The 144,179-nt window shown below is 41.5% G+C and overlaps 1 protein-coding gene across 1 annotated transcript; it reads left to right on the top strand.

Annotated features, from left to right (window-relative positions):
• Nucleotides 1-38,265: 38,265 nt before the first annotated feature.
• LOC134850878 (phospholipid-transporting ATPase ABCA1-like) lies at nt 38,266-139,090 on the top strand. The gene is made up of 33 exons (XM_063866638.1): nt 38,266-38,289; nt 90,156-90,331; nt 93,795-94,028; nt 95,301-95,502; nt 98,131-98,270; nt 98,686-99,174; nt 100,019-100,207; nt 100,595-100,824; nt 101,651-101,755; nt 102,667-102,787; nt 103,194-103,355; nt 103,735-103,883; nt 104,201-104,411; nt 108,108-108,266; nt 109,668-109,758; nt 110,083-110,187; nt 113,149-113,321; nt 116,066-116,226; nt 118,061-118,193; nt 118,682-118,795; nt 119,456-119,660; nt 122,194-122,311; nt 127,121-127,259; nt 127,653-127,784; nt 128,112-128,267; nt 130,141-130,292; nt 132,909-133,158; nt 134,088-134,185; nt 135,396-135,583; nt 136,378-136,548; nt 137,121-137,249; nt 137,720-137,859; nt 138,422-139,090. The coding sequence occupies exons 2-33, from the start codon at nt 90,220-90,222 to the stop codon at nt 138,619-138,621; spliced, it is 5,358 nt and encodes a 1,785-aa protein (XP_063722708.1). The 5' UTR covers nt 38,266-38,289; nt 90,156-90,219; the 3' UTR covers nt 138,622-139,090.
• The last annotated feature ends 5,089 nt before the right edge of the window (nt 139,091-144,179 follow it).

The raw sequence follows: 144,179 nt of genomic DNA, 5'->3' as shown, positions 1-144,179 counted from the left end.
TCGAGAGTTGTAAAAAAATTTGCGTCCCTAATTTTGAGAGGCTCTGATCAATCCTAGGTATGGGATAGGCATCTTTCACCGTGACGGAGTTCAGATATCGAAAGTCACAACAAAACCTTAGTTGGTCGCCTTTCTTCTTAGTTATCACTACTCCACACGCACACAGTGATTCGGATGGTTCTATCGTATCATACTCTAGTAGGGTTTCAATTTCTTTTCTAAATGCATCCGACATGTTAGCGGTCATACGCCTCGCCCCCTTCCTGTGTGGTACCGCCGACTCTTCGAGCTCTATTTCGTTTTCCACAAAGTTACAACATCCGATGTCTGCTTTATGTTTCGATAAAACGTCCTCGTTCCAATCTAGTACGTCCTTGATGGCTTCGAGCTGTTCGTCCGTCACCTTGTCCCTCAAGTGCTCTATTTCTAAAACCGGTTTATCTCTTTCCAATTCCTCTAATTTGGGTCTTTCCGGAAACTTCGAACAGCTCGAAAGTCTATCGTCTGTCTCGTACTTAAGCGAATTCACAAGACCTGATGAATATTTTAATTTCTTCAATCTTCTTAAGATACAAATCTTGTCCCAATGACTAGGACAATCAAGAACTTCATTTTCTCTTACATTTTCAGTCATTTTATATCGAGTTTTCACAGGTAGAGCGTATCTCATTTTCCTTCCCCTCTGGATCGTGATAGGTATATCAAGAGTATTCAACAAGACACTGACGCAGAAGCCCCCCTTGGTTATCGAGAAGGATCTTCCTAAAATAGCAACACTTTGACTATTTGGATTTGGGACTATGCATACTTGCTTGTTGTCACTTAGTTCATTATGTTTTTTCGTCCACAAGCTTTTTATTGCCGCTTCTTTCGCTTTCAGCCTTACCCTCCTACTCAAGAATACCGGTGCTTTGTTCTAATTCGCCATTATTAAATTTATCGGTTTAATCACATACTTCCTTTCCGGGTTCCGAATCCTGAACATCGCATTGTTTTGATCAATTGTTACAACGAAATTCCTGATGAAGTCTCTACCTAAAACAAATTGATCAGACTCATCTAGATTCTCCACCACGAGGAAGCTCATCCACAAATTGCGTTCCCCCATGTTTAGGGCTATTATTGGTGTTCTGCCTAGTACCCGCAGCGCCCCTTTGTTTGCTGCTGACAGCCATTTTCTCGAATCTATCAAATCATCTTTGTCGAAGACCATCCTGTTCCATGTTTCGATTGGTATGACGCTCAAGCCTGCCCCTGTGTCCAATGACCCACGCAGTTGAGTCTTCCTTCCACTTATGTCTAGTAAATGTCCAGATACGTCCGCTTCCGTCCCTATATGCATCGCGTCTTCTTCTAACATGGCACAATGTCCAATCGATCTCACTTTTAGTTCTTCTCTACCCACGTAAATTTCTCCGGCTAGGTCTTCATCGCATGTTATCATTGTCTTCCTGTAGATGTTCATTCCATCTATGTTTAGCATCACCTCATGTGGACCATATGCTTCCATGTACCTAATGTCGACGCCAACTGATTTGCTGCTACCCCTCGTGAGTAGTGCCCTCACGGCTCTAGAAGTTGTTTGCGGGCTTACTGTGCTCAAGTAATCTGCGTACACATCCCACGGTAATTACCGACATTATTCTTGCTCCAATTTTCGTTATGGCAAATGGTTTCCCCGTCATCATTTTCAAATTGTTGCAATTACCACCGTTTGTTGTACTCTCTGTTGCCTCCGGCGCTGGGATTGTTCTGCAGAGTGTCTCATTCAGTTTCTGCTTCTCTATCTCCTGCCTCAATCGTTGCTCGATCTCTTTTGTAGCCAAGTCTTGTTTCACTTTGTTGATTGCTTCTGCAGCATCTTTCTCGTAGTTTATCTCCAGTGAATTCCCAACCTCAGCTTCCATTGCACTTCTGACCTACGTTACCGCTTTCACCGCCTCTGTTGGTAATTCCCCACCCGCTGTCTCTGTGTTCTTCAAATCGATTTCGACTTGTCTGTTCCTCGTATTCTGTACCGCAGCCAGCGTTTATTTATGTTCAATATTATTTCGATTCAACATTATTTCGAATATCTTGTCTGCTGTATCCCGTTCCTCTTCCTTCTTTGCCACTACGCTTTTCAACGCTCTGCCCTCTAGATTGCTCAGTATTGCTGTGCAGGCCTGACTTTTGTCATTCAAGTTGTCCTGTTCTAAGTGTAGTCTCATGACTTCCACCCATGTGTCAATGCAGCCATCCGAGTCGTCTTTGAACTTTACTTCGTGACCACCCACGGTAATAACCGACCTTATTCTCGCTCCAATTTTCGTTATGGCAAATGGTTTCCCCGTCATCATCTTCAGAGTGTTGCAACTACCATCGTGTGATGCATTCTCTGTGGCATCCTGCCTTGATATCGTTCTGCAGGTGTCTCATTCAATTTCTGCTTCTCTATCTCCTGTCTCAGTCGTTGCTCGATTTCTTTCGTAGTCAAGTCTTGTTTCACTTTGTTGATTGCATCTGCAGCAGATTTCTCGTAGTTTATCTCCAGTGAATTCCCAACCTCAGCTTCCATTGCACTTCTGACCTACGTTACCGCTTTCACCGCCTCTGTTGGTAATTCCCCACCCGCTGCCTCTGTGTCTTCAAATCGATTTCGACTTGTCTGTTCCTCGTATTCTGTACCGCAGCCAGCGCTTATTTATGTTTAGGATGATTTTGATTCTTCAAAGTCTCTCAAAATAATGGACAGTCCATCCTGAAATGGCTCTTTGGGTTACAGAAGGAGCACCTTGCGCCTATTTTGATGATTAAGCCACTGTAAAACTAGTATTGCTCCGTTGGGCTCATGTCTTCTTCCTCCGGAGCGTATCCCAGACTTTTCATGCCTTGTTTGTATGTCGTACAATCCGCCACGTGATGATCCGCTGACCTGCCATTTGCGCATGACTTAGGTTTATCCCTATCATCTCTCGGCTTGTACCATGACGACCTTTGCTGTTGGCCTCCCCCTTGCATATTTCTGCCCTCTGAGTACGAATACTTCTTTGGTTTCATCAACATGTATTCCCTAGACGTTTGTCTCATCTCCTCCGCGGTTGCTGCATTATCTTTTGAAAGTGTATAATACGTTGCCAACATCGTTCTCAAGTCGTCACTTTTTACCCCGTCGATGAACTTCGAGGCGATGCTGAAACTTCTCCTGTTTCTCAATTCTTCCGGGCCACTCCTTCTTCTCAGTCTCTCAAGATCATCCAGGAACCTATCGAGATTGACTCGTCGTCCCTCTGCCTTCTTTTTTCAAATCTCATCATCGCTCGGTCGCCCTTCATCCCTGATCCGAATCGATTCAACATTATTTCGAATATCTTGTCTGCTGTATCCCGTTCCTCTTCCTTCTTTGCCACTACGCTTTTCAACGCTCTGCCCTCTAGATTGCTCAGTATTGCTGTGCAGGCCTGACTTTTGTCATTCAAGTTGTCCTGTTCTAAGTGTAGTCTCATGACTTCCACCCATGTGTCAATGCAGCCATCCGAGTCGTCTTTGAACTTTACTTCGTGACCACCCACGGTAATAACCGACCTTATTCTCGCTCCAATTTTCGTTATGGCAAATGGTTTCCCCGTCATCATCTTCAGAGTGTTGCAACTACCATCGTGTGATGCATTCTCTGTGGCATCCTGCCTTGATATCGTTCTGCAGGTGTCTCATTCAATTTCTGCTTCTCTATCTCCTGTCTCAGTCGTTGCTCGATTTCTTTCGTAGTCAAGTCTTGTTTCACTTTGTTGATTGCATCTGCAGCAGATTTCTCGTAGTTTATCTCCAGTGAATTCCCAACCTCAGCTTCCATTGCACTTCTGACCTACGTTACCGCTTTCACCGCCTCTGTTGGTAATTCCCCACCCGCTGCCTCTGTGTCTTCAAATCGATTTCGACTTGTCTGTTCCTCGTATTCTGTACCGCAGCCAGCGCTTATTTATGTTTAGGATGATTTTGATTCTTCAAAGTCTCTCAAAATAATGGACAGTCCATCCTGAAATGGCTCTTTGGGTTACAGAAGGAGCACCTTGCGCCTATTTTGATGATTAAGCCACTGTAAAACTAGTATTGCTCCGTTGGGCTCATGTCTTCTTCCTCCGGAGCGTATCCCAGACTTTTCATGCCTTGTTTGTATGTCGTACAATCCGCCACGTGATGATCCGCTGACCTGCCATTTGCGCATGACTTAGGTTTATCCCTATCATCTCTCGGCTTGTACCATGACGACCTTTGCTGTTGGCCTCCCCCTTGCATATTTCTGCCCTCTGAGTACGAATACTTCTTTGGTTTCATCAACATGTATTCCCTAGACGTTTGTCTCATCTCCTCCGCGGTTGCTGCATTATCTTTTGAAAGTGTATAATACGTTGCCAACATCGTTCTCAAGTCGTCACTTTTTACCCCGTCGATGAACTTCGAGGCGATGCTGAAACTTCTCCTGTTTCTCAATTCTTCCGGGCCACTCCTTCTTCTCAGTCTCTCAAGATCATCCAGGAACCTATCGAGATTGACTCGTCGTCCCTCTGCCTTCTTTTTTCAAATCTCATCATCGCTCGGTCGCCCTTCATCCCTGATCCGAATCGATTCAACATTATTTCGAATATCTTGTCTGCTGTATCCCGTTCCTCTTCCTTCTTTGCCACTACGCATTTCAACGCTCTGCCCTCTAGATTGCTCAGTATTGCTGTGCAGGCCTGACTTTCGTCATTCAAGTTGTCCTGTTCTAAGTGTAGTCTCATGACTTCCACACATGTGTCAATGCAGCCATCCGAGTCGTCTTTGAACTTTACTTCGTGACCACCCACGGTAATTACCGACATTATTCTCGCTCCAATTTTCGTTATGGCAAATGGTTTCCCCGTCATCATCTTCAGAGTGTTGCAACTACCATCGTGCGATGCATTCTCTGTGGCATCCTGCCTTGAGATCGTTCTGCAGGTGTCTCATTCAATTTCTGCTTCTCTATCTCCTGTCTCAGTCGTTCCTCGATTTCTTTCGTAGCCAAGTCTTGTTTCACTTTGTTGATTGCTTCTGCAGCAGCTTTCTCGTAGTTTATCTCCAGTGAATTCCCAACCTCCAGCTTCCATTGCACTTCTGACCTACGTTACCGCTTTCACCGCCTCTGTTGGTAATTCCCCACCCGCTGCCTCTGTGTCTTCAAATCGATTTCGACTTGTCTGTTCCTCGTATTCTGTACCGCAGCCAGCGCTTATTTATGTTTGGGATGATTTTGATTCTTCACAGTCTCCCAAAATAATGGACAGTCCATCCTGAAATGGCTCTCTGAGTTACAGAAGAAGCACCTTGCGCCTATTTTGATGATTAAGCTACTGTAAAACTCGTATTGCTCCGTGTGGCTCATGTCTTCTTCATCCGGAGCGTATCCCAGACTTTTCATGCCTTGTTTGTATGTCGTGCAATCCGCCACGTGATGATCCGCTGATCCGCAATTTGCGCATTACCTACGTTTATCCATATCATCTCTCGGCTTGTTCCATTACGACCTTTGCTTTTGGCCTTCTCCTTGAATATTCCTGCCTATTTCTTTAAATTTCTTGAAGGTCTTCCTGGATTTACCACTTCCTCTATCACCCGAGTCAGTGTTCCTTGTCTCGAACGCTTCCAGTGTCCTGTTCATCATCTCCCAGGTGCTTGTCATGGCGTCAGGTCCTTCATTATTGTTCGTGCTTGAGATCTCTGGTGCATTCGAAGTGTTCGAGGATCCCCCTTCATGATGGTCTTCGACCCCCCTGCCCCGGTGCTCGCTGCAATCTGGGTTAACGGTGTAGACTCCGGTTTATTCCGTTGCGGTTCTGTGAGGTCAACTCTGGTGCCTTGCGGTCTATCTGCTACCAGCTTGTCTTGTGCTGTAGAGTTTCTCAAGAGATCATCCAATTTGGACTGTATAGCACATGAACTCTCTGCTTGGTCTCTGCTCATTGTGTCCATTCTCGTCTTTAGGTTCCACAACTTTTCGTTTACAGTGTCGTACCGTTGCTTCATTTCCTGCATATCATTTTTGATCTATCTCTCACGCTCTTTGTCGGTAGCCTCTACTTTTTCTGACATCTGCTGTAGCTTTTCTTCTGTTGCCCTTGCCAGGTTCTCGTTTTTATTGTATCGTATTGGGACATTTGTCGATCTTCTTCGCTGCACTTCAATTTTTTGTCGATATGCTCCTACTTTGCCATCGAGTCTCCCAGCTCAAGAGAAATTGTTTTTTCATGGTTAGCTATTGCCCCACATTTGATCTTCTCATCGTCTTGTTTGGCCTCTGTTGTTATTGCAGAAACTGTTCCAAATGTTTTGCTTTTCTCGGTCGTTTGTACCACCTCCTTCTTCTCTCTTGGTTTCATTCCAACCATCGCTGCAATCCTCTCCGTGAACGACGTTCTTTGAGAATCCTCTTTTATCGATTCCGGCGTGTTACTCGTTGTGTCTTCTACAATATAAATTGGTGAAAACTCTGTCGTCTCCTTCTCTTGTTCTTCCACATTTGGCATTGTTGTTGATTCCGTTGTTTTTCTTTGCACCTCGTCAACACTCTGATCTCGTGTCTCAAGATCAATTTCTATTGCAGGTACAGTTTGTCCATCCACAGCTCTTTCTTTCGTCTTATGTTCTTTTGCGCTTCTTGTGTTCACTGAAAAGTTCTCTCTCATTAACTTCGGATCCGACAGTATTGTTCTTCTTTGCGACGAGTTATGGTTTTTCTTTGATATTTGAACTCTCTTATCTGCTATCGGTACCCTACATCGATTCATGATTTTACTTACAAATTTTCTTATTTTACAAAATTAATATATACAGGTTTCTGTGCCAGACGTCACGCTGTCCCATGGCCTGGTGTGGGAACACCTCGCACTTATACTCAAGTTTTGGGACACTTCGCACTGTCCCAAGACCCCTTGTCCTAGTGTTGGGACACTTCGTACTGTCCCAGGACCTTACACTCAAGTGTTAGGACACCTATCACAGTCCCAAGACCACCCACTCCAGCGTTGGGACATTTCGCACTGTCCCAAGACCCTCCGTCCTAGTGTTGGGACACTTCACACTGTCCCATGACCTAGTGTTGGGACACCTCGTACTGTCCCAACACCTTATACTCAAGTGTTGGGACACTTCACCTTGTCCCAACACCACCCACTCAAGCGTTGGGACACTTCACTCTGTCCCAAGACACTTCTTCCTAGTGTTGGGACACTTCAAACTGTCTCAAGACCTAGTGTTGGGACACCTCGCACTGTCCCAAGACCTCCCACTCAAGTGTTGGGACACTTCGCACTGTCCCAAGACCCCTCACTCCAGCGTTGGGATACTTCGCACTGTCCCAAGACAACCTCCTCGAGTGTTGGGACACCTCGCACTGTCCCAAGATCTAGTGCTGGGACACTTCATACTGTCCCAAGACCTCTCACTAAAGTGTTGGGGTCTTTCGCACAGACCCACGACCTTCCACTCAAGTGTTGGGACACTTCGCACTGTCCCAAGACCCTTCCTCCTAGTGTTGGGACACTTCACACTGTCCCAACACCTAGCGTTTGGACAGCTAGCACTGTCCCAAGACCTCCCACTCAACTGTTGGGACATCTAGCACTGTCCCAAGACCCTTCGTCCTAGTGTTGGGACACTTCACACTGTACCAAGACCTAGTGTTGGGACACCTCGTACTGTCCCAAGACCTTATACTCAAGTGTTGGGACACTTCACCTTGTCCCAACACCACCCACTCAAGCGTTGGGACACTTCACTCTGTCCCAAGACCCTTCGTCCTAGTGTTGCGACACTTCACACTGTCCCAAGACCTAGTGTTGTGACACCTCGCACTGTATCAAGACCCCCCACTCAAGTTTTGGGACACCTCGTACTGTCGCAAGACCTATCACTCCAGTGTTGGGACACTTCGCACTTCCCAAAACCTACCACTCAAATGTTGGGACACTTCGCACCGTCCCAAGACTACCTGCTCGAATGTTGGAAGACCTCGCACTGTCCCAAGACCTAGTACTGGGACACTTCGTACTGTCCCAAGACCTCTCACTCAAGTGTTGGGACTCTTCGCACTGTCGGACGACCTTCCACTCAAGTGTTGGGACACTTCACACTGTCCCAAGACCTAGTGTTGTGACACTTCGTACTGTCCCAAGACCTTATACTCAAGTGCTGATACACTTCACACTGTCCCAAGACCACCCACTCAAGCGTTGGGACACTTCACACTGTCCCAAAACCCTTCGTCCTAGTGTTGCGACACTTCACACTGTCCCAAGACCTAGTGTTGTCACACCTCGCACTGTACCAAGACCTCCCACTCAAGTTTTGGGACACCTCGTACTGTCGCAAGACCCCCCAATCAAGTGTTGGGACACTTCGCACTGTCCCAAGACCTTATACTCAAGTGCTGATACACTTCACACTGTCCCAAGACCACCCACTCAAGCGTTGGGACACTTCACACTGTCCCAAAACCCTTCGTCCTAGTGTTGCGACACTTCACACTGTCCCAAGACCTAGTGTTGTCACACCTCGCACTGTACCAAGACCTCCCACTCAAGTTTTGGGACACCTCGTACTGTCGCAAGACCCCCCACTCAAGTGTTGGGACACTTCGCACTGTCCCAAGACCTCCCACTCAAATGTTGGGACACTTCGCACCGTCCCAAGATTGCCTGCTCAAGTGTTGGGACACTTCGCACTGTCCCAAGACTACCTGCTCGAATGTTGGAAGACCTCGCACTGTCCCAAGACCTAGTACTGGGACACTTCGTACTGTCCCAAGACCTCTCACTCAAGTGTTGGGACACTTCGCACTGTCCCACGACCTTCCACTCAAGTTTTGGGACACTTCACACTGTCCCAAGACCTAGTGTTGGGACACTTCGTACTGTCCCGAGACCTTACACTCAAGTGTTGGGACACCTAGCACTGTCCCAAGACCACCCACTCCAGCGTTGGGACACTTCGCACTGTCCCAAGACCCTTCGACCTAGTGTTTGGACACTTCACACTGTCCCATGACCTAGTTTTGGGACACCTCGTACTGTCCCAAGACCTTATACTCAAGTGTTGGGACACTTCACACTGTCCCAAGACCCCTCACTCCAGCGTTGGGATACTTCGCACTGTCCCAAGACTGCCTGCCTAATTGTTTAGACCCATCGTGCTGTCCCAAGGCCTCTATGTTCCAGTGTTGGGACATTCGGATCTCTTCTTCTTCGGTGTTGGGACAGTTAGATCACTATCCTCGGTACCACCACTTGTGCTCTAGTGTTTAAATTTTCCACAAAACCCAAACTTACTGTCCAAAAATTTTACCTATCAGCCACCCTATAATTATATCCCTATATTAATCCGATGCAGGTCGAAACACGACTTGTTAGCATGTGTCTTGTAGTCACCTGTCCTTCAAAAACCGATAAAATTAATTCCAAAAATGTAAAGATTTAAACGAGAAAAACGATTTAAAAAAAGCTGAACCTTCCTAAAATTCAAAGATGACCAATGTCGTCCTTTCGTCAAAAAAATGTCTGGTGACTGATTGCTACGCGTCCCCCCCCCCCTACTAACGATTCTTATGGGGCATTCTCCTTCCGGGTTTCAAAAACTGTCTATTTCCGATCCGACCAGGTTACCTACCTTAATTCGATTTTAAGTTTGGATATCTTCGCGTTGCAACTCTTGTTTTGGGTCTTGAGATGAAACTTCCCCACTCTGGTTATACTAATGTAACTAAATCGACGATATCGATTATATAGTTACTATAATGTGTCCCCCCTTTTTACAATTTGCAACCGCCAACCTCTAAATTATCCAGCCACCCTTCTAACATCCCCCCTATTCAGCCCCCTCTTAAGCCGAAAATTATCTTAAGCGCGATGAGTGCTAAGCCTCTTGAGAGAAAATCGTAGAATCTGTTTCCGTATCCTGAAAACGTATCCTTAAAACGTATCCTAAAAAGTTAAAACGTATCCTCAAAACAGTGGGTATCCGCTTATCCAATTTTACACTTATTTTCTATAACGTAATGTGGATTTTAACGATACCCGATTGACCATACTGAACACACCAATGAGTCCTTCTTTGTTTGTTCCGATTCCGTGCTGGTTGTCTCCTTGGCGTGTCCAGCACAACTCTCCAGCACCACTTTCCCACTTGGCTCGTCACCTATTCCAGTCAAGTCTCCTAGTGGTCCGTCGATCGACCAAACAGAACACCCCTGTGTGCCCTTCTCTGCTTGTTCTTGTCCAAGCTGGATGTCTCCTTGGCGTTTCCAGCACTTCTCCGGTCTCCTTCTTGAGAACCATTTTCCCACTTGGCTGGTCACCTGTTCCAGTCAAGTCTCCTAGCGGTCCGGTGAAGTTGCAAGCCATCTGAAAACCCTTTACAACGCCCCACAATTGGGCACCTGTAGAAAGTCGCTGATTTGATCGAAACGATCGGTCTCATTGGAAAACAGTATGGGTATACCATTTCAATTAATATAAAGGTTTGATCCAATCAATCTGGAAGTCAATGCCACTGTCCTTTTTATTTTTTATGGTTTTTTATTCCTTTTTTTTCTTTTTTGACTTTCTGTTTGGCTTTTCGTCTTTTACCCGTTTTTTCTCCCCCATTTTACCCCCCCCCCCCCCCTTTACTTGGTTAGCTAGGCCTTTTTCGGAGAGCGTACCAGGAAATTTTCTCGAATTTTCTTAAAAAGCTATCACGGTACAACCGGAAGACTTACGCGTTCCCGCTGAACCGTACCACCAATAGTCTAGATTGGGCATGTAGCCCGGAGATGTGTCAAGTGGGTTTGATCCCGTGGTCTTGATGTCGTAAAAACGTTCAGGAGCGCAATAAAAACAATATGTAACAGTCGCCTACTTAAGTCACATATGAGGTTAAAGAAAAATAGGACCTATAACCATTGGGTCAAGAGTCAGGGACATTATCTCTTGTGTTTTTCTACCTGAAACGGTCGGAGCCAATTCGTTTCACTTGCGACATGAGACTGAAACCTTTGTTACAGCTTAGAGGCTACTACCAAAATACCTCCCCCACTCTAGAAAATAAGAACGTCCCCATACTTAGGTCTCAAAATACCTAAAACACTGAACGCAGGGTCGGAACAATACGTATAGTTACTTTTTTTGGACAGTGGAATTTTGATTCATTTCAGATGGATCAACCTAAAACTCTCCTTACCTCAACATAACAATATAAAACACACTCAAGAAATTTAAATTGGGTACTCACATACCGGCACACTCTAGAATTTGGGTAACTAAATTAACAAGTAACTCCAGAATAACTAGGGAATTAAATTTGACTCCAGGAGCTTTAAATCAACAAGTGCCAGCTTGAGAAATGAGTTTTAACTTGAGAAATAAGTTTTTGGGGCTGGAACATTGGGAGACTTCGGTTGTCTACCTTTCTATCGAAGGCTGACTCTGGTCCACTCGAATTTGCTCTCCTTCCACTTGTGATTGCTTTCCGACTTCTGACAACAATAAGACAGCTCTACTCTCGTATGATATTATATCTGGAAATTGTGAATAGCAATTTCCCGCTGCTTTTCCGACAACTTTACCGCGATTGTAAATCGGTTCTTCTGATTTTTTTTGTCTTGATATTTTCAGTTGTCGCGACAAACTTGAGCATGTCCAATTTTGAAAAATTTCATTTTAACCCAAAATCATGTTTCTTGCGTTGCTCAAGGTCAAATTTTCAACTCACAGTCCTCAATGATCATTCAATGTCCTGGATTTTAGTATTGCTTTTTACTACTTTGACTGTAGATCGACGTACGTGCCTGTGATAATACTTGCTTCTAGCCTGTTGATAATGTTTTTGACTAGAAAAGGTCCCTAAAATCAAAACCGGGAGGTGCAAAGTCCAATCAGTCGAGCATTACTATTGTACTACTATTGCACAAGTTGAATAGGGCCATACCAACGCTATATAAATACATCGACAAAATTTTATGAATAAATCAAGTCGATTTTAATGCATCAAGAAAAGTGTCAATTAAAATCTACTCTCCTCGATTATAGCACAGATAGAATTGTCTATCTTGGATGTATTTTTAAGATATTTGCACCCCTAAGGCAAAGGATGGACTGCACTCCTCAAAAGTGCAAAACTTATTTTTATTCTGATAAAGTTTATTGTGTCCGAGTATGATTCGTTCCGTTTCTCGCTTAGTTTCTCTGCTAGTTTCTGGATAATTTTTGTAGAGCCTGGTGCTGCTCCTCCGGTACACGCAAAAGTTAGTGAAACAAAGCTGCTGTGTTCCATATCTAGACTTCTTTGTTAGTTTTTTTATTGTTTTGACACTCTCATAATAATTGTACGCGTCAGATATAGTTTTGGGGCAGGATTTAGCATCAGGGTTGAAAATTTTTACACCGAAAAAGGTTCGGCTGAATCGGCCTCCCCAGAGTCCATTTGCCTTGATGTCAAGTCGAGCGTCAACTTCAGTAGTGGTTGTTTTGTTGTGAACGCTTTTGCCTTCCAACGATTGAAGTTTCGGCTCTATTTCAACATCATGGCATACTTCGTCCAGGAATGTATCAAAGGTATCGCGAATTTCATTATGTCTTAGGTGAGTGTATCCACCTTTGGGACAATGAAGAGAGTGGATCATTGTAAGCGGTTGTCCACATGGGCATGTATGTGGGGTGTTTGATGGTTCCCATCCATATCTCAGATGTAATCCATCTTTGAACTGTGATTTGTTGAGGGAAAAATTGTATCTTTTTAAGGGTAGCACGCTTAGCCAATTCGATGCTCCTTTCTGTGACGCAAGATTTATTGTCAGTTTTTTTTTGATGGGCAATTTTCCATAAATTTATCCTTTTTTGAGAGGGTGATGTTCTGTCTCTCAGTTTTGATGTTTCAATTTATCAGATCGTGTTCCGTTTCAGCTATTTCTGGATCACTGTTTTCTAACGGATCACAAATGGCTTGTGACCACTCATGATTTCTGGAAAAGTCCGTGTTACTGAGGAGTTTCAATCTTCCCATTCTTAGTGGTGGTGCAAAAAGGTTGCGATCTTCATCGGTTATATGGTTTTTACCAGTACTACTAGGAAGTAGCTGATGTCTTACATTTTTCTCAATTTCATCCATTTTCTTGAATGCTTCCGGAATTGTTGTGGCTAGAAAGCCTAACTTAATTTGAATTTCCTTAGTGTAGCAGGAGAACGCAATTTGTAGTGATGTTTTAGCTAGTTTGGAAAGCTTTTCAGTTAGGGTAGCTGTCTTTTCATTTTCGATTTCCATGTATTTATCGCATGCTGATGGTCTTCCTATAACCGATCCAGGACTGTAAAACCGTCTACCATTGTAAAATTTGTGCCTTAGAATACATTTATGGCGCTGTCACGACGTTATTTTTGTAACAGTCGCCTACTTAAGTCATATATGAGGTTAAAGAAAAATAGGCCTTATAACAATTGACTCAAGAGTCAGGGACACTAGCCCTTGTGTTTTTCTACCTCAAACGGTCGGAGCCGATTCAGTTCATTTGCGACATGAGACTAAAACCTTTGTTACAGCTTAGAGGCCACTACCAAGATACCACCCCACTCTAGCAAATAAGAACATCCCCATACTTAGGTCTCAAAATACCTAAAACACGTGAACGCGGTTAAAAACAGGGTCGGAACAATCCGTATAGTTACTTTTTATTAGACAGTGGAACTTTGATACCTTTCAGATGGATCAACCTAAAACTCTCCTTACCTCAACATAACAATTTAAAACACACTCAAGAAATTTAAATTGGGTACTCACATACCGGCACACTCTAGAATTTGGGTAACTAAATTAACAAGTAACTCCAGAATAACTAGGGAATTAAATTTGACTCCAAGAGCTTTAAATCAACAAGTGCCAGCTTGAGAAATGAGTTTTAACTTGGGAAATAAGTTTTTGGGGCTGGACCATTGGGAGACTTCGGTTGTATACCTTTCTATCGAAGGCTGACTCTGGTCCACTCGAATTTGCTCTCCTTCCACTTGTGATTGCTTTCCGACTTCTGACAAGAATAAGACAGCTCTACTCTCGTATGATATTATATCTAGAAATTGTGAATAGCAATTTCCCGCTGCTTTTCCGACTACTTTACTGGGATTGTAAATCGGTTCTTCTGATTTTTTTATCTTGATATTTTCAGTTGTCGCGAGAAACTAGAGCATGTCCAATTTTGAAAAATTTCATTTCACCCCAAAATTATGTTTCTTGCGCTGCTCAAGGTCAAACTTCCAATTCACAGTCCTCAATGATTACTCAATGTCCCGGATTATAGTATTGCTCTTTACTACTTTAACTGTAGATCGACGTACGTGCCTGTGATAATACTTGCTTCTCTATGGCTAGGCACTTATAGCCTGTTGATAATGTTTTTGCCAAGAAAAGGTCCCTAAAATCAAAACCGGGAGGTGCAAAGTCCAATCAGTCGAGCATTACTATTGTACTACTATTGCAAAAGTTGAATAGGGCCGTACCAACGCTATATAAATACATCGGCAAAATTTTATGAATAAATCAAGTCGGTTTTAATGCATCAAGAAAAGTGTCAATTAAAATCTACTCTCCCCGATTATAGCACAGATAGAATTGTCTATGTTGGATGTATTTTTAAGATTTTTGCACCCCTAAGGCAGAGGATTGCACTCCTCAAAAGTGCAAAACTTATTTTTATTCTGATAAAGTTTATTGTGTCCGAGTATGATTCGTTCCGTTTCTCGCTTAGTTTCTCTGCTAGTTTCTGGATGGTTTTTGTAGAGCCTGGTGCTGCTCCTCCGGTACACGCAAAAATTAGTGGAACAAAGCTGCTGTGTTCGACATCCAGAGTTCTTTGTTAGTATTTTAATGTTTTGACACTCTCATAATATTTGTACGCGTCAGATATAGTTTTGGGGCAGGATTTAGCATCAGGGTTGAAAATTTTTACACCGAAAAAGGTTCGGCTGAATCGGCCTCCCCAGAGTCCATTTGCCTTGATGTCAAGTCGAGCGTCAACTTCAGTAGTGGTTGTTTTGTTGTGAACGCTTTTGCCTTCCAACGATTGAAGTTTCGGCTCTATTTCAACATCATGGCATACTTCGTCCAGGAATGTATCAAAGGTATCGCGAATTTCATTATGTCTTAGGTGAGTGTATCCACCTTTGGGACAATGAAGTGAGTGGATCATTGTAAGCGGTTGTCCACATGGGCATGTATGTGGGATGTTTGATGGTTCCCATCCATATCTCAGATGTAATCCATCTTTGAACTGTGATTTGTTGAGGGAAAAATTGTATCTTTTTAAGGGTAGCACGCTTAGCCAATTCGATGCTCCTTTCTTTGACGCAAAATTTATTGTCAGTTTTTTTTTGGTGGGCAATTTTCCATAAATTTATCCTTTTTTGAGAGTGTGATGTTCTGTCTCTCAGTTTTGATGTTTCTATTTATCAGATCGTGTTCCGTTTCAGCTATTTGTGGATCACTGTTTTCGAACGGATCACAAATGGCTTGTGATCACTCATAATTTCTGGAAAAATCCGTGTTACTGAGGAGTTTCAATCCTCCCATTCTTAGTGGTGGTGCAAAAAGGTTGCGATCTTCATCGGTTATATGGTTTTTACCAGTACTACTAGGAAGTAGCTGATGTCTTACATTTTTCTCAATTTCATCCATTTTCTTGAATGCTTCCGGAATTGTTGTGGCTAGAAAGCCTAATTTAGTTTGAACTTCCTTAGTGTAGCAGGAGAACGCATCTTGTGGTGATGTTTTAGCTATTTTGGAAAGCTTTTCGGTTAGGGTAGCTGTCTTTTCATTTTCGATTTCCATGTATTTATAGCATGCTGATGGTCTTCCTATAACCGATCCAGGACTCTAAAACCGTCTACCATTGTAAAATTTGTGCCTTAGAATACATTTATGGCGCTGTCAAGACGTTATTCTTGTAACAGTCGCCTACTTAAGTCAAATATGAGGTTAAAGAAAAATAGGCCTTATAACAATTGACTCAAGAGTCAGGGACACTAGCCCTTGTGTTTTTCTACCTCAAACGGTCGGAGCCGATTCGGTTCACTTGCGACATGAGACTAAAACCTTTGTTACAGCTTAGAGGCCACTACCAAGATACCACCCCACTCTAGCAAATATAAACGTCCCCATACTTAGGTCTCAAAATACCTAAAACACGTGAACGCCGTTAAAAACAGGGTCGGAACAATCCGTATAGTTACTTTTTATAAGACAGTGGAACTTTGATACATTTCAGATGGATCAACCTAAAACTCTCCTTACCTCAACATAACAATTTAAAACACACTCAAGAAATTTAAATTGGGTACTCACATACCGGCACACTCTAGAATTTGGGTAACTAAATTAACAAGTAAATCCAGGATGACTAGGGATTTAAGTTTGACTCGAGGAGCTTTATATTAACAAGTTCCAGCTTGAGAATTGAATTTTAACTTGAGAAATAAAATTTTGGGGCTGGACCATTGGGAGACTTCGGTTTTCTACCTTTCCACCGAAGGTTCACTCTGGTCCACTCGAATTTGCTCTCCTTCTACTCGTGATTGCTTTCTGACTTCTGAGAAGAATAAGACAGCTCTACTCTCGTATGATATTATATCTGGAAATTGTGAATAGCAATTTCCCGATCTTTTTCCGACTACTTTACCGGGATTGTAAATCGGTTCTTATGATTTTTTAAATCTTGATATTTTCGGTTGTCGCGAGAAACTAGAGCATGTCCAATTTTGAAAAATTTCATTTCACCCCAAAATTATGTTTCTTGCGCTGCTCAAGGTTAAATTTCCAACCTACAGTCCTCAATGATTACTCAATGTCCCGGATTATAGTATTGCTCTTTACTACTTTAACTGTAGATCGAAGTACGTGCCTGTGATAATACTTGCTTCTCTATGGCTAGGCACTTATAGCCTGTTGATAATGTTTTTGACAAGAAAAGGTCCCTAAAATCAAAACCGGGAGGTGCAAAGTCCAATCAATCTTTCCACCGAAGGTTCACTCTGGTCCACTTCTAATTGATCTCCTCTTTGCTCGCAATTGCTCTGCCTTCTGTTTCGAATACGACAGCTCTACTCTCGTGTAATCTAATATCTGCTGCTTTTTTTGACTAGTTTCTAGCGATTGTAAATCGGTTCTTCTGTTGTTATTCTTTTGATATTTTCAGTTTTCGCGAGAAACTTGAGCATGAGATGTTCAATGCGAACTTTTGAAAAATTGCATTTCATCCCAAAATCATGTTTCTTGCTTTTCTCGAGGTCAAAATTCCAAACATGACCGACTGGCACATACTTCCCGGACTCAAGATCGATGCCTTCATCGCGTGTCGCCGTCTGTCAGTGAACCCCCAGAATGTTGAGTGTTGCTCAAGATGCAGTGCCGGTGGTCATTTACAGAAGTTTGCAGCAGAGTTAACTTTATCTAAATTCACAACCATGCAAAATTGTTACCATAACGCTAAACAGCAATCAAAATCTGCATACACCTGCAACCTAATTTTTCGCTTTTGAAGCTAATGATCAAAATTTCTTTTGTCTCATCCAATCAGAAAACTGTCATGCAGCATTTTGATTCATATATTAGATATAGCATATTATTAACAAAACTTTGGTTCATTAAAACTTCTTTTCCGTGACCTCAGACTTCATCCAAGTTCACACTCAAGCCCCCTTTTCCTTCCCTCTCAGGACTCAAGAAACCGACACTCAGCTTCCTGTTCACTTCGTGCTCCTCTCCCTTGAGGTGCTAGGCCCTGATGCATTTGACACTGTGATCTGTCTCAGCAGCGCTTCCTCATCGTCGGAGCTGATCACGATCTGTTACCAAGCCTTTAAATGTTCGTAGGATCGCATCCACTCCCTCTGCTCTTGCAATCTCTTCGCCTGGTTCGGCAAACCCTTCACTTTAGAATCCCTGTTCAGGCAAAAAGAGTTGTGTAGGCTCAAGCGCACGTTCTTCGCTAAGTCCTCTTCCAATATTGACTCTCTCGCCTTGGTGTTATCCCTAGACACCCTATCAACTCTTTTCCAGCCCGTTGTGATTGCATCACGTTGGGTCAGCAAGGGTCTGTTGAAGGCTTCCGGCCCTATCTCAGCCAGGATCTGTCGATATTCTTTCTGATGCTTCTTCATGTGATCCTTCGTCACGACGTTTAACCAAGACGTCAACGTCGCTCGAAACCATGGGAAGAATCTTATGCGGCTCCACACGTGCCTTAACTCCATTGGTATAGCGAATACTTTGCACGCAGTTTCAAACAACTCAAGTCTCCTGCTGTAATCAATAGCGTGTATCGATTCCGCTGTCGGTGCCTTCGAATCCCGATATTTTGTCACGTTTTCTTCCATCCATCGCAACGCCAGCATTTCAACGCCATCCTATCTCAAGATCCATACAAAACTACGATGCTGGCGAAGAGAAGCTTTTATGAGCTCCCTTCGGCATAACCACAAACAATAACAACAACAACAACAACAACAGCAACAGCAACAACAACAACAACAACAACAACAACAGCAACAACGCCAGCATTGAACTCACTACCAGTAGGGTCACGTTTTGTCGATGATAGGGTAATCCGATTGACCGAACTTCCTCCACGTCCCATATCAAACAGAGGTTTGAGTGTTCCGGATACCAAACCGTTTGTGCGAGACAGTGGCACGGGATTTCCCCATTTGTGAGGTTTATACTCCGGAGGTTGCGTTCTCCCGAATCTTCAAGCAGAGGTTTCAGCTCCATCATCTTTTCGTGCGTCACATAATTCTCCTCCAGGGCTGGAGTACTGTTCATCGGCTTCCCGATCGTGTTCTGTTTCTCGAAGTCACTCGTGTTCTCACCTTCCAGACTCAAAAGTTCTCCCCCCCCCCAGATCTCACTCAATTTATCTCTTTGTTCCCCCGGTACAGTCCCCAGAATCTTCCTCAACAGTCTGTGCGAGTGATGCGACATTCGAGCCAGGCGTACGCACTTGGGTACCGAGAAGGCTTTGTCGATCTCTATCCTCTGGCTGGATACCTCCACCATCGCCATGCGTAGTGGATAGTGGCTTCCACACAGGTTGGCAATGACTGATCCCACTAGGGACTTCGCGCTCACTGGCAAACTATAGGCTTCACTCACGGGAAATCCCATTTCCGCCTCAAGACCAATCTTCCACCCTCTGATGTGCTACTGGGTTATTTGCAGCGCTCAAGGCCATGACTCCGCGCTCAACGCTGTCACTAAGTGGTGCTCTGACTCCAGCATTTCCAGCGACTGCAAGCTGCACATCCTTGAGAAGAACCCCAACGCCGTTGATATATTTACAGTGGTGCTTGTGTAACACTCAGCCACTATCTGTACTCACTCTTCTCTTTCTCGGTGATATCGCCAAACCAAGTGGCTAGATCTTCTTTCTGAAAGGACTGTATCCTGACACATGACCGTCCATCGCAGGAATGCTCTCCACTTCCACCCGTCAGATCGAGACAACTACCGGGTTCCATCTTGTTCACTGATTTATCCAGCCTGCTCACGGTTTCTCCCGACTCCTTGCTATGGGGTCAGATCAGCTTATTTACCACATTCAGAGTTCCCAAGTCTTCATCCTTCGTCGGTGACACTCTCACTCGCTCCGTGACTTCCTCAATAAAACTCGCATGGGGATGTGGGCACCAGAAAGGCTTCAGCTACTTCCAAACCGTCCCCAGATTCGTAATCAGCATGACGTTTCCATTTCCCACCTTCAGTTCTACACTCTTGTTCGAGCGCGGTACGCTGATTACTTCTGGCATCTTCTCAAGTGTCAGGCATAGGCTCGGTCTTTCCCTTTTCACTGGGTCAATCTCAATTATCTTCTCTGTCCAAAACTTCAACAGCTCTGTCACTTCATAATTCTTGTGAGCATTCCCGGCCTCTGAGTCCAAGAAAGAGCTGTATGCTACCCCCATTACTCCAGATACATATTGATGTTTCCCCCGTTTGTTGAGTTTCGAGTAGTCTCCAGCCAGGGCTAAATTTCGATGCACGTCATGCCCCTCTTGGAACTTCTTGTTGTAGAATCTCAGTATTTTGTCAAGTTTCCCGTGACTCTCCAGAGACTGTCTGGAGCCATCCTCCTTTTCGATTCCAGTACTCTGGTACACGTTCAGGATGACCGTGGAGACTCTCTTTTCCATAGTTTTACTTCCCGTCGCCTTCTGATGACACGTTTGGACGGTGCTGTTGGTCATCATTGACATTATCCTTCTCAAGAAACAAGTGGCATCTTTTCTCCTCGCTAGACTCAAACGGGAATTATCTCTGACAATATGCTGCACCAGCAATTGATAAAGCTCTAGACTCTTGCTTCCCAGGTTCAATTTATCGTGTGAGGTCAACACCTCTAGTTCTATTCTCACAAAGCTCCATTCGATCATAAGCTGTCCTCCCGTCCTGACGAAAGGATTTGCCATCAATGGCAACGCGGACGAGGGTGTTCTCATCGCCTCTTCGAAATATTCCCGCAGCAGAATTTGCCAAGTTCGTTTTAGCTGATTCCCCAACTCTAACTTGTTAATCTCGGCTTTTTGTTGGGTAGCCCAATTACGACACTTGCGGGACACTCCTCGATCGAGTTTCTTCAGGCAGTCTTCCACTTCCTTTATGGTCTCCAGAGCCACCCACCAAGGTCGAGCGGTATTCCTCGTCGCATTTCTCTCAAAAGGATCGCTAGCCACTTGTTTCCTAGTAGCCTGATGCTCAGTCGAGAGCCATTCTTTGCCAACGTCCACTTCCCAGGTTTGTCCACTCGTCGAACCCCTTTTGGTGTTTGCCTTCTGAGGTCTGAACTCTTCCTCCGTTGCCGAGCTTGTCGAGACTTCCATTCCCTTCATCACCTTGGCCAGCTTCCTTGGTGCGGAGCTGCCCTTGGAGGCCGCTGTCTTCCACCGCGCTAGAATCATGAGAGTCGTCTCCTTCAGATTCTTTTCAGAGACTGCGTCCGCCGAGGGACTGCTCAACTCTTCTGTCTCTCTTCTCCTCTTCCTAGACCTTATCGGTTTACTTGGGGGCGGTGCCATTATCATCCCTGATTCGACTTCTTTATCCCGGTCCGCCTTTCCGACTCTTGCCTCCCCTTTCTCGAGCCTTAAGGACATTAATATCTTTAATCATATTACTAGTCTTATTCTTATCATCAATTTCAACCTTAATCATTTTATCATAAGTTTTTTTTGTTCAGAGTAGAGTTGTCTTTACATGCGTCATCTGTGGTCTTCTGCTCGTTTTCCCTCAGCTTGATCATCTTCATCAGTAGCTCCTCTCTCGCTTTTTCGTCCAGTCCGGTACCCATCAAGACAGCTTCCCCGAATTTCACCACCGTGTTCCACAACTCTTCTTTGAAGTCCTCCAGCGTAGTCTCGCTCTTCACTCTCTGGTCAAACTCGCTCAAGAACTCTCGCCACGCCTTCTAATCTAGAGTGTTCAGAAACATCCATTTGTTGCCTTCAAAAGCGTTCCTCTTACTTTCTTCATCCCCATGTGAGAATTAAGGTATTTTCAGATCTTAGCGAGGAGACCCCAGGGGTGGTGTGGCCGTGTTCGCCCAGTCATCTCCACGCAAGTCCTGCAGTAGCTCTTGCTGGGTCCAGCTTCTGGTATTCAGTGAGGGCTACATATAAGGGGCTTGCCGCATCTAGCTTCTTCTCTTCTTGCTTCATTTCTAGTTGCTCCAACCCGTAGGGCGCTCGGTATTTCCTTGTGGCGAACATCATCTCATCTTTCAGAGCAATGTGTTCCTCCTCGACGATCATTCTCCTATCATCCCAAATCGGCGGCACTATCTCCAGCTTAGCCCGATCGAGCGCTCTCAAGATATCCCGAACCTCGAACCTTTCGGGGACATTGAGCCTTTCATCTTTTTTGCTTGCGTCGTTCATGAGTTTATCTTGATGTCACACGTGTGGAAATAAACTGCGGCTGAGTATCCAATAAACAAGGGATCCCAACCGTCCGTGAACTCCTTCTGCTTTTTCTCCACTGTGGCTCTCGCGTGTAGGGATGGGACCACCAGCGGACTATTCATCACCAGGGTCATTCTTCTGATCATTGGGAACTCAGGGACAGTGGTGGGCAGAACTTCTCGCTCAAGTATCATCTCCAACTCGTCTTTACCAGGTCAAAACTTCCCTTCCACGCCGGGATTCTCAAGATTTATTGCTTGTCTGCTGCTAGGGGATTCAAATTCCAGAACTTGGGGTAGGCCTCAATGGGACCCTCACGTTTTCCCCCATTCTGCATTGCAACTGCCCCCGGAAATTGAGCACCATTGAGTACCGTGTCGCTCATCCGTGCCCTCAGTTCTTCTTGCCTGCACCAGTTCAGCGCTGTCCCATCTAGCACACTTATCAAGCTCACGTGCACCACTGAGTTCCGGTATGCCGCCACGAGCGGATCAGGGAATGTGTATGTTACCGCCGGCCCATAGATGCAGGTCACGACCTCACCGAGCCCCCTGATCATCCCTAGTGGATCAGATCTCATGGCCAAACACAGATCAGTCAAGAGAGGCATGCATCCATTCGCCTCCTTAAACTCTTCTTTCGTCTTGGGTTTCCTTTCTTCGCCTGTCAGGTATCGATTTTGCTTCAAGAGATACTCCACCAGCAACGTCTTCAGCCCGGCAGTGCACTTGTACGAGTAAGTTTCTGCGCTTGAGTGAGTCTTCCCCATCGACAGGGGTTCCCCTTATTTCATCAATCGATGAAATGCCATCAGTTCCCCGTGGGTCAAGAGCACTAGCGTTAAATATCCATCAATTCGGAGTGTTTCCACACCCCTACTGAACATGTAGGCCGGACCCATGTTGAACAGATACCTGGGGTAAATCAAGTTCAGGGCCAACATGAGATTTATAGGCATGTTCAGCAATTCCTACACGAACGCATCGAAGATGGTAACTTTCGTATAGAAAATTCTGGCCATGTACCTCTTCTCCCAACAAGGGCTCAAGAATCTCAAGATCTCGCGATTCTTCCTAGTTTTCAGTTCGCTCTTCGCGTGTTCGCTCCAGAAGCCCCCAACGGTGACTTCATTTTCCGATGTGACAAATCTTCCTACCGTCATATCTCTGCTTTCTGCCACTTCTAGCTGCCCCTCAAGAAACTTCCATATCTGCTTGATGAGAGGTGAGGCACTCTCCCGCGTCTTGTCCGTGGCATTCTCAAGCCTTGGGGTCAGAAACGGGCACCTGCCTCTCTCTTGCGTCGGGCTGTATGCCATCGATTCCAACTGTTTTTCGGTCGCAGCCACGTTCTTGCTTTCATTATTTGGTCCCCTCGCCTTGCTGGTGGAACTCGTGATTGTCAGATCCATGCTTCGAAACGTTAGACTGGCAGTCAAGTGGCCTATTATCGGGTGATTGTCCCTTATCTCTGGATTGAATTTCAGTTGCCGAGCGAGTTTCGAAATTTCAAGCAAGACGACCTCATCCAGTACAATGAGAATGTCCGCCAATTCGTAGAATCCTCTTGAGGCATGCGAGACATATCTGCCCATGCCGCTGCCAAATCCGACTTAAGAAGTCTCAAGTTTGTCGGCTCCAGCCCGCGATTGGGCGCTGCCATCAGTACCCGCCACGCGTTCCCTTCCGCTAACAGCATCAACATAGCATAGACAACTGCAAAGCAGGCGGCATACTCGCGTAGCCCAGGGACGTCGTAAATGCCACTCTTGTCCTGGGTCCGAATCGAGAAACCACAGATTCCTGCACCTCATTCATCGCGACGAACAATGTCTGGATCGCTTCCCAGATCTTCTTGGGCGTTGGTGCCTCGCCTTTCAGGTGCTCCAGAAGCCCTGCCGCATGCAAGTGGTCGTTCATTCCTGCAAATAGCAGCAGTTCCGGCTCGGAAGGCATCTCCGACTTGATTGCCACCGCCAGGGTCAGCATCTGGTTCAACTTCGCACCGGGTATCAAATACACTAGGGTTTCTGGCCAAAAAAGGCTTCGGGGACGTCCACTCAAAATCCGAACCCGCCACGATGATTACCCTTGCAGCTCCTGGATCCGATCAATCATATACTGCAACGTCTTGGCCAACTTTACCATATCTCGGATCATCGGCTAGCTTTGAACCCTCGTATGCGGCATCTGGGAGCTCCATGACTTTCGGCTCAAGCAGCTTCTCCACCACTCTCAACTGTGTGGGAGTTGCCACCCTGATTCGGGCTATCCCTGTTCGATGTTTGGGAGGTTCCACTATGAGTCCTGGACTCCCCAACTGCTTGTTTGGCCTATAGTTGATTGGTCCCATTATCAACTTCAGCGGGATTCCAGTCAAGTCTGCTGTCTCCATTGTCCTCGCTCTTGAGAAATGCGCCTCGTGGGCCTTTAACCAATCCACACAGTGGTGTCGAGTCCTCCTATGACACGTTCTTGAGTCCCAGGCCCTCTGCCAGTTCCTGTCTGCATTCCAAATCCTCAAGATCCAACACTTTTACCCTCTCTAGATATCGTGTTTTGCTCGCCTCTGCCGGTCTCTCCACCCTCTTGTTGTCCACCACCACCACTGAAGACACCACTTCATCGGTGTGGATCCCGGTTTACTGCTCCGGCCGCTCCTTGAGCTGTCTCTGGAGTCGACTCTCACTCCTAGACGCCTAGATAGGGGTCTAGTGGCAAAGAAAGGAGGTATCGGGGGTGGACCAAAGATAAAGTGGGATTAATCTGCACATCTCTTACGGGGTTGGTGTGTTATCTTTTGAAAGTGTATAATACGTTGCCAACATCGTTCTCAAGTCGTCACTTTTTACCCCGTCGATAAACTTCAAGGCGATGCTGAAATTTCTGCTGTTTGTCGATTCTTCCGGATCACTCTTTCTTCTCAGTTTCTCAAGATCAACCAGGAACCTATCGAGATTGACTCGTCGTCCCCCTGCCTTCTTTTTTCAAATCTCATCACCGCTTGGTCGCCCTTCATCCCTGATCCCAATCGATTCAACATTATTTCGAATATCTTGTCTGCTGTATCCCGTTCCTCTTCCTTCTTTGCCACTACGCATTTCAACGCTGTGCCCTCTAGATTGCTCAGTATTGCTGTGCAGGCCTGACTTTCGTCATTCAAGTTGTCTTGTTCTAAGTGTAGTCTAATGATTTCCACCAATGTGTCAATGCAGCCATCCGAGTCGTCTTTGAAATTTTTGGGTTTCTTGAAGGTCTTCCTGGATTTGCCACTTCCTCTATCACTCGAGTCAGTGCTCCTTGTCGTTTACTTGAGTCCGCTCGTGCATTCGTAGTGTTTGAGGTTCCACCCTTCATAATGGTTTTAGAACCCCCTGCCCTTGTGTGTGCTTGTTGCAACCCGGCGTAACGTAGTAGACTCCCGTTTATTCCGTTGCTGTTCTGTAAAGTCAATTCTGGTGCCTTGTGGTCTATCTGCTGCCAGCTTGTCTTGCGCCGTAGAGTTTGTCGAGAGAGGATCCAGTTTAGACTGTAGGGCACAAGAACTTTCTGCTTGGTCTCTGCTAATTGTGTCCATTCTCGTCTCTAGATACCACATCTTTTCGTTCACAGTGTCGTACCTTTGTTTCATTTCCTGCATGTCCTTTATGATATGTTTCTCTCGCTCTTTGTCGTTGGACTCTACTTTCTGTAACTTTTCTTCTGCTGTAGCTTTTCTTCTGTTGCACTGGCCAGGTTGTAGCAATTGTCCAGGTTCTCGTTCTTGTTGTATCGTATTTCCTTTTTTAGCATCTATCGATCTTCTTCGCTGCACTTCAATTTTTTGTCGATTTGCTCCAACTTTGCCACCAAGTCGCCCAGCTCAAGAGAAGTTGTTTTTTAATGGTTTTCTATTGCCCACATTTGATCTGTTCATCGTCTTGTTTGGCCTCTGTTGTTATTGCAGAAGCTGTTCCAAAAGTTTTCCTTTTCTCGGTCGTTGGTACCACCTCCTCTTTCTCTCTTGGTTTCATTCCGACCATCGCTACAATCCTCTCTGTTAACGACGTTCTTTTTGTTTGAGAATCATTTTTTATCGATTTCGGTGTGTTGCGTGTTGTGTCCTCTACAGTATCAATTGGTGAAAACTCTATCGTCTTCTTTTCCTGTTGTTCCGCATTCGGCATATTGTTGATTCCGTTGTTTTCCTTTCCACCTCGTCAACACTCTGATCTGGTGTCTCAAGATCATTTTTATAGCAGGTACAGTTGTTACTTCCACGGCGCTTTCTTTCGTCTTGTGTTCCTTTGGGCTTCTTGGGTTGACCATGTTCACTGAAAAGTTCTTTCGCATTAATTTCGGACCCGACAGTGTTGTTCGTCGTTGCGACGAGTAATGATTTTTCTTGAACTCTCTTATGTGCTATCGGTACCCTACTTCGCCTCATGATTTTTATTTACAATTTTTTTTATTTACAATATTAATATTTCCAAATTTCTATTCTAAAATTTATATTGAAAAAAATCTAAAAAGTTTTCCAATTCTCTTATTGAAAAAAAAAGATTCGAGTCGTAATCTTAATAATGTGGACTTTTAGCTGTTTTTGTTCGTTCTGGTTGGTTCCTGGTGCTTTTACTCAAGTGTTGGTACACCCCGCACTGTCCCAAGAACTCTTTGTTCTAGTATTGGGACACTTCACTCTGTCCCAAGACCTTTCGTTCAAGTGTTGGGACATTTCACAGCGTCCCAAGAACTAGTGTTGGGACATTTCGTACTGTCCCAAGACCTCCCACTCAAGTGTTGGGACACTCCGCACTGTCCCAAGACCTTACACTCAAGTGTTGGGACATTTCGCACTGTCCCAAGACCACCCACTCAAGCGTTGGGACACTTCGCACTGTCCCAAGATCCTTCGTCCTATTGTTGGGACACTTCACACTGTCCCAGGACCTAGTGTTGGGACACTTCGTACTGTCCCAAGACCTCTCACTCCAGTGTTGGGACACTTGGCACTGTCTCAAGCCCTCCCAATCAAGTGTTGGGACACTTCGCACTGTCCCAAGACCCCTCACTCAAGCGTTGGGATACTTCACACTGTCCCAAGAACTAGTGTTGGGACATTTCGTACTGTCCCAAGACCTCCCACTCAAGTGTTGGGACACTCCGCACTGTTCCAAGACTGCCTGTTCAAGTGTTTAGACTCTTCTCACTGTCCCAAGACTACCTGCCCAAATGTTGGGACACCTCGTACTGTCCCAAGACCCCTCACTCAAGTGTTGGGACACCTCGCACTGTCCCAAGACCCCTCACTCAAGGTTTGGGACACTCGGCACTGTTCCAAGACTGCCTGCTCAAGTGTTTAGACCCTTCTCACTGTCCCAAGACTACTTGTTCAAGTGTTGGGACACCTCGTACTGTCCCAAGACCCCTCACTCAAGTGTTGGGACACCTCGCACTGTCCCAAGACCCCTCACTCAAGGTTTGGGACACTCCGCACTGTTCCAAGACTGCCTGCTCAATTGTTTAGACTCTTCTCACTGTCCCAAGACTACCTGCCCAAGTGTTGGGACACCTCGTACTGTCCCAAGACCCCTCATTCGAGCGTTGGGATAGTTCGCACTGTCCCAAGAACCCTCACTAAAGTGTTGGGACACTCGGCACTGTTCCAAGACTGCCTGCTCAAGTGTTTAGACCCTTCTCACTGTCCCAAGACTACCTGTTCAAGTGTTGGGACACCTCGTACTGTCCCAAGACCCCTCACTCAAGTGTTGGGACACCTCGCACCGTCCCAAGACCCCTCACTCAAGGTTTGGGACACTGCGCACTGTTCCAAGACTGCCTGATCAAGTGTTTAGACTCTTCGTACTGTCCCAAGACCTCTTCATTCCAGTGTTAGGACATTCGGATCTCTTCTTTTCCAGTGTTGGGACACTTATATCACTATCCCCGGTACCACCACTTGAGCTCTAGTGTTAAAAAATCTCCAAAACCCAATCTTACTGACCAAAAATTGTACCTATTAGTCCCTCTAAAAATACCTCCCCTATTAATCCGATGCAAGTCGAAACACGACTTCTTGTTAAATGTCTTGTGATCGCCTATTAATCAAAAAGTGATAAAATTAACTCGAAAAACGAAAAAACTTAAGCGAGAAAAATGACAAAGAACAGAAAGATGAATAAAACTAAAATTCAAATATGACCAATATCGTCCTTTCGTTAAAACAATCTCTGGTACCTGATTATCACGCGTTTACCTACCCCTACGAACGATCTTATGGGGTATTCTTCTTTCGGGTTTCAAAAACGGTCTATTTCCGATCCCTCCACCCGATCATACCAGGTTACTTACCCTAATTTGATTTTGAATTTGGTTATCCTCGCGTTGCAACTCTTGTTCTGGATCTAGAGATTAAGTTTTCCAGACTCTAGTTCTACTAATGTAACTAAATCGACGATATCGATTATATAGTTACTATAATGTGCCCCCTTTTTACAATTTGCAACCGCCAACCTCTAACTTAATCCAGCACCCTTCTAACCTCCCCCTATTTAGCTCCCTCTTAAGCCAAAATTTACCCTAAGCGCGATGGGTGCTAACTCTCTTGAGAGAAAACCTGTTTCCAAGCTCTGCTCAAGTAAAAACGTATCCTCAAAACAGTGGGTATCCGCTTATCCAATTTTACACTTATTCCCTTTAACATAATGTGGATTCTAACGATACCCGATTGACCAAACAGAAGACCCCAGAGAGTCCTTCTCTGTTTGTTCCGCTTCCGAGCTCGTTGTCTCCTTGGCTTGTCCAGCACCACTCTCCAGCACCCCTTTCCCACTTGGCTGGTCACCTGTTCCAGTCAAGTCTCCTAGTGTACCGTCGATTGACCAAACAGAACACCCCTGTGTGCCCTTCTCTGTTGTTCTTGTCCGTGATGTATGTGTCCCTGGCGTTTCCAGCACTTCTCGGCTCCCCTTCCTGAGAACCACTTTCCCACTTCGCTGCTCACCTGTTCCAGTCAAGTCTCCTACTGGTCCGGTGAAGTTGCAAGTTATCTGAACACACTTAACAACGCCCCACATTCGGGCACCTGTATAAAGTTGCTGATTGATTAAACTGATCGGTCTTATTGGAAAACAGTATGGGTCTTTTTTATGTTTTATGGTTTTTTTGTTCCTTTTTCTTTTCTTTTTTGGTTTTTTGTTTGGCTTTTTAACTTTTACCCGTTTTTTGTCCTCCTTGTTACCATTCCTTACTTGGTTGATTAGGCCTCGTTCGGAGAGCGTACCAGGAAATTTTCTCGAGTTTTCTTAAAAAAACTATCACGGTACAACCAGAAGGTTATCACGTTTCCGCTGAACCGTACCAGCGGTTTTCTAGAATGTGCGTGTAGCCCGGAGCTGTGTCTAGTGGGTTTGATCCCGTAGTCTTGATGTCGTAAAAACACCCAGGAGCGCCATAAAAACACGATGTAACAGTCGCCTACTTAAATCACATATGAGGTTAAAGAAAAATAGGCCCTATAACCATTGGTTCGAGAGTCAGGGAGACTACCTCTTGTGTTTTTTGACCTCATACGGTCGGAGCCAATTCGGTTCACTTGCGACATGAGACTAAAACCTTTGTTACAGCTTAGAGGCCAGTACCAAGATACCCCCCCCCCCGCTCTAGAAAATAAGAACGTCCCCATACTTAGGTCTCAAAATACCTAAAATACGCGAACGCCGTTAAAAACAGGGTCGGAACAATCCATATAGTTACTTTTTATTAGAATGTGGAACTTTGATCCATTTTAGATGGATCAACCTAAAACTCTCCTTATCTCAACATAACAATATAAAACACACTAAGGAAATTTAAATTTGGTACTCACATACCGGCACACTCAAGACTTGGAGTAACTAAATTAACCAGCAACTCTAGCATAATTGGGTAATCAAGTTTGACTCAAGAAGTTTTAGATTTGTCAGTTTTAATTCAAGAAACAAGTTTTGGTTCTAGACCATTGGGAGACTTCGCTTGTCCACTTTTCCACCGAATGTTCACTCTGGTCCACTTCTAAATGATACCTTCTTTGCTCGCGATCGCTATGCCTTCTGTTTTGAATAAGACAGCACTACTCCCGTGTAATCTTATATCTGGAAATTACGAATTGCAGTTTCCCGTTGCTTTTTTGGACTACTTTCCCCCGATTGTAAACCGGTTTTTCTGTTTTTTTTTTGATATTTTCAGTTGTCGCGAGAAAATTCAGCATGACATGTCCAATTCGAATTTTGAAAAATTTCATTTCACCCCAAAATCAAGTTTTTTGCGTTTCTCAAGATCAAATTTCCATATATGACTGACTGGCACAGTCCTCAATGATCATTCAAAAACCTGGATTACAGTATTGCACTTTACTACTTTGACTGTAAATCGACCTACGTGCCTGTGATGATATTTGCTTCTCTATGTGAAGGCACTTATTGCCTGTTGATAATGTTTTTGACAAGAAAAGGTCACCAAAATCAAGACCGGGAGGTGTAAAGTCCATTCAGTCGAGCATTACTATTGTATGCCTTGCGGAGATCACTCGGCATGATACCCGCCGTTTCTCTAGGGTTGATGCTAAACACGACAACCTCCAGCTCATCAGCTGCAATCCTACTCATCGCACTCTTTCTACCAATTTTCTATCGCGTATCTGTCGCCGTCGTGAAGTCATCGCTCTCCTGTTTTTCAAGGAAAACTGAAACCACTTCCGATCTTTGAAATGAAAATTTGGCACGTGAAGTCTCTAGGTAGCCCCCTTTTTGTAACACTCGTCCATTTAAATCACACATGAGGCTTGAGAAATCAGCCCCGTGTAACCATTGTCTCATGGGTCAGGGACACTACCTCTTGTGTTTTTGTACCTCAATCAGTCGAAGCCGGTGTGGTTCGCTTTATGACATTGGAGATCGAGATCGGGTTACAGCCTAGAGGCTATTACTAAAATACCCTCTTGCTCTGGAAAAAAGTTGTCCCCATGGCTAGGTCTCTAAATGCCTAAAACCTGTAAATCGCCCGAAAGTACATACCGAAGTAAAAAAAACAACTCAATTAAAATGGGCCCTTCCGTCATGCGACGGTACGTGCTCAAGTTGTAAAGGGCCGTACCAACGTTATATAGAAACATTGGCAAACTTTTATGAATAAATCAAGTCGATTTTAATGCATCAAGAAAATTGTCAATTAAAATCTACCCTCGTCGATTATAGCACAGATAAAACTGTCTATGTTGGATGTATTTTTAAGATTTGTGCACCCCCTAAGGCAGAGGATTGCACTCCTCAAAAGTGCAAAACTTATTTTTGTTCTTATAAAGTTTATTGTGTCCGAGTATGATTCGTTCCGTTTCTCGCTTAGTTTCTCTGCTTGTTTCTGGATGGTTTTTGTAGAGCCAGGTGCTGCTCCTCCGGTACACACAAAAATTAGCGGAACAGAGCTGCTGTGTTCCACATCCAGATTTCTTTGTTGGTATTTTAATGTTTTGACACTCTCATGATATTTGTAGGCGTCAGATATAGTTTTGGGGCAGGATTTAGCATGAGGGTTGAAAATTTTTACATCAAAAAAGTTTCGGCTGAATCGGCCTCCCTAGTGTCCATTTGCCTTGATGTCAAGTCGAGCGTCATCTTCAGTAGTGGTTGTTTTGTTGTGAAAGCTTTCGCTTTCCAACGATTGAAGTTTCGGCTCTATTTCAACATCATGGCATACTTCGTCCAGGAATGTATCAAAGGTATCGCGAATTTCATTATGTCTTAGGTGGGTGTATCCACCTTTGGGACAGTGTAGAGAGTAGGTCAGTGTGAGATTGACTATCGAGAATCTATCGAGATTGACTCGTCGTCCCCCTGCCTTCTTTTTTCAAATCTCATCACCGCTTGGTCGCCCTTCATCCCTGATCCGAATCGATTCAACATTATTTCGAATATCTTGTCTGATGTATCTCGTTCCTCTTCCTTCTTTGCCACTACGCATTTCAACGCTGTGCCCTCTAGATTGCTCAGTATTGCTGTGCAGGCCTGACTTTCGTCAATCAAGTTGTCTTGTTCTAAGTGTAGTCTTATGATTTCCACCAATGTGTCAATGCAGCCATCCGAGTCGTCTTTGAAATTTTTGGGTTTCTTGAAGGTCTTCCTGGATTTGCCACTTCCTCTATCACTCGAGTCAGTGCTCCTTGCCGTTTACTTGAATCCGCTCGTGCATTCGTAGTGTTTGAGGTTCCACCCTTCATAATGGTTTTAGACCCCCCTGCCCTTGTGTGTGCTTGTTGCAATCCAGGGTAACGGTGTAGACTCCCGTTTATTCCGTTGCGGTTCTATAAAGTCAACTCTGGTGCCCTGTGGTCTATCTGCTGCCAGCTTGTCTTGCGCCGTAGATTTTCTCAAGTGAGCATCCAGTTTGGACTGTATGGCACAAGAACTTTCTGCTTGGTCTCTGCTCATTGTGTCCATTCTCGTCTCTAGATTCCACAACTTTTCGTTCACAGTGTCGTACCGTTGCTTCATTTCCTACATGTCCTTTATGATATGTTTCTCTCGCTCTATGTCGGTGGCCTCTAATTCTCTGACATCTGCTGTAACTTTTCTTCTGTCACCCTTGCCAAGTTGCAGCAATTGTCCATGTTATTGTTCTTGTTGTATCGTAATGCCTTTTTTAGCATCTGTCGATCTTTTTCGCTGCACTTCAATTTTTTGTTGATTTGCTCCAACTTTGCCATCAAGAGGCCCAGCTCAAGAGAAGTTGTTTTTTCATGATTAGCTATTGTCCACATTTGATCTGTCCATCGTCTTGTTTGACCTCTGTTGTTATTGCAGAAACTGTTCCAAATGTTTTGCTTTTCTCGGTCGTTGGTACCACCTCTTCTTTCTCTCTTGGTTTCATTCCGACCATCGCTGCAATCCTCTCTGTGAACGACGTTCTTTTTGTCTTAGAATCATTTTTTATCGCTTCCAGTGTGTTGCTTGTTGTGTCCTCTACAGTATCAATTGGTGAAAACTCTGTCGTCTTCTTTTCCTGTTCCTCCGCATTCGGCATTGGTGTTGATTCCGTTGTTTTCCTTTCCACCTTGTCAACACTCTGATCTGGTGTCTCAAGATATTTTTCTATAGCAAGTACAGTTGGTCCTTCCACGGCGCTTTCTTTCGTCTTGTGTTCCTTTGCGCTTCTTGTGTTGACCATGTTTACTGAAAAGTTCTTTCTCATCACTTTGGGATATGACAGTGTTGTTCGTCGTTACGACGAGTTATGATTTTTCTTTGATTCTTGAACTCTCTTATCTGCTATTGGTACCCTACTTCGCCTCATGATTTTTATTTACAATTTTCTTTATTTACAATATTAATATTTACAAGTTACCTCTTGAGAGAAAACCGTAGAACCTGTTTCCAAGCTGTGCTGAAATAATAACGTATCCTCAAAACAGTGGGTACCCACTTATCCAATTTTACACTTATTTCCCATATTGTAATGTGGATTCTAACGATACCCGATTGACCAAACAGAACACCCCAGTGAGTCTCTTTCAGTTTGTTCCGATGGTGACAACCGTGCTGGTTGTCTCCTTGGCGTGTCCAGCACCACTCTCCAGCACCCCTTTCCCACTTGGCTGGTCACCTGTTCCAGTCGAGTCTCCTAGTGTACCGTCGATTGACCAAACAGAACATCCCTGTGTGCCATTCTCTGATTGTTCTTGTCCGTGCTGGATGTCTCCTTGGCATTTCCAGCACTTCTCGGGTCCCCTTCCTGAGAACCACTTTCCCACTTGGCTGCTCACCTGTTCCAGTCAAGTCTCTCAGTGTCCGGTGAAGTTGCAAGCTATCTGAACACACTTAACAACGCCCCACATTCTGGCACCTGTATAGAGTTGCTGATTTGATTAAATTGATCTGTCTTATTGGAAAACAATATGGATATACAATTTCAATTAATATAAAAGTTTGATCCACCCAATCTGGAAGTCAAAGCCACTGTCCTTTTTATATTTTATGGTTTTTTGTTCCTTTTTCTCTCTTTTTGGGTTTTTTGTTTGGCTTTTTGTCTTTTTGTTTTTGTCTCCCTTGTTACCCCCCTTACTCGGTTAGCTAGGCCTCGTTCGGAGAGCGTACCAGGAAATTTTTTCAAGTTTTTTTAAAAAGCTATCACGGTACAACCGGAAGGCTTACACGTCCCGCTGAACCGCACCAGCGGTTTCTAGAATGGGCATGTAGCCCGGAGCTGTGTCTAGTGGGTTTGATCCCGTAGTCTTGATGTCGTATAAACACCCAGGAGCGCCATTAAAACACTATGCAACAGTCGCCTACTTAAATCACATATGAGGTTAAAGAAAAATAGGCCCTATAACAATTGGCTCAAGAGTCAGGGACACTATCTCTTGTGTTTTTCTACCTCAAACGGTCGGAGCCAATTCGTTTCACTTGCGACATGAGACTAAAACCTTTTGTTACAGCTTAGAGGCCACTACAAAGATACGCCCCGCTCTAGAAAATAAGAACGTCCCCATACTTAGGTCTCAAAATACCTAAAATAAGCGAACGCCGTTAAAAACAGGGTCGGAAAAATCCATATAGTTAGTTTTTATTAGACAGTGGAACTTTGATCCATTTCAGATGGATCAACCTAAGACTCTCCTTATCTCAGCATAACAATAAGAAACACACTCAAGAAATTTAAATTGGGTACTCACACACCGGCAAACTCTAGAGTTGGAGTAACTAAAATAACCAGCAACTCTAGCTTAAATGGGTAATCAAGTTTGACTCAAGAAATTTTAGATATGTCAGTTTTAACTCATGAAACAATTTTGGTTCTGGACTATTGGGAGACTTCGCTTGTCCCCGTTTCCACCGAAGGTTCACTCTGGTCCACTTCTAATTGATATCTTCTTTGCTCGCGATCGCTCTGCCTTCTGTTTCGAATAAGACAGCTCTACTCTCGTGTAAGAAACTTGTCGAGAGAAACTTGAGCATAACATGTCCAATTCGAATTTTTGAAAAATTTCGTTTCACCCTAAAATAAAACAAAAAAAACTAAATTACAAAAGGGGCCCTTCGGTTTAGTTACGCTAAGTGAACAAGCTGTATAGGGCCATACCAACGATATAAAAATGCATATATATCAGCAATGAAAACATAAATCAGCATTAAATGCATCGTCGTAATGTTAATTTATCTTAGCCGTCCTTCCTCTACATTAGCGCTTATGAAGTTGTCGATGAATTGAACTTTGCGTAGCGATCTGCACCCCCTTACACAAATTATAGAGCTCCTCAGGAGCGCAAAGCTTATTTTAGTTCTTATGTAGTTTATAGATTCTGGATAGCTTTCTTGTCGTTTTTTTTCACTTATTTTTTCGGCTAATCGCTGCATCTTCTGCGTGGCTGTTGGAGCAGCAGCACCGATGCATCCAAAAATTAGCGGGCAGAAGCTACTATGCCCTACGTTTAAAATTCTTTGCTGATATTTGGAGTTCTTCAGCGTTTCGTGGTATTTGTATGCATCCTTATGCAGTTTTCACGATGTTTTGGCATGGGGGTTGAAAACTTTCACATCAAAGAAAGCGCGGCTGAATCGTGAACCCTAGAGTCCGTTTGCTTTAATGTCAAGTCGTGCCTCATCTTCAGTTGTAGTTGAATTGTTGACAAAGCTTTCGCATTGCAACGGCTGAACTTTCGGCTCAATCTCGACGTCATGGCAAACCCCGTTCATGAGGTTGGCGATTGTGTCTCTAAATTCATTGTGTCTTATGTGTGTGCAACCACCCTTTGCACAGTGAAGCGCATGTGTCAAGTTAAAATTAGCACCACATGCATATGTGAGTGGGGTTTTGGTTGGTTCCCATCCGTATCTCTGAATTCTGATTTATTCAGGTTGAAGTTGTATCTGTGGTAAAGCATTGAGCCAGTTAGAGACTCCCTTTCCAGAGGTCAGGTCGATTGCGTATTTATATGTTTCATTTAAGGAGTTAATGAGGTTTGTTTTTTTTCGATTTATTAAATCAGTTTTCAATTTTTTGATTTTCGTACATATTTTTTCTTGCTGTGTTACTGCTGTAATAGGATCTTGATATTCCAGTACTAGTGATGTTTCCTTAGACCATTCTAGGTAGCTTTCATGATTGGATGGCAGCTTAAGTCCACGCATTTTAAGGGGTAAGGAAGATATCTCACGGAACTGCTGGCTTAAAGTGTCTTTACCGACTAGGTTAGGTAATAATTGTTCTTTGATAATATTTTCACATATTTCTAAATTTTCCATAGTGTTGCGCATTCTTCTGGCAATAAACAAAAGCTTTTCTTGAACTTCTTTAGTATAGCAGGCATAAACGTTTTGAGGGGAGGTTTTAGTGATTTTCGTTAGTTTTTTCAAAATTTTGATTTGCTCTATCTGTTGAAATTCGAAGATTTTTTTACATTCAGTATCTGTTCCTATAACTGAACCAAGCACTCGGGCTCCTGCCTTTATAGTGATTCCTGTATTTGCGAAGATTTTCCGAGCTTTACCGAGTTTTTCATCCTTGACAATGAGTTGGCATTTGGATGCCTTCACGTGGTAGCCAAAAAATTTACCCAGTGATACAATTTTATCGAGGACGGTTCGTAGATTGCTTAATTTACCGACTGCGTTTCCGTCGTCTGCGTACCATTTCTGGGTTACATTGTCTACTGATAAAAGTTTTATGAGGGGTATTATGGCTAGACCGTACATGGCCATTGCTAGTGGATCCCCCTGGGTCGTCCCTTCTCGAGAGTAGATTGTTCTTCTTCTGCTTCCTTTCAACAAGCGCATTTGCAGCGCTTTTCCTTCGTTATTTAGTCCATCCAGGTCTCCGTCTTGCCATTGCTTAAGTCGCCTTGCTATTGTTTTGGATAAAGATCCATCAATTTCGGACTTCGTTTTGCACAGTAATAAGTGTGGAAAAATCATTGCTGCGTGCATTGCGAAGGTATTTTTGTTGTTTCTATTAGGCTTCAAAGTTCTATTGAGGGTTGCAATGAAATTATAACCTTTTTTATTTTTTGACAAGATCATAAAGAACGGTTTCTACTGGATCACTTCGGTGTATATGTTCCTGGTGGTTTCTATGAGTTCTGGACAGGTGTTTGACCATGGGTTTTGTGTTGTTCTAGGTTCTATAGTGGAACACTCTCCTGAGTTTTGTGAGTGTGGGGCAGTAGAATGTTGAGGGTGCTTTTGGGGGATCGTGGTTGTAGCTAGGGTTGGGGGATTGCATTCATGCAATGCCGTTAGCTGAATGAAATTAGGAGGTGCAGCGATGCCAACTGAAATCGTCATAGTGATCACTGCTGCGGGCTAGGCCGCTGAATTTTACATGCATTTAGCCGGGGCATGTGAAGCACCAAACACCTCCGCCTCGCAAGCAATTTTTACAAATTAGGCAGTGTGTTTGAGTAGCCATTTTAGAAAGGGCGGCGGTGTCAAGTTAGCGAGAGAAATTATAGATTAAAGTTGCGAGAAAATTTGTAAAGAAATCATTACCGTAGAACGAGAAACGGATGCCATCACGGCAGAACATTTGAGGGGTTAGATTTAGGTTCAGGTTAGGTGAAACAATAAGCGTGTGGGTGTGTACGAATTTATTTATCAAATTAAAGAGCACATGATTATGAATATAAATTTCGCGGTTTACTTTGGAATTATTACAGTTCTGAATTGTTTTGGAGATGATCAGTGTCTTGGGCTGAAGATGTTAGTGACGGGGTTAATCAAGTTTCTTCACTGCTGTTCTAATTCTTGTGGATGCAGCCTGTTGTCATTGTATCCAGCAACTTTTGTTACTGTATTTAGGCGCTTTGGTCTGTATTGTAAAACTGTTTCAAACAGATCATGAAGCGTTGCGCCGCGGTAGGAGTGAATAGTTGATTATACGAGAGCTGGTTTGATATATTTGGTCCTTGAAGTCCCGATAACTAGTTTCTGTGAGAGAACTCAGGGATGCGTCCTGTCTGGAATCGCGGCATCAACCCGAAACACAGACAACTGGGGCGAGAAAGGAAGCTCTTTGGGGTTTTTTATGAATACTTTCACTTAGGGTTTAAAATTGCAGAGGCAAAGCGATGAAAAAAAAAGAAAAAAAAAGAAAGGAATGGTACAACCTGACGTCGATTTGGAGGTCGATTCACCAGCTCACTCCTTCTTGCGTCTAGTTACGCCAGGGAAACTTCACTCGCCTACGGCTGGGACGGCGAGATTTTTAAGATAACCAGAAGAGGAAAGCCCAACGCGCATATGATATGAGAACACACAAGCGGTAAATTTGAACAAAGAAAGACTATTTAATAGCCTAATTGTTGTGATAAACTTATTAAATAGTTTAAGAGATGGAATGGATCCTGAGGTGACAAATCGAAGGTAGCGGTGTCCCCACTAGACAAACCCTGGACAAAACTGGTGTGATCCGGCGACGAGTGATCCCAGTTTGGCGAACAGACCTCGGCTCTACAACTTGCGGAGGGCGTTGTTCCTGTACGGACACGCCCTTTTGCGTCTGGGGTGAAAGATGCCAGATACAGCACCTTGCGGCAACGTCAAATGTCCCCACAGCGGAATCGCAGCTTCCAGTGGAGTGCAGTGTGATGGGTTCAATAACTGGTTTCACATCAGCTGTGCTAGAACAACGAAAAGAAAACTCGCAAACATCCCTCAATTTTTCTGTACTAGTTGTCATCAACAGCCTTCTAACGGATTTTCAGGTTTATCAAAGATGATGACAAACATGACAGTTAAAGAGAAAGGCATTGACGACCAGAAAAAGGCTACCGAGGTGAAGGAACTAGTGGACCTGCCTAAGATTGATGTCTCAGCAAACTGTTTCCCTCCTGCCGATAAGTTTGGCGAAACAAATTTAAAACAGGTTGCCGCCGGAGTTGAAAATTTTTATGAAAAACTTCTTTTCATGAAAAGAAATCTATTTAATCTCTCTTCAGGAAATGCTGGAAAGCTGTTTATCAGGGAGGTCACGTTCTGGCTGAAACAGTTTAATTCTTTAAACCCAAATTACAATTCCATGGCCATGAAAGTTTTCATGGTGCTACCCGGATTACTGCTACAGAAACCCTTCCAGGCCTCCAAATGCAAAGATCACACTGAAGCACTTTCTCGGCGCTTAGAAATGTGGAAACGCAGAGATATGAAGGGTCTAGCGGATGAAGTTTATTATATTCAAAAACGACTAAATACCACACAACGCAACAACTCATCTGAAGACCAAGCTCGTGTCTTTGCCAAACTACTTCTTCTGGGGAAAGTCAAAAACGCATTGAAGCTATTAGAAAAAGATCCGAGCGTTGGTTGCCTTCCCTTCACAGAAACGGTTGAGAAGGAATTGAAGCAGTTTCACCCAACCATGGCAGTTCCCGACAGAACAGCACTTCTTTTTGGGCCAAAGGAAACCATTCCCGAAGTAGCATATAAGTCCATCACAGAAGATGTGGCAGCAAAAACTGCAGGAAGACTGAATGGATCCGCTGGTCCATCGGGATTAGATGCTGAAGTATTCAAGAGAATGCTTCGTTCAAAAAATTATGCCCAAGACGGAAAAATGCTGAGAGAAGAAATCTCTTTGATGTGCTTCAGGTTGTGCACCATGCACCACTGTCCCGGATTACTTGCACCTTTGACGTCTTGTCGTCTTTTAGCCCTTGATAAGATCCCTGGAGTGCGACCAATCGGGGTTGGGGAAGTTCTCCGTAGACTTCTAGGGAAATGTATTGTCGACGCATTCAAAGACCCGATCAAGAAAGCCGCAGGAAACCTGCAAACATGTGCCGGATTCGAAGCTGGTGCAGAAGCTGCTATTCATGCTATGAAAGAACTCTACGAGGAAGAGAACTCGGAAGCTGTGATAATGATCGACGCCTCAAATGCCTTCAACTCCATGAACAGAGCAGTGGCTCTAAACAACATACAAGTACTGTGCCCAACGATTGCCACGTATTTAATAAACACATACAGGCAGCCATCGCGCTTATTTGTGATAGGAGGTGGGGAATTAAAATCAAGTGAAGGAACCACGCAAGGAGATCCACTCGCGATGCCCTGGTTCTCTATCAACACCAGAAGGCTAACCAATGTACTTGCCGAACAAACTGAGGTGAAGCAAGCATGGCTGGCAGATGACGCCACCGGATGCGGAAGCATTGCGAACTTATGGAAGTGGTACGGGAAACTAATTGAAGAAGGAAGGAAAGACGGTTATTTTGTTAACTAACTGAAATGCTGGCTGGTAGTGAAATCGGAGAGTCTGAGTGAAAAGGCAAAAGTGATCTTTAATGGAACAATAAATGTCACTACGGCCGGCAAAAGGCACTTGGGTGCAGAACTTGGGCCTCAAGATTTCAAGACTGCTTACTGCAGAGATAAAATTGAAATATGGGCTAAGGAATTGAACGTGTTGAGTGGGTTCGCCGTTTCACAACCACATGCAGCATTCTCTGCGTTTAGCAAAGGATTTAAATCAAAATTTACATACTTCTTTCGGACTATACCTGAAATAGCTGATATGCTCGAACCAATAGAATGTTTTCTGGAGAACAAACTTGTTCCAGCGCTCTTCGGGTCTGAGTCCCCACTGGAGAACAAGAAAAGACAAATTATTGGGTTACCAGTAAGCAAAGGCGGTCTTGGTTTCGGAGCGCTAAAAGAAGAAGCAAGATTTCAAAATGAAAACTCAAAAATCTTCTCAAAGCCCCATAAGCAAGCCATCATTGACCAGCTTTCGGATACCACTCTCGAGTATAGCGGCGGAAGAAAAAAAAATAGCAACTCGGAAACGAGAAAGAGAGAAAAAATTAGAAGAAGCAGTTTCACAATCATTTACCACCGAAGAAAAAAAGAAGTGGAAACAAAACACAGACAAGGGAGCTAGTACCTGGCTAACCGCCCTACGTCTAAAAAGCCAAGGAATGAACCTCTCAAAAACCGAATTTCGGGACTCGCTGAGATTACGATACAATAGTCCCCTACAAAATATCCCCCGCAATTGCCCATGCGGAAAAGCTTTGTAACATTCGCCCAAATACTACACAGCGGCGGAGCGTAGAAAAAGTACCTATTAACGACTGGCAGGCATCAGTTACCTTAATCCTACTCGTTTTTCACCGTCTCGACCTTGCAGTTGATTTTCTGGTCTGTTTAGGGCTAAGTAAAAAGTTACTATTTTTAGGCCATCAGTCAAACGACTTTTGATCAGCTTTCGTTTACATGCGAACACAACCACATAGCTGAGTCTTATATCCTCAGACTACGTGATTGCTATTAAAAACACGACTCGAACAACCTATTTTAACATGTTTTTGTGTGACAGTTATATATTAAATCCATTGGAGATGGATTGACCCTTTCCTCTTTCTAGCTACTCATATTCCAAAATATCAAATAATACCGGTGTTAATTCAGACTTCTACGACATCCAAGTAGCTACAAAGTTAGTTTTATATAGTCCCTTCACATAAAACAGTCTCTGGGGGACCAAGCCTCCGCTCCCGCAATCTTCCTGAGATAACGTTCTTGTCTCTCCCAATTTGTGGCACGGGAGGGTTCCTAAGATATTCCTGAAGCTTCCTTCTCCACCAATTTCCACTGCTAAGAGTCTTATCGTGTGTTGTTGCCACGATAAGAGGCTTCGTGTTTTTCGTCTCTTGTGCGACCGTTTTTCACAATATTTTTCGTTGTTCTGCTTTTTCGTTCCTTTTCGTCAAAATGGCTCTTTTTTTATATTTCTGAGAAATATTCACTCTTCGATCGCAATTTTAAAAACAAAACTTCTAGAATATTCCTACCCTCCTTCGCAATACTTTTTCGTTAATAAGGCCTTTATTCGTTTTTTTTCGTGTCGCCGGAAGGTTGCGCTGTGCCATCTGGCAGAATGGCACACTTTTTCCGTTGACCATGCCCTGTGCTGTAAAAAAGGTGGTTTCATATCCGCGAGGCATGACAAACTTCGGAACCTTCTTGCAGGGTCGCTAACAAGGGTATGCAACAATGTTGAAGTCGAACCACAACTGACCAAAATTGATAACGAAGTATTCAGATTACAAACCACATCAAATGAAGATGACGCGAGGCTAGACATCAAAGCTAGCGACTTTTGGGAGACTGGACAGACTACGTTTTTTGACGTTCGGGTCACACATGTTAACGCTCCCTCACATGGCACCAAGGCTACAACTGAAATCTTCAAATCACAAGAAAACGAGAAAAAAAGTAAGTATCTGGAAAGAATTGTCGAGGTGGAGAACAGTTCCTTCACGCCGCTGGTCTTCGGCACTAACGGGGGAATGGGAAAAGAACGCAGCATTTTTCTCAAACAATTAGCTGTTAAACTTTCCCGGAACGAAGATGGCAACTCTTATTCAACCGGTGAATTCCCATAGGTTCCAATATTCATAGGTTCCAAAATAAAAAATCAGTCGCATAAGTTCCAAAATTTATCTGCTTGAATTCTGATTGGTTGAAATTTGAGCCAACAAATTTATGGACTGATTGTTTACTGTTCAACCAGCATAAACTCAAGCTGCAGAATAGTGACCGCCGCAGTCGCGCCAACGTGTTGCGATGTAACATTCGCCCGGAAGATACATATCGACGGATAACAAAACTAAGTCTTAAGACGACTGGCTAACGTCTAAACAGAGCTTTGCATGCTTTTCACCGTCTCTACCAAGCCAGTACTTTTCGGTGGTCTTTCTAACATCGGGTCGACAAAAACGTTACTGCTCTCCGGCTTCGACCAGAACGCTCAAATTAACTTAATTACATGCAAATAGTGAGCTCATGGCTGGGTCTCAGTATCCCCAGACCACGAGGTCACTCTTAAAAACAGGGTTACTACTTATTATATTACTATTGTTTTTGTTCAGTAGATAAAAATCATCATCTCCATCGAAGATGGATCAACCCTTTCCCCCCCAACTCCTAGCACCTCATCCTTGACAAAACTAATCCAAATATCAATTAACTTCAAGTCAGGACATGACAGGATGCTAAAAGTTTACGTGGCAGGATAAAAGTTTCAGTTCCTTTACCCTTCCGGATTGACGAAACCGCTAAATCAAGCTCGTTAATCTTGATTTCCTCCTATTCCGGAAGGCTGTCTCTTACCCTTCACCGTTGTTCGCAACGGCCTTGCAACTATTGTAGCAGCACAATAGTTGCAGCTCGGAACGTCCTCGGCTATTCTGTAGTTCGTTGTCGTTTTTAATCTCGATTTTCGTCCTGTTCGCTATCGCAGATAAAGTTGTTCTCTCTTTCTTCTCGTTTTTTAGCCAAAATGGCCCTTTCTGACGTTTCTCAGAAATATGACGTCATAATTCGATTTTTTGAAATTTAAAAATACTAGAATATTCCAGCCCTCACCGTTTGGCCAATCGTTCCAATAACGTTCTTAGTTCTTAATAACCACCAATCCGGAAGGCTTACTGTTAAAAATTCGACTTCTGCACAAATTGCATTTTGGCCATTTTGGTCGAATGCCACATACTCCCCGGACAGTCCGGTCAATGTCCTCATTGAATCGCGCAATGTTCGTAAAATGGTTACAGTGTCATCGAACAGAATTTACAAAATGCACGAAATTACTGTTATCCACGTCACATCGACTCACTGCAGAATACAAATGGCATCATACTACATCCTTATAGCCTTCAAATTCTCTCATTAATCTGCACATTGAGGATATGACCTAAGATAAAACATATTTTCTGACTTCCAGTGTCAATGTCCCGATTAAAACTTTTTCTCTTAGATTTAAAAGGTGTTGGCTTGCAGGACAGTCCTGCCAACCAACAAGCTAAAATTATCCTACTATGCTCTTCCCTTCGGAAATCTTGCTTGTTATTGTCCTGTAATTTTAAAACTAAGAAACTTTGTGGTTAGAAAGAACAATGAAACAATCTCCCTCTTCAAGAGATTACTCAAGTCTCTCATGTCACCACAAAGTGATCAGTCTTCCTAAGTTATTAAAAACAATCATGCAGGCTGGAATATTTAAATATACTCTCCTCTAAAGCCTTTCTAAATAAATAATAAGTGTCTCTAAAGCCACTTCAACTAAAATCAAAATGCAAATTTAAAAATGCAACAATTTCAAAACTCAACTAAATGTTTCAGTTTTCAATTACAACTTGGTTGCTTGGTTTCTCACTTGAGTTTTTGACACACATAAAACAATTCTGAGTTTTAACTTTTCTTCATCACTCCTTTGTCCCCTCCTTTTTTCGTCGTTTAGAAGTTCTAAAACTTCTAAATTCTTCTAATTTTCTTTCTTGTTGCCTCTTGTTTTCTCGACCATTCATCAATGTTCCATTTCTTCCTCCTGTGATACTGACTCCGCACTTTCGGTTTCCGTGTCTTGTAGCACATCGTTGGCTATCCTGACGCTGTTGGAAGCCGTCCTCCAACACTTCTGCTCTTCTACCCTCTGCTTACAGCAAGGTAGGGGATCCACGTTGGATTCTCTGTTTCTGCAGAAACTGTTGTGGAGACACAACGTCACGTTTCTCTCCAAATCTTCTTTCAGCATCTCTGCCTTCTCATTTCCACTACGCTCACTCGTCCTGGAAATTCTTTTCACAGCGGTGGTCACTGCATTCCGATGAGTCACGAGAGCTCGCTTGAAAGCTCCTGCTCCAATGTCCAGCTGATATTCACTGTACACTCTGCCATGCTTCGACATATGCTTTTTCGCATACTCGTACAACCATGCAGTCATGTTAGCTCTGAACCATGGCATCAATCGTTTTCTCGCCCATATCCTCTTCACTTCCATCGGAATGTTTAGAACTTTGCACATTGTCTCAAAAAGATCTAAATCTTTTAGACAATCTAATTTCCGCAATTGTTCTCTCGTCGGCGCCTCCTGTCTATTATTTTCTCTCACATGAGCTTCCAGCCATCGTATCGCCATCATAACTCCCACTATCACTATTGTTACGGGCTGTGATGAATCTGGTAAACCCATGGAGAGCAGCTCTCCAGAGTCCCAGATCAACATCAGATTACTACGCTTGGGATACCACCAGGTCTGCAGCAAGCAGTGGCAAGGAAACTCGTCATGCGTCAACATGATGCTCCTCCAATTACGTTTTCCCGAAGCTTCCAGCAATGGTTCCACTTCCATCATCACTCGGTGGATTTCATCATTCTCATCTACTGCATTGTAATCTGTGACAGTTGATCCTCTCTGTTTCTGTTTCTCAAAGTCACTGAAGTTCCCGCTCACATATCCCATGAACTTCTTTCCTAGTATTGACTCCAACTCCTCTTTGGTTCTCTCTGGGACTGCTGAGAACATCTTACATAGTAACTCGTAAGACTTTTCAGACATTCTCGCCAATCTCACACACTTTGGCACTGAGAAGGCTTGCTCCACGATCGTTCTTGTACTCTTCACGTCCACAGCCACGAAATGTACAGGGTATCTGCTCTTGCACATTGGAGCCAACGTTGAACCCACCAAATATCGTGCTCCTGATGGTCTACAATAAGTTTCGCTGTGTCTGATGTTCATCTCTGTTTCGATTGCTTCCCTCCATTTTCCTATATACTTCTGCTCAGTCTGCAGAACTCCTGGGAATACTTCTACGCTGATGGCTGTGACCATCTCATGTTTCTGTTCTAGATTCAATGGTGACTCTAAAGAACCAAACATGCTGTAGAATCCTAGTGCAGTCACTAGATTCACATCGGTTCCTCCATGACAATCTGCTATCAGTTCCGTCTCCGTTCTTGCTTTCATCACTACGTTTCCAAACAATACTGTCAATTGCTTGTGTTGTTTCTCCAGGGTTTTCACACAGTCCAGACCTCCACAAACATGACCCTCCAGTCCACAGACTTCCGCCAGACAGCTACCAGGTTTGACCCAGTCTTCTGGTCCCCAGCCAGGCAACTCCACTTTATCTTCTCCGTTGCTCCTAGAGGCTGTTATCATCACATTATATATGATGTTGAGGTCACGCAGGTTACCGTCTGCATTCAGTTCCCTCTGTACGTCTTGCGTCGCCCGTAATATTGAGTCAGCGTTGGGACTAGGACACCATGATGGCCTCATCAATTCCCACACTGCCATCAAGCTCGTTCTCAGCAATTCATCTGAGAATCCCAACCCAAACTCCACTCTATTGTCGGATTTTGGTACTGAAGGTGCAGTCACCTCTTCTTCCAAGACCAATCCCAATTTGGCCTGTGGATTGTTAACGCTCTTCATCGTTACAATTCTGGACGTCCAGAATCTTAGTAACACCGCCTGCTCATAATCAAAGAAGCAATCGCGTATGTCTTCACTCAGGAAAGGATTGTACGCGATCCCTATGATCCCGGATACGTAGCCATACGATTTCTTCTTGATCGGTCCACAGTATTCACTGGATTTCGGCAATGCTCCCATAGATTCTTTCGTGAGTCTCAACTCCTTGTTTGAGAATCTCCTGATCTCGTCTATCTTTTTCATGGGTTCCAATTCTTCAGGTTCTTTCATGTTTACCCTCATCGGTTTACTTTGCTGCATATCCAGCATTGCTAGTAAGAACAAGGCTTTCGTTCGCTCATCGCCTTCCCTCAACATTTTAACACAAGTGTTTAATGCAGGTACTGAAATCTGCTCTATCAGGAATCGAATGAAACAGAGAGCGTCTCTCCGCTTCGCACATGCTACTGCCGCTCCCTCCTGGACTATCAGATCCCTCAGATTCGTCATAAGGAAAACCTTTTCCTCTTTTGATCTCTTTCTTTCTTCTGAATCATATTCTTCGCGAGTCAGTCCCATCATGCACCAGGCGAACCTGAGTTGTAACTCTGTCCTTACGTAAGGTACTGCCACGAGAGCATGTATTCTTGGCGTAGTCCTCATTTCTTCCTCGAAATACCTCAATACTACTGCTTTCCATGGAAGGCTCACTAACTGCTCGATCGTTTCCGCCTCTACGTCAGACGACGCCAAAGTTCCATACGCCTTCTGCTTGAGGGTGGTGCCTTGCAACATCATTTCCAGATAACCCTCCATGGCTTTTTCGTCTTCCAGGGCCATTACATACCCTCTAGCCGAGTTTCGGTATTCCAACATCTCCATGTATCCACCGGTGGGTTCATCTATCGACACTGTCTCCGACACGGTTAGTCGGTTGTATTCCACTGGTGTTAGTTGTCCTGCAACACTTCCCTTTCCATGATTCATGGGAGATGGCTTGAAGTCCCTCATCTTGCTCTCTCCACATTGGCTGAGTATTTCCATTTCTAAAGCTGCTCCAGTCAGAGTGCGGTCACTCCTTTTGGATTTATAACCGGTTGACTTTATCCCCGCCATGAGAATGGGTGGCACCATCGCTATATCGGTTAATATTCTATCTGTGCCAGAGAATTGATAATCACCTTGCCCCAAATCCATGACTTCCTCGACTCGTTTTCTTTTCGCTGAGTTACCAGCTTTCATCGATATTTCTGAATCCACTTTCGTCTTCCCAATTCTCCTCGGCATCACTCTGCTGCCTAACTTCATTTTCATCGCATTGATTTTATCAATCACCATTTTCGATCGCATCGTCCCTCTCCTGGTCCTTGACAGGTACACCACCTCTCCTTCATCGTCCTGCGGTGTCATCTTGATGGGAGAATTCGCTTCACTCTCATCAGTGGCTGAGTCAATCAATAACTCACTCAGTCTCCCTTCACATTCATCAAGCTTGTCAAGTACTTCTCTCATCAAGGGTTGATTGAGACCTGTTTTGAGGATGGACTGGGTCCCATAGCTCTGAATCACGGTCCAGACTTCTTCCATAAACGCCACTCTGTCCAGCTTGCATCCCGTCCTACTCTCGTGGTCTCGGTGATGTACTTCCCATTCTTCTTCGGGCAGCGTTCCCAAGAAAGGTACTCTGGCTGAGGCCTCTATTCTTCTCCTCCGAGGTGATTCCATGAGGATTCTCTGGTCGTTATTTCTTGAATTGCCAGGGGAGCTGCTCTCCGGCAAATTCCGTTTCATTTCCATGAAGGCTGACGGTGGCTCCAGTGTCGAGATGCCTTCATCCGCTGGCTCAGTCGTTTCCAACGTGTCTGCATTATTCTCAAGATCACTGAAGATATTGAAATCCAGGCTGGATGTTCCTCCTGTCGATGCCCTGTCGTCTTCCCCACCAGCTTGATCTTGTTGCATGGGTTCTTCAGTCTGACGGCTTCCACCCTGTCCGTCATCTCCTTCTGACTTATCCTTGTTCGGGCTCACTGGTCCTTGTTCGTCAATATCGGCTTCTTCCTGGAATCTCGGTATGAGCAATGTACCGGCCGATTTATCTTCCTCTTCTCCATGTACCACTTTGATTTCTTCGCAGCCGAAGGGTGCTAGGAAGGTTCTCGTCTGCAATATTCCTCCAACTTTCATCTCCTTTTTCACACTGGTCAGGATTAACGAGGGTTCAGGCAATTCTGTCCTGCCTCTCATTCTCATCGGAGCTAAGCCTAGTCCTTTCCATTCCTCATCAAATCTTCCAGGCTTGGGAGTAGCGGCGTTGCTTATTCGCCTTCTCGTTGCTTGATCCGTGTATGCAAATCGTGTGTACTGTAACACGGCGGCATTTCTCCCTACGAAGTATGAATCCATCGTCACCGAGAAATTCCCTACTCTCCTTTCATTGGTCTCGAATGCTCTCAACCTAGGAGTTTGTACCACGGAGACTGCTCCGAGCAACATCCTTCTTATTAGAGGGAATTCAGGGATTGCCTCCGGTAGCTTCTTGTAATCGCCCCAGTTCTTCGTCTCTTCTCTCACCTTGTGATATGCTGCAGTGAGACGAGGCACTCTGGTTATTTCACCATTCGTTTTGTCATAGGGTCTCAGATTCCAAAGCTTTGGAAACACCTCGATGTGTCCTCTTTCTACTTCTCCCATGCGGTCACGGAAGTGATCGTCAAAATTGATGACTGTCATCTCTGGCTCCGATATTTTCGCAAATAACAGATCTTCACTCATGAGCTCCCGCAATGTGTTCTGCTCACACCAGTTCAGTGTACTACCATCCACTGCCGATATGAGGTTCAGGTGCAGCACCGACCTCCTATATGCTTCCACTTCAACGTCAGGGAAAGCAAACGTGACTGCTGGTCAATAGATCACTGTCACGAACTCCGTGACTCCTCTGATCAGCGCCAAGGGATCGGTTCTCATAGCTAAGCTCAAATCCGTTAATAGCGGCATGCCTCCAACATGTCGTCTAACATCTTCCTCTCTTTCAATTGTCTCGTCTTCTCCGGTTCCAAAGCGATTTTGCTGCAAGAGATATTGGATAAGAGTGTGTCTCAGATCTCTTATTTTGTTCCACGAGTCCGTGGATTTCTTCATATCCAGGTTCCTCACTCTCTCTTTCATCTGCTCTGGACAACGTGCCAGTTTCATTAGTCCTCCCAAGTTTCCGTGGGTTATTGCGATCAATGTCAGAAGTCCATCTAGTCGCAGGTTCTGTATTCCATCCGTGAGCAGTATCGCCGGTCCTTTCACGAAACTCTCCGCTCCGAATGTCACGAACAAGGCTATTAATTCCACTATCGATACTCTCACTACTGCTTGGAGGAATTCCTTTATCAAATAGTGCGAGACTTTCGGGTAAACTTTTGCCAAGAAGGACGCGGTCCATCCGGCTCCCAACCCTTCTAGCATGCTGTCTGTCCTTTCAAATCCCTCCTGTCCCTTCACTTCCTGGGTCCAGAAGGTTTCCAGAGTAATCTGACACATTCTGTTCACAAACTCAGCGGTCTTTTCTCCGGCATTTTCCGCCAGGTTCACCTCCTTCAACAAGTAGGCATGTATCTTCGTGATCATTACGGGGCCTTGCTGAAAAGCATCTGCACCCAATGCCGCTACTCTAGGATTCAGGTGTAGCCACTGGTTGGCTTCCGGCTTGGTTCTCAGAACCATCGCCTCCAGCTGAGCTCTCGTCTCTAGTGAGTTTTTTCTTCTTGTGTCTTCACTTGCCACCTCCATTGCTCGGAACCATAAGTCGTTGGACATTGCCGTGATCACTCGATGGTCGTCGTCTATTCCTGGTTTCAGTTTGAGTTGCCCACTGAAGTTGGACAGTTCCAACCCCAGCACTTCGTCCAACACTAACATGTGTAGCGCGTGGTCCTTGAATCCTCTCATCGCGTTTGAGATATCTGACCATACTGCAGGCAGTTCAGCCTTAAGTGGCCTCAGGTTCTCCATTTCTATCATGCGACTCGGGGCCGATATGATCACATCATATTTTCCTTCCGAAAGTAAGGCTACCATTGCGTACACAAACTTCAGTCCATCCGGGAGATGTGCATATCCCGGAGACAACGCGAATACTACTCTCAACGCCACTTTACTGAATGACCCCTCCTTCGTTGCATCCACCACTTCACCCATCGACTCCAGGATGTCTTTGATTGCTGGCCATACTGCGTTTTCTGCTGTTGCAGGATCTCTGAGCCTGCTCAGAAAACCTCTACTGTGTAGGTGGTCATTGATGCCAGCAAACACAATCGTAATTGGGTTCATGTCTGTCAGCCTTTGTACCCTTATAGCCAAAGACACTGATTGCAATAGGTCTAGGTCAACCGCAGCCAACATTATGACGTCCGGCCAAAACAAAGACTTGGAGGTGTACACGAACTCTGAATTCGCTACTATCATGATTTTAGCCTTCCTCATCTCTGCTTTGTCATAGGCGGCGAAGATGGTCTCATCTTTCTTTATCGCTGTCAATCCGCCATATCTCTGGGCATCACCATCTTGGTTCACTAGTTTTGGGTACACTCTCTCCTTCACATGACCAGGTGGTGTCGTCAGCTGCCTGAATATCTTCACGTGTTGTCCAATCGGCGCTCTCGCCGTCAGGAATCTTCCTGGTCTTTCTTCACGATTCCCCTCATCATGGTTCAATCTCACATCTTGCAACGGTCTCGCATTCACTGGTCCCATCGTGTTGTTAGAGGGCAGTCCCTCCAAATCAGCAAATCTCAGGGCCGTCGTGGAGCTGAAATTTATGCTAGCGGCTATCAACCGGTCTACACCGGTTATCGAGTACAATCTGCTGACGGATAGCGTCGCTCCATTCAGCATCCTCCTTGCATCTTCGATGAAGCTCACTCTCTGTAGGTCCAGCTTCATTAATTCGTCTTTGTATATATGCCAAGGAGATGGTATGGATCTCGACCACAACAATGAGCCTCTGCTCGGTCTTTCCTCTCGACTGGTACTCGTCGTCTCCGATCTAGTGTCCGATCTAGATGTGCCTGCTACTTCTTCGGTTGGTTGGTTGACAGGTCCTATCCTTCTCCTGGGATGAATTGTCCTCCTCATCGGTGCTTCTCCCAACCGATCCTGTACGTCTGTTCTTCGACCTGGTTCGCTGGAGCTTTGTTGCCGGTAATTCGTGACGGCTGGGACCGTACCCAGGCGTGTTTCCAGGCTAGGAGGCACAAAGGTGGTAATCACCGCATCACTCACCGTTCCCTCTTCCTTCAGTACTCCTGTGTCAAATAGTTCTGCTTCCAGCTCATCCAACCGTTCTTGGAAGACTCGATTCAACCAAGCTTGTCCTTCGATACTGTCGAAGTGGATGCCATCCGTGGTCAGTCTGGCCTGATCCAGGGCTCTCAGCTCATGTTCAATATCCATGAGGATCATTCTTCCGGCATTTCGATTTGCTAGGTTCCTCAAGATGTTGTTCCATCTTATGACTCCCTCGTTGTGCCTTCTTCCTGATGCTGTCAGGCTTCTCGCGTTCATTGGCACAGTGCAAACGGTCAGTACCGCGCAACTGAACTTCTGCCAGAGAGTAGTAAACAAACGCACCATCATTGACTCCCACAGTGCTTCCTGCTCGTCTGATCCTCTGGAGATGTCATGAGTCCCAACTAAGATCATCACATTGGGAATCTTCCCTGGATTCATCAGCTCCACCATCCGATATAATTGGGCTATCGTCGCGCCTCCAAAGGCCATCACCGTGGTGACCCATGAGGTCCTCAAATTCGACAGCACTCTGACTAAGCTGTCTCCCAATATCAGGTGAGATGTCCCGAGTGGTGGTTGCTGCAGGTTCACAGCCGGGCTCCAGGTAGCTCGATTGAAGCAGGCCCTCGGATCTGTCTCCGGAACTCCCGTGAAATTGTACTTCAATTGATTATTCTTCTGCACGTCTATTATACGAGACACTTTCTTCGCTGGCATCTTTCGTACTTTCCTCTCTGGGATTCTCGAGCTCCCCATGAGTGGTGTCACGTTACTTATCCCTTGTCTGATCACGGTCTGGGAGAGTTGTACTCTGCCCGTATCGTCAATCGTTCCATAGGGTGCAGTCACCCCGGAACCTGGCGCATTCTTGTTAGCGACCAGTCATCCAGCTGTCTCTATCAGCCTCCTCACTTTCTGTTCTACGACGGGATCACCCAAGGTGTCACTAGGATCCGGGATTGTTACTCGATTTGTCTCTGCTGGAAGCCGTGTCTCCGTTGTTTGACTCATTTCTCGAGGCGTCAAAAGCTCCATCGAAGACTGCCCACGAGGAATATCCCTTGCAGGTATCACTTTCTCCACGGCCGTTGTCAACGCCACCTGCTCCGATCGCTCTTTGTATTCCTGCCTTAAGCGCTCGATCTCTTGACCCTGCTTTTTGTTGCAGTCTTCAAACAACTTTCTCCACATGTCCCGATCTTCCTCCATCTGGAGCATGCTTCTGGTCATCTCGTCCAGCTCCTTCTTTGTACTTTTCAGCTGATCGTTCATCTCGTCCAGATCTTGTATGGTTTGGTTCGTCTGAACCTTCTGTGTTACTTTCGCCCTTTTTGGTGGCACAGCTGCTCTCAGTGGTGAACCAGACGAGGTCGCCTCGCTGTTCATCTCCCGATGCATTCTCGTCAGCCCAGGTTTAGGCTTAGAGGGCATTGGCATCTCACCTGGTTGGTAAGTCCTAGAACTTCCCAATCCAGGCTCATTCGCCAAGTCACTCCCTGAGAGAGCCCCGTTTCTCCACCTCATCACTCTCATGTTCGGGCGGTCTATTACTCCTCTTTCTCCATATGCTGCCATCAACAGGACTTCCGTGGGGCGGTCCCCACGGTTGTCGTGCCCCAAGATGTTGATCAGGGCGGTCAGCAACATGACTACCTCTGGGTCCTCCAGAGCGAAGTCTCGATCGATCAGCCGACGATAGATCGCATCTATCATCGATCCTACATATGCCTCTGCCAGGTCCATCAATTCATCCAGGTTGAAGTTATCCATACTATTCTTTCCAAGTTTGACTTGATTCGATTTGATGATTTGACTCAAGTGAGTAATTTAAATGATCAATCAGGATCTAGAAAAGAAATCACGAATGTCACACTTGTCAGTTTCACCTTAACATATATCGTTAAAATTTGCTTAAAACAGTTCAGATAAAAAGATATTCATCCTAAAATTTATTAAAATCAATTGGTTTCTAAAATTTTGGAATTCGACCCAAGATTGGACAGTCCAAACTTTGGATCTATTCCCAAGATCGTCATTTAGTTGTTCATGGTCACTAACCCCTACTTACCCATGATCTTAATAACCTAACACATAACATAACATAACACACATATCACCTATTACGCACAACTTAGTCTTTGGCCTAACACCCTCTCGCACATCACTCAGCCTATATTTAAGTAATATTTCTTATGTAGATATACTTGTATGTTCGTATCAGAGAATATCACGTGTACAAGCGCATACAATTCCCGAGGATGCAGTCTTCCTCTGTTTGGATCGTACACTGGAACCGAGAGCTCCTTCACGTCCATTTCTACAAGGAAGTCCCTCAGCCTCGTCAAAGACAAGACTAGGTTTTCTGGGTCCACGTGCTGCTTCTCCGTCGCCCTCGTTACCAAGAAGCATAAGTACTTTCCCGGTATCTGCGACACCGCCGGAGGTAAGGCTGCTACGCCCCCTATCCCTAGTCTTTGCTTCCAAAGAAAATCCACGTTTTTGTATTCTCTCTTAAAATCTGCCGCTAACGCTGTCTTAAAACTCATGTCTGCGGTAATTGCTATCGCACATGTTCTGTTTGTGAGTATGAAATCACTGTCTGTTAGTATTATACTACTAGTTACTCGTTTGGTAAATTAAAATATGACTCAACTACCCTGCCTATGTCAGGTTTCTTAGGTTCTTCGCCTGTTTCTGCTTCTAAGTCTCCTGTTTCTCTTGCTATTCTTAATTTTTTTATTATCAAGTTTTCAGTGTGGGTAAGTCCTACCCCCACTCCCCGGACAAAAATATCCATCGACGTCCGCGTCGATCGCATACCGGGTATCAAGTCGAGGTTAGAAGCTGGAATGAGTAGTCGTCCTTCCTGGGCAGCCCAGGAAGGATCATCTCGTTCGGTCTTGATGTATTTCATGCTTTCACGATCTACGTCTTGAATCGTGACGCTGGTCTTCTCTGGATCCGAGGTTGTTTCATTCAGCCATTCTAAGACACGCAGGTTCGTCAGGTCTTGTTCATATGACTGCTGTTGCTCATCGTCGAATTCTACCTCGGGTTTCGACCAGTCGTCAACCCACTCATCGTTGTGATCATCGACTATGCCAATGTCTTGTGACACAGTTATTTCCTCTAAACCCACTACTTCCTCCACTATTTTCTTTAGATCTATCCTATCCACTACAAAGTCGTCACCGTAAGGATTGTATTTCTTTCTTGGTCTCGTCCCGCCCTTCTGACGAGTCTGCATCGTGAACGGAAGATCTGGTTCCAAGTTCTTGGGAACTTCTGTCTGTTCGGGATCCTGCCAATCTTCCTCTGCGTAGGGTAAGGTTTCATCGTCCGCTTCGATCTGTTTGTTTGGATCCAGGTCCAATGGTGTATCCGTACCTTCCTCTACGACTTCGCTTCCATCGTTCTTCTCCCTGGTTCCCTTTTCATTGACCTCACAAGCAGGATCCATCATTAGATAATCCCCTTCTTCCATGTCTGCAGGTATACACCAGTCTTCTGTCGATGGATTGTGTGGCTTGATGTTCTCGTAGTGGGCGGCTCGGCCAGTACTCAGTCTATAAAAGCGTCCCTCCTGGTGCACCTCCGTAATCATGAAGGGTCCCCTCCATTTTTTTTAGAAGCTTCTTTGTCCCTTTCGGTGGTATAACGTTCTGAAATACCCATACGTAGTCCCACCGAGTAAGCTTTTGCGCCAGCTGCTTTCTTGTCGAATCTTTTCCTTTGCCTTGCCTGTGCTTTCTGAGTATTTCGTCTGATCAGATCGTTCAACTCCTGTTGACGTCTGATCACATCCCTTACGTAAACCTGTGGAGATGTTTTCTTTCCCTCATACTCTGGGTAGAAGAATGTCAAGGGTGAAGACTTCTCGTGTCCCGTCAGCATCATGTGTGGACTGATTCCAGTGGTGGAGTGTTGCGTGCTATTATAAGCTCCCATCACCTGTGGAAGGTATCTGTCCCAATCGGTCATGTACCTGGAACAATATACCCTCAGCATCGACACTAACGTCCTATTCTGTCTTTCCACTAAACAATTCGTTTGAGGGTGGTATGTCGTGGAGTGAACCTGAGCGACCTGTGAGCGTCTCATAAGCTCTTTCGTAAGCTCTCCTACGAAAGCTGTTCCATTATCCGATTGAAACGTCATCGGACAACCATGTCTTGCTATCCACGTATTGATCAGGTGGTCGCATGTCTCTTCCGCCGAGGCAGTTATGCAGGGCACGGCCTCTGCATACTTCGTGAAGTGATCTATCATGACCAAGACTTGGTTATAACCGCTGTCTGTCATGCATATCTTCTGGTGATCTATCTGCACCACCTCGTTGAATTCAGACGACTCAATCAATTGTAAAGGAAATCGTAATTTCCTTGGATCCTTGACCTGTTGGCATGACAGGCACGCTGTTACCCATTTCTCACATGCCTTTTTCATTCCAGGCCACTCAAAGCGCTTCAGGATCCTCTGATACACTTTGTCGATCCCTTGATGGCCCATCTGATCGTGCGACCTGAATAATAGTTCTGTCTGATAGAGTTGCGGCAACACTATCGCGTTATATTTGTATAGGACTTTGTCTTCTTCTCTTCTCCTGCAAGTCACGATCCCGTCCTTGTTCAGATATAATCTTCCCTCCTTCTGCATGAAGTATTGTCTCAGGATCCTATAGCTGTCTTCTTCCAGGTCACCTTTGTCTGGTGCACCGTTTTCTATCCACATTTTTAGGTTGCTTGTCATGCGATCATTTCTCTGTGCCCTTAGAAGGTCCGAGAGTCTGTATCTCGCCTTCAAGTACGTCTTCATGACCCTCATCTGACTATTCAGCTCGTTGGGCTGATGTGTGTCTTCTTCCATCTTAACGCACCAAATCTTCGCCAACGGTTGCGTTTCTTGCTGAAACGGTTGAAGATCAGTCCTGACTGCCTCTTTCTGTGGCAATAAGCTCATCGACCGCTTTGGTACTGCTATTGTTTCTAAGTCATCCGCTGCGTTGTCAAAGACTCTTTCACTTGGTATTAGGTAGCGATCACTGTCAGGATCCTGGTACACCTCTCTGTCCAGATCCCTCGCCCGAGTTTCCACTAGTAGCGTGTGAATCGCCAGTTCTGACAGTTCTGATCCCGAGGTCGAATTCCTGTCTGAATAGGTATCCATTCCTGAGTTTCGGGAATCATCATCCGTCGAAGAGGTTGTGCTGGAGACTGCGCTCTCCTCCAGATCATGTCTGTGCTTTCTTCGCATCCATCTGAACTCCCCGGACAAAACCTTGTTCTCTAGGTCCTGTTTCTCATCAGGAATTTTCTCGTCTATCTCAGACTCCCCGGACAAATTTTCTTGTCCCGGGTGGTGACCTTGTGATCGCTGGTTCTTTTCATCATTCGTCTCCCCGGACAAATAGTCTTGCAGCCGATTTTGTTCTACCTTTTTACCTTCCTTATCCTGGTCCACGAAGATGACGGTTTTCTTTCGCTTGCTGCTTCCCTGTTCTTTCTGTCCGTAAGAAGTACTTGTTTAAATCTCTTGGGGTATTGAGGATACTAGTTGCTGAACTATTATCCTACAATCCCTTTCGTTCTCTTCGTGCTGTCGTCTGGACGGCATGATCTTCACCTACTCACTGACTGTTAGCGATGCCACTGCTGCTGTCCACTCGGGGTCATCTCTGGTCACTTCTATTTCTAACAATCCACCCAGCATCCGCATCACTTGTGGTGTGACTTGCACCGTTTTATCCAATAATGAGAGGCTGTTTATATTCATGCGAGAGAGTTCTTGCTGGACCAGGTTCGAGCGCAGCAACAGATCCAAGGGGACCGGGTCCTCCTTGGACAGGATCTTTATCTCGGCTGCTTTCTCTACAGGTAACTCTGGGTACCCTGGAATTGGATGTCCAGACTTATCCAACCATCTCGTTAAGGGAAGCGCTTCATAAGTTTCTTTGTCCAGAAACGAGAATCCCTCCTTTATTTCCGCCTGATTGGCCTGCTTCTGCTCCAATCTTTCATAGAACTCAGTTTTCTTGCTGAGGCTGTCAGCATTCTGGTGTTTATCACGCATCCTATGTTCGATTATCATATGGTAGCCATCCAATCTTACTATCCATCTACCAATATAACTCTGATCAATCGAGTAGGTCTTCAACCAGGATAACGCTCTGTTGTCCACGCGTAACTTGAAGGGAGCGCTCCCCAAGTATGCACGGTACTTCTCCACGAAGGTGACTACTGCAAACATTTCTGCTTTTGGTGCGCCATATTTCATCTCTGTGTCACTCAAGACTTTGCTGCCGTATGCAATGGGACGGAGAACTGTTCTTCCGTTCCATTCTTGCTCTTGATGCAAGATTCCTGAGATGGCCACCACCGATGCGTCTGTGTCGAGAACATACATGCCCTTTTCTGTAGGCATGCCCAGCACTGGCGCTTCGCACAGTTCCCGCTTTATGTTTTCGAATGCAACCTGTGCCTCATCGTTCCATTCGAACTTTTTCCCTTTGTTGCGCATCAGCTTCTGCATCGGGTTCACCTTGTCCGCATATCCTTTAATGAATTCACGGTAATAATTGGCAAACCCCAGGAAGCTCATTAGCTGTGTGTCCGTCCTCGGAGCCTTCCATGTCAGCACAGCCTCTACTGCTTCCGGATCTGGCCTCACACCATGCCTGTCCACCATTCTTCCCAGGTACTTGATCGAATCCCTAAGGATTTCACATTTCGATGGTTTGCATTTCAAGCCTGCTCTTTTCATACATCCGAAGACCTCATCGAGCCGATCAATGTGATCCTCCAGGGTCGGTGTCGCTATGACTACGTCATCCACGTAGCACATCAAGAGATTCCCGTACTTTTTGGTCACTCCTGTCAAAGCCTGAGCCATCAGCCTTTGAAAAGTTGCTGTTGCATTGCACAAGCCGAAGGGCATCCTCTTCCACTGGTACAACCCCAATTCGCACGCGAAACCGGTTTTTTCCCTATCCTTCTTCCGCAAAGGAACCTGCCAGAAGGCAGAACCCAAGTCCAATGTGGTGAAGAACTTTGCATCACCAAGCTTAGAGAGGCTCTCGTCTATTCGCGGTATCGGGTACGCATCTTTTATTGTTACCGCGTTCAAGTAACGAAAGTCGCAACAAAATCTAAGCTGCCCCCCTTTCTTTTTCGCCATTACTACCCCGCAAGCCCATGGCGATTTCGAGGGTTCTATCATGTCGTATTCAAGCAACATTTCTATTTCCGCTCGGCACGCTTCCGATTTGTGTGGTGTCATTCGTCTCGCGCCCTCTCTGTGCGGAACGGCACCTACTTCCAACTCAATTTCGTGTTCTACGAAGTTACAGCAACCGATGTCCGCTTTATGTTTCGAAAATACATCCGCGTTCCGATATAAAACGTCCCGCAATTTTTCAAAATCTCCCTCACCTATTTTCCCTTTTAAATGTTCTATTTCTGGCAAAACCGGTTTGTCAGAATCTAGTTCATATGACGAGGGGCGTTCCGGAAAATTCGAGCAGCTTGATAAGCCGTCGTACGTTTCGGATTTCATTGAAAACAATTTATGAATAGATTTTAATTCATTAATTCTCCTTAAAATTTTATCTTTATTCGCATGATAAGGACAGTCTTTCACACTATATTTCTTCAAGTTTTGTGTCTCCTCATAGTCGGTCCTCATCGGCAAAGCGTAGCCAAGCTTCTTTCCACGCTGGATTGAAACAACACACTGACACACAGTCCGTTTCGCGTTACCGAGAAGCTCCGGCCTAAAATCACCGAACTCTGACTATTTGGATTCGGTACTAAGCAAACCTGTTTACTATCACTCAACAAATTTAAATTTCTCATTCTAAAAATTGCTACTACAGCTTGTCCTGGTTGTAATTTTACTTTTCTATCCAAAAAAACTGGTACCTCATTTTCGTCTGTTATTATCCTATTAATTGGTCTCTTAACATACTTTCGGTCCGGGTTTCTAATCCGTATTAGACCGTTGTTCAAGTCAATCATCACGTCAAAATTCCTGACGAAATCTCTGCCCAAGATGAATTGGTCGGCGTCGTCCAGATTCTCTACCACCAGGAAGCTCATCCAAAGGTCTCGTCCTCCCATGTGAAGGACCGTTATCGGTGTTCTTCCGGCTACGTAGATGGCTCCTCGATTTGCGGCTGCCAGTCGGAGATTCGTAGGAATCAGATCTTCCCGCGTGAAGCCCATTCTTTCCCAAGTTTTTATCGGCATCACACTCACTACCGCTCCTGTGTCCAGAAGCCCTGTGACTCCGATTTTTGTTCCGTTGGTGTCGAGCAGGTGTGCTGTCACATCTGCTTCATATCCAATGTGTACTGCGTCTTGTTCCATCATGGCGTCATGGCCTATCCGGCGGACTTTGAGTTCCTCTTCACCCAAATAGATCTGCCCCATTTGGTCATCATCTGTTGTTACATAAGTCCTAGTGTAGATAATGATTCCATCCACGTTCAGCATTATTTGATACGGCCCATAGACCTCCATGTAGCGTCCATGAAGTTTCTTCATGCGAGGGCCACCCGTCGTTAGTAGTGCTCGCACAGCTCTCGACTCGGTGCGTGGCTCCACCTGCCTCAGATAATCTGCATATGTGTCCAAATGCATTAAAGTGAACTCTGATGGTTCACTCAGATTTCTTATTACCTGGTGTCCAGCCACTGAGATTATCGACTGTATCTTATTTCCCTGCGGCACCATGCCGAACCTCTTACCGGGGATCACTTTAAGTTTCATGTCTAAACTGCTTGGTGTTTTCGTCTCTTCGAACTCCGTTGCTTCGAAGGTATTCAGTCGCTCCTGAAGCTTTTCATTTTCCAGTTCAAGTTTCACTTTTTGTTCGATCTCTTTCGTCACCAATTCCTGTTGTACTCTGTTTAGAGCATCCCTTGCGGCTGCCTTATAATCGATCTTGAAGTCCTCAGCCGCAGTTGCCGGTTCCGACTCACGTGTCTCCCCTGTTACCGCTTGCATTTTCTTTGCCGCCAGCTCTTGAGGTTTATCCTTTCTGCGTGCCTCCGCTTCACTCAAAAGTCGAGCCTTGCTGGCTTTCACTCCTGACAAAGCTTCTTCATGTCTTGGATGCTTGATGTCTGCCACTGCATCTCAGAATTGCGGACAATCTGACTTAAAATGACCTTCCAAGTTGCAAAAGAAACATCTCGGGCCGAATTTCGCAATTACGCCTCTCATGAAATCCTCATGGTCCAACTCTGACGCATCTTCGTCCTCGAGGCTAAAGCCTATCGCTTTCATGCCTTGTTTGTAAGCTGGGCATGCTGACACATGATGGTCTGTTGAACTGCAATTAGCACAAGAGCGTCTCTTGTCCATATCATCCCTCGGTTTGTACCAATTGTTCCCTTGGTTTGCTGGTCCGTTGTTAAAATTTCCATAATTGTTCTTGTAATATCCAGATCTCGAAGGAGGTTTCAACAAAAGATACTCTTTTGATTTGAGCCTCAACTCCTCCGGTGTTGGCGCATTAGTTGATAGTGGTGTGTAATGCGTTGCTAGCATCGTACGAAGTTCATCATTTTTCACACCATCGATGAATTTTGAGGCTACGGCCAGGTTCATCCTTCGGTTTGACTCATCCGGTTGGCTGCGTCTTCTCAGCATTTCCAAATCATCGAGAAACTTGTCTATGGTTTCATCCTCTCGTTGCCTCCGTTTCTCGAAGCGCATTATCGCCTGGTGCCCCTGCACCCCTGATCCGAAACGGTTTAACAAGATTTCGAAGATTTTTTCAGCAGTGTCACGTTGATATTGCTTCTTGGCCATGACACAGTTCAGGGCTGTCCCTTCTAAGTTGCTGGTGAGCGCGCTGCATTCCTGTCTCTCCGATAAGTCCTCTTCCTCGAAATGCAGCTTCATTACCTCTATCCAGGTATCAATACAGCCATCAGATTCGTCTTTGTAGCATCTTGGCTTCTTAAAGACTCTTCTGGACTTCTCACTGCGTTCATTGGTTCTAGATAACCGCGTCAGGAATGTCTCCAAAGACCTGTTCAGGGGTTCAAATGCTGTGGCCATTGCCGTAGCATCCATTGAGTGTCCCGCTTGAGTGTCCTCACACCTCGTCGAAGGCTCTGTGTGCGGTGCATCCCTGCAATCCGAATCACCGTGAGCGCTTCCCGCTTGACCCACATGACTCCTCCTCGGGCTTGCATGCCCCCTGTTGCCAGAATCACTTCTCCCAGTCGCATGTGTGCTTTGCGTTGGTCGTTCGTTAAAGGTTCGTCTGTTCCCCGTTGAACTTGCTCTACTGTTCGGGCCCCATGCTCCATTACCCCTTGTGGCATAGCCTGGCGAACTGCCCCTGCCTCTAGTGGATCCATACGTCTTCCTCCTTTGATGTTCATTGAAGTTCACCCTCGGTTCCCTGCTGGGACCTCCCGAGTTCGGCTCTCCTTCTTTTGGTCCACTCGTGCTGCTTAGTAGCCTGTCCAACCTATCCATGATAGCCTGAGTTCGCCTCTTCATCATCGAGTCTATCTTTGTGTCAAGAGTCCCAAGAGACTGCTCTTGCTGAATTCTTAACCTCTCCATGTCGTTTCTTAAGCGTAACTCTCGCTGTTCCGCCTCTCTGGTCATTCGCGACAAGTTCTTTGCCATATGCTCGTCCGTTCTTTCTTTCAAGCGTTTTTCGCTCCTGCCAACTTCCTGTCTATTGCGGTTTATTTCTTCCCGCAGACTTTCTCTTTCAATGTGAACTGCTCTTTCTAGTTCACTCATCCTTATCGACATCTGTTCATTTTGTTCTCCTAAACTGTCCACTATGTTGTTTAAGGCTTCCTCTAGTGCTGCCCCGTTTTCCACGAGTGGTGTCACTAGTGGTGGTGTAACCCTGTCGGTCCCAGGTAACTTCGTGCTTGTCGAGATCCGGGCCTTGACTCTCTGCTTCAACGTCTTTTCATTATTTATTTCAGGATCCATTAACGCGTTGCCAAGCCCTCTGGTTCTACTCTCTCCAGGTTGTGGCTCCGAACTTGTCCTAATCGCGAAGTCCTTTGACTGGCCCGGTGTGTTTGCCTCTTTGCTTATCGTTGTCACTGCACCAAATTTGTCCATGGTTCCAGTCTCTCTTCCGACGTGTGTCTCACTCTCCTGGATCGAACTATTGAGGCTGACTTGAGATCCAAAGTCCCCTTGCTCCTCTTCATCCTCTTCCTCCTGGGTTTCAACTTCGTTCCCCGCGCCTCCTCCCATGGTGAATCGAAAGATGTTTCCGAAGGTGTTCTTCATTCTTTCTGAGAACGATGATGACGTTGTTTGTTTCCCAGTTCCGCCTGCCATCATAGTGTTGTCTGTCGGAGATCTTCTCGTTGCCGCTACTTCAGTTGAGATGTCGGACAGTTCCGACATCTCTTCTCGATCCAATGTCCCGGTGGAAGTGGCAAAATCATGTCTTGTTCTACCGGAGTGGATTCACTCGCCAGCCTTCCGCCTCTCCCTTCCAGTTCATTTACTTCCTGGTTGTCGTTCGTGGTATGGTCCATATTGACCTCCACTTCTAACAGTTCTTTTCGTTCTTCCGAGGTCTTCTGACTTCTCGTTTCAACCATTCTGCCTGAAACCGTCCCCCTTTTGTCAGACCGGGATCGCTTGATCCAATCCACAAAAGGATCGGTCATCGTTTTTCTTTGCTTTTCAGGTATGAATTTCCTAGAGCTATTACCTCGTTTTGGTATCCTTGACTTGTCTAGACTCATTCTCTGGTTGTCACTTATTAATGCCTATACTTAACCTGACTGCTAGATACCTTATAGTTTTATTAACAATAATAATGACACAACACAATAATTTTCACAAGATTCTATTAAATAGTGACCACGAATCCCTGTATGTTATCAGAGTACAGTTTGTATAAAATTTATTCACACTAACCGATTATCGGTGGTAAGATTTGAAAACTAGCACAATATGATGTTAACAGTAAATTTAAAAGATAGTGTACTCACTACCCAATCAAGCACAGTTTATGCTGACTTAAAATCAAAAACAAAAATATATATATTGATAAAATATGAATGTCTCTAAAAAAAACGTATGTGTAATGTACTCTTAGTCGGTCGCAGTACAATAGTCGAACTTGTCTTTTAAATAAAAAGCTTTCCCTGCTCGGTGTTGCACCAAACAGACAAAACTTTGAAGGCAGTAATTTTCTCAAGTGGGCGTCTATTGCACCCACCGAGTACTGTGTTACCTATCTGCCTTCGGACTGCCCGAGCTAGACCTACTAAAATCCTCAGGGCAGTCACTTTTCCCAAAAACGTATCATGTTTCAATCCACACCAATGAATCACGCTCTTTTTAATTTAGACTTAGTGTCGCGAATATCCGAGTTCGGACCTGTTTTGTTTTGGTCTGGTTCTTATTGAAAGGCAAGTTACCAGTGCAGTCACTGATAGCTAGCCTGTGTGCTAATAACCTAATACCTCTCGCTTTTTAGTCTTTCTTTCGTCTACCTAAGTCCTTTAATAAAATAATACCCCTCCGGATTGGCACAAATAGGACCCTTCCGGATTGATAGAATCTAGACCCCTCCGGATTTGGACCCCTCCGAGTTAGTTAATATAAGACCCCTCCGGATTTGGACCCCTCCGAATTAGCAACTATAAGACCCCTCCGGATTCGGAACCCTCCTAACTTGAAAAAAATTTTGACCCCTCCGGATTGGGAACCCTCAGGTTTTGTAAAAGTAGCTTTTCGGAGATTTCCTACTTTCAACCTATACCCCTCCGGATACGTTCTCCGATGCAATTTTGCTCTTTCAATTAACTAGGAAGGGTATGCACTACTTTCCTAGACCCTTCCGGATTGAAGTTAAGCCTCTTATTTGACAATTCACACTAACGGTGAAGGGTCTTATCGCTCGCCTAACTTCGGCTCGATTAAGCTTTTGCTGTGCTTTTAGCCCTCTCCTTTATTCAACCGCTATTACCTTTTGGTAGGGGTCTAAGGGTTTTTCAGAAAAATTTATAAAACGTGAAGGGTGTACCCCTCCGGATTTGTGTAATTTGCTAAAAACAATCTCCAAAAATTTTCTCGCTCGCTTTTTCGAGTAATTCTCTTTCCTACTAGTAAGTTCAGCTAATTTCTGATCTAATGGTACCAAGATTAACCGGATCTGTCCGGTTGTCGAAAAGTTATTAGCCAAAACGTCTTTCTTGCAAACTCAAAAAATTTCTCACTTATAGGTTCCACCTAACTTTTTCCGCAATTCTGGTCCTTCCGACCTAAAAATTATTGATCCGAGCTCAGAAGGCCTATACTCTTCTAGTTCAATTCAAAAGACCCGATCTAAAACGCTTTAGCAGAAAAAGTTTGCGAAAAACTATGCTACCTGGACCCCTCCGGATTGATGAATCCACCAAATCAAACACGTTAAGGTCGATTTCTCTGAAACCCGGAAGGCTTTCGGGTAGCGGGTTTTAAAACTTTTAGATTCGCTAGTGGACGTTGTCCGAACAACTATTTTTGCTGTTGTAACTCAAAAATTTCAAAAAATTTTCTGAATTTATAGTGTTCCGTTTTCTCAAAAATCACGAAATTTCAGTTTTCGGTACCAAATTAGTTCCAACCACCTTCGAACTTAACTTAACCGGTTCTATCTATTATGGTAGTGCAGTTACGATGTAACACACTAATTTAGCGCTTTTTTCCGTTTCAAAAAATATCGATATCTCAAAAATCGCGACTTGTGGGGGAATCAAAATATCGCTATTTTGACCCTAAAAACCGGTCTGTTTTCGTTGTTTTTCACTGAAAAACGATATAAGACTATTAATATAGGCTATATAAATAATAACATCATTAATACTATACCCCTCCGGGTTTCCTTAATATCCGAATTAAGGTGCTTAACTCGGATATTCGCAGTTCGGTGAAGGGTCACTACAGTGCAGCACTGTCGAGCCCCCCACAGATTACTATCTTAATTTTTTGTACCAAAAGGGATACAAAACTTGTTAACGATACCCAACAGTCGATTGTTGTCGTCGTTGAGCCTCTTCTTGTTGCTCCTTGTACTGCTGGCCGGATCAGTCTTCTCCTAAGACCCTTCCGAATTGAGCGCAAATCAGCTGACCCTTCCGAATTGAGCGCAATTTATCATTAACGTGCTTAAATGCTCAAATAACCCTACAGTACAAGCCTCACAAACGGCTACAAAATTGATCGTAACAATCCTGACTGATATAAATGCCTGTAACAACAATATATCTATCAACAACAAACGGGGGGGTTGGATCACATCTTGTCTGGGGGGATGATTTCTACTGATTTTCTACTTTTTTACTGTTTTTGGTTTTTTCGGTTATTTTTTATGTTTTTTTTGTTTTTCTTGGGTACTATACTACTTTTTGTTTGGTTTTACTTATATATTTAACTGTTTTTGGTCACAAACAACTCAGTGGGTGAGGGGTTCGCGATTCCCCCCACCCTTCCTGGTTCGTGAATTTTCGGTCTTAACTAGGTTAAAAAACTATTCCCGGTAATCCGGAAGGCTTCCCCGTTCCGAACTACCCTTCCGCCCCGGCGGTTTAGGCCTATTAAGGGCGTTAATGTGAGCATCCGCTCGGCGCGGAGTGCTCGTTAACGGTTCTGCCGGTCATGATGTTAAAAAAGAATAACACCCAGGAGCGCCATAAAAACATGTATGTAACATTCGCCCGGAAGATACATATCGACGGATAACAAAACAAAGTCTTAAGACGACTGGCTAACGTCTAAACAGAGCTTTGCATGCTTTTCACCGTCTCTACCAAGCCAGTACTTTTCGGTGGTCTTTCTAACATCGGGTCGACAAAAACGTTACTGCTCTTCGGCTTCGACCAGAACGCTCAAATTAACTTAATTACATGCAAATAGTGAGCTCATGGCTGGGTCTCAGTATCCCCAGACCACGAGGTCACTCCTAAAAACAGGGTTACTACTTATTATATTACTATTGTTTTTGTTCAGTAGATAAAAATCATCATCTCCATCGAAGATGGATCAACCCTTTCCCCCCCCCCCCAACTCCTAGCACCTCATCCTTGTCAAAACTAATCCAAATATCAATTAAATTCAAGTCAGGACATGACAGGATGCTGAAAGTTTACGTGGCAGGATAAAAGTTTCAGTTCCTTTACCCTTCCGGATTGACGAATCCGCTAAATCAAGCTCGTTAATCTTGATTTCCTCCTATTCCGGAAGGCTGTCTCTTACCCTTCACCGTTGTTCGCAACGGCCTTGCAACTATTGTAGCAGCACAATAGTTGCAGCTCGGAACGTCCTCGGCTATTCCGTAGTTCGTTGTCGTTTTTAATCTCGATTTTCGTCCTGTTCGCTATCGCAGATAAAGTTGCTCTCTCTTTCTTCTCGTTTTTTAGCCAAAATGGCCATTTCTGACGTTTCTCAGAAATATAACGTCATAATTCGAATTTTTGAAATTTAAAAATACTAGAATATTCCAGCCCTCACCGTTTGGCCAATCGTTCCAATAACGTTCTTAGTTCTTAATAACCACCAATCCGGAAGGCTTACTGTTAAAAATTCGACTTCTGCACAAATTGCATTTTGGCCATTCTGGTCGAATGCCACACGAGCTTGCCACCAAAGGGTAGGACTCTATACGAAATTTAGAGCCGGTTATCGCCGCGAAGCGGCGACGCGCGCGTAGCGCGCCCACCGGCGACCTTAAACCGAGACTCGGCTTATTTAGTCTTTTGGCCAATTGAAAAGATTTGGAACTTATGCGACTGCTATTTTATTTTGGAACCTATGGGACTGATTTTTCATTTTGGAACCTATGAATACGCACCTATTCAACCTGTATCAACTATCTGAGAACTCGATTATCATTCTGTGTATTAAAATCTGTTATAATGTGTATTCGAGGTACCCGTACTCCATTCAACAGTAGTTCAGTATGCCAGGAATCATCATTAGTGGAAGATTTTCTGTTGAACTCAGCAGCTGCCGATATCGCCTCATTTTTATTAGTTTCATATACCCGTTTGTTTCATTGTATATCTGTAAATACGTTTTATTCTTTAACAAAGAAGTTAATACTTCCCTTTAAATAATGCTGGTATGGACCCTATCCAGCTTGTGCACGACCGAACCTAAACGGAAGGGACCCTTGTATTTAATAGGTTTATCACAACAATTAGGCTATTTAATAAGTTTATCACAACAATAAGTTTCTCAAGGTCAAACTTCCTAAAATGACCGACTGGCACAGCAATTTTCAGTCGACTTTCCCGCAATTATAATTCGAATTTTCTGATTTCATTGACTTCATATTTCAGTTGTCGCGATAAACTTGAGAATGACATGGCCAATTCGAATTTTTCAAAAAATTCCGTTTCCCCCAAAATGTGCCAGTCGGTCATATTTGGAAGTTTGACCTTGAGGAGAGCAGAAAATACTTGATTTTGAAGTGAAATTTAATTTTTCAAAATTTCGAATGGAACATGTCATGCACGATTTTCTCGCGATAACTGAAAATCAGAAAAAGAAATCAGAACAATTTTAGAACAATTGCGGGAAAGTAGTCAGATAAAAACGAGTGGGAAATTGCTATTCGCAATTTCCATCATAGTGAACAAGAGTAGAGCTGTCCTATTCGAAACAGAAACAAGCGTATTCCCACGAGTTGGATAGTCGTGTCTGGAGTTCTATTCTAAAGCTGGACCAGAGTGAACCTTCAGCGGAAAGGCGGACAACTAGAGTGTCCCAACGGTCCATGAGAACTCAAATTCTAGAGCATAGACTTATCCTTGTCGTACAAACTATAAAACATTAAACTTCTTTTAGTTATTTATTTCTTGAGTTAGTTACCAACTGGATCATTTCCCAATTCTTGAGCGTGCTGCTATGTGAGTACAAATTTAAATTCTAGAGTGTGTTTTGTAATTGTTATGTTGAGGTGAGGCGAGTTTTAGGTTGATCCATCTGAAATGGATCAAAGTTCCACTGTCTAATAAAAAGTAACTTAACGGATTGTTCCAACCCGGTTTTTAACGGCGTTCATGTATTTTGGGTATCTAGAGACCTAAGTATGGGGACGTTCTTAATTCTAGAGTGGGGGGATATTTTAGTAGTAGCCTTTAAGCTGTAACGGGTCGTAGTCTCATGTCACAAGCGAACCGAACTGGCTCCGACCGTTCTTGAGGTGGGAAAACACAAGAGATAGTGTCCCTGACCCTTGAGCCAGTGGTTATAGGGCCTATTTTTCTTAAGCCTCATGTGTGACTGTAGTAGACGAATGTTACATAGTGTTTTTATGGCGCTCCTGGGTGTTTACGACATCAAGACTACGGAGTCGAACCCACTTGAGACAGCTTCGGGCTGAATGCCCATTCTAGAGTACCGGCGGTACGGTTCGACAGGAACGTGCAAACCTTCCGGTTGTACCGTGATAGCTTTTTAAGAAAACTCGAGAAAATTTCCTGGTACGCTCTCCGAACGAGGCTTAGCTAACCGAGTAAAGGGGGGCAACTAGGGGGACAAAAACACGAGCAAAAAGACAAAAAGCAAAACAAAAACCAAAAAAGAATAGAAAAAGGAACAAAAACCATAAAACGAAAAAAGACAGTGACTTTGACACCAGATTAGTTGGATCAAACCTTTATATTAATTAAATAGTATACCCATACTGTTTTACAAGTTCGATCGTTTCGATCAACCTAGCAATTTAAACCAGTAAACTGAATAAAGTGCCCGAAGTGGGGCGTCGTCAAGGGTTTTCAGATAGCTTGGAACTTAGCTGGACCAATAGGAGACTTGACTGGAAGAGGTGACCAGCCGAGTGGGAAAGTGGTTCAGGGACACTTGAGCTGAACCAATAGGAGACTTGACTGGAAGAGGTGACCAGCCGAGTGGGAAAGTGGTTCAGGGACACTTGAGCTGAACCAATAGGAGACTGGACTGGAACAGGTGACCAGTCGAGTGGGAAAGCAGCCAAGAAGGATTTGGCAATTCTCGAGTTCTCAAGTTGGGCAGAACGGGTATCGTTAGAATCCACATTACATTATAGGAGATAAGTGTAAAATTGGATAAGCGAAATCCCCCAGTTTTGAGGAACGTTTTTACTTGAGCAGGCCTGGAAACAGGTCTACGGTTTTCTCTTGAGAGGTTTAGCACCCGGCGCTTAAAGTAATTTTTAGGCTTAAGAAGGGGGGCTAGAAAGGGGGGAGGTTAGAAGGGGGACTGGTTAGGCTAGAGGTTGGCGGTTGTAAATTGTAAAAAGAGGGAAATTAGAGTAACTAATTAGTCGACATCGTTGACTTAGTTACATTAGAAATTAACACGCGTTGGTAATATTAGGTGGAGATCCAAAATTCAACTCGAGTTAAGACTGGTACGCTGGTTGGTTTGGTAGGGGGGACCGGATATAAACAGCTTTTGTGAAACCCCATAAGATCACTAGTGGGGGGAGGAAAACGCGTGGCAATTAGGTACCAGACATTTTTTTCGACGAAAGGTAGACATTGGTCACCTTTGAATTTCAGGTGGGCTCATTTTTCTGTTTTTATTATTTTTCTTACTTAGATTTTTGCTGCATTTTATTGAGGATTTGTGTTTGGTTTTATACGAACAGGTTCTACCTCTTAACACGTTGTACAGAATTTGTTACCACAAAAAATATTTTTTTTTTCCCTTAGAATAGAATCGTGTATATAATAAAATTGTAAATAAAAGCAGTTGTAAATAGAAATAATGAGGCGGAGTAGGGTACCGGTGCTCGAAAAAAGGTCAAGTGGATCAAACACGAAATATAATTCATCGCTGCGCGGAACGACATCAACGGGCCCAAAGATAACGAAGACGAACTTTTCAGTTAACATGGTCAGCACAAGGAGTACAGCGGAGAACAGGGCGAAAGAGGGCACGGAAGGGGAGCGAGTAGAACCCACCATCGAGATTGATCTAGAGACACCAGATCAAAGTGTGGATGAAACAAGGAAGATGGCGACAGAGTCAACTCCAATGCCCAATGCAGAGGAACCGAACCAGAAACCCATAGAGTTCTCACCGATAGATGACGCGGAAGATGCAATAGGCAACACCGAAGAAACGGTGAAAGAAGACTCTCAAGTAAAGAGGACATCTTTTACGGAAAAATTGGGAATAATGTTCGGAATAAAAACGAAAGAAAACGTGACTGAAGAACCAAAAGCAGAAAGAGCACGAACATTTGGTACAGTGAGCACGAAAACGACAGAAACCGGCCAGAATGAGGAACAAGCTAAAGCAGAGGCTAAGGCCGAAGAGAAACTCACGGCTGACCATGAAGAGACTACCATTGAGCTGGGCGACTTGTTGGCGAAATTAAATCAGATCGACAAAAGACTTAAGAACAGTGAAGAAGACAGAGAGGTGATAAAAAAGGAAATAAGATACAACAAGCACGAGTATCTAGACAGTTATTTTAACCTGGCTAAGGCAACAGATGAGAGACTCAAGGAGATGTCAGACAAGGTAGAAGCCACCAATGAAGAACGAGAAAAGAACATCAAAACAGACATGCAACAGTTGAAGAACCGATATGATGATGTTAACAGCCAATTAGGGAGCCTGGAAAGGAGAATGGACACAATGAGCAAGAGTCAAGCCGAGAGTTCGTGTGCAATACAGGCGAAGTTGGATGCAATCCTGAGAGGTTCTACTCCACAAGAAAGACCGGCAGTGGATCGCACGCAAGGCACCAGAGTTGACTTTGCAGAACCACAAAGGAACAAACGACAATCGACACCGTTGCCCTTAACCAAGGATGCGATAAGCATAGCACCAACAGCTGCGAAAACAATAATGAAGAATGGAACGTCGAATACAACGACTGCTCCGGGAGATTCAACAGCTAACAGCAACACAGGACCGGATGCTATGACATGGGCCAGCACTTGGGAGATGATGAACAGGACTCTAGAGGCCTTCGCCACGAGGAACACTGACTCGAGCGAGAGGAGAGAGGGGAAAACAAGAAAGACATTCAAGAAGCCAAAGGAATTCAAAGACGACTCCGATGGATGCATTGACACTTGGGTGGAAGTGATGAGATTACATCTAGAGCAAGATAACTTGAGTGACGAAAGGCAAGCATGTACAGCCATACTGAGCAACTTGGAAGGAACGGCATTAAAATGCGTGGTCGCAAAGAAGGAGGAAGAACGCGACACCGCGGACAAGATCTTCGAGATATTGCTGAATCGATTCGGGTCAGGCATGAAAGGCCACCAAGCGATGATGCGATTTGAAAAAAGAAGGCAGAGGGACGACGAGTCAATAGATCGGTTCCTAGATGACCTCGAGAGCTTGAGAAGGAGGAGTGACCCAGAGGAGTCGACAAATAGACGGAACTTTAGCATTGCCTCGAAGTTCATCGATGGGGTGAAAAGTGATGACTTAAGGACAATGTTAGCAACATACTACACATTGTCGAAGGACAGCGCACCCACCCCAGAAGAAATGAGACAGAAATCAAGAGAATACATGCTGATGAAACCTAAGAAGTACTCATATTCCGAAAACAGGAACACGCAAGGGGGAAGCCAACCCCAGAGGTCATCATGGTACAAACCTAGAGATGATATGGACAAGCGTAGATCATGCGCGAACTGCGGGTCAGCGGATCATCATGTGGCTGACTGCACAACGTACAAACAAGGCATGAAGAGCCTAGGTTATGCACCGGATGAAGAGGATATGAGCCAGATGGAGGAACACGAGTACTATAATGGCTTGATCATCAAGATAGGCGCCAGATGCTTCTTCTGTAATCAGGAGGGGCACTTCAGAATGGATTGTCCCTTGTTCTGGGAAGCGGTCAAGGACCAGAATCACCCCAAACATAAGTTGGCATTAGCGGCGGTGCAGAATCAGCGGAACAGGCAAAACGAGTTTGAATCTAGGAACTTGGGGGCACCAAACACCGAATTGCCGACGAAGACAGTGAAAGCTGTTACACATGTTAGCGGTGCGTTAGAGTCCGCGGCCGGAAGCTCTCTAGAGATAAATTATGAGAAAGCGGCGACGGAAGCAATTGCCAAAGTGAAACAAGATCTGGCTGCGAAAGAAATAGAGCAACGACTAAAGTTGGAGATCGAAAGACAGAATTTTAACGAAGCATTAACCGGATCGAACTCAATACCAGAGGCTAGAACGGGCTCAATGAAGACCGGGAATTGTAACACCGTGAAAATGGTGACAGGTAAACCTTTTGGGATATCGAAAATCGGAGCAAGAATAATGTCGATAATCACAGTGGGCGGACACGAGGTAACCAGAAACTTGAGCGAGCCGAGCGACCAGACGATAATGCACATTGACGTGTATGCAGACTACTTGAGTGGAATAAGTCCACAAACGACATCTAGAGCGCTCAGGGCACTACTCACGAGAGGGGGCAGCAAATCGGTACGTGTTGATAATAGGTACACTGAAGCTTATGGTCCACACGAGGTCATGCTAAATATAGATGGAATCAACATCTATACAAAGACGATGATAACATGCGACGAAGACCTAATTGGACAAATCTATGTAGGGAAAGAAGAATTGAAAGTAAGATCGATTGGACACTGCGCTATGCTCGAAGAAGATGCAATGCACATCGGGACGGAAGCAGACGTGACAGGGCACGTGCTAGACATAAATGGCAAAAAGACTCAGTTACGTGGATTACTCGACACGGGAGCAGTCTTGAGCGTCATACCAATCGAAACATGGGAAAAAATGGGCTTTGACAAAGGTGACTTGATAGACTCTAGAATACGGCTGTCAGCTGCAAACAAAGGGGCCCTTCGGGTGTTGGGCAGGACGCCGATAATAGCTCTCAATTTGGGGGAACGTAACCTGTGGATGAGCTTCATCGTGGTAGAAAACCTAGATGAATCTGACCAATTCATTTTGGGCAGAGACTTCATCAGGAATTTCGACGTAACGATTGATCTAAATAATGCAATGTTCAGGATACGGAACCCGGATAGGAGGTACGCAATCAAACCGGTAAATTTAATAATGGCAAATGAAAACAAAGCACCGGTATTCTTGAGTAGGAGAGTGAGGTTAAAAGCTAATGAAGCGGCAATCGTAAGCTTGAGGATGAAAAATTATAATGAACTAAGTGACAACAAGCAAGTGTGTATAGTTCCAAATCCTAATAGTCAAAGCGCTGCTGTTTTAGGAAGATCATTTTCGATAACGAAGAGCGGCCTCTGCGTCAGTGTCTTGTTGAATACCCTTGATATACCGATCACGATACAGAGAGGGAGGAAGCTGGGATATGCTTTACCGGTTAAAACTCGATATGAAACAATTGAAAACTCAAAACAAAATGAAGTTGTTGATTGTCCCAACCACAGGGACAAAATTTGTATCTTGAGACGATTGCAGAGAATAAAAGATTCTTCAGGTCTTATCAAATCACTTAAGTCAGAAACGGACGATGGGCTTTCGAGCTGTTCGAACTTTCCAGAGCGACCCACACTAGATGAAATGCAAATTGATAAACCGGTTCTGCCGGAGATTGAACATTTAAGGGGCAAACTGAAAGATGAACAGCTCGAAGCTATCAAGGACGTACTAGAGCGAAACGAGGAGGTCTTTTCAAGGCATAAGGCGGATATCGGGTGTTGTAATTTTGTTGAACATGAAATTGAACTTGAGGAAAACGCGGTACCACACAGGGAGGGGGCGAGGCGCATGACCCCACACAAATCGGACGCGTGTAGAAAAGAAATCGAAACGTTACTAGAGTATGACATGATAGAACCATCCAAGTCACCGTGGGCGTGTGGAGTAGTGATGGCCAAAAAGAAAGGCGACCAGTTAAGGTTTTGTTGTGACTTTCGATACCTGAACTCCGTCACGGTGAAGGATGCCTATCCCATACCTAGAATTGATGAGAGCCTCTCGAAGTTAGGTGATGCAAAATTTTTTACGACTCTTGATTTAGGCTCGGCTTTTTGGCAGGTACCATTAAGGAAGCAAGACAGGGACAAGACAGGGTTCGCCTGCGAGTTGGGTCTGTTTCAATGGAAACGGATGCCGTTTGGACTCTGCAATGCAACAGCCACGTTTCAGCGGCTGATGGCACACGCGTTAATAGGCGTGACGAAGAAGTACGGCAACCTGGTAATGTGCTACGTGGACGACGTGGTAATAGCGACGCCGACACTAGAAGACCACATCGAGAGGCTTGACGAGGTGTTCGCGTGCATGAAGAGATCGGGGCTGAAGTGTAAACCATCAAAGTGCGAGATACTCAAGGACTCGATTAAATACTTGGGAAGGATGGTAGATAAGCACGGCATTAGACCTGATCCAGACGCCGTGGAAGCAGTCCTAACCTGGAAATCACCGAAGACGGAGCACCAGCTGATGAGCTTCCTGGGTTTCGCCAACTATTATAGAGAATTCATCAAGGGCTATGCGGACAAGGTATACCCGATGCAACAACTAATGAGACATAAGGGCAAGAAGTTCACGTGGAACAACGCGGCAGAAGAGTCATTCCAGAGAATAAAGAAAGAGCTATGTGAGGCACCAGTACTGGGTATGCCGACAGAGAAGGGGATGTACGTGCTAGACACGGACGCGTCAGTAGTCGCCATTTCTGGGATTCTCCATCAAGAACAAGAATGGAATGGGAAGACAGTCTTGAGACCAATAGCATACGGGAGCAAGGTCCTAAGTGACACAGAAATGAAGTACGGAGCACCGAAAGCAGAGATGTTCGCGGTGGTCACCTTTGTCGAAAAATACAGAGCATACCTAGGCAGTGAGCCCTTCAAGCTGCGAGTCGACAACCGAGCACTAAGCTGGCTGAAAACGTACTCAATGGACCAGAGCTATATTGGGAGGTGGATAGTTCGCTTGGATGGATACAACATGATAATTGAGCACAGAACACGAGATAAACATCAAAATGCTGACAGCTTGAGTAAGAAGACGGAGTTCTACGAGAGGCAAGAACAAAGAGAGGCGGACAGACCTGAGATCAAAGACGGCTTCTCCTTTATGGACAAAGAAACGTACGACAGTCTTCCACTCACGAGATGGCTGGACAAATCAGGCAAACCGATAGAAGATCATCCCGAATTGCCGAAAGAGCCTCTTGAAAAGACCATCTTGAAGAAAAATAGAGGGATTCCGATAGGAATAATGCTCAAGTCCAAGATCGTGAGGGAAACACTCAAGGCAAAAGGTTATGATCTCATCCAGGTAGAGGAGGGAACGGTCCGAATAGATGAAGACTTAATGAGGTTGCTTGAGAAACTATCAGATAACAAGCCCGTGATCCAAGGGAAAGGTCAGGAGGCACCGGAACTAACCATACTTCGGAGAGAAGAAACAGTGAACAATACTGACGTCTCAAAAGGGAGCATCACTGATAGCAAGGAAGTTGTGCGATCACTAGTTGAAAAAATCCCCGAAAAAGTTCTGGAGCAGACAAAAGTCAGGGATAAGAAAGTGACATTCAGAGAAGAAATTGAACACCTGGGACTAGATCAAGAGTCCGGGGAGTGGTACAGATTCATGGAAGAAGACGGAACCGGAGAAGGAAAATTGTCCGGGGAGCATAAAGAATGGGATGAAGATTCGGATGAGAGCAGTGAGGATCAAGACAGTCTATGCATGATACTGGCCGAAGAGAAGATGAGACAGCACGACAGGGAATTACAGACGGATCCATCTTCAGGGACGTACAATCTGGAAATACAAGAGGTACGAGGTAGTGAAGAGCTCGAGAAAATAGCAGTTTCAAGAAAACCACTAAGGGAACTATCGTGCAACTCAAACGTCAGAACGAATCTGGTACCAGAAGACGACATGAAAATCGTGAAAAGGATGATATGTGTGAAGCTGAGTGATGACACCCACAACCCTGGTGAAATGAATGGACAGATCATGGCGCTAAAGGAGCACGTTAAGGCGAGATACAGGCTGTCTGACCTAATAAGGGCCCAGAAGAATGACAAAATGACAAGTAACCTCTCCAAATGGATCCATTCGGGAGTCAAGGAGAAGGGGGAACTTGAGGAAGACAGCTACAAGATCTTGAGCCAGTTCTACAAGGAAAAGAGAGATTTACTTTATCACACAGCTGAAGGGGTGGTAGCGTGCAAGAGAAGAGATGAGGAAAAAATATTACACAAACACAACCTCATCATACTACCACAATTGTACCAAACGGAGGTGCTTTTCAGATCACACGACCAGATGGGCCACCAGGGGATAGATAAAGTACAACAAAGGATACTTCACAGGTTTGATTGGCCGGGAATGAGAAAAGCTTGCGAGAGATGGGTGAATGCCTGCCTAGCATGCCTTCAAGTAAAAGACCCAAGGAAGATGAAGTTTCCCCTCAAGTCTGTCGAGAGTTCGGAATTCAATGAAGTGGTGCAGATAGACCATCAGAAAATCTGCATGACGGAGTCGGGTTATAACCAAATACTAGTTATAATAGATCACTTCACCAAGTTGGCGGAAGCGGTTCCGTGCCAGACAGCCTCGGCAGAGGAGACATGTGATCACCTGATAACGCATTGGATATCGCGGTATGGTTGTCCAATGACTTTCCAGTCGGACAACGGCAAGGCTTTTGTGGGGGACTTGACAAAAGAATTGATGAAGAGATCACACATTGCTCAAGCGCACTCGACGACCTATCATCCACAGACCAATGGGTTGGTAGAGAGACAGAACAGGACACTGGTCAACATGCTCAGGGTGTACTGCTCGAGATACATGACGGACTGGGACAAATACCTGCCACAGGTAGTAGGAGCCTATAATAGTACTCAGCACTCAACGACGGGTATCAGTCCTTTCATGATGTTGACAGGCAGGGAAAGGGCAATGCCTATAACATTCTTTTACCCGGAGTACGAGGGGAAGAGGACGTCACCTCAAGCATACGTGAAGGAAGCGATCAAAAGACAACAAGAGCTAAACGAGCTATGTCGGAGAAACACGGCGCAAGCGCAAATGAGGCAACGCAAGAAATATGACGAAAAGATACTAAGAGCAAAGCCATACGAAGTGGGCCAATACGTGTGGGTCTTCCAAATTGTCATACCGCCCAAGGGAACAAAGAAACTACTCAAGAAATGGAGAGGACCGTTCATGATTACGGAAGTACATCAACAAGGACGGTTCTATCGCTTGAGTACAGGGCGAGCAGCACATTACGAAAATCTGAAGCCTCATGTCCCGTCCCCGGAGGACTGGTGCCTACCAAAAGACATGGAAGGTCTTGAGTACCTGGTGGTGGAACCAGCGTGCGAAGTGAATGAGAAAGGCACTAGAGAGAAAAATGATGGTAATGAGAACTTGAGTTTGGACGACAACGAAAAGATAGAAGTGGAGTCGGATGCAGGTTCATTTGTAGAAGAAGACTGGAACGACCCAGAGCAAAACGAGGTACCGAAGTGGATGGAACCGGATCGACCAACACCACCGGAAACCAGGACGGGCAATCGTAAACGAACAGGTATGAGGTACAATAGGTACGGGGATGACTTCTTGATCGATAAGATACAGCCAGACAAGTTGGGCGATGAACTACTAAGCGCAGGCGAACTGGAGGCCGAAGAGGAATGGCAAGTGATTGACGATGGTGGACATTATCCGCAGGATGATTACTCGACGCCAGAATTGGAGACGGATCTCGAGCAGAGTGAAATAGAAAGGAGGGAGAACACGAACTTGAGGATTCTAGAGTGGATGCGTGATGTCAAGGACGAGAGCCACGAAGGACAAAGCATTCAGCAAGTCGATATATCAGCAGCAAATTACATGAAGACAGAGGACCCTCTTTTCGGATGGACAGCAACAGACAGGCCACTGGACATCCCTAAGGACAATTCAGACCCGACTACATCGACGGGGACGTCGATAAATATTTTTGTCCGGGGAGTGGGGGTAGGACTTACCCACACCGAAAATTTGATGATAAAGAAGCTCAAGGAAGTGAGGGAAACAAGCGGATTGGAACTGGAGGAAGAAGAACCAGAGCCTACCATAGGAAGGAATTTCAAAACGAAATTCGAAATACCCAATGAATACTCAGAGAACATCATGATAACAGATAGCGACTTCATCCTGTCAAACAGGACCAGCGCGATCTGCATCACGGCGGACATGAGTTTCAAATCAAGATTGGAGGCTGACTTCAAAAGAGAGTACCAGAACGTAGAGTTTCTGTTCAGACAGAGGCCAGGACTGGGAGGCATAGCAGCGCTTCCACCGTCAGTGGCACAAGTCCCGGGCAAATACCTCTGCTTCCTAGTAACGAGAGTCAACGACAGAAACACAATTGATCCCGAACACGTGATATTGGCACTGACAAGACTACGTGACTTCATGATTGAAAGAGGAATAGTGGAGGTCTCGATGCCGGTGTACGACCCAAACAGGGGCAAACTGAGCTCGAGGGAATTGTACGCTATCCTACATGTGGTCTTTGCAGAAACAGAGATAATGGTGCATCTTCACAAGAAGTACTACTTGAGCATCGCCTGAGTCGGGTACATGGAAGTACCAGGTCGGGTGTGAGGGAGGAGTCTTGAGTCAGGTACTGGGGTGCGGCGCAGGTAAAGGGATCTTAAGATGTGATTGGCATGACAATTGAATTTTAAAAGAAAGAATTGATGGTGCTAAAACATAAAATGAATCTGCATGTTCTTAAGGGAGATCCAATCAAATTGTTTTAAGTGATATGTGAATGATAAGATTTTAATCATATGGGTAGAAGGGGGGTCTCTAGGTTAGGAACGTGACATACTAAGTTTTAATGAGCTTTATGTTTTCAGATCAAGTTTGAAAACAAAGTTGAATATCCAACTACACTCAAGCGAGAAACAGAAAAAGAGAATCTTGATTGAACACGCGACAATCCGGATCTACAGCAAGTGCTTGCAAGAGAAGATTTCTAGAGATTTCTTGAATTGGGTAATACTTGAGTTGGTAAGGTAATTCTTGAGTTGGTAAGGTAATTCTTGAGCTGGTTGACATCTATCTACACACATCCCGAAGTTATAAAGAATGGCAGACCGATTCTGGAACTCTATGCCCACGGCTCTGCAGAGGCCCACTCTTGACGAGCTGTACAGACGCTTGAGGGACCTGGACCACACCCAGATCGACGAGAGAATGGCGGTGATGCTGAATGCGATCCTCCAGTTGGAGGACCAGGGCGAGTGCAGGGAGTCTGCGACGGAGGCTGTCTTGATAGTCGGCTACACCACTGAGGGCATATCAAATCGAGCACAGACCAGATGGTTGTCTTGGAATGCGGATGGAGGAGTAAGGGGCTTTGACTTGGCAAGAAATCCTGGCCTGAGTAACAACACCGAACACGGCGCAGGAGAGTTCCCGCTACCGACGAGGCCAACAGCGAGATCCACGGGCCAGAGCTCGAGTAAGGTGCCGTCGATGTCGCGGGCGCAACAGACGACCGAGGCATATCCGGAGCTGGGAGTCCTAAGGAAAGAGCTTGAGAAGGCGCTGAAGGAAAGGAATAAAGCGAACCTCGATCGGGATCAGGCGAAGTTGGATAGGGAGAGGCTTCAGCTGGAGAGAGACCAGGCAGTCGACGAGCGGGATCAGACGTTGAAATTACTTGAGATGCTAAGGGCGGAACATCAGCAGGAGCTAAAGGTGCGGGAGAACGCCGCGAATCGCGATCAACTAAAGTCGGAGTTGGAAAGGATAGAACAACGACAACGCGAGCTGGACGCACAAAAGGGAGCCAGGTCAAACGAACGAGTGGTGACAAGCTCAAGGCCAGAGTCGCGCATGGAGGTGGATGAAGCTCCCAGGGCTAGAGGACGGTTCAACCTTGACCGCGAGGCCAGGGAACACATGAGTGAAGGGTTGGAGGTCTGGATACCGAATGACGCGACGCCCTCCTTGCGCAATCTAGAGACCCAACCTGTACGTCCTCTGATGGATGTGGTGTTACCAGGATATACACCCACCTCGACCTCGAGCGGTAGTCAGGTGAGTGGCGCCTCATCGCGCCTGAAGGAGCTGGGCGAGAAATTGCAGCAGCAGAGTCGTGAAAGAGCGACAAGGCCAGAGCTTCCCCCAACTTGGAGGGAACAGCCGGTCAGAAACGTCGTGATCGCGAGCTACAAGAAGAACACAGAGGGGAACTACCACAAGCATAGTCGGCTGGACTGGAATGCGGAACAGCAAGCCAGGAGGGACTGCTTCCACGACGCAGCCTGGGTGCAGTATCTAGCGCCACCTCGTGTGCCAGAGGGTGCGGTTCACCTGATTATAGGGGACAGCCTGGTGCGGGTGTTGACCCAGATCCGGTCACATTGGCAGACGGGAGTCTTGAGTTTCGCTGGAGCTGCTACGCCACAGATGTTGGCAACTCTGGACATGCTAGGAATGACCAAAGTTTACACAGTCACCTTGATGGTTGGGACCAACGACGTGTCGAGAGGAGAAGCAAGGAAAGTGACGAGGCTATGCGACAAGATGAGTTGCCTTCTTGAGGAGCTGAGGATCCAAATGGATCCCATCCTGCTGACGATATGCACGGTCCCCTATAACATGATGTTTGATCAACACTCCCCAGAGATGAACCAGAGGGTGCGGAGCCTGAACAAGGCGATCCGAGAAATACACCGGAACAGTGTGCTTCCTCTCAGGCTGTTAGACGTTGCCGAACGCATGGAGAACAAGGGATTCCCTGAAGACACCTCGAAAGATGGAATCCATTTCGATAGGCCAAGGGGAGCTGAGTGGCTGAACGACGTCTTCCAGGAACACATAAACACGCTAGAAGCGGACCTGCTGGAGACAGCCCAATTCACTTTAGGGCCACCTCCCAACCCACCATTCCTTGCCTCGAGGGCCTTGGCTGGTCGATTGGGAGCGAGAGTTGATACTAGAGATAGCTCGAGGAGCAATCAGACCCGATTGCAGAGTGCCACACCAATGGAGTCGGAGGAGGTAGAGTCATCAACACCTCCGACCTCGGCGATGTCCTCCGTGGTGGTGGCAGATGGCAGGAGAGAAAAGAAGTCTAGGGAGACTACCCGCTTGAGATATCCTGAGAAGGTGAAGGAACTGGATCTAGAGACTTTGGAATGCAGACGAGAGTTGGCGGAAACCCTGGGGATCGAACGAGTGTCGCATGAGGACTTGAATAGACATCATTGCGTAGACTGGTTGAAAGCACACGAGGCGCATTTCTCGAGAACGAAGTTAATGGAGACTACAGACCTGACTGGAATTCCCACAAAAACGATCATGGGACCCATTAACTACAGGCCTCTTAAGCAGCTAGGGAGTCCTGGACTTATAGCAGAACCTCCCAAGCACCGAACTGGCATCGCCAGGATCAGGTTGGCAACCCCGGCGCAATTGAAGGTAGTAGACAAGCTACTCAACCCGGGGGGAATGGAGTTGCCTGACGCTGCTTACGAAGGTCCAAGGTTGGCAGAGGATCCCAGGTACGGGAAGCCCTGTGGCGGCACCCAATTGGCCAAGACTCTGGCAGTTTATGATAGAGCAGATCCAGCTGCTGCAAGAGTGATCATTGTGGCGGGATCAGACTTCGAAGGAACGTCTCCCAAGTTGTTCTGGCCGGAGACTCTGGTATACTCTTTGCCAGGAGCCGAATTGAACCAGATGTTGACCCTAGTGGTGGCAATAAAGTCGGAGATGCCCTGTGAACCTGAGCTGCTATTGTTTGCAGGAATGAATGACCACCTGCACGCGATGGGACTTCTTGAGCAACTGAAGGGCAAAGAGATTCCGACATCAAAGAAGATATGGGAGGCTATTCAGGCGTTATTTGCGGCGATGAATGAGGTACAAGAGAACGTAGCCTCGAGATTTGGGTCCAAGACAAAGGTGGTGTTTACCACATCCCCAGGATACGCCAGCATGCCACCCGCCCTACAATTCGTGTATGCGGTCTTAATCTTGATAGCGGAAGGGAGTGAATGGCGGATTCTGATGGCAGCCCCCAATCGAGAGCTGGAGCCAGTAAACTTGAGACTTTACAGATCAGAATTACCAGCGGCATGGGCTGACATATCTCATGCGCTGAGGGGCTTTTACGGACTAGCCGATGTCTTGATTGTATTGGATGAGGTACTCTTGCTAGAGATATCGAACTTTGCTAGACAACTCAAGTTCAGCCCAGTCATCGGGGACGACCACCCGGCGATAAACCAGTTGACGGCCAGCCTGTGGTTCCGGAGTATGGATGTGAAAGTCGCAAATTCCACCAGCAGGACTAGGGGTCCCAGCAACGAGAGAAGAAATGTGGTCGAGACGGAGAAACAGTTAGAATCGATGAAATATCGCTTGACCCAAGAGAATGGCTGGTGGCCATTCCTGACACCAAGGCTGGAGAACGCCACGAATAAAACGAGGGAGGAAGCACCACTCCTCGTGAAACAAATCTGGAGTTTTCTAGAGAAGCAACTGGAGCTAGCTGAAAGGAGAGACATGACGGTGGTTAGATTTGTCTCGGCCGCCAATGAAGTGACGATTGGAGGATTTTGGAGAGAGCACGCCAACGGCGAATTGAAGACTAGGAGAGATTACGAGATTCTCAAGTTCTTGAGTCCTTGCTGGGAGAGAGAATTCTTGGCAGGAGTGTTCGGCACCACGGCGACTATCTTCGGAGCCTTCGTGCAGGAGATACTGGGCATGCCCATCAGCCTGCTCTTGGCCCTGTATTTGGTCTACCCCAGATACTTGTTCAATATGGGTCCAGCATATATGTTTAGTCGGGGAGTGGAGACACTTCGAGTTGATGGGTACCTGGCACTAGTGCTCTTGACCCATGGGGAATTGGTGTCGTTTCATCGGTTAATGGAATATGGAGAACCTCTGTCTATGGGGAGAGTCCACACGAGCATTGAAACCAGCTCCTACAAGTGCGCCGCAGGGTTGAAGACACTACTGGTGCAATACCTCATGATGCAGAATCGATACATGACGGGTGAAGATGAGAACCCAACCTCGAGAGAAGAATGGGAGAAGGCGAACAGAGGGATGCCTCTGTTGACGGACCTGTGTCTGGCAATGAGGTCGGACCCAATGGGGATAATCCGAGGTCTGGAGGAGGTGGTGACCTGCATCTATGGTCCGGCAGTGACGTACGCGTTTCCAGATCCCCTGGTGATAACGTATCGTCACTCGGTGACGCACTTGAGTCTCATCAGCGTACTGGATGGTGCAGCGCTGAATTGGTGTCAGCAGGAAGTGCTCAGGGCGCGTATGAGCAACACGGTACTCTTCGGAAAAGTGAAAGATGCTGAGATGATGGTGTGCAATTTCAGGGGACAAATGCAATGCAGAATGGGAGGCAAGCGAGAGGGCCCTATTGAAATGTATCCCAAATTCTGGAACTTGAACCCATTGACGGCGGACGGACGAGAAATCTTGAGAATTCCTGCCTGGAAGGAGTGCTTCGCACTGGTGAAGAGGGAGCTAGAGACCATAATGGAGAAAGAAATCCTCCCGGCAACCATGCCTGAGTTCCCAATAGTCAGGAGGATGACCTTAGGAATGAATAGTCCCTTGGTAGTTCCCTCCATAATGGCGAGGATGAGGGCGGAGGAAATGCAGAAGGATTTCACTGATGGCTGGGACCCCCTGTTCATTGGCTACACGGCGGCGGTCTACTTCCATACCAGCGAGATGAAGGTAAATTCGTGGACGACGCAAGCGAAAAAGAGTAGAGGTTCGCAGCCCCCTGGATATGAGGTGCGGAAAGTCTTGAGGACTCTTGAGAAGGAAGGACTTGAGAATATGCTACCCATATGGGATGATGGCAGGATGATCGTGATGGAGGGACACGTCGCACTGGTGGACGACATGAAATTTGCCACGAGAAAATATAAGGCGCCCTATGGCTTGGAACAGGTGGAAATAAGACAGGAAGGAACAGAACTAGATGCAGCAGGTCAACTGCACGTAGCACTGACGGAATACAAAAAGCTGGATCCCGCGACACCATCACCACTGTCCGTGGACACACCTGGAGACAAGAGGAGCGGACCCGTCGAGGACCGATTTAAGAAAATTCTCGAGAGAAGGAGACATGAGTCAGAAGAAGAGAGTATGGATGAAACTCTCAGTGAAGCTGGTGAAGACATGGAAGTGGGGAATACGCCTGAACCAGGGCCATCAGGGGAGGAGCTCACCACTCAAGAGCTGTTGAAAGATTTGAGCGAGGAGAATTGGGCAGATACTGCCACACCACCCCTGATTCCGTCTCCACGGAAGAACCTAGAGTTGCCATTGGCAGGTGAAACCTTCAATATGGGGATGTTACTCTTGAGCTCGGAGGAAAGGGAGAAGAACACGTTCGAAGGGAATAGGGACATATTCTTGGGATCTCTCGAGGATGACGCTTGGCAGGAGTTCCTGGAGGAATTCAATCGAGAAGTGGGCAGCGAGACGACGCTGGACAAGTTCAAGAAGGAACTGTGGGACGCAGTAGTGAGATTCGGGGAACCGCTCCTGATAGGAACGGGCCTGGATGAGAAAGCAAGAAAAGAGCTGCTGAACAAGCTAGTGGAGCTGAGGAACGCACGATCGAAGACTAGAAAAGAGAAATGTGAGGACAGCTCTACTCTGAAACGAAAAACTGTGGATAAAATGGTTGATGATATAAAAAGGGATAAGGTTGGGACTAGTAATATGATTAAAAGTACTAATATCCTTAAGGCTCGAGCAGGGGGGAGGCAAGAGTTGGAAGAAGTGGATGGAGAGGTCGAATCAATGATGATAGCCACAACACCCTCGAGCAGAGAGGTGAAGACTCGCAAGAGGAAGAGAGAAGTGGAAGGATGGGGTAGTCCTTCAGTGGATGCTGTTTCGGAAGGAAACTTGAGAGAGACGGCGCCCATCGTTTTGGCCCGATGCAAGACGGCGGCATACAAGAACAGCTCGGAGCTCAGGAAACCACTTGAAGTAGAAAAGGAAATAGAGGTTCCCACCAGTTCGACGTCAGAAGAAGACTTCAAGCCTCAGAAGGTAAACGTGAAGAGAGGTTCAACGAACGGACAGGTAGGGGAAGTGGAGATCGGCAAAGAATGGATCTCGAAGGCACATCAGGACATGGGCAAACAAGTGACGAGTGATCCATTGGAGAGAAACAAGACGAGGAACACTTCCCGGACGTGGTGGGTGGCCCTCGAAACATTGAAGGAAATGGAGGACTGCTTGAAGAAGTTGGACAGTGGAATAGCTCGCAGGCGACGCAATTGGGCCACCCAGCAAAAAGCCGAGGTTAATAAGATAGAGATGGCAAGTCATCTGAAGAGGTCCTGGCAGAGTTTGTTGAAGGATCATTTTGAAGAGGCGATGAGAACATCCTCATCAGCACCGCCACTAATGGCGAATCCCTTCGTTAGAACTGCGGGACAATAAATGTTCACCTGGAGTCTGGTGGGAATAGAGTTGGAGACATTGACCTCGTATGACAGGCTGAAGTTGGGAAGCAAGAAGATGGAGGTGTATCAGGCACTGATGCAACACGTGGCCAGGGACAATTCAGGCTTGAGCCTGGCTAGGAGAAAAGATGCCACATGTTTCTTGAGATGGACAATGTCAATGATGTCTGATAGCACCATCCTGGCATGCCACCAGAGAGCAAGTGGAAGTAAAACCATGGAGAGAAGAGTCTCAACGATCATCTTGAACGTATATCAGAGTACAGGAATAGAGAAAGAAGATGGTTCCAGACTATCCTTAGAGAACCATCGAAAGCTGGACGAGGTACGGAGGTTCTCTAATAAGAAGTTCGAGGAAGAACATGATGTTCACCGTAACCTGGCCTCGTCAGAACAGTACTCGAGACTCAGTGAGAAGGGGGAATACCAATATGTGTCTGGAGTGATGGGAATAGCCTACAATCCCTTCTTAGACTCGGAAGCTGGAGGAGCCCACAGAAACCATGAGGTAGCGGAGCTACTGAAGTTTTGGACAGAAAGGATAATGGAGATAGACGCAGTGGAGAAAGAGGGGCCGAGCCTGGGCCTGATTCTTGAGAAAACACCAGAGGTGATAAGCATACCGCGCTCAAACAAGAGAGTTGAAGTGAACATGGGCGGTGGAAATGGCTTGTTAACCACGAACTTGGGAGTGATATGGAAGCTACTAAGACCCTCCTGGTGTCCACATCCCCATGCGAGTCTAATCGAGGAAACCACCGAGCGAGTGAGGTTAGCCCCAACGGAAGATGAAGATCTGGCGAAGTTGAGTGTGCTACATAAGCTAATCACACCCCAGATGCAAGAGCCAAGCGAAAGGACGAGCGACCCCGGGTCAGCAAAGAAATTGGAGCCGGGTAGCTGTCTGGATTCGACGTGTGGGAACGGAGAGCACATCTGCGATGGACGGTCATGCGTCAGGATACTGTCGTTTCAAAAAGAAGACCTGGTCACTTGGTTCGAAGACATCACAGAAAGGGAGAAAAGTGAAGTGCAAATAATAGCGGAATGTTACGCGAGAACCACGGTGAATATAGCGACAGCTCTCGGATTCTTCTCGAGAATGTGTGGTCTGCAGGCACTGGAGAGACTGGAGTCTGAACATCATTTAGTGACGGCGTTGAGCGTAGAATCATGGCCCGGGGTGTTGCAGGTGACTCAAAAACACATCCGGAGCTGGAAAGTTGGTCTTGAGGCGGAAATGGGATTTCCCCTGAGCGAAGCTTATGGCTTGCCATTGAACGCGAAATCACTGATAGGGTCAATGATGGCCAACTTGTGCGGAAGTCACTACCCGCTACACATGGCGATGGTGGAAGTGTCCAGCCAGAGAATACTGGTGGATAAGGCCTTCTCAGTGCCCAAGTGCGTGAGGTTGGCTCGGATGTCGCATCACTCGCACAAGTTGTTGAGAAAAATCAAAGGGACAGTACCAAAAGAATTGAGAGATGACTTAAGCGAAATCTGGGGAGAAGATCTTCTGAAGTTGGAAAGAGAAAACACAAGCGATCACGAGAGACAAAACGTGATCGGGAAACCTGTGGGAAGTACTCCGAACCTGGAAGACAACGACACGATGCACGAGAAAATGATGGAGCTTGAGCCTCTCTTGGAAGCCTCAGGGGAGCGTAATCTCAGGAGCATTGAGATCTCTCATGGGGAATGCCCATGCCACTGTTTGGCACAAACGGTGTGGTATCCAGATCACAAGAACCTTTGCCTGGTGTGGGATGTGGAAGAGATTCGGTCGATCGGACTACCGGATCACCGGCAGAAGGTGACGCTCTTAGTAGTGAGTACGATGTTAGCTCTGAGATGGATAGAAGAGAACATAACGAAGTATCGGGAGGCGACGACGCCAACGGCTGAGTCAATATACGCGATAGACTACAGCAGGAGACTTGAGTTGTTTGAGACTGCGTGCAAAGTATTCGCCATACCAACGGAAGTCAGGCACGTATGGAGTCGCTTGAGGTACTTTCCATGGTTTCGGGCGACACTGACGTCTTGGTTGTACAGGGCAACGAAAGATCACATGAGAAAACATCAAAAGGAGTATCGACAGTTCCAGGCCGAGATTGGGCCGGAAGCTTTCAAGAGACCCCTGCTAACCCATCGTAATGCGATCACGACGGGATGGAAGAGAGTGGGTAAGATGTCTAGAGACAACACCAAAGCGAGGGAGTCGATACTAGAGGAAGACCTGGCGAAGAACGTGAGCTTGAGCCTGCACAACTCCTTTTGCTTGAACCGAGAAGCTAGGGTGAAGGCACTACCCAACCAAGCAAAGAGATTGCAGGAGCAGAGAGAATGGATGCGATCCTATGAACAGCTGAAGGCTTGGGAGGAGATTGTGATTAGTTCCGATGATGAAGAGGAACTGTTGAGACAGTTTGCCGCATCTAGCACTTCAGGATGCAGTACCTCCAAGGCGAAGAGCACGAGATGAATGGGCAAATCGGATGGATCTTGAGTCTTGAGAGGGAAGGGGGGCTTGAGTGTGAATCCGAGTGGAACTTGGATTCACGAAAAAGAAATTTTAACAAAGTAAATATTGTTACTAATATACTATATCTATTATATAAATCAAAATGCTGCATGACAATTTCCTGATTGAATAGGACAGAGGAGATTTTTAAATGATTGGCTTGAAAAGCGAAAATTCAAAGGTGCAGGTAAATGCAGATTTTGGTTGCTGTTTGGCAATAGTGTGAAAATTTTAAATGGTCGTGAATTTTGGGGTGTAGATAATCTTAAATCTGCTGCAAACTTCTGTAAATGACCACTGGCACTGTATCTTGAGCAACACTCGGTTTTTCTGGGACTCACTGGCAGAAGACAGCGCGCGATGAGGACATCGATCTCGAGTCCGGGGAGTATGTGCCAGTCGGTCATATTTGGAAGTTTGACCTTGAGGAGAGCAGAAAATACTTGATTTTGAAGTGAAATTTAATTTTTCAAAATTTCGAATGGAACATGTCATGCACGATTTTCTCGCGATAACTGAAAATCAGAAAAAGAAATCAGAACAATTTTAGAACAATTGCGGGAAAGTAGTCAGATAAAAACGAGTGGGAAATTGCTATTCGCAATTTCCATCATAGTGAACAAGAGTAGAGCTGTCCTATTCGAAACAGAAACAAGCGTATTCCCACGAGTTGGATAGTCGTGTCTGGAGTTCTATTCTAAAGCTGGACCAGAGTGAACCTTCAGCGGAAAGGCGGACAACTAGAGTGTCCCAACGGTCCATGAGAACTCAAATTCTAGAGCATAGACTTATCCTTGTCGTACAAACTATAAAACATTAAACTTCTTTTAGTTATTTATTTCTTGAGTTAGTTACCAACTGGATCATTTCCCAATTCTTGAGCGTGCTGCTATGTGAGTACAAATTTAAATTCTAGAGTGTGTTTTGTAATTGTTATGTTGAGGTGAGGCGAGTTTTAGGTTGATCCATCTGAAATGGATCAAAGTTCCACTGTCTAATAAAAAGTAACTTAACGGATTGTTCCAACCCGGTTTTTAACGGCGTTCATGTATTTTGGGTATCTAGAGACCTAAGTATGGGGACGTTCTTAATTCTAGAGTGGGGGGATATTTTAGTAGTAGCCTTTAAGCTGTAACGGGTCGTAGTCTCATGTCACAAGCGAACCGAACTGGCTCCGACCGTTCTTGAGGTGGGAAAACACAAGAGATAGTGTCCCTGACCCTTGAGCCAGTGGTTATAGGGCCTATTTTTCTTAAGCCTCATGTGTGACTGTAGTAGACGAATGTTACAAAATCAAGATTAACATCAGAATATGACCGACTGGCACAGAATTTACTATTTTAATGCATTCTCAAATTGTCATTTCTCTCGGCTCAACAGGTGTCTACCCAATTTTGTCAGCATATTTCCCATTTGCTAATTTTTAATGCTGATTTAAACCTGGCCACTGTTTTTTGCCTCTGGTTCTCATCAGAAGGCGTTTCATTTGAGACAAACATGAAATTTGGGCATGTTTTTTATTTTTTAAAACTCGGTGGCTCTCTGTATCGCAAGTGTCACGAAGCTCAGCTTCCATCTGTTTTGATTATACAATCTGTCCGTCTGTTTTCATCGTATTTTGCAAATGACGCGAAGCTAAACGTTTTCTGTCGGCAGCTACAATTTCTTTTTTTTTCAGCCAATGGCATTCTCCTAAGTTATATGAGTTTCCTTCTTTTCAGAGAAGTAATGACAAATTATTAGTTCTAAAAATTTATTGTACAGTACACTGCTTTTTTCTCTGAGATGAAGCAGAAAAAAGCAAATGCCTTCAAGCAATTCCTTCTGCTTCTATGGAAAAATCTGCTTCTGCAGATTCGGAGCTGGATTTTGTCCCTTCTCATCATAATTTTGCCAGGTGAGCTCATCAGTGTCACAATCATTTTCTTCAATTTCCTGTTACTGAAACACCCTCAGTCAAAAATACATTCATTTGAAATATTACTCTATGCAAAAAAAATGATAGTGTTTTGTGCTAAGAATTGAACCTTTTTTCTTAAAATTTGTCGATTGAGTCTTGGACTAGCATTTACCTCAATTGGGTTAAGCGATGCAGAATAGACTGATTTTTTAACGATTATGGTTCAAGCAAGCTGACTTTTCGTGCATCAAACTTCCTTTTGTGTAAAAATTTAGAATTATATGGAATGTCTAGATGCTTTTTCATGGTCTCGTTTTAATTGGATCATTGAAATATCTCTATCTTTGTGATCAGCAAGGGTATTACAATCGGGCACCAGAATTTTTTTCGTTAATAAGTTTATTCACTGAATGGTCAAAATTAGAAATGGTAAATTTAAGTTCAGTTCATAATAAATTCAAATTTGTTTGCATCTCCGGCACTTTTGTCTGCACGTAACAAATATGCCTGGGACGGCCAAGATCCTTTTGTTCGAATCTGACAGGATCTACTTTTGTTTTCAAACGTGAAGTATTCCGTTTCATAAAAATTTCGGCTTGTTTGTCTGGCCATGCTGTGCGCAAATAACATTGTAGTTACTTATGGTGTTAATAATTGTCATCTTAATGAGCCTATGGGAATTTGTTGTTGCGATCATTAACTTGGTTTTAGGCCTTGAAATACGGTTGGCTTTTGCCATATTTCTGTTTCTAGAAAATGATGCGCGCGCACCGAGAGTGTTGGCTATATTTTATTATAACATTCTGCTGACTTTGTTCAAGGTATCTGACTAATACATAGCAAAACGCAATTTTTGTTGTCTTTTACGTATGCGTACACCCTGGCAAATTATGAAGTATTTTGTTTTACTAGTTTCACTGTTGCTTAACTTCTAGAAAGAAAAGTAATTCTACAAAAAGTTTTCAATAATACTGTCTCCTAGAAGAAGCCGCTTCTTCAAAGGTGAACACAAATCAGGAATTTTATGATGTTGAACTGATTTGACATGTACTGATTGTAGTATAACCATCTTAATGGTCACCTTCCGGATATGATGAGCTAGGAGCTGCGAATGGGTCCCAGCCATTCGCTCAATATTTTTGCACTGTATTATTTTGATTGTATTGTTCGGCCGCTAGCCTCTAAGCCCTACCACGTTTGTCGAAACGTTCGCTAAAACTTTTTCGCAGTTTTTTACGCTTGCGATTAGCAAGCATTACCAAATCGGAATAGACTTTTTTTCTAGTTAACAACTAGTCTAACAAAATCATTTGAACCACTTCTCAATTTCATGCTCAATTTCAACTGACATGCTCAATTTAAAAAAAAACAATTTTAACTACTGTGTGGGTGCCAGTTACTAGAGGGTATTTTCAGAGGGGGCGTGGAACTTTTTTTACGTGTTTTACAAATTTTTTTTCGACTCAACTGGTGCCTGCTCAAAGATTGTCGGCCTTGTTTCCGCTTCGTAAGTTTTATTTAAATGTATGGGATTGGGATATCCATATAAAGACCACTTACACCCTTGTGTGCCTGCATACCCTCCTGGTCTCTTTTTCCTTTACTCCTTGTTAATCTGTAATATCACATTAGTTTTCTTTCAGATGGTCGTTGTGTCTTGTTATACGTCAATACAAGTTTTGCCCTATTCTTAGTTTTAACACTCCTTTGTCTGCAGCCTTCGAAAATGACTGTGGGAGAAATAAGTCACCGATTTTGTTGATACAATTTTTTTTTCTTAAAAACTAGCATACCAAATTCATCATTTTTGTTTTAATGAATAGTGCGGATTTGAAACGCTCCCCTAATTTAGTTATACAAAAAGTTATCGTACTCGGAAAAGCCAATTTTCGCTTGTTTTCTTTCCTAAATTTTACCGAAAACTACCTTCCCATATCTGGGATTTTGAGTTCAATCTAAAGAACTGGTTGTGAAAGCTCAAATTCTTTTGACACAAAAATTTATGGCCTTTAATTTTTTGATCGTTTTTTGAAACTCTTTGACTTTTCTCGAGACCTACCCTGCCAAATCTGATTTTTTGAATTCAATCGAAATTACAGGCTGGGTGAATCTTTTTTGCATAAGCGGGCAATTCAGTTTTTTAAACAAAAATCTATGATTCTCGGAAATATCAACTATCTGATTTGTTGGCCGTTTTTGAGCGTTTCTCGAAAACTTTCCAGCCAAATCTGATATCATAGGTTTAATCAACAACAGGTTGTTGAAAGCTCACTTTTATATAATGCTACGCCCAGTTTTTTTTTTGAAAAAGTTATGGCCTTCAAACAAGTGAAAGTTTTGAAACTTTGCCCGTTTTTTAGAAGTTTTTTGACTTTACTCGAAAATCACGCTGCCAAGTTTTAGGTTCACTGTTCAATGGAGAAACTCGATTTTGGGAATCTTCTCTGCTTTACTACCTACTTTTAGCTGAAAACAATTAGGGATTTTGGATTTTTTGAACTTTGACAGGTTTTTAGAAACTTATTGAATTTTCTTTAACCCCGATCAAATATGAGATGAAAAATTCAACGAAAGAAGCAGCGGTTGCGCAGTTTTTCCTTCAGAAGCGGCTACTCATTAATTTTGTATCAGAGAAACGTTAGGTCTTTGGGAAAATTTCAAAACCTATAAAAGCTTTCGTTCTACGTACTTATCTTAGTAGACAAACAAGTAAGGTTTTGGGCAAAGTTCAGTTTTTGAAATCACGCATTTCTTCCGTCATCAGTGTAGCAAATTCAAAAAATATCAAACACGTACCTCCAGCTTAAGCTTGGATCTAGGTGTTCGTCATCGAGACATACGAACATTTTAGTTCATCTATTTTTTTTTTCATCTGTTACTTGAGTTGTTTAGTTTGTGTTGTATCGCAAGTGGTGCGAAGCTCCGCTCCGCCTCTGAGTCAAAAGCCAAAACTTTTTCGCGGCTTGACTTTTGATATTTCTTTTCAAGTTCAGTTCATTTCGTTTCTGAAGAGGAAGTCAAACTCCACTATCCTGAAAAACGTGATCGACTTCTAGTTTCGAAAGTGGAATTCAGTTTTTAGATTTTCCAGCGAAAAAAAAAGTATTTTTTGATCCAGTTTTCTCAAATTGGATTGATTTAATCTAAAAAATGCCAATCATGTAGTGTTCTAAAAATTCGAAACGCTTTGAGGGCATCTATTTTTTCTTTGAATATCGAAAGATGAGATTTTTTGAGAAAAAATAACAAGTCAGTGTTTTTTCTGTTAACTTGCGTTCATTGTTTCTTTTCCAACTGTCTGTTTGTATCACATGCGGTGCGTAGCTCCACTTTGCCTCTGTGTAGATCATTATTTCCTTGCGTTGCAACTAATCGAGAAAAATAGCGTATATTGAATTGCAATGCGTCTCTATCGCTATGTGATTGAATTACTTCAAATTAACATGAAATATCTTTTTAGTGGCGTTCGCGGGATTGATGGTAGCGCTGCGCACAATTGTGGACAACGAAGTGTTCCCAGATGCCAAGACATACGACCCCTTTCCAGTGCTGCCCTGGGACAACTACTTTCAACTGGACATTCCCTCCTTTGAGAATGGGACAGCAATGGCAGACAACTTCACCGTGTTCTATTATCCTTCTAACACACTCATTGACGCTGTGATGCAACAGTCTCAGTCAGTCATCAACAAAGGTTAGAAACAAGCCAAGAAGGGGTCCTTTTTCAAATATATGCTCACAAGATAATAACTTCAAATTGTTTTCAAGAGTTTAAATATAAAAAAATACAATGTTTTTTGCTCAGTTTACAACCCAATCTCAAGTATGAGGAACGTCATAAAAACAAATGTTTTAGTTTTCAAATGATGTTTCTACTCTCTAGCGGCAATTTCCGTAACTAGCATCAAAAATATTTTAAAAAAGTACTTAAAGATGAACTGGAAGAGTTATTTGAGCCGAGCAAGTAGTTTTTCCACCTGACTGCAGAACTCGGCTACATAGTGTGCATATAGGAACTTGAAGGTAGCCAATGTCACCTAAGAATAGCTACACAAGAAATGAAGATATCGGTTTTGGCTCGCTCCCCCTCCCCTCGCCACTGACAAAATAGTTTGTGGGTGAACCATTGATTTTTCAACCTTTTCCAGGGGCAGGGTAATGTAAACCTAAGTAACGTAAAAATCACAGGTGTGTTGTGCGGAACTTGAAAGAACCTTCGCTTTATGTTTTATGCTGGAACATAATGAGTGGTGTGACCCCTTAGAATTGGCGTCCGGCCTGTTTTTGAGAGTTAGTGTTTGAAATTCCAAAACATGACTGTTCAATTAGCTTATGTGACAAGCTTATAGTTTCTATGAAAATCCGTTTCAGAAGTTACGCTTATCTTGCGGTATTTTTTCAGATGATATATTTCAATATATGCTCGCTTTCTAAGCATTAATGAACAAATTGATTCTGTCAAGGAACGAAGTGAAGACACTTATGTAGGCCGTGTGGTTGTTTTTTTTTTCCGGAAAAGTCTTAAAATTTGATCAGACCAAATTTGATCTTTGGCAATTTTACTTTCTTTTCAAGTTCAGACTGTCTTGAGTTCTTTTTGAGTTCACTCCAAATTCGTTTGCTAAAAGGAAGTCAGTGTGCTCTCCAATTAAGAGAGTGCAAAAACATGAATGGCTTTTAGGTGCGAAAGTGGATTTTCATCACGATTTCCCAGCCGAATAAAAAAATACTCCAGTCGAATTTTCTCTAAATGAGTATATTTAATAAAAAATTTCGATCATGCATAATTCTTGAAATTTTAAGCCATATATTTCTTTCTTTGAAACTCGAAACTTTTCGAAGAGCTTTAGGTTCATATATATTTTTTTGAAACTCAAAAATTGATAAGTTTTCAAAACAAGTATGTACTTTTGTTGTAATTGTTTCCTTGTTCATTAACACTGCTTGAAATATTCTTTAATTTCAGTGGGATTTGTTAGCATTGCGGACGAGTCTGAGCTGGCGGACAGATTTGACCTTCTGCGATCTCAAGTGTGGAAGACGAGCACCTACCTCGGAATGGTCGAGTTTGAAGCATTGGACGATGACAATGCGGGCGTTGCTTGGCCAACTGACAATTCGATGCCACCTCATCTGAAAATGAACATTCGCTTGAGCTACACTAGACGGTGAGATTCTGAAATTTTCAGTTTCATATAGAAAAGTCCAGCGACCCGCTTATAATTAAGAGTCGATGAACACAGTTCAGGCTCTTATATAGGTCACGATATTTATATTTTTTGCTCAGATCCTTTTATCACGCCACACAGAAAGCAGAAAAACTGAGACTATTTTGAATTTTTTTGTAAGACTATGGTCGGAACATTGTGCTATTTACACGGTAACCGGTTATCCTTGTTGTTTTAACCTTTTTATAGCTAATTCTTGGCGTTTTCGCTTGTGTTTACGAAGTTCAGCTTTTTGTCTGACCTATTTTTTTGTTATACATCATAAATGTCATGAAATTATGGATATCAACTACTAATTTTTAATCGTTACGTTGGTTTTGCGATTTTTGATTAATTTTCATTTTATCTGGATGTATGTTTCCATCGGAAATTTTTGATTTTTTTTCAAGAGTCGATGAACGTAGTTCAGACTCTTATAGGTCACGATGATTTTTTTTTTTGGAACAGTCATAAATTTTGTTCAGGCTCAAATTTACTTTTCGCGGCTTGGCTTTTAATTTCTTTTCAAGTTCACTTCCTTTAATTTTTCGAAAAGAATGCAAGCTCCACTATCGAACAGTAAAAGTGTAAAAATCACGAAAAACGTGATCGACTTCCAGTTTCGAAAAAAAAATATTTTAATTTTCATATTTCCCAGTGGAACAAAAAACTACTTATTGATCCAGTTTTCTCAAATAAAATTATTTTGTTAATCAAAAAAGTGCCAATTTTAAATCTTTCCAGAAGTTCAAATAGCTTTAAGGGTATCTATTTTTTTCTTCGAAATTCGAAAGCTGAGTTTTTTAAAGAAAGTCAGTATTTTTTTGTTTGCTTGCAATCGTTGACTTTTTTTTAAGTCTGTTGGCTATGTTTTTATTAGGAAAAGAATAGAATCCTCGTTTATATTTCAATGAAGAGTCTATGAAAGACCCTATAAAAAGAAATAATTGCTTTTTAAATCTCGTTATTTACACAAGCGGAGCTTTTTCTGTCGGTTGGGGGATTTTAAACTTATTCAAAAATTTTGTCAACCTTTTTTTCTAGGTCGAGCAAACTGATTTTTCGAGCGCTCTCAGAATACTATAAAGACCCTATTTTTACATTTTTTTCTGCGCTGCAGGTAATTTTTTGATTAAATGCGGCAAACAATGCGTTTTAATGCTTTTGGAAAGTCTGGCAAAAACATCGTTTTTTTGGCGCGCGCTACTCTGAAAATTAGTATATGCTGGCACCTCTATAAAACTACAGGGTCGGTCAACCAAAATTGGATGTCTTACAATAGTACCGAAGAGGGAGACTTTGGATTGTCAGGGGATCGAATCCCCGAGGAGAGGGGGCGTCCGCCCCAACCCCAAATCTGCTACTGAAGCAGCATTGGTTGTAAAAGCAGGATGCAGCATTGGCATTATAATCCAATGCGCTTTTACAATAGCTAAGTAATAATTTAACACTGTCAAGAATTCAGCAAATAGACCGAAAATAGATAATTTTACCAAATAACGGTATAATAATTAAAATTCGATTTCCCAAATATAGTTTGCGAGATTTTTTAAATGCTTAGTTAATACAAAATTTGGCTTCATACTTTCTAGTTTTTACATATAAAATAGTGTGGTTACCTTTAGCTGCTTACATTCAAAAACATTACATGCAAAATTTGTGTTTTGTGAATTTTGAAGCTCCTTTTGCCGGATGTCTTCGGTTTATATAAGCGTCAGTGGTACGATTGTGTAGGGCAGCCAATTGGAAAACCTTTATTTAATGAGAAGGTCATTGATTTTTCAAATCTTCTTAGTTTTTTTTGTTCTTTTTACCTTTTTAAAGCTACTTTTTGGCATTTCTTTGGTTGTTTGTGTAGCAAAATTCCCAAACACAAAGGTTTAATTGAAAACAATTTCGAAAAATCATGAAATTGAAAAAAAACTTGAAAAAAATTTCATTTCTAAAAGACAAGTGAATAAGATGAAAAGGTGCAAGAAGAGAAATCAGCTTGACCAGAAGTTTGACAATTGTAGGAGTACTATATCCGGATAGTGTCCGCTAAGTTTGAGTTTGAATAGAAAAAAAATTCGGATCCATTTTTCTCGAAATTTGTTTTTCTCTGAAAAGCGCCTCGTGATTGAAAGGGACTTAATCTGATGCCACACATCACACATTCGAGTTTTTTCTCAATTAGTTCAAGTTAACTTGAAAAAAAAATGCATTTTTTTTTCGTTCACGAGAATCATATTATTAAACGACTCTCTTAAGCTTTTTGACCGTGACTCAAGCGAAAATCAGAAGATCATGTTTTTGGGGTACTGTTTTGGAAAAAAAATGTTTCATTTGGAAACTAATGTCTTCCAGTGTCCTCTTTGTTGGTTTCGTGGAAATGCTTTAATAAGCGAAACAACTTATTAAAATGCTGGAACAGGAGGATTCAAACTGTAAAGTGAATAAACCACAACAGTTGCCGTTAAATTAGCTTTGGTAATAAATATTATGAACAAAAAAAGTATAATTGATTATTATATTTGTACTGTATTTCTTAATTACATACATCATCACTAGCCGCTGATATGCTGACAATTCTTTACAATTTGTTTCTAGTGTTGACAAGTATGGTTTGTCGGGCGCAGTTCTGGACGACGACAGACAGAGATTCAACAACTGGCGCACTGGCGAGGAGTACGATGCGAGGGCATTCGGTCACAGACAAGACGACTCCAAGTTCGCCCCAATACCTCCAGGTAAAAACTCTCATTATTTCTGGATGTTGTGGCACCGCTGTAAGGGCATTAGACTCGCGTTTTTATAGAGATGTGCAGTTGAAGTCATGTTGAAGGCAAATTCTTCCACATTTGAGTTAGAAAAAGGGTACTTAAAGAAAGGCTCATCATAGTTTGACTGGCAGAAAAAGTTCAGACAATAGTTCTTTCAAATGTATCATTGCGGTTCGAATACGTTATTAAGAGGACTTTCAAGAAGACAAGTCGTGATGTCGCATGAATCTTGAACCGTCGAAGGTAATTTAGAGCAAATGCAGCATCGTTCCGCTACGCCTGTTTTTCTACAAAACCAGTGGTACATTCAGTTTATAATCTTGAGAAAGAGTTATTTTGTTGGTTCTTTAAAAGCTTAAATCGATTTTATGGCTATTTTTAGGTTATTTCGAGGAAGGATTTCTCTCTCTGCAACTGGCTCTGAATCTCGGGATCCTGTTGCACCTCGGAGGCACCTGGGACTCCTCTACTTCTGAAATCCACATGAACCGCATTCCCTACCCTCCCTACTCGCTGAACACATTCAACCTATTTTTGAACACGCTGCTACCTTTCGTGTTTGTGATTTCAATGATCTCTCTGGTTCTTCTGGTCGTGAAACAACTGGTTTTGGAGAAAGAGAGACGTCTGAAAGAGTCGATGAAAATGATGGGTTTGAGACCGTGGTTGCACAACGTGGCTTGGATGTTCCATTTCGGAGTGATCTTCTTGGTGGTCTCCTTTCTCATGACATTCTTCCTGACTGTCAAACTAGTCGACCAGGGAGCCATATTCGAGTACTCCTCCTACTTCGGAGTATTCCTCGTGTTCATGTTCTACTCCATTCAAGCACTAGCCTGCTGCTTTCTATTCTCAACGCTTTTTTCAAATGGTGAGTCATATTTTAATCTACCATTCAAAAAGCGAAGCTAACTTTAAAAGTAGTGTTCAATTCTGCGAACATTCATCGATAGTGTGCATTATGAACCGAATGGATTGGAAGCCGAATAGCAATAACTGACGAAGTTAAGTAACTCATTCGATCCTAGAAGAGTGTATTTGTAAAGATTGAGGCAGCACATAGAATCAAACTCATTTTTTCCATTGCTTCCTCATTGTTCGAAATGACAATCTTAACTACCAAGCATCTATAGTTATTTTTAGGAAGTGAAGCCTTTCTGCTCCTTGAGTTTTTCTAGTGTTGATAATATCACAAATGAGAATACTTTTGATGGCTCTTTTCCAGGCTCCCCTTTGATTTTTGTCTGAAATTCAATATAAGAAAGTCTATTTAAAATTACTTTTGTTATTATAAACTGCATCAAAACTTGTCAGCGTGAACAGGTGAACAAATTTTTACAACATTTCTTACATGCAAAATGCCGTGTGAACAATTTTTGAACAGCTTCATTTTGTAATTTTCCGAGTGTGTGGGAAACTGGAAAAGAGTCCCTTTAATTTTTTGATTTGGGTTTTTGTAATGAATTGATTGTGTATTTATTGTATCAAGGTTTTGGCCGTATCCGAACTTAATGGCGCCCATCAATCATATGATTGCGAGTTAAAATCGTACGTGTGTGGCAATTTGATGGGTAAGCGATTGCAAGATACCCAATAATGAGTGGGCTCGTCATGATTAAGTGAGCTCTAGTTCAATCTTACATAATTAACCTCCGGGTTGCGCCTCTGGGCTGGTTGACTAAACAGATATATTTTTGATTTGTGTGACGTTTCAGCCAATACTGCAGCAGTGATGACTGGAGTGATCTGGTTCTTCACCTACTTTCCCTGGTTGTTTCTGGACCCTGGAAACCCCAATGGGTTCTACAACACCCTGGGCGTCGGAATCATAATCCTGCTCTCGTTCATTCCCAACCTGGGATTCTGTTTCGGAGTGCTGATGCTTACCTCGTTGGAAAATAGAGGTACAGCTTGCTAGCATGGAAATGCAATATTAACGTTGGTTGTTTATATGTAATTGGAACGGCAGAGGTGAAAGACTATTCCTTTAGGGTATGAGATCTGTTGAAAACAAGACATCTCAACGGCTCGTTGTAACGTGTTAGCGAGTGAAACCTGTTTTAATATTTCGGATGTTTCAGTTTGATTTAATTGCGTCATCGTGTCAGCTTTTGGTATTATATGTGTCGAATCTGCATTTTGAATCATAGTTTTTTCAAAATTAAATAACCATTTTCGAAATTGTAATTTTAAAGAATAAATAAATGAGTTAGAAACGTGTTTTTTGTAAGTTGTTGCAGGTTTATATGCTTTCATATTTTAAAAAATAAATTGACTTTTGAATGATGAAGGTATTGGAGTGAACATGGACACTTTGACTGAGACGAGGACATTCAACGACGACCTGATGATGGTGAACATCTTCACCAGCCAAATTGTGTCTGCCATCGTGTTCATACTCCTCACTTGGTACCTGGAGAACGTGCATCCAGGCATCTACGGTGTGGCCAAATCGCCCATTTTCTGCTTCAAACCCTCCTATTGGTGTCCGGATACTATGCGCAAGAGAAGACACGTAGAGGTTTGCATTTTGAGTTCATAAAAAGATTGAAGCAAAAGTCTCACTTGAGGAGTTTTTCACCAGGGCGAGGGACGCGTAATCTTGTGGTCCGTCGGTCGAATGTCGTAGTCAGCAAAATTGTGTTATTCAGACCATTTTCTCTGTGACTTGTTTTTGCTTTTAGTGAATTCTTAAAGCTCCTTTTTTGCTGTTTTGTTTTGCGTTTGTCTGCGGACTGCGACTTAGCCGCTGTAATAGAGCGCTTTACGATTCTCTAATTGATTTCGTTGGGATGTTAAAGTCAAAAAGATAAAAGTTTGTTTATAAAAATGGAAAGTACAACATGGAGGTGGTACGAATGACTATGAGTCATGAATGTAGCGAATACTCTTGTGTAGGTCTTGGAGATTATTTACATTTTTGAAAAGTCCTGAGATTTGTTCAGGCTCAAATTTACTTTTTCGCGGTTCGACTTTTGATTTCTTTTTAAGCTCAGTTCATTTCCATTGTTAAAAGGAAGGTAAACTTCTCTATCGAACAGCAAAAATATAAAGGTCACAAAAATGTGATCGACTTCTGATTTCGAAACGAAAGATTTTAAGTTACAGATTTCACAGCGGAATAAAAAGTTTACCTATTGATCCAGCTTCCTCTAATTGGTTTAAAATTATCAAATAAATTGCTCTGGATAATCACAGAGCTTTAAGGCCATATCTTTTCTTTGAAGTTAAGCAAGTCCATATATTTTTTCTTCTTTTGTTGCGTTCATTGTCTGTTTTCCAACTGGTTGTTGGCAATGTTTTGAGCTTGTTGGCGAGAGAATGAAGTAGCTGCTGTTTTTGTGAAGGTGGTGAGAGAAGCAGATCACACTGATGGAGGGAGAGACAAGGAGAACTTCGAGGAGGATCCCGAGGGGCTGAAAGTGGGCATCCACATCCAGAATCTGCACAAGGTAACAAACCCATCAGCGATCTCCTTTCTTTATCAAATCAATGTGTAGCTTTTCGTTAATGGAGTAGGCTGATAATTGTTGAAAAAGGAAGGCTTTCTGGGCATTTGTGAAAGCGGAGTGAGTTAAGCAAATCACTGAATTATGTGATGTTTTTACCCTCTAGAAAACGATGGACTGGATTAATTTATGCATGATTGAAAGAAACAATTCGCAAATTTATCGGATCATAGCATGGTCAATTGAATTTGTTCACTCTACTAATGCTTGCTTTCATTGATGTTTTTTTTCTGGGCTGCGAAATGTTTGTTCATTTCACTCTGAAAAGCGTGCTCGTTGCAATCATATGGTACACAACTGCTTGCAGAAGGAAACTTGAGAAAATTTTTTTTGGCGTTTACCAAATAACGTAGATAATCATTTATACTTCCGAGCTTTAGAATTGGAAACAAGGTTTGTGCTGGTTGTTTTCCAATGAAAAGTCAGGTATCACCTAATAAGCATGAGGTGGGTTCGAGTGAGGTAGCACATGAAAGCCTTGCCCGCCATGTTTTATTTGCTAGAAAGGTTTTCTGGATTTGTAGTTTTTTTTCTATTTGATAGGGAACTGTAGTCGGAACATTCTGTGCTACTAAAATTATTTAAGAGTTATCAGTTGTCATTTTGTAAAAGTCTCGGAACTTTTTAATGGCATTTAAAAAAAACAGAAATAATTTAGAACCATACTTTTTTTTTCTCTGTTCATTTGTCTAATTTACGTACACTATCAAGTATGCCTTCAGTGTAGGCTTTCGTTCAGATCCTCTCATCAGACCAAAAAAAAATTGAAAAAAAAATTTTCAATTTTTTTATTATCGTGGTTGGAAATTTATGTACTAATTGCACAGCAACCGGTCATTCTTTATATTCTTTAGAAATACGGAAATGGGAAGCTGGCGGTGCGTGGCGTGAATGTGAAGATGTTTGAAGGCCAGACAACTGCGTTTTTGGGCCACAATGGAGCTGGCAAGACGTCCACTATTTCCATGCTCACAGGTCAGTCATGTATCCAGGGTTACCAACTTGGCTCTATTATAGTTAACTTAAGTTTGAAAATTGCTATTTTGAACAACCTGCACTCAGCCGAATTCTTAATTGGGCGAAAATGAAATTTCAATTCCCCTGACAAATCAAATTTCGAAATTATCTGAAACTTTAATTTATTTGTTTTTCGTCTCAAAGCCCACCCAGTTAAAAAATGAAAGCATGCGAATAGGCACACATGCTAATGGCTACGCCCCGCATTTCTTTTTATTATCAGAAATTGGTTATTTCCTTAAGGATGAAATAGATTTTTATAGTGATAAATATGGGATTGATAACATTGGCTGTTCATTAACAGAGTATAAAATGTCATAGTTTGTGTAATGAAGGTTGTTTTGCTGGAAATGTATCTCTATAGGCCTGTACGAGCCAAGTTCGGGCGATGCTCTGATCAATGGACTGTCAATCAAGAAAGACATGGAGAAGATCAGAGAGAGTCTGGGCATCTGTCCTCAACATGACGTGCTCTATGACAACCTGACAGTGGAGGAACACCTGCGCCTCTTCTGCAAACTCAAAGGCAAGCCAAGCTAAAGAACCGAACCACGTTCTAAATTAGTCACTAGTTTTTGGTATTGGAAGTTGCAGCAGACGGCTTTCACAAAGTCGAATCCTTGGCCGACCAAAGGACTATGTTAGGGTATCCGATTTCGGTTGTCTTATATTTAGTTTTTACCCTCGTTACTCTTGGATCTGTACCGCATTAATTTTTCTGATGAGATACAGAAAACAGTTTCTATCCGTATGTTAGGGTCCTCATTTTAGGACGCTTAAGGTTAAGACCATTTTATTTATCCACGAGGTAGATAACCAATATACATACAACTGCTGTTGTTCCCCTGCTCAACAACAAGTGCATTCTTTTGGCTATTTTTCAATGCTTTGGGTTTTCAATGCAGGAATGGAAGGGGACTCAATTTCAAAGGAGATCACTAATCTGCTGACTGACTTGAAGTTGACTGACAAGAGGAAGTCGATGGCGAGGGAGTTGTCGGGGGGCATGAAACGGAAGCTAAGTGTCGCTATGGCTTTCTGCGGAGGGTCTAAGGCTAGTATGAGTGTTTTATTGTTTTCATGCTAGCTCTGAATTTTAATGCCTTTTCTTCCCACAAAAAACTACGAGAGAAAAAAAACTACTACGTTTTGAATATCTACGTCGAACTGCGTTGTTAAAATTCAATAGAACGGATAGCTGGTTTGTGAGTAGACAGGGAGACGGGAGAACTCAGTCTGGATAATTTGATCAATAAAAATAACATCCCAGTACTAAACTTTTCTAGCACGAAGTGCTTGGCCTTTGTGTGAGTGAAACCAGTCGTTCGTCCCAGTCGAAACCTCTCCCGTCATTTCATTTCATTTGTGTAGGTGGTTATTCTGGACGAGCCCACCAGTGGCATGGACCCCTCAGCCAGACGGGTGACGTGGGATCTGATCCAGAAGTACAGGAAGGGGAGGACCATCATCCTCACCACGCACTACATGGACGAGGCAGACTTCTTAGGAGACAGAATTGCCATTATGGCTACTGGCAAACTTGTCTGTGCCGGCACATCCATGTTCCTCAAGAACAGATACGGTACGTATACATTAGATCCGTACACATAGCTTTATAATACAGGGCTGATTTAAATTAACCGGACAAAGCGCGTTAAACTTGAAATTTAAAACGCGTTTTTCTCAAATTGGGTTGAGTTTAGGTGAAAACTTATGAAGACAAAACTCGCTTAAAATTTTAGCAGAATCAATATGGTGTAATTTGTTTTGCGAAATTCGGGCCCAAAATTTTACCCCAAAAATGGGTCTTTTTTGGCTTTTCTTAGTTAATCAAAAATTACGCCAAAAATACCCAGTCGATCTCAGACATAATTATACCAAAGTGAGCCCCTTACGTAGCCTAACAAAGTTTAACGAGGGTATATTCTCCAAAACATTGTATAAGTTCATTTATTTTTGTTTGATAGACAAAAAAGGTCGTTTTTACTATATAAAACAGCAACTTTTTATTTAAAAACAATTTTTAAACAATTTGCATATTTTTTTTGGAGAATATACCCTCCTTAAAGTTTGTTAGGCTACGTAAGGGGCTCAATTTGGTATAATTATGTCTGAGATCGACTGGGTATTTTTGGCGTAATTTTTGATTAACTAAGAAAAGCCAAAAAAGACCCATTTTTGGGGTAAAATTTTGGGCCCGAATTTCGCAAAACAAATTACACCATAATAATTCTGCTAAAATTTTAGTCAAATTTTGTCTTCATAAGTTTTCACCTAAACTCAACCCAATTTGAGAAAAACGCGTTTTAAATTTCAAGTTACGCTCGTTTTGTCCGGTTAATTTAAATCAGCACTGTGCAGTGCTGATTTAAATTAACCGGACAAAACGCGTTAAACTTGAAATTTAAAACGCGTTTTTCTTAAATTGGGTTGAGTTTATGTGAAAACTTATGAAGACAAAATTTGCCTAAAATTTTAGCAGAATTATTATGGTGTAATTTGTTTTGCGAATTTCGGGTCTGAAATTTTACCCCAAACATGGGTCATTTTGGCTTTTCTTAGTTAATCAAAAATTACGCCAAAAAAACCTAGTCGATCACAGACATAATTATATCAAAGAGAGCCCCTTAAGTAGCCCAACAAACTTTAAGAAGGGTATTTGCTCCCATAAAAATTGCATATTGTTTAAAAATTGTTTTTAAATAAAAAGTTGGAATTTTATATATTAAAAATGACCTTTTTTGTCTATCAAACAAAAATAATTTAACTTATACAGTATTTTGGAGATTCTACCCTTCTTAAGTTTGTTGGGCTACTTAAGGGGCTCACTTTGATATAATTATGTCTGTGATCGACTGGGCATTTTTGGCGTAATTTTTGATTAACTAAGAAAAGCCAAAATGACCCATTTTTGGGGTAAAATTTCAGACCCGAAATTCGCAAAACAAATTACACCAGATTAATTCTGCTGAAATTCTTAGCAAGTTTTGTCTTCATAAGTTTTCACCTACAGTCAACCCAATTTGAGAAAAATGCGTGTTAAATTTCAAGTTTAACGCGTTGTGTCCGGTTAATTTAAATCAGCACTGTATAATAATCAAATTGTTTGCAAACCATATTTAGTTAAAGAGCTTTTTTTTATAAAACACCATTAAGCCAGCACGGGCCCTTTTCACTTTACATTTTTTCAAAAGAATTTTCCAAGGTGTTGTTACAATGTGCACGCCACTAGTTAGATTATGTGAAATTTGATAGTTCGTAATAATAGGAGTTAACGAATTAGTCGAACATTCCTTGCGCGCGGAGCTGTTTTCTCTAGCCAAGAGGATGTGCTTGGACTATAGTAATAGATATTCTATCTGTAACTAAGTAGTTCGAGTAGGGCTCGTAATATTGCTGAACAATTTTGTTATTAATTCCTATTTTTTTTATGAAAATGAAAAGATTTCGGACCAAGCGAAAAAAATTTTCGCAAAAAAAACATTTGAAGTGTTCGTTTGAATGAAAATTTTTTCTAATATCCCGAGCTTAAATTTATGATCAATCGTTGGTCTGTTTCAGATGCACAGCCTCAGGTACAATGCATCTCTGCTCTGATAACTTTTATTTAAAGAAGAATTAATTCTGCAAAACGTATTAAGACATCTGATAAATGATTGACAGCCAACGAACTTGGCAAAGACTCTTTTATAGGTTGTTGTGATTTCTTGTTTTTTGTGGCTTTTTCCAGGAAAACGCCTGAAAATTTCTCAGGCCAAATTTGATTTTACGCGGTTTGACCTACGATTTCTTTCAGTTCATTTCCTGTTCTTGAAAGGAAGGCAAACTCCACTATTGAACAGCATAAGTGTAAAGGTCACAAAAGCGTGATCTATTTCTAATTTCGAAATTGAATTTCAATTTCCAGATTCCTCAGGGGAATTAAAATTTAACAAATTGATCCAGTTTTCTCAAATTCGGTTAATTTTATCAAAGAAGTGTCAATGATTAATTGTTTTTGAAAATCAAACAGCTTCAATTATAAATATTTTGTACTTCGGAAATTGAAGCTTCTGTTTTGTTTCCTTGCGTTCATTGACTCTTTTCCAATTGTCTTTGATGTTATTTAACACTGAAATTGAGTTGTATTCATAGGTTTTTTTGTTCCGATCAAGAATGGAGTAAAAAAAAACATTATAAACTAGGTTAGATTTTTTCACGCTTTTTCTGTCAACCACAAAATATTTTTCAAGCATTTAGTGTGGTATTATGTTTAGTCTTTTTTTAGTCGTGATTAAGAGTAGTGGACGTAGTGAAGACTCTTATTTAGGTCTTGGTGATTTTTTTAGGAAAGTCATAATTTGTGTTCGTGCTTAATTTTTTTTGCGGTTTGACTCGTGATGTTTTTAAATTTTAGTGCATCGCCATTTTAAAAAGGAACACTCCACTATCGAACCGCAAAAGTGTAAAGGTCACCAAAAACGTAATGGATTTCTACTGTATGTATGGATTTTAAAAGATAAGTCGAAAATGCTTTAACCGTGTTAAGAATATCTGGTCGAGAATGTATTTTTGTCACACTAAAATTTACCTGATCCAACTCTTCTGTGATTCATACATTATTTTAGCTAATTTTTGCTCAGGTGATTTTGCTAGCGTGGTGAGAAGTTTTCGAAAAGCAGTGAAAAGTTTCTACAATGTGTTAATAGAAATAGTTGTCTTTGAACAATAATTATCGATCTATCGTTACCTTTTTCAAAAATTTCGATCATGAAAGAATTTTGAATCGCAAGTAACTTGACGGCCATGTTTTTTTGTAAAATTGTTTCGAAAATACTCAATATTATGTTTCTTGATGTTCTTGACTTCCTTGAAATTTTTCAATTTTTGCTATGTTTAAATTTTACTGCGGAAATTTGTAATTTTAGTTTGGTCTTCACATAAAAAAAGTTTGATCTATCCTTTCAATTTGCGCATTATCATAAGAAATCAGTATGGGAAGCCTCTTGTCTAATATATAATAGATAATGTGTAAGAGTAAATGTAGTAGTGACACTTTATAGGCTCAAATGTACGTTTTTGCGGCCTGACTAGAGTTGGGGAATGGGTCTTGAAGTACTTGAAAAATATGGAAAATGTCGCTTTTTAGTCGCAGTCATTTTAAAATTAAAATGCATATATATTTTGACATGTTTTCGTATCGCAAAAGGTTCAAAGCATCGCTGCGTCCTTGTAGGTTACTGTGTTCTGAACATTGTGTGTTGTCTGCACAATTAACCGGTTTGCTTGTTGTATTTAGGCGTGGGCTACCACATGGTGGCAGAGAAAGCCCCAGGCTGTGACCCCAGCAATGTGTACTCTTTTCTGGGCAAGTACGTGCCTGGGGTGGAAAAGGAGTCTGATGTAGGGGCTGAGCTGACCTTCCGATTGCCCCAAGAATCCTCTCCCAACTTCCCTAGTTAGTTCATGTCCGATTTTATGACCGAGTTTTACTGCCCGAGTTCGTGTCGAGTTTTATTATCCAAGTTTCTACTGCCCTTTTTTAGTTTTAATTCGAAAAAGAAGATTGCAGTCGCTCTTTTACAAGGACTAGCGTTTTGAAAAGCGCTTGAAGTTACTCGTTTGGTTATTATTCCTCGACAATTTTTTTTTGATAGAAAACGAGCACTTCATATTTATTCGTTTGGTAATTATTCTTGGACAAATTTTTTATATAGAAAACGAATGCAATGCAGTCATATACGTCACAAAATACGTCATAGTAATATACATCAAAGATCTAAAAACGAATTCACGAAACAATACATTGGTAAAAACGAAGTTGTTCGTGCAGTTAAATAGTCATCAAACTAACAAATATTTATAATCGCCATTTTCATGGTTTTAAAGGGGAAAGCAAATTAGTTATACAGAAGTGAAGTAATTCATGGTAATCAGGAAATTTAAAGGCAATATCCAAAAATTCTTTGCTTTGTTTTCTCAAGAAAAAGCTGCCAATCGTAAAATATCATCGCAGTTGAAGCGTTTTGACTTGAAGCTCGTCCGTTTTTTAAAGTGTCAATGAACCGAGTGAAAACACATACCACATACAAATTGACTTGAGCTTTTTTTCGTTGGTTTTTCAGTTTGGATTTTTTGATTCAACTTTTGATTTCTTTTTAAGATCAATTAGAATTGATTTAACGAGAGGAAGTCGAGTTTAGCTCTCGAATATCAAAAGATCAAACCTCATAAAAAATGTGTGACTTCTAGTTTCAACAACTGGTTAAAATTTACACGTTGATCAAGTTTTCTCAACCTGAAAAAATACATACGACGATGTGTACATATCTCATATACTGGTTAAGAGACCAAAAACGAAGACATCTGTAACTAATAGACGAATAGCACGTAGAGACTGAGTGATAACAATTTTGTTAATACAAAAACCCCAATTTTTCTGTTCCTCTAAATTCAATGATTTCTTTGCTTCTGCTGAGTTAATCGGATATTTTTTTTGTCCTGGAAATTAGGTTTTTCGAAAAACGGCTGGTGCTCTTCTTCAATTCTATTTCTCTACAATTTTTCAATATTCATGGATACTGTAGTTTTTCAGCTGTCATTTTTGGAAAAATGGCACATTTTAATGTGATGCAATTATGTGCAGCAACTCTTGTTGCTAAAATCGGCTTTTTTCTTTATTTTTGCTGGAGAATATCATCAACTTGATTTTAAAGTTCTGAAGTATAATTAGTTTTGCTGCGGAAGTCTGGCAATCATCGAACTCTTTGGTCTTGGGTTTCTAACTTCAGTGTTGGCCAAAAATGCTTGTCACACATACAGATGAACGAAACTGATTAATATAACCATTTGTGTTTAGCTCTGTTTGATGAGTTGGACAACCAGAAGGCCAAATTAGGAGTTGCCAGTTACGGAGTGTCGGTGACAACCTTGGAGGAAGTGTTCATGCGGTAAATACGTTTTGAACTTCTTAAACCTCGTTTTTTTTTTTTTTGGTTTACCAGAGTTTGGCTTTAACGAGCCTTAGGGCTCGTCCGTAATCCTTGTGAGGTAAATGCTGTAAATGTATATCCTTCACTCTGAGTAAATGAAACTTCAATCTGAAATCATTTTGGAAGATGAAAAGTGACATCTGATATTCGTGAAGAGTTTCGTGAAGAGACATCTCAAATTTGAAGACTAAAAATTAACATGAAAGCTCAATTGGTACCTTAAAGTTCAATCGTGTGGATTTGCACTGAGGCAGGAACTGCAATCGGCCAATTGTGTTATAGAGTGGGCCACCTGGATGAAGAGGCGGAAATGGGGAATACAGAAGGGACTGAGAATGAGAAGCCGCCCAGCTACTCGGCCTCCAATACTCACGAGGCATCGCCAAGGTAGATGCTGCAGTTTTAATTGACAAAGAAAAATCGGTTTTTACTTTCATGAGAAGAAGGGAGTTTGCGGTTATGTAGGTTTTTTGTTATCAGGACAAAATTTATGAGTTTGTTCACGCTCAAGTTTGTTTTAGGCAGTTCAATTTCTGATTATTGTTGCGGCTTCGAAGAAATGCTGAATATTTATGCTTGAAGTGATTTTTAAAGAGTCGATGAACGTAGTTCAGACTCTTATACAGGTCGGAATGATTTTATTTGATTTTTTTTGCAGGAAAAGTCATTACACTAGCAAGCAGCGTAGTGTATTAGTACGAAACTTCTTTTTTCTAACCTAACTCGCAAATAAGTATTCGTTTAAAAAGTTCACTTATTTGGTCACTTATAAATGCATAATCACAATCTGAAGCCTTGAAGAGCTGCTTTTTGTCGTGTTCTCGCCAGTGTTTGCGAAACAAAGCTTGGCCTCTGTATGTTTTTAAGCTCAAAAACACCTTTTCGCGACTTTTGATTTCAGTTCATTTCCTTTGTATCCTCGTGAAATTTACGATATCATCTGTTAATTTCATAATCGGCAAGTTGGTTTTTGCACAAGCATAGCTTGTGTTATAGTATGAACTCTATTTTTTTGCAACCTAAGTCGCAAATATTGTTGCGACAAAATGTGTTCATCTTGAAAGTGTTCATTTTGTATACCAGCTTTTAAGTACAGCCAATGCTAAGGATATTAACACAGACTAGTATATATTACAAATAGCACTTTACTTCAAGGTATCATGGATCTGTAGCGTAGAGGTAGGGAAGGAGAGCAGGAACAAAATAAGAGGGTTCTAACCTGGCCAGGGTCGGATGTTTTAATGAACTTTTTCGTATACTAGTTTAATTGCGTCCGCTCGCATGTGTATGCGAAGTGCAACTTCGCCTCTGTGTGTGATTTTTGTTTTTGCTATTCTGATTTTAGTTTATTACGCTTGCGATTATCAAGCTTTATCAAATGGAGCCAGTGTCGTTGGTAGTTTTTGAAAATTACCATACCTGATTGCAGGGCGGATCAAGGATTTTCTCGAGTGTGTGGGGGGGGGGGGTCGAACTCTTACAAATTTTTAGGTCGAGCTCTCACAAATCACTTTGAAGACTCTATGTTTCTGCGCCGCAGGCGAAATTCCGAAAAAAAAACCTCGCCCCTCAAATTTAGTATATATTGGCTGTGGACAATAGAAAAAAAAATTCAAGCTTGCCTAATTGTGGTGATTGTGTTTCTCTTTTGTATGGGACGCGATGATTTTTTTCCGTTTATTTTCAGGAAAAAATCTTTAAATTGTTCAGTCTCAAATTTACTTTGTCGCTGTTTGACTTTTGATTTCTTCGTAAGTTACTTTTCCTCCTTTGTTAAAAGGAAAGCAAACTCCACGATCGAACAGTAAAAGTGTAATGTTCACAAAAAAGCTGGCCGACTTCTAGTTTCGAAAGTGGCATTGAATTTTCAGATTTCCCAGCAGAATAAAAATTGTACCTGTTGATCCAGTTTTCTCAAATTGGCTTAATTTTATCAATAAATTGTTAATCATAAATAGCTCTAGAAGTTCAAAGAGCGTTAATGCTATCTGTTTTTTTTTGAAATTCGATTTTTTGGTTTACTTGCGTTCATTAACTCTTTTCCAAATGTCTGTTGGCTGTGTTTTATGATGACATTTCAAAGTTGAAGTTTTATTAAAAAACAAGTAGGTTTTGTTTGCGTGCGTTAATTGTGTGTTAATTGCGTCTGAGATAAAAACAGAAAAGGACTGTTCATAATTCAACTATAAAAATTGGGGTTCAATTAATCGCCAAAAGCGAGCAATATCGATTGAGCGGATGCAAAATACTTCCAGTTTTCTCAAATTGGTTTTGTTTATTGAAAAAAATAGATGCCCATAAAGCTATTTGATTTTCTGGAAAAATTTATGACTTTGAAAATTTGAAAAAAACTGGAAGTATAAAAACAGTCATAAAATTTTCCAGAAAGTCAAATAGCTTAATGGACATCTATTTTTTTTCATTGAAATTCGAAAGTTGAGATTTTTTCAATAAACAAGTAAGAATTACTGTTTCTGTTTACTTGCGTTCATTGACTCTTTTTCGAGTGTCTGTTGGCTATGTTTTTCTGTTTCGTTTCGTTCGTTGACCCTATTACAGTCGGCTATGTTAAAAATGTGTCAATCTAATTTTGTTTTTCAAATTCAAAGAGCTTCAAGGGCGTATATTTTTACTTGGAAAGAATGACCTGTTTGTAGGAAAATTTTCCATTTTCGAATTTCCTTGCATTCATATACTCTTGTCGTACTGTCTATTGGCTGTGTTTAGAGAATTCTGCATTTTTGAAGGTTTGGCCAGAAAAATTAAGTTTTTTTTGTGCGCGCTTCCGCATCTAAATTGTTCAGATTGGCGCCAAATGCGCCTCCTGAATAGTTTTAGTTGTGGGCAGTATAATTGGCGGTCTTAAAACTCTACAATTAGTTGAAAGGGCACCGCGGCGCCAGTGTTCAAACAATTGGACGAGGGAGGCGCAGTGGAAGACCTGTTTTTTGTTCAAACCTTTCCGCCTATGTTTCTCTAATGAGTTAAGCTTTTGTTTGCAAATTTCTGTCGGCTGTTTCTTATAAAATTGCTTGAAAGTTAGTTTTTAATGAAGAAACTGGTTTTGTTTTCGTATTCTCCCAGACCAATGTAATTGCCTCGGGTACTACTCATTTTGTAAATTGAAAACAAACAGAAAGGATTTTTTCTCAATTGTCCCACATGAGCAAGCATCTATTTTGGTGAGTTTTGAACCAATCCCAATCATTATGCCACTAAAAGCTTTCCAAATGTCTAAATTCTTTAAGCATCCTTGAAATTTCAAACTAGTTTTCAGTTTCAATAGTCACTGAGGAGACTTAATTTGTTATTTCAGAGCTTTTCTAATTTATGTTCAAATGGGTTTAGACACAACGCGGCATTTGCGCACGATTCAACGGACAATATTGTTGCCAAGGGAAACGAGGAGGAGCATCTGCCTGCGGGCACTACCAATGGAGGTACGAACGGGTCTAATTCGACGGCGGTTCAATTCAACGGACAGGAAGTTATAGTGATGACTTCATTTAAAGAAGAACAGCGTAAGTTCATCTTTTCAATCTATTTTCATACCTTCCGTTTTACTGTTGACGCGCTCCTTTAACATAGAAGGAATGCCTTTTAACAAGACGATGTTTAAGACGACGTACGTTGTTTAAATACAAATGCTCTCAATTCATATTGCAAATGCACTCAAATCAAACCACGTTACCTTCCTCAAAAAATGAAATCTAATAATAACGCTGCTTCCTTTTTATTGGTGTGATTTGTACCGAGCATTTTGACTGCATGGAATGCGAGATAACAATTAAGCAGATATCAAAGCAATGCATATTTAGAAGCTAATTTTTCATGTTTTGAAAGAGCTATTCGAAGTTTCCCATTTCTCTGAACTCGAAAATTCCAACGTTTCGTTTTAGGAAAAGATAGAAGTTGATAAATAGGGTATAATTCTCATCAGACAAGAAGCTTAAATTTCGAGAAGTAAAAAATAAAGCACCAGTTTTCTTTGCCAAAAATCTAATTGGACAAAATTCTTTGATAAATTGATCAATCAATTCATTTTGAGGGTGTAAAAAAATCTGCAGCCGTTAGATGTGTGAAAAATGAGATTCCATTGTTACTCGCAAACATAGTCTTCTAAGTAATTTGAGAAAAGCCCGAAATGCGTAATTTCCTCATCATAATCGTGAAAACCCCATTTTACGCGCACCAGCAAAGCTTGTGTTTTTTACGAGACATCTTTTCCCTTCAATTTGCACATTTCTGTGCTCAGTTTTTGTGTCTGTACAGTTTCTTATCGGTGGTTTTAGACATGAGCAATGTGAACCCATCTTTATTGAAAACTAATCTGAGTTTATTATTTACATAAACAACGCTTTTCATGAGATCAGTTATTTTTTCATGATTTTTTTCTAGTCTAGATAGGTTTCTGTTTTCCGAATATCTGATTTACACTAGCCAACTTGAAAGCGCAGTGTATCATTACGAACCCTTTTTTCCAACCTAACTCGCAAATAAAAGTGTTATTAAAAGAGTTAACTTGTTTGGTGGCACTTTTGCTATAATCACGATCTGTAGCATTGGAAATTTCACAGCATCTGTTCTCTGTTTATTTGCAGCTAGTGTTTCCTGTTTTTTATGCGTCCGTGGCTGAGTTGTTAGTGCGTGAGACTTTTGATCTCTAGTTCGCAGATCGAATCCGAGGCTCAACGGAGTTTTCACTCATGCGAGGCTTGTTTATACTTTAAAAATCTAAGTAAATGTTGTCAAAAAATCGACCTTAAAAAAGGCATTTTAGTGAGTAAAAACGTGAAATTGTGCTTAATTTTGTCCATCAGTGTAATTAAGTTTGTGAACGTAATAAAAACTTTAATAGGTCGCTATGATTCTTGAATTTTGTTTACGCTCAAGTTTGATTTTTCGCAGTTTGATTTTTTAAAAGTTACCACGCCCTAAGGAAGGGTATTGCAACAGGGTTGTAGACTTTTTGTATTAATTTACCATTTTCAAGTTCATTTCAATGTACCACCTACATCTTACATGTACTGCTTATTTGGGATCGTAATTGATTTTAAAGTGGTCCATGCAAGTTGTTTTTTTTTAAATGTTTTTCTATTACTTTGGGTAAACGTTTCAATTTGAATTAGACTCAAATTGACAGATTTTGGTCATAAGCTCAAAGTCAACTTCTCCGATGTTATAAAAACCAATAAATGCAAAATGTGAAAAAAAGTTTTGGTTATTTTTACACGGAGGTAGATGTGTTCAAATTTTTCTTTCGCTGATGTTCGAGTAGCCTGCTGTGTTCGGCGAAAATTTTTGGTGAAAATAATTACGCTTGCAACTAGCAAGCGATGACTCTTATCTAATTGTCTGTTGGTTGTGTTTTTTCTCTTTTTTTGACTTTATGGAGCTATTTTTTTTTGTCATTTGTGTTTGCGAAGTGCAGCTTCGAATCTGTTTAAAAGGGAGGCAAACTCTGCTAAGGTCGTGAAACACGTGATTGAGTTTTAGTTTAGAAAAGGGGATTTTAATTTTTTGATTTACCAGTGGAATATAAATTGTACCTATTGATCCAGTTTTTTTCATAATGTTCCTCAAGATTTCATAATTTCTCTTGAATCATGTTTTCTTGAAATTAAGCATAATTTTTCTTGAAATTTAAAGATCCTTAAGGCCACATACATTGTTTTGAAATTCGGCAATTTGAAAGCACAAATAAATTGTTTCCGTTTTCCAACTGTTTCTTGTTTATGTTTATATGCTTCACATTGCGTGAGGGAAGACAGTTTTTTCAAAGTTCAATCATTTTTAGTCCAAAACTACTAGATACCCTAGAAACTTCAGACTACTAAAGAGCAGTCGGAACATTCAGGACTCTGCACTGATACTAAATACCTTCTAAACGGCTACCTTTTTATTTTCGTATTTACTTGACTTTCTTCGCTTTTTTTCTTGTTCGTTTAAATGAAAGTTGCGTCAAAAAAAGTTACTGAAGTAGAATTTCCGTACCAGAATTGTCCAATATGAGATATGCAGGCCTTCAAAGCGTAATGTTATTGGCTCAAATCTCAGACTTATAATTGACTCCACATACTCATACCTGCAATTGACCTTTCGGCATTTGGGAATGTTCTCTTGTCCTTAAATCACTCGCTTTTATCTTTCTGGTTCTCAAATAGGTAAAGAATATTAATTTATTCTATGCGAGGGAAAGGGAAAAGAGCCAGTTATGTTGTAAACCCTGCCTTCCTTTTTTAAGTGAGAATGTATTGTGTTTTAGAGTTCACGCCAGTGACTCGTAACACTGGCTTGGCTCTGTTCTGTCAGCAGATGCAGGCTCTGCTCTACAAGCGACTCATCAACACTTGGAGGTCGAGGGCATTGTCCATTGCACAGATACTGGTCCCAGTACTGTTCACTCTTCTAGCACTCCTGTTCACGGTTAGTAATAATGAATCGCTAATTGAAACAATGATAGTCGGTTACTGTGCAAGTAGCACAGAATGTTCCGACCATAATCTTAAAAAATACGCGAAAAGTTTTTTTTTTCAAATTAGTGTCGTTTTTTTTCTGCGTGTTGTCATAAAAGGATTCAAACGAAAAACTAGAAAAAGGCATATTTGACAGTTATAGTAAAACAGGCAAATTGAGAAAACAGTTTTTTGTAGAAAAATACTAGAAAAACAGAAAAATGGTTAAAATTAAAAAAAAATTCAAAGAATTTGTTTTCAAATTTTTTGAAAATTGTTTTTGAAATTTTTGATCATTTTCATAACTAGTACGGGGCTAAAAAAATCCAAAAACTCCAAAAACTAATTTTACTTGAAAAACAAGGATAGCCGGTTACTGTGCAAGTAGGACAGAATGTTCCGACCATAGTCTTAAAAAAACTGCAAGAATGTAACACTATAATTTAGGCATATTTGACATTCATCTAATATAGGCAATTTAGAAACAAACATTTTTTAAAAAAAGTTGACTGGAAAAGCAAAAAAAAATTTAAAAATCAGAACACAAATTGACAGTGTTCATTTCATTGGTATCTCTGTTTACTATTAATACGACGGATTTTAAAGGTATGCAACGAAGCCTATCATCTATCCTTTTAGCTATTATCTGCCCTTTTTAAAAAACATTTAAGACGATGTATCCACGATGGAAAAGACGAGCGTAAGAACAGCTGTTGTGTCCCTAATTCAAAAATTATAATTTTTCTAATTTCCCGGCTGGGTAATGATGTCACACCCTGGAGCAACGGATCATGGTGGGCTAATCTATCATCTTATTTAAGCATTGACCGAGTAATGTTTTGGCGTACTGCGCAGGACCACAATTTTTAAATGAAGATTCCGTGGTCTGATTCAAAATTAGTCTCATAGTTAGGCAGAACAGAAAACAAAAGGCGTTTTTAGAATAGATGATGCTCGTTCGCTGTGAATTTTTAAGAGCCGATGAACATAGTGCAGACTTTTATAAAGGTCGCGATGATAATTTTTTTTTTCAGGAAAAGTCTTGAAATTTGTTCAGGCTCAAATTTACTTTTTCGCGGTTCGACTTTTGATTTCTTTTTTTTTGAAGTTCAGTTTATTTCCTTTATTAAAGGGAAGTCAAACTCCACTATCGAACAGCAAAAGTGTAAAGGTCACGAACAATTTAATCGAATTCTACAGCTGATTTAAATTATCCGGATAAAGCTTAAAATTTAAAACGCGTTTTTTCTTGAAATCAAATTGGCTAATTATAGGTGAAAAATGACACAGCCTGCTTAGAATTTTAGCAAAATCAATATGGTGCAATTTGTTTTGCGAAATTCCGGCCCAAATTTTTATCGCAAAAAAAGTAGAACATTTTTGGCTTCTTTGTAATCAAAAATAACGCTAAAACTACTGAGTCAGTTACTGCCAAAATTATAGCCAACTGAGTCTCTTACCTAGCCAAACAAAGTTTGAGAAGAATGTAATCTCCAATACATATTTAAAAAATTATTCTTTTTTTTTGGAAAAAATTGTCATTTTAATGCAATTTTTAAAGTTTTGAGAACTTTTTCTGGAGAATATACCCTTCTTTTTTGCGCTGCGTAACAGTCTCACTTTGATATATTTTGGTCAGTATTTGACCAATAGTTTTGGGGTATTTTTTGATAAACTAAAAGAAGTCAAAAATGATCCGTTTTGGATTAAAGTTTTGGGCCCAAATTTCGCAAAACAAATTGCATCATAATAATTGCTGATGTTTTTATCCTCATAAATATTAACGAGTCTTTGGTTTGTTTCAGAGAATAATTTCTGACCAAGAAGATATCAAGCCCTACACGTTTGACCTGGCCGTGTTCGATGACAACATTATCACTCTGTACGATCCTAACAATGATTTCCCTGCCTTGAAACAGAAGTACATAGACTCACTAGGTGAGGGATGACATTTCACTTCAAGAAAGTAATCTTTTCTTAACTGAACAGGCTAAATTTCGTTATTCAAACATTTTTTGTCCAGTTTGGAACATTGTTCATAAGATAAAATACCATAAAAAAGACTGCTCCTATTTTTCCAGCATGTTATAAATGCTAGTGCAACAATTTGTTGGAGGTTCTGTTTTGGCCACTTGTTTTCTGATGAAGCTACATTTTGGTTTTGAGAAAAAACTTAGCCATAGTTGGTCTTTTTAATTTCTATATTTTCAGGTGGAATGAAAAATAACTTCTTGATCCAGTTTTGTAAAATTTGTTTTTTGTACCAAATAAGTGACAATCATGTTATGATATATTTTTCATTTGAATATTTTTTCTTATGGGAATTAAAGTTTTTTTCTGCTTACGAGAGTTAATGAATACTTCGTTGGGTATGTGCGAATTGTATTTACGTAGTGATTTAAACTCTTGCTAACTTTTCTTTTTAGGAGCGTGGAATACGTTTGCGAGAGATGCCCCGGACGCGGCAGAAAATATTACGACATATTTCGGAGAGAGTGGAAGGGATCAAGTGGACGAATTCAACCAGAAATATATCGTGGGTAAGTTTGAGATGACGCCAATAGATTCTTTGAATACAGAAGCCGTATTTAATGGCTGACGGCATTGATAACGAATAAATTTGAAGTGCTGGTTTTTAGCCTTCAGTAAATGCTTCAATTATTAAATTTTTCGACAAATCTTATTTTACTTTTTGTGGCGTTGTTTGTTTGAAGCATTGCTGGTTAATTTTTGAGATTGATGATGTTATACGAAAACGACAAGAATAATATTCATTGCTCGTTGAGATTATTTCTTAAAATGTTATGCAGAAATTTCAGGGCATAAATTTTTTCGTAGTAAAAAGCCAAACATTTTGACGGTGAAAATTGGAATAACTTATGAAGGAATAGCTAAAACTGAAACTAGAAGCCAAATTGTTTGAATTTTAATTATGATGGCATATAAACCAGCCGCTGTATATAGCTGCTACCATTGGAACCAGCCAAAAATGCTGAAGAATTACGTAATAAACATGTAACAGTTACCAATGTTACGCGCAGCTCGAGTAAAATAACGTATTTTTCAGATGGTTATACTCAAGGTTGCTCGTTAATGGTTCGTTTATACTTCGGCTAGTGTATCCAAATTCATGACTAATGACGAAATTTTCAAATCATGATGGTATGCGCAAGTGAAAAAAAATGGTTTTTTAAATACAGGAGCCTCTTTCGAAGACATTTCTGGCGTGGGCGTGTTCACAGCATGGTTCAACGGTCAACCATTCCATTCGGCGCCTCTGTCGTTGCAGATGCTGATGAATGCTGTGATCAGAGACAGGGCCACTGGCACTGTGCCCAAGATAACTGCGGTGAATGCCCCCCTGCCCAAGACGGAGGAGGAGTTGGAAGAGGCGGCCGATGAGCCGTGAGTTGCATTTTCGTTATAAGCTCCTTAATTGTTCAACTTATTGTAAATAATCGGTCCATAGTTTATTAGAGTCAATCAGTATAGAAGGCGAAATGATACTTATTTTCACCATTATAGCAATGCTAACTTAACGGGGAAATAACTCATACCAAAAGGGGCCAAATGCCAGAAAACAATGCTCGTCAATTGGATTTCAGTATTTGAAAATCTTTAAAAAATAAGCTGGTTTTAGGTCGTTAGCTATTTATTGGTCGTCGACTGGTTGAAAAATTTCGCTCATTTGGTCCTTATGTCGATAGAATAGCCCCTTTTGTAATATATTTAGTCAATCAGTGATAGTAGAAGTGTGCCTGCGGCTATTCGTTACACTTATGATTAGCAAGGGTATTGCAACCAGTTCCTAGCCTTTTTTCCCATATACTTAATTAGTGGTCATCTCCAAGTCTGATCATTCGTGAATCAACAGACATATATTGAGCTTGCCTGAATTTCAAATACCCGTTCTATTTACACAAGCAAAGCTTGTGTTATAGTATTGAACTCTCTTTTTTTCCTACCTAAGTCGCAAATATTAGTGTTCATTTTGAAAGTGTTCATTTTGATCAAAAACAAGCTATTAAGTACAGACAATGCTAAGGATATTAACACAGACTATATTACAAATAGCACTTTAGCTTCAAAGTATCATGGATCTGTTGCGTAGAGGTAGGGAAGGAGACCCGCAACAAAATAAGAGGGTTCGAACCTGGGCTGGGTCGGGTGTTTTTAATGAACTTTTTCGTATACTAGTTAAAGTGTGTCCGCTCTATAAATTGAGGCAAGGTTGTTGGTAATTTTTTTTCAAATTGATTGATACTGCTAATGCGTCATAATTGGCGTGCGTTACTTAAGAAATTTTATAGACTCAAAGTTTTTTTCATTCAGTTTTTCCCACTAGCTTTATCGGTCATATTTTTGGTTGTGTATGCGAGGTGCAACTTCGCCTCTTTGTCTAAATTTGCTTTTTATGTTTAGGCAAATTACTATCTCTGATTTTTTGCTTCTTATTGATTCGGTGAAATTTATTTAGTGGGTATCTGCTAAGATAGTTTTGATTTTTTTTTACACTGAGTGAGATGTCGTGACGTGTTTTTTTTTCATTGATTTATTACATATTGAGATCGACGTACAAATATTTGATTGATCTAGTTTTTTTTCGATTTTCGCCGACTTAGCGGCTTCGTCATATCTTCTGTCAGATAATTTGCCATGCTACGTTTGTGCTCCGCTTCGCTTCTGTATTTATGATTTTTTTTACCAGCGAGCGTAGAAAAATAGAGTTTGTTTGATGTTGTTTGCGACCTAACTCGAATAAATAAGTGCACTGCAAAAGAGCTCAATTTGACTATCTGTTTTTCTCAGGTGTTTTATCTGCTTTATTGGTAGCTTTTATTCTGATGATAATATTCCTGATAATCAAGACGTTAGATTCGAATTCTTTAGTTCATAGTTTCGAGTCATGTAAGTGGTTTTTAGAAGCGTTTTTTTTTTTCGTTTCACAATCGCGCAAATTGAAAACTGTTTTGGTTGCTTATGTTTGCGAAGTGCAGCTTTTTCCTAAATTGGGTTAATTTTATCAAAAATTCAAAGAGGTTTAAGGCCATCTATTTTTATTTTTGACATTTTAAAGTAGAACTTTTATTAAAAAAAACTGTTTTTTTTAGGTTTCCTTGTTCATTGACTCTTTTCCAACTGTCTGTTAACTATATTTGAAATTGTTGGCGCATTGTTTGGTACCCATCTGAATAGTAGCTAGTTAGCTCCAATGCATAGGCAATTCATTGCAGTTTTAAGTGTCCACCAGGGAAATGACGATCATACGAGCTGTTGAGCTATTTTATGGAGAACAGCTTTTCTGCCCATTTCTTTCCAAATCTGCATCATTTGTGGCAGTGTGCATATACGTCAATTGTAATGTTTTTACAAATTAGTTTTCATCGGAAAATAGTTTCATTAAATAGCTGAAGTTAAAATAAAATTGATTTCGGAGTATATCTATCAGCTATTCATTATATTTTTTGAGCTGTTGCGCATAGTCTTCAATCTTAATATGTCTCTCCCTTATTAATGTCAAACGTCTTGTGTAATTTTACTTACCTAACAGAGTGAATTTAATTGTTTCGGCAATACCTGTATAGATAAACACAATTCATTCCTGAACAGTATTCAGAACAGACTACGACTAATTCAATAGTTCTCTCCTATTAGTCTGGTGTTGCGTGCATTAGGCCATCTGAATTAATTGAGTAAAAAGAGTTGGTATTAAGTTTCATAAATAAAACAGTATCTACTGTGTATTAAAATAGGACCAAGACTGTCTATTTTTAATTCAAAGCTCTGTTTGCTTTGAATCATTCACGCTATATGAATGATGTTTTTTGCTTAGAGTGCAAAAATTGGCTAAAGGCGGATGATTGCGCACATTAATATGACATTCTTTCATATGGTAATCCTGTTCAACTAATTAGTCTGATTTGTGTTGACATGGCAGGACTGCAGATGCGTTTCTGCTGTCTTTCTACATGGCTGGCATGGGACTGGGCTTCCTCATGGGCAGTTTCGTCGTGTTCCTCGTCAGGGAGAAGGCCGCCAGATCCAAACACATACAGGTCACACATTATTCAGCTACAAAACTTTTAATTTTCAGCACAATCGATTAGTTATAACTTTGGCTCTTTTTCCTTTTCCCCACCTCACATAAGCATCAATTTTCTGGCGTAGCGAGTGGGTTTGCGAGGTTAGATGTGAAGATCAAATATGTTTGTCATAGCCTAATTAGTCCGCATGCCAAATTTTGTAACAATCGGACTATGTGAACAGAATTTACTAAGAGAAAGTCGCTGGTGTTCTGAAAAGTCAATCAATGAATTGAACATACTTATTGTTTGTCTTGTTTTTTTTTTGTCTTCATACTTATTGTTTTTGTCTAAAAAGTAGTTGATGCTCAAATTTATTTTTTTGCGTTCTGATTTCTGACTTTGTTCAAGCTCAATTCAAAGTCAACTGTTAAAATGAAGACAAATTGTGCTCTCCAGAAACCAAAGAACAAATGGGGCAAAAATTGGAGATTATGAAGTGGAGTGGAGTTTTTGTGGAATAAAATGCTCTTATTTTTTGTGATTTTGCGCTTGCGATTTTGGCAAGCAATTTGTCTTTCGAAATAACCAAATTATTTGATGGCTTTTTATAATTAGTGACGGAATCGAGAAGTACTAGACTTTGTCCCGTTTTACCCTCTCGAATTCAGTTATTAGTTCGAAACTCCATCTGCATTTTGCCTTTTTGCTTGGATTTAAAGCTCATGCTTGACGACATATGTGTGGAGGTTCGATCACAGCCAGGACCTCTACTTTTCCACTTTCAATAAAATGGAAGGTTTTGTTAAATAACATATCGGGGAATTTTCTTGTGCTGTCAGCAATTTTCATCGTAGATACAAGTGTTTTTGATTTACTCTGTACTGTGTTAAATTAAAAGCCCTGACGTATATTTTCCTTGGTTATCTTATTGTTTTTCGCTTTAAAGCTGAGGTTTATTCGACCTAAACGGTTTATTTTTTATCAATTGCGTCATTTTATTGAGTATGGCATCAATGGCAAAAAATGATTGATTTTTCGTTGAAAAATTAAAATAGTTTGTGTTGCAAGGTTTCAAAAATTTTAAAACTTAATTAGTCAGCATTTTTTAAAACAATTTTATTTGGCATTTTTTGTTTTCGGCTCATAAAAGTTGCCGCTAGATAAATACTAAAAGCTTGTTCGATACTGGTCGTGTTTTTGGATTGCTTAAGAATAAAGAACGTAGTGAAGACTCTTATATAGGTCTTGCTGATTTTTTAGTTTTCCTTTTCAGTAAAAGTCTTAAAAGTCTCTTGTAACTTAAGATGTGCATTCATACATAATGATGCATTATGAATGCACTTAGGTATATATGCAGTTTTTGAGCTCAATTGAATTTCATCTGCTGAAAATGGCGTAAATAGCCCTCTCCAAATACGAACGTGGAAATGGCGCAAAAAACGTGAACGATTGTTTCGAAAGTGGAATTTAATTTTTAGATTTCCAGCGGAATATAAACTTTACCTTACCTATTGATCCAGTTTTCTAGAGTTGGGTTCATGTTATCAGTAAAGCGCAAATGATAAATTGTTCTAGATTTCTGTTTTTGATTTCCAGCGGAATATAAACTTTACCTTACCTATTGATCCAGTTTTCTAGAGTTGGGTTCATGTTATCAGTAAAGCGCAAATGATAAATTGTTCTAGATTTCTGTTTTTGATTTCCAGCGGAATATAAACTTTACCTTACCTATTGATCCAGTTTTCTAGAGTTGGGTTCATGTTATCAGTAAAGCGCAAATGATAAATTGTTCTAGAAATTCAAAGAACTTAAAGGGCATCTATTTTTTTCTTTGAAATTACAAAGTTGAGATTTTTTTCATTGTTTTTGTTTACTTATGTTCATTACTCTTTTCCAATCTTCGATTGGCTAATTTTATTTAGAAATTATTTTCATTTTCTTCCAGAATGGTATTTTTTGATTTTGTTATTTCGGTTCAATTTTTTATTTGCTAGCTTGCTTATTCGCTAGCTACTTGAGTAATTTAAAACGTTCAATTTTTCAGTATTTTTTGTAATTTAATGTCAATGACCTCCCTGAATAAACTTATACATGTCACGAGGATTTTTTCACAAAAACCATTTTAAGCTTGCAACTATCAAGCGCTATCAAATCAGATTACATACTTTTTTCAGCTCAATAACTTGTTTAACGAAAATACGTCAATCATTTGATAGCATGATTTAAACTAAATTCTAATTTCTGGGCATCTCCGGCACACTTATCCTAAAGGTAACGGCCAACCTGGGACGGTATAAATCCTAGGTTGGAATCTGACCAGAACTTGATTTATTTGGGCTACATGATTTGGGCTTATGTTATATCGGCTCGGTAAGCTTATTTTGCGTCGCGAAAAGAAAAACAGACTATTAAAAGTTGCCTTTTTTTGGAGGGAGCGTTGATTTTAAAGCTTAAAGTTATTAGGTCGAAAAATTTTGTTTTCGTATCGATAGTTCGACCTTTTGGTTCGACCTTTTCGTATCGATTGCTCGACCTTTTGGTTTCTTTTCACTTCATCTGTGCTAGCTTGCGATGCTTTTTCTATGTGATTTGGTAAGTGGTGGGAAGGTCTGCTTTCCCCTAAAAAATTTATCATGCTCAATTTTGATGTTCGTGGTTTTACTGATGGTTATCTTTTTATAGTCAGTTCAAATTTTTTGCTATAAGGCCAATAACAAATTTCAATCAATGCGGCCAAATATAACTTCTTGTCAAAGACTTTTCCAACTGACTGTTGGCTTTATTTGTTGTCTTGGCTATCCATAACATATATTCGTGATAAATCAAAATGATAAGTTATGCGATGCTTTTTCTATGTGATTTGGTAAGTGGTGGGAAGGTCTGCTTTCCCCTAAAAACTTTATCATGCTCAATTTTGATGTTCGTGGTTTTACTGATGGTTTTCTTTTTATATTCAGTTCAAATTTTTTGCTATAAGGCCAATAACAAATTTCAATCAGTGCGGCCAAATGTAACTTCTTGTCAAAGACTTTTCCAACTGACTGTTGGCTTTATTTGTTGTCTTGGCTATCCATTTAACATATATTCGTGATAAATCAAAATGATAAGTTATGCTCCTTTAATTTACTAAACGAGACTTTTTCAAGTGTGAATGGGCCTAAGTGACTGTTGAAAAGTAATATGTTTCTTTACGAACTTTGAAACAGAAATCAACTTTTTGAAATCAACTCCGTTTTAGAGTTTTTGAAATCAACTCAAATTAGCTTTTTTCAATTATGATTTTTTGACAAAGAATTGTTTTTACATTTTTGAAAATAACTCGTTTCGTTTAATTTACTAAACGAGGATTTTTGAAGTGTGAATGGCCCTAAGTGACCTTTGAAAAAATATTTTTTTGTTATGGTTTTCGAAAAAGAATTGATATTACGTTGGTTGAATTTACCAAATGAGCATTATTGAAGTTTGAATGGGCCTAAGTGACTTTTAAAAAATTACCTTTTTTAGTTACGAAATTTTCTAAAAAGAATTGATTTTACTTTTTTGAAAAGAACTTGTTCGGTTTAGTTTACTAAGGGAGCATTTTTGAAGTGTGAATTGGCCTAAGTGACTGACTTATTTTTACTTATTTTTAGTAAGGAATCTTGTAAGGTTGTACAGTTAGGAATTGCAGCTTACCTTCGTTTTTTTAAAAAAAAAACAATGAATATATGGCAGTCTTTTCAAAAAGATTTTTTTTCGAATTTTTTTCGCAAGTTTTCCGAAGATCCGCTATGTATCAGTTTCCATTCAGTTCAAACGTCTGAATCGTTTTTTTTGCACGGGTGTATTGGCATACTTTGAAATACTGAAAGAAGAAGGTCAGGGGTTCGTGTCGAGCCAGCACATGAGCGTTTTTTCTTGTCATTAAATCAATTTTGTACGATAGCTTCAACTCATGTTGGATTGTTTCTGTTATTGTACAGATACGTAACTTCCAAGAATTTTGATTTTTTTGTTTCTGATAATGCATGAAGTGAAAACAATTATTTAGATCACGTTTGATTTTTGGTGTATGCTTTTTGATTTTTTCCAAAATTGAAAAATGTGCAAATAACGCGACAAAACTTGAGCGACAAATTCGAAAGCGGTTTTAGTTGTTAGATTTACCAGTGGAATGAAAAAAATAACTGTTGATCCAGTTTTCTGTAATTGATCCAGTTTCTAAGTAATTTTGGGTTTGCTCATTTTTAAGAGTCATGAACGTAGTGAATAAGTCTTGGTAATTTTTTGAGGAAAAGTCTTAAAATTTGTAAACGCTCATGTTTTTTTTGCGTTTTGATTTGTGATTTCTTTTGAATTACACTTCATATTTTTGTTGAAAGGAAAACAAACTCCTTTATTGAACAGCAAAAGTGTAAAGATCAAGAAAAACGCAATTGACTTCCGATTTTGAAAATGGAATTTAATTTTCATATTTCCCAAAAGAATCTATTGATCTAGTTTTCTCCAATTGGGCTAATTTTATCCAAAAAAAAAATGGCAAGCATAAATCGTTTTTTAAATTCAAAGGGTATGGGCTGTAAGGCCCTGTTTAAAAAAATTGAAATTCGAAAGTCGTTGTTTTTATTTTTCCTTGCGTTGTTCATGAATCTTTTCCAATTGTCCTGTCCTTTGGGTGTTTTTTTTTCTTCATTTTCCAACAACTCACATGAAAGCCTTGAATGGAGCCTTATGTCTTGAATCAACTAAAGTTCTGGTTGTAGCTGATCGACCTACAACGGAGGATAATTTTGTTTTGAACTCATATTCCTCCTTTTCCAACTGTCTGTTGGCTATGTTGAATATATATTTTGTGTTCAGATGGTGAGTGGCGTGAACACTATCACCTACTGGCTGTCAACTCTGTTGTGGGACTTCTGCAACTACCTGGTCACTGTCCTCCTCCTACTACTACTCATTGTCGCATTCCAACTGGAGGGCTGGTGTGACGAAATGGCAGGTCAGTAACCAGATGAAGAAAAAATAATATCAAACCTCGTAATAACTCAACAGCAATTTTGATACTTAAGAACTCAAGCTGATGTCGGAGAAGCGCAAACAAGAAAAAAATTTTAAAACTTTGCCATCATTGAACCAACTGATTTTTTGGTTATTTAATTTGAGTAATCGTTTTGTTTTGGCTCTGGGAGAGCGGCTAAAGGTTTTTCCGCTAAAATCTGTTAGTTGAAAATGTCTGTTTTTAACCTTGTTTTTTGTAGAACTTAAAACTTAGTTTCAAGCCTGACAGAAGTAGTTTAGCCAGGTTGTGAAGTGTACAAAAATTTTTTGTTTTAAATAAACCGGAAAATTATTTTTTATTATCCGATAATTTTTTTAAAATTGCCTTTTGTAGGACATTTCATTCTGATTCTGCTGCTGTATGCGTGGGCCATGCTGCCCATGATGTATCTACTGTCCAAGCCCAGCTCAGTGCCAGCCAATGGATTCCTCGTTCTAGCACTCATCAACATCGTCGGAACTATCGGTCAGTCAGATATTGCATGAGAAAATTAAAAAGATTAGTTAAATGGATTTATATTCATGAGCGAAAGTTAAATGAAAAAAAAAAATTGCAAGATGGAATATAGTCACAGAAAAAGTACACTGTGTTAATGAAGCGTTTTATGAAAAATTGTCAAAATGATTATAAATCAAGAGATTCTAGTTATTGTTTTGATCGGAAATGCTAAGGCGCAAGTTCGTTTTTGGGTATCTGTCAAAGTCAAACCATGTGCTTTTTTCAGGAAAAGCCTTGACTTGAAATTTATTTATGCTTAACTGTTAGCGGTTTGACTTGTGACTTGTTTTTAAGGTTTTGCGATTGCGTACTACATTCTGAAGGCGCTGGAGAGTTCAGGCGAGGGCATAGTGATGTTCCTCTGTCTGTTCTTCCCTCAGAGCTCCATCGCGTGTGCACTCATAGACGCCAACTCAGTCTACACCAGGAATAAAGGCGCCAGGGAGCTAGGTCAGTGTAGAGTTATTCATAGTATAAAGTGTACACAGAATATACAAGTATGTGTGTATGTATAAAATGTACTCGATGCATTTTCCGAAACCAGCTGGCTGAGTGAAAATTCTCAACCAGTCAACGCGCTTTAAACGGTCCACAACTGAACAGACACAATTTCTTTGCTTTTCTCTTCCGAATTTGTGAAAATTGAGCTCTGACAAAGAATAATTATCGAGAACTTTATCCAATAGTTTCCAAATGTGTAACTAGTAAAAGTTGAGGTGGTGTAGCTTCTAACAAAATTACACTTGCGAGCGAAGTGTATTATAAGTATTTTTGGCTTCACTAACAGCCAAAATATAAATTGCGAAAAGGGATTCGAATCTTAATTTATCCAGTTGACAAATATTTTTTCTGATCTCTGTTTTCTATCCTCCAAATATTCATGTTGATCATTTTTATAATTTTTTGTACAAGAAAATTCTGACTAATTTAAAAACAATTTTGGTTGGTGACTCTTATATGGATAAATGGATTGAAAATAGCAGTACAAAACGGCTGAATTAGTTTTATTTGTAACAATACTGCAAGACACGTCACAGGCAACAGCAAAACTTCTATTGATCATATTTCATGATCAGTTTGTCTGTTTAAACACCTTGGCTTTTAGCATTAGTACCACTATTTTTTGCAGATTTAGATGCGACAAAAAGAATTGACAACAATTTATATTTTCTGATCCCTTTTTTTCTCTAAAAATCTGCGGCAAAATCTTGTTTCTTGATGATGTGCATCAGATGTTGAAAATTTTCCTGATGGGACATTTGACGAAAAAAACGGTTGTTTGATCAAAATTTGTTATGGATTGTCTGGATATACAGGACCATAAAATGTATTGCAAAAAATGGAAACTAATTCTGTATATATGATTCCTGAACTTTGGAAACTTAATTTTTAGAAACAAATGGACTTTTTAGTCGACTGCCGATTAGTAAAATGGATTTTCGGAAACCTGGCTGAGTGAAACAATCTCTGTAAAAAAGTACAATATTCGAGAGTTTTATCCGATAGTTTCCAAATGTAAACAAGACTGCTCGTATCAGGGCGAAGCCCTGAATGTTCCGACTGCCTTTAAGGTTTATGGAGCAGCAGTAATAACATTTAAAAAATTAAATGAAATAAAATAAAACGAATTTTTTTTTTTAAATTTGAATTTTTTATGAAAATCATCCCCCCACACGCCATATAAAGTACAAAAAGAGAGATTTCGTTCCTTGTAACAAATCAATTATGGCAAATAAGCTTCGTTCAACCAATTTGGAACGATTTATTAGACGGATTACATCTCCGCTTACGCGTTAATAGCGCGAATTATATCGCGCGTTAATTGTCCCAAATTGGTCAAAATGGCCAAAATGGCAATCTTTAAGCCCTCATAACTCTACGAAAAATGATCACAGGTGAAATATCTTTTCAAATTTAAGCTCAGGACAACAATACCTTTTGAATGATATAAAAAAATTCCGTCAAAAATGGCTAGTTAAAAAGTCGAAATTTGTCTGAAGAAAAAAAAACCCACCCCGAGCACAAATATTCCGTTACTTTCGTATCAAAAGTCGGAACAATAATTAAAATGGGAAGTGGTGTAGCTTCTAGCATTAAAATTAGTATTGGATTCACTATCAGATAAAATTTTAATTGCGAAAATGGATTTGAGCCTTAACAAGTTATGTCGTCAAAAATAATTCTTCGAAATCAAGCTAACTAGTTTCAATTCACCTCACATATGCTTTGCTACTCAGCTTACTTTTTAAAACAAATATCGTATTTTTTCTGGGCAATATCTGCGTATGTTATTCAGTGTAAAAATTGATAACATTGTCTTCAGGTTTGCCGGAAGAGTTCACGTACTTTGAGTTCGAAGAAGGAATCAGCTATTACATCATCTGTTTCATCATAGATGGCTTTGTCTACTGGTTCATTCTGCTTCTAATCGAATACGGACTGTTCAGTTTCATTTTCACCAGACTGTTCGGATCGGTAAGCCAACATTTGGATTGTTCGTAAAAAAAATTTTGAATATAAAGAACTTTTTTTCGTTTTTGTAGTTCGTTTATAAGCGGGGCTACATAGAGCTCTTCGACAAGGCGTTTCTTTCTAGGGTTTGGATTTGGATCAATTGAGCAATTCCACCCCCCCCCCCCCATTCTCGCGTGGGCGGAGATAGCTCAATAGGTACTTGAAGCATGTTTATAACCACTTGAAAAAAGTTTGAATGATATGAAATCGTAACTCACTTTTCTCGATAAGGCAATGGTCGCCCAAATAAAAATTTGCAAAAAAAAGTTTCTTTTTTTTCAAAATTTATCTCAATACCCCTACAAAACAAACTTCAGTAGGCAAATTGATTGCGTGCTATGATCACAGCAACCATCTACTTGCGTTTGCTGACGTCTTTTTGTAGCGTCTTAACCGTTTTTACTTGGGGTGGGGGGAGAGATTGCTCAATTGATCCTTGGATTTGATTAGTTTGACTTCATCAATGCTTTCTTGCCTTTTTCTTGGCTATGTGTTTTTTATCAAAAAAATCTTTCATCCAGATGTTAACTTCAATGTTCTGAATTTAGTCGGGAAGGGTAAGTTTTTAATGCAGTGTGATTTTATCTATTGAGATCTTATACTAACAACTTCTTGATTAATAAAGACGCATTCGACCCTTTCAACTCGAACTGTATTAGATCAAAAATTGAACTGTATTTAATAGGCAAAATCTATTTTGGGCGAATATAAAATTTAATGTATACGGCCAAATTTAAGCTGGGAGTTGTGTTGGTGTTGCAATTGCTTCCTGACACGAAATTGGCTAGTGGCGATCGCACTTGCCAATGATTTATAGTGCGCGTTAATCAGTGTCTGCGTGAATCAGCCGCCAATGCTGGAGTGTGATATTTAGTATCAATGAACGAAGTGAAAACACTTATATAGGCCGCAGTTTTAATAGCTAAATTCTTGGAATTTGTTCAGACTCAAATTTGATTTTTTGCATCTTGACATCTGATTTTTTAATTCATCAACATAGTGAACACTCTTATATAGGTCTTGATGATACTTTTCGAGTGTTTTTTAAGAGTAATGAGCGTAGTGAAGACTCTTATATAGGTCTTGCTGTTTTTTGTTTTTTTTTCAGGAAAAAGTCTTAAAATATTGATGCACTTTGGTATATATGCATTTTTTGAGTTCAATTGAAATTGAACTGAAAAGATCGTGACGTAAGTAGCATTCTCCAAAAAAGTGACAATCAAAAATCGTTCTAGAAATGCAAAGAATTAAAAGACTTTTACGAAAATGAGTTTTAATTTTCAGAATTTGCGTAAAAGATACCTATTGACCCGTTTTTCTCTAAATGAGTTATTCTTTTGAAAAAGTCTCAATCGTAAGAGATATTTGAAATGGTAAAAATTTTTAACCCAATGTAACTTTTCTTTTAAAAAAGTAGTTTTTTATTCTTCCTGAGTGCATTGATACTTTTCAGTTTGACTGTTAACTGTGTTGAATTGTTCTGAGCGTTTATTTTGTGCGTGTATATAGAATTAAGCAACCGAATGGCAGTAATAATCTAATGCGATTTTTGCCAAATTGTACGATCTTAATTGAAATTTTTGATTTCACCCAATATATATTTCGTTTAATATAGCTGGTCCCACCGAAGAAAGACTTGTAACTGAGTTTCAGGGGACGATCTAGGTTTTTCTCGAGGGGGGGGCGGATTTTTTAAAAATTTCGGAAATTTTAACTTTTTTATAGGTCGACAAAATTGGCCAAATTCTGCGCGGCAGGCAAATTTTTGAAAAAACAGGCCCAAAAAGTGGTTTTTGGGCACTTTTTGGAACATTTTGACAAAAAAATCGCGGTTTTTTGGCGCGCGATATATTGGCACCGAAGGTGAGTTTCATAAAAAATTTAAGATCTTTAATTTAAGATCATTTCCTTTGTTAAAAGGAAGGCAAACTCGACTATCGAACAGCAAAAGTGTAATGGCCACGAAAAACGTGATCGACTTCTAATTTCGAAAATGGAGTTTAATTTTCAGATTTCCCAGCGAAAAATAAAGCTTATCTATTGATCCAGATTTCTCAAATTGGGTAAATTTTATCGATAAACTGTCAATCATAAATTGATTCAGAAATTCAAAGAGCTTTAAGGCCATAAATAATCGATTTTTTTCGCGTTTATTGGCTCTTTAGCAACTGTCTATTGGCTAGATTTTTTGAGAAAAAAAAGCCATTTCCGTAGAATTTCTTGGTTCGATCAAAGTGTTTTGGCAAAAAAGTTACTTAAAAAGTTGTTTGGACAAAAAAGGATGCTGATGGAAATTATTTGATCCACTTTGAGGAAGTTTGAAGTAGTTTTTCAAACTTCAAAGAAGTGTAGGATAACTACGAATGTTTCGGTAATGAATAGCCAATTCTTAAGCGGTTGACTGATTTAATCTGTAATTAATTATGGAGTTTTATATCATTCTAGTGGTGAGCATCTGCAACCTAGTTAAGTCTTTAAGTGACATGACATCAAATCATGTAGCGCGTCATGTGACACCCTTAGTATTGTCAGTTTATTGTGCACTTGAAATTATTGAGGCTCGTTGTTGGTTAACAGGGCCAGCAATCCAGCGCCGAGAATGACCTGAGAGTGAGCAACTGTTTCACCAACGATCCAGATGTAATAGAAGAAAAAGCGAGATTGATCCGAGGTGGTGGCCACTCTGAAAAAGACGTCATGGTCATCAAGGGAATTGAGAAGACATACAGAGGAATGTGTGGAGGCGTTCAGCACAAGGCCGTCCATGGACTCTATGCTGGAGTCGGAAAGGGGGAGTGTTTCGGACTGCTGGGGGTCAATGGAGCGGGTCAGTTCCAACTTCTCAATTTTTTAAAACTTTTTTAACAACCGATCAGATTTTTTTCCACCCCAACTGCATTTTTAAAAGTGGTTAAACTGGTGCGGCAGGAGATCAGTCCTTTTTTGAGCAATCGAATTGGCAAATTTTTGTGCTCAGTTGATGCTTTTATGAAACAGCGTCATTTAGCTACATCAGTTTTTCTTAAGCGAACTCTTTGCTATCATATCTATGATGAAGTATACGTGAATGTAGGTTGTTGTCTTTAGTCATTAAATGTGTCGCAAGTGAAAATAATTATGATCATAGAATGAAATACAAAAAGATTTTAGGAAATATTGATTTGACAAAGCGAATTTTTTCAATCTGTTTTCGTGGTCATAATTGTGTTTTTCAATTATAATGATCATTGCATTCTTCGGACGTGCAGGAAAATCTTTAACGTTTAATGAAGACAATTTTGCCCTCCAAATAATAAAACACTGGTAAACGTAGTAGCCCTACTGTTCTTTTTTCGTAATTCTAACCCTGCTGTTCATTATATTCAGTCTGAAAGCACACATCTGCAGCTGCTCAGCTGAAACGAGAACTGTCAACGTACAAATAGCTCGAAGAAACCTGAATTAGTGCTTGTTTCGAGAGTGGATTTTAATTTTGAGAATTTTCAGCGTAATAAAAGTTTTACCATTAGATCCCAATAGTTTTTCCTAATATGGTTTAATTAGTTTTCGCGAAAAATTTTTGTTCGTTAAAGGTTTTCGAACTTCAAACAGCTTTAATTCATAAATTTTGTTGGCAAGTCGAAAATTAAAAAATCAATCTTTAAGTCTCCTTGAGTTGATTGGCTGTTTTACAACTTTCTATCGGCTATGTTTTTGTCTAGCTGCTTACTGTGCTGTGCTTATTATGTAATGACTGACTGGACTTGTTTTGTTTAGGAAAGAGTACCACTTTCAACATGTTGACTGGAGATCTGCTCATAGACTCCGGGTCTGCTTTCATTGAGGGTATAAATGTGGCTACCAACGTCACTGCTGTAAGTTATCAAGCTTGTGTCAAAGTTTTTGAGTTTTTTCAAATTATACCGGCCTTAATTTGGTGTAGCCTGTTGTGTTTGTCTTGTCTGCATTCGCCGGTACGCCTTAATTTTTGTAGAAAATAAACTAATGGCCTAAAAAATTGACAAATTTTGACCGTGTTTAGGAAATTTTTATTTTGTCGAAAACTCTGCTAAATTGGAGATTACGATTTCAATCAAAAGAACAGATCGACCACATCTTCCTTGCGTTAGTAGCTACGCCCTCATTTTTGTCGAAAAATAGTACTGGCCTCAGGAAAATGCCATTTTTTGACGTTTTTACTGTTTTTGTCAAAAACTACCCTGCCTAAGTTGAGATTGAGTTTTCAATCAAAATAACAAGTTGTTGGAAGGTTCACTGCATAAGCGAATTTGCGTTAAATTGTTGAAAAAGTTAATCTTACTAAATGGTCATTTTAAAAAGTCGATATAGGTCGTGATGATTATTTTTCAGGAAAAGTCTTAAACGTTGCTCAGGTTCAAATTTTCTTTTTTTTTTGCGGTTTGACCTTTGATTCTTTAAGTTCAGTTCATTTCCTTTGTTAAAAGGACGGCAAACTCCTCTGTCGAACAGCAAAAGGGTAAAGGGTACGAAAAACGTGATCGACTTCTAGTTATGAAAGGAATTTAATTTTCAGATTTCCTAGGGAAATAAAAATTTAAATTTTTAATCCAGTTTTCTCAAATTGGGTTTATTTTATCAAAAAAGTGCAATCATAAATTGTTCTAGAAATTCAGAGCTTTAAGGGCGTCTGTTTATTTCTTTGAAATTCGAAAGGAGTGATTTTTTTTCTGTTTTCTTGCATTCATCGACTCTTTTCCAACTCTCTGTTGTCTAAGTTTTGACCTGTTTACAGTTTTCTCAAAAAAAACTGTCACAAAATTGCAATTTACTATACTTTTAACTTTTTTCCACAAATTAAGGCAAAGCCACTTATACAGGGAACCTTCCCCCAACTTAAACTGGGTAGTTTTTCAGGGTAAAGGTTCAATCAAGAGAACAGTTTGTTTGAATCTTTCCGCCTGAGCGGCTACGCCATAATTTTTTTATGGAACATCAGTTTTAGTTAAGTAATTCGATCAAGAATCGCTGACCGAAAATAACATTGCCTACATTAATTGCAAAATGATTGAGCCAAATGTGTAATGACTGAACGTGTGTATTTAGGCTCGCAAATTGATGGGCTACTGTCCTCAGTTTGACGCCCTGCTTGATAACCTGACAGGGGAGGAGACACTGTACATGTATGGGAGGATCAGAGGCATCCCCAGTGACAAGATGGAGATAGTTACCAGGGAACTCATGGAGGCACTCCAATTGACTGTATATGCCAAGCAACAAGTCGGAACTTACAGGTCCGTCTGTAGCTATTATATCCAGCTCCTCACTTCTCATATAGTATACATGGTTTATATTATAATTCCATTACGTTATCGCTAGAATTTGCAGTTTTTGCATTTCTCTTTTCTAAATTGTTACCGAGATCTGACCTTAAAAATATGCATAAAGGTGTGTTGGAATTGGAGGTATATAAACGACAGCCAAAACCAAGCAGCTGTTACATAACAATGCTATCACCTACTGCAATGGCGTAAGTTTTGGCTGGATTATTCACAATAATATTCACTTCTGTAAACAAGGATTGTTAATGACTTGATTTGAAACATTCCATCAAGCTGTAATAACTACTGACTTTTATGCGAAAAATTGATGAGTTTGGTAATAGTTGAATTGTTTTGAATATCCTTTGATTCGCAGCTACAAATAAATTGTGAATTTATTTCTAAATAATAAAAAAATATGTACATTTTAATCGAATTTCAATTTTTGATTGGTGGTATGAAAGCTATTCATCAAAATACACAAGCAAAGTCGATTAAGATGTTCAAGTGCTCACACAGAGTAGTAGAACTTTTATATGATTACTGAATTTTGGATCCCATTGGAATCTAAAAAAATTCATCAAGCTACTTTTTTAACTGTTACTTAAATGAAAGGTAGTTATTATGTAACTACTCAGTGTTTTAATACCGGTTTATATGATAGCTGGCTTATTCTTAGGCTGGCTTATATCTCTGCAAATTTTGGATCCCTTTGAAGCGTTGAACAATGACGTCAAACAACTAACTGATCGTTAATGTTTTTACAGTGGTGGCAACAAGCGCAAGATGAGCACGGCCATTGCCCTGATTGGCTCGCCCCCTCTGGTGTTTCTGGATGAGCCTTCTAGTGGCATGGATCCAGTGACCAGGAGGAAGCTGTGGAATGTCCTGTCCAGAGTGAGGGAGAACGGACAGTCTCTGGTCATCACGTCTCACAGGTCGCTTTCACATTTTACTTATTCTGCCGAAAATAACTTTGCACTTCATCATTTTCTAATTGAACACGTTGTTGAAACTAAGTTCCGGCTGTGTACTTCATTTCAACTTGTGTTGTGATGTTTTTCTGAAGAAACACTATTCAAATTTCATCAAGATCTAATTAGTTTTTTTTGTGGTTCACTTATGTTCAACTCAAAAAAACTGGCCAAAAGGCAGTTAAATTACGCTACGCACTAACAATATAGCAAATGGCACGAGAACGTGACTAACTCTTAGTTTTAAAAAAGTTGATTTTCAGGAATCTCAGGGGGGATAAAAAAAAGTACCAATTGCCAAGACGGAGTAGGTTTTCACAATTCAAAAACCGATGCGTGTTATTGGGAAAAACCGATGCGTGAATCAGCTCATGCGTGTTATTGGGGAAAAAACTGTCATATATTGGTACATTCAGTGGCCGTTTTTCGTGGTCCGTCCCTTTTTTGTCGAAGTGAACAAGTGTGAACGGAATTTTCAAGCACAAATTTCCGAATGAACACTTGATGGAATTTATGCTGTTACGTTTTGTGTGTAGTATGGAGGAGTGTGAGGCGCTGTGTACTCGCATGACCATAATGGTCAATGGACAGTTCCAGTGTCTGGGGGGTCTGCAGAGACTCAAGTCCAAATATGGAAGTGGATTCACACTCATCTGCAAGACAAGGTACCTCCTTTCAGTTTAAAATCATAAAAGCTGATGCTGCTGCTGTGGTCCGCTGAAAGACTCATTCGCGTTATAATACCCCCTCCAATACAAAAATTATAATTCTACTAAGCTGGGCAGCTCTAATGTGAAAGAGCCCAAAAGTTTTTTTATATGCCAGCAATAGTTTTGGGACTTCAAGAGCAACATGTTTAGAAAGCTCCTTCGTAAGCTGCTTCTCTGAGTCTCCGGATCCATGATCATGCTCAGATTTTTGTTCTTTCTTTTCCTTGAGCCGTCTTTACTATTGGAAAGAGCCATGAACACTGCTAGAGCCAACTGTTTCCATTGGTAATATTAAATGACAATGTCGGAGCAGGGTCAGGGTTTTTTGCTTTCTCCTCCACGAAAAAATGCTGTTCAAGGTAAGCTTTGAGTCCCTTAAAACTAATCATTTGCTCTTGCTTTCTGAGTGACTGTGTTATCTTAAGGTCGCCCGACAAGTCAGAAGGAGGAGGGGCTTCTGCTGCCCCCACTGGGGAAGACACTGTGGACAATGGAGTGCAGGGAGGGCCAGAGGTCAATATGGATGCGCGGCGATTAAAGGAGCACATCGAAAAGGAATTTCAAGGTGAGTTACTCTCCGAACAAGTCTGATTTTTTTAAGAGTCTATGAACATAGTTCAGACTCTTATATAGGACGTGTGATGTTTTTTTTAGGAAAAAAAAGTTTAAAATTTGTTCACGCTGAAATTTACTTTTTCGCGGTTTGAAATGAAAAATTTACCTATTGATCCAGTTTTCTTAAATTGGGTTAATTTTATTTAAAAAGTGTCAATAATAAATTGTTTTAGAATTTCAAAGAGTTTGAAGACCATCTACTCATTCAGTCTTTACTCATTCTGTTTTTCCCAGTAGCGTTATCGGTCATATTTTTGCTTGTGGTTTGCGAAGTGCAGCTTAGCTTCTGTGAAAAAAAGATGTATTATATATTGATGACCGAAGTTAATTTTCATTGTAATTTTTTCCTTTGCGAAAAGTTGAAACATCTGTTTAGGATCAGTTTTCGCAGTTTGACTATTGATTTCTTTTGAAACCCACTCTAAGTGTTTTGGATCTAATGGAAGAATGCACATTGTTGGGAGCATTCAGCGCTAGCTTGTTTTCTTTTTGCAGTTGTTCTTTGATTGCAGGTTGCATTCTGAAAGATGCACACACAACAGGCACAGTAGGCTACTTGCACTACGAGCTAAATGGACAAACGTACAAATGGTCACAACTGTTCTCGACTATAGAGAAGGCAAAGCCAATGTTCAACATATCAGACTACATCATATCACAAACTACCCTCGAGCAGATATTCCTCAACTTCGCCAGGTCACAGACTGCATAACAGGCTAACTAGTCAGAAGGGAAACGAATCATCATTTGGTGGTGGGTACTACATCAGCATGGGTGGCAATTTTGAGCAAATCTTACATATCGACGATTGCATTAATTAAATAACTAAAGTTTCTATCCGATGAAGTATGACAAATATTATAAAATTCAGGATAAATTCAGGCACGGTAAATTTAGGCGTGCCGCCTATGCTAATATATTGCCTATTCCAGAGCCATTTGTAAGCATGCAAACACTTGCGTTACAAGAATTAAGAAGAAAGCTGAAAATCTAATTTAAGCAGCTGCAAAACTGTGTAGTTCTATCGCTTACCTCTTATCTACACCATCTATCGTGACCTAATTTTAAAGAACTCTAAAAGAGTATTCAAATATGAACTCTAATTTAATTCCGATTGATCAAAATATATTGCGAGTAATTCGAAAATAAAGAAGAAGAAATTGGCTGATTTTGGTTTCGCAGCATCCATTTTAGATCATAAATCCGATATCAGATATGATTTATGGAAAACTGCAACAGTTTGTGAAATCAGGCAATTGCTTTTTAATTCCTAGTTAAGTCAAACATGGGGTTAAAAACCATTTTAATTTTGTACTACTTTAAAAATTGAATGAGTTTTCGAAGGATTTCGTTAAAATTGAACGAGTTTTCGAAGGATTTCGTTTGTGCTTTCTAAATTGTCAAAAATCGCCCTATCATCATTCATATCCATCTTGTCATAGTTAATGTCATGTCACTGACTCATAGCGGCTGCGTCAATATAAGTACGCTACTTAGCGAATATTCATAAGCGGATTTAGGGAAAAAATCCATCCTCTCCTCTCTGGGATTCGATCCCCTGACCACCGCGAAAGGGTCACCACATGTGCTGTTTAGTATAACCATCTTTTGTCCACCAATCCCTTCGACGCTACCAGTCAATAATATTGAGGAAGAATTGCACACCAAATAGACAACTTTTTATTCATTTCAAAACTGCGTTAAAAATGTTTTGGAAAATCAATTGGGTCGATCTATTTAAAGTTTTTTTTGAAATACCTGCAAAGAAATCTTAGATCCGTGCCGGTGAATATTTGTGAAATTTGCGTTCTGGATTCAGCCAAATTTTTTTGGTGCTTTCAATGCTTCGAACAAAATTTCAAAGCAAATTCGTGTTTGAGGTTGAAATCTACTTCGCATTTTCAAGCCTCTCAGTGTACGTTCTATGTTATTTTCCCTTGCTAGTTAAACAGTTTATAATTATTTATACTTATTATTTTTCTCCTTTGAAACTGGGTGTTTTTACCCTATTTTGATTTGTAAAATAGATAAATGAATTGCTCTCCAACCTAACCTCAAATAACATAAAATACAGAAATTCGTTGAACCTAGCTCCTCTTTGTTTATAGTTAATTTTGTAAATAATACCATTCAAATGACGCGTTCAGCTGCTTTAAGTTTTCATTTTTGATTAAAAGACGATCAACCAGTCTATGATTTAATGATGAAAGAGATTATTTATTTTTCTACTTAGAAGAAATTAAGATGGTCGAACGTTTTCGTAATGAAAACTAATTTATTTAACAATATTTGAAAGCAGAACACGTCTAATATCCTTCCAAAAACCACAAAAAAAAACAGCTTTAGCTCTTAGCTCAGATTTTTTTTCCGGTGCAATTAAAAATTTCTTTCATAACCAAATTTTGAATTAAAATTTTATGTGCTTGCGGCATATTTATTCTTTTCCCTATTTTCGTAAAAAAGAATTGACCATTTTATTTCGGCTAAACGTAAATTATCCAAATTAATTCTTTAATGTTGAATTGTTTTCTCAAGATACCAGGTGAAAATATCATTTTTATTTGATGAGTTTTATCGAGCAACTTTGTAGCGTGTTTTGCTAACAGTCGTTGTTTTGACGAGGCTGTTTTTGGTAAATTGGTTTCGGACAAAGTTGCGACAGTGTTTTTTGAAAAAAATTTGAAAGAATAGACAAAAGTCGCGTTTTTGTGTGTTAGTTTGAGCTCGCTCGCGAAATAAAAGCTTAGAACACTAGTAAGGACTTTCGTTAAATATTCAAATAGCTTCAAGAAAGTTTTTACTGAATTAAAATATTTGGTGGCAAGGATCCTCGAATGAAGCAAAAAGTGTTTGGCTCTACCAGCTGACTTCACCCACTCTAAGCGGTCTTTCAGTTGAGTTAATGCAAAACTCATTAGTAAAGCTAGAGATATAAAATATTAAGAGTAAAGATTATGTTTTTGTGATCTTTACACTCTTGCTGCTCGAAAGTAGAATTTGCGTACTTTTTACTTTTACAATGGAAATCCACTGAACTTGAAAAGAAATCAAGTCAAACTGCGAAAAATCTAAATTGAGCATGAACAAATCTATAAGACCTATAAAAGAGTTATCACGACACTCTTTTATAAGACTTGCTGATTTTTTACCGGGGAAAAAGCCTTAAAGTTTCTTCACGCTCAATTTCGATTTTTCGCGGTTTGACTACTGATTTTTTTTTGAATTTCAGTGCATTTCCATTATTAAAAGGAAGGCGATTTCCGCTTTCAAACAGCAAACTTGTAAAATTCACAAAGAAAACGTGGTCGATTTCTAATTTCGAAAATGGAAGTTAAATATCAGATTTCCCAGCGAAATAAAAATTTTGCATATTGATCCAGTTTTCTCAAACTGGGTTAACTATAAAAAAGTGTTTATCATAAATTGTTCTACAAATTCTAACAGCTTTAAGGCCTTGTGTTTTTTCTTCAAAATACAAAAGTTGAAGGTTTTTGAAATAACAAGTCAGTTTTTTTCAGTGTCTTCACGTTCATTGCTTTTTTCCAACTTTCAGTTGGCTATGTTATTGAGAACGGCAATGTTAAATGCTAGTGATCAAAGAAATTTTTATGTTTTGAACAAGAATTATTTGACCATTTATGAGACATTTTTTGTGATTTCTCTGGTCTGAGAATTGTTGCCTCACCTGCAGCGAACCTGGGGGCCTGAACGCACCGACCTTTTGACTGAAAAGTTGAGACCTAAGCCACTTCACTCACACACAGCTAAGTTTAGAACATGCTGCCGGAACGTTCAAATTTAGGTTTTTGTTAGATGTAATAATGATGAATAGTTTTCATCAGTTTTAATCAGCAAATGCAACTGTTTGTTCAGATATAGTTTAGACTCTTAAATAGGTCACGATGATGATTTTTTTAGGAAAAATTATTCATGCATGATTTTGATATTTTTGCTGTTTCAATTTTGGTTTCTTTTAAAGCTCTTTTCATTTCTTTTGTGAAGGGGAAGGCAAACTCCACTACCAAACAGTAAAAGTGTAAAGTTCAAGAGAAACGTGATCGACTTCTAACTTTGATCATGGATATTAATTAGCAGTTGTCCCAGCAAAATACAAGTTGTACATTATGATCCAGTTTTCTCAAACTGGATTAATTTTAATGAAAAAGTGGCAATCATAAGTTGTCTTTTTTTCTCAAAAAGTACTCTCGCAAATCTGAGATTGAAGGTACGATAGAGAAAACGGATGAAGAATATTCTCTGCATCCTTTAAGCATGCCGCATGCCAATTTTCTCTGAATCATGTAAGCGTTCCGCATTTTGATGCCGCATCAAAGAAGTGGCATCGACATACTTACAGCAGAAAAAAGTTAAGCAGAAAAAAGTGGCCATTTCCTAGAGACTTTTGTGACGAAAATGTTTGATTTTTTAAAGAACTACCCGATCAAATCTGAGATGAAGGGGTCAATCAAAAGAAACGATTCTGAGAATTGTTCCTACAGAAGTGGCTGCTCCACATTTTTGTAAGAGAAAATTTACGGCCTCGGAAAAATTCCAACATCTCAAAAAAATTTCACTCTTCTTACTTATTTTATTAAAAAAACAACTAAGTTTTTGGCAAATTCCTATTGAAGTTACCCATTTCATACCGCATCATAATAATAAATTCAAAAAGGGTCAAATTCGTAGCTCCAGTTTTAGCTGGGCCCCTGGCTATAATTTATTGAGGCATAAGAAAATTTTGGTTAAACCTTTTTTGTTTTTTCGCCTTGTTATGTTTTTTTTGTGTGGCTGCGCTTTGCCTTGGTATTGATTCTTACGCAATTTGTTTAAAAACACTGATGTTGTCACAAAAATTTTACTTTTTAGGTTATCAACGGCGGGTGCAAATTGTATCACAATGAAATGCACTAACATGGTGCTCAGCATTTTTTTCTCGACCGCAGAGAGCAATGACTGTATTATTGCCTAATCTAAAGTTAATTGATTTTCCCACGACGCCTTCTTTTGGCGTCCAATTTTCTTTCTTTTTAAAAAAAAAACGTTTCGAAACTCATTGATAGTTTCTTTAAGCATTTTTTTGAAAAATGTATCTCAGCTGGTTGTGTCATGTTTTTGAACTGAAATTTAAAAGTTATTTTCTCAATTAAACGTAAAAAAAATAACTTCAAAAAAATTCAATTGTTTTTTTTTTGCTCTGATCTAATCTAAATCTGCAAAAACTTCACCTTGCATAGAGAAAATTCGAGCTTCAAAAATTGGGCTGAATTTTTAAGTTGTGCCATATTGGGATAGTTATTTTATAAATGGTCAAGAATACAGTTCTTATCTAACTCAAGTCTGAGAAAATTTGCGAAGTTTTAGGTGTTTTTTTTGAGACATTCTGGGCGTTTTTTTGAGAAATTCTCCAAAGAAGACACAACCAAAGAAGACGCAACACAGTTAAAGTCTTCGCTTCCCTCGCCCCCCCCCCCCCCCTATAGAGGAAAGCGCACATTCAAGAGGTTGCAAGCATCCCTGGGGAACCCCAATCAGAGCTCAGTATTCAAGAATTCGAAATAAATAAGCGATAAATTCAAACAGAGTTTTGCGCAGTTTGAAGGGCGTTGATTAGTTGAAATTTCTCGCGATTTTGCTTCTTCACGCATGAGAATATTCCCTACCGTTTGTATTCTCTGTTCCAGGGTCCTTCTTCTGTCGCGGAGTGCCTTGTTCTCGTTCCTCAGAAGAGTGACCTCGGCCTCCAGACAGTCGACGTCTGCCCGCAACTCATTCACATCCCTGTCGGAGCTAGACTTCATCTTGGACTGAAATCGTACTCATATTTACAGTATATAAATATTGGTATTGCTTGTGGCATATATTTTAATTTTCCATGGAGAGCTGCTTAATTAATTTTCGTACAATTCTTCAAGATTTCTTCAAATTAAAATTCTTAAATTTTGTTAAATGAAACTAGGATAATGAAAGTCCATTTTTTAAAATTCCATATATTATGTAGGATTTGTACAGTTTTGGCACACATGAACGCACATAAGAAAAGTGATTCGCTCGTTAAATAATTTTATGAAATTTTGGGTGAAAGGTTTTTTTTTAAGTTATTTTTTAAAGTTTCCACAAAAAAGTTTTCGGGCAAAAATGATGAAGTTTGCGCCCTGTTACGCAATAAAAAGGCCAATCATACAGCTTCAACCTGAAACGGACTACTTCTTCGTTAGCACACTTACTGCGCGTAAGTTTTTGCGCGTAAAACAAAGTTTGATAGGCTTAATT

This window comes from Symsagittifera roscoffensis, chromosome 7 (assembly GCF_963678635.1).
Source record: "Symsagittifera roscoffensis chromosome 7, txSymRosc1.1, whole genome shotgun sequence".
In the NCBI taxonomy this organism is placed as follows: Eukaryota; Metazoa; Xenacoelomorpha; order Acoela; family Convolutidae; genus Symsagittifera; species Symsagittifera roscoffensis.
The sequence above is the reverse complement of the archived record's forward strand: the minus strand, read 5'-3'. Positions and strand labels throughout refer to the sequence as shown.

Excerpts from the sequence above, each read along its gene's own strand:
- LOC134850878 (XM_063866638.1), top strand. The coding sequence starts at position 90,220 with ATGAAGCAGAAAAAAGCAAATGCCTTCAAGCAATTCCTTCTGCTTCTA. Across the intron at positions 95,503-98,130 it reads CGCTTGAGCTACACTAGACG|TGTTGACAAGTATGGTTTGT; the intron begins GTGAGATTCTGA and ends ATTTGTTTCTAG. Across the intron at positions 108,267-109,667 it reads ATCCTCTCCCAACTTCCCTA|CTCTGTTTGATGAGTTGGAC; the intron begins GTTAGTTCATGT and ends ATTTGTGTTTAG.